The sequence below is a fragment of the Dermacentor albipictus genome, chromosome 1 (assembly GCF_038994185.2).
Source record: "Dermacentor albipictus isolate Rhodes 1998 colony chromosome 1, USDA_Dalb.pri_finalv2, whole genome shotgun sequence".
NCBI classification, from domain to species: domain Eukaryota; kingdom Metazoa; phylum Arthropoda; class Arachnida; order Ixodida; family Ixodidae; genus Dermacentor; species Dermacentor albipictus.
In genome coordinates this window covers 214,887,353-215,011,404 of record NC_091821.1, presented here as the reverse complement: position 1 = coordinate 215,011,404, position 124,052 = coordinate 214,887,353, and the positions used below count along the sequence as shown (strand labels likewise).

At 47.7% G+C, this 124,052-nt stretch overlaps 1 protein-coding gene, 1 long non-coding RNA gene and 1 pseudogene across 6 annotated transcripts in view; all 3 read left to right on the top strand.

Annotated features, from left to right (window-relative positions):
• Positions 1-9,264: 9,264 nt before the first annotated feature.
• LOC139054182 (uncharacterized) lies at positions 9,265-101,391 on the top strand. The gene is made up of 16 exons (XR_011511060.1): positions 9,265-9,393; positions 14,921-15,038; positions 15,673-15,902; positions 18,120-18,237; positions 18,872-19,101; positions 21,319-21,436; positions 22,072-22,301; positions 24,517-24,634; positions 25,268-25,497; positions 71,357-71,474; positions 72,109-72,338; positions 73,798-73,915; positions 74,550-74,779; positions 98,819-98,936; positions 99,575-99,804; positions 101,051-101,391. It is a non-coding gene; the product is annotated as an uncharacterized lncRNA (long non-coding RNA).
• LOC139055034 (U2 spliceosomal RNA) lies at positions 49,475-49,654 on the top strand (annotated as a pseudogene).
• An 18,725-nt stretch (positions 101,392-120,116) lies between the features above and the next one.
• The window catches only part of LOC139054180 (eukaryotic translation initiation factor 4E-binding protein Mextli-like), a 511,761-nt gene continuing 507,825 nt past the window's right edge, over positions 120,117-124,052 (top strand). For 2 of the 5 annotated variants that reach the window (XM_070530850.1, XM_070530843.1), the window contains exon 1: positions 120,119-120,353. The gene's annotated coding sequence lies outside the window, so the exon portion shown is untranslated. Of the gene's footprint in view, positions 120,354-124,052 lie in introns of all 5 variants that reach the window. The other 3 variants (XM_070530844.1, XM_070530846.1, XM_070530849.1) reach the window with 3 other exon arrangements.

The following is a 124,052-nucleotide window of genomic DNA, read 5'->3' as shown; positions in this document are numbered from 1 at the left end:
CATATTGTTCTTCAACCCAACTCTTACACTATATTTGTTAAGGTCCTCAATATTTTGTTGTAACTCGCTCCCAGTGTTACTGAACAGGACAACGTCATCTGCAAACCAAAGGTTGTTGAGATATTCGCCGTTGATCCTCACTCCTAAGCCTTTCCAGTTTAACAGCTTGAATACTTCTTCCAAGCATGCAGTGAATAGCATTGGACAGATTGTGTTTCCTTGCCTGACCCCTTTCTTTATAGGTATCTTTCTACTTTTCTTGAGTATCAAGGTAGGTGTGGAATCTTTGTAGATACTTTCCAAGATATTCACGTAAGCCTCCTGTAGCTCGTTGATTACGTAATGCCTCTATGAATGCTGGCATATCTACTGAATCAAATGCCTTTTCATATTCTATGAAAGCCATATAGAGAGGTTGATTGTACTCTGCATATTTCTCGATTACCTGATTGATGGCATTGATGTGATCCATTGTAGAGTATTCCTTCCTGAAGCCAGCCTGTTCTCTTGGTTGACTGAATTCAAGTGTTGCGTTTAAATTTCTTTGTAAGAGTAAGCAATATCTCGAACTTTCCCCGGCTCGTTCACTTACGCCAACTTCTGAAATCCTGAGTGTCGCAAAGGTTTGCGCAATTCTCGGTATTCCTTTTGTGTATTTATATTTCTTTATCTACGTCACAATATACTATACCTGTGTACGCGCTATTGCTACGGTGTGGGAAGAGTGAACACATGACGGTGAGAAGCTACAAAGTTATTTATTTATTTATTTATTTGGTAAGAGATACACGCACGTACGAAAACCTCAAATGTGAGAACAAATTATTAAAAAGCCTTTAGAGAAGGTAGGCGTCGAACCAAACGTGTCATATACCAATAAAAAAGAATAGTGAATTAAGCAAGTTGAACATACACACATAAACAAAGTACCTTCCAGACGCCTTCCCTTCCGTACCTGCAGGAATCCCGTGTAAATCCAAGTTGCCAGTCACAAAATCGAAAACACTGTCACATACTTGGACTGCGACTGCATCCAAGTTTAGAAAGACGGATCATGCAGACATGAAAGCCCTACTGTAGCGTTCTCGATCCGGGGAACGAGAGAGTGAGGGAACTTTTATTCTGAGCAAGCGCAGTCTGCACCTTGCTGAAGTGGGCGGCCTCGTTATTCCAGGTAGCCGCGGGCCATCTCCCGTGCCCGTCCGATCAGGCTGCGCTGTCTATTCGGGTCCAGATCTGATAGCTTGCTCTCCCACTGCTCTTCGGTTAGTGCTTAGGTGTCTACGGTGCAATCCTTTTCTACACATCCCCATACTCTATGGCATAGGACTTCTGGGACATCGCAGTAAGTGCAGATGTATAAATGCTAAGTAGGTGAGATTCGGTGCAATAGGATACCGTGGACGTAGCTCTTGGTTTGCAATGTGCTGAGGGTTACTGCCTCTTGCCTAGTTGAGGGTTACTGCCTCTTCCCTAGTTAGGCTAGGGTGAAGTGGTGGGTAAGTTCTTTTGTCTAGCCTGTAGTGTTTCACAACATCGTTGTACTGTTTCGAAACTTTATACGTGCTCCTTTGGGTGTCCTGTGAGAAAGCCCGGCGAACCTGAGCTCGGGTGGAGGCGTCGGCTGCCTCATTTCCTAGAAGGGACTTGTGCCCCGGAGTCCAAAAGGTGTATATATCTGGTAGGTGCTTCTTTGCCGTTAAGGCTGTGGTGCAATCTGCTAGGTTAAAATCAAACCTATTTTACACATCGGCATCGTCTGTATAGGCCTATAACCGTCAAAACAAAGAGACGATCTCAATAACAACGACAAATCATACCTGATGTTCTGCCCTCAGCATGAAATGAGGCTAAGCGATGGCTTGTTTCCTCTTTTAGTTGTTGTCATTGGAGTGGAGAGCAAGTAACAAGCGTGAACTTGGATCGAAGAGGGCGTGCGAGGGCGCATGTGAGGCACCATGGCCAGTGGAGTAAAATATAGAAGATGTCTAAGGTTGCTAGTTGGGCAGCACGCGCTTTACGTTTCTTCTTATACTGTACCTTATACTATGAACTAAACAATCGCTTATTCTGTATGTGATTTAGTTATGTCAAAACATACGCGGGCGTGATAGCGTGGGCGGAGAGACTTCTTTTTAATCATGGTGGAAGAATAATATGTTATTCCAACCTGCTCTCAATATTCTTTCCTCCGTAGCTGTGGATACATACTAACATAAAATTTCTCACTGTAACAGCTAGAGGGAAATCTGGCGCCACCATCTATGGGAGTTTCCTAAGGGGCGCTGTGCCGTCATGGGAATGACGGTATATGTGTCTGCTAGGCTTGTGTTAGCTGGTGTTGTAAGAAGCTTCGTCTAAAACGTGGATATGGCTACACAAATAACGGGTTCTTAAAGTAAAATCTTCATGAAATGTTTCCATTCATGGATATTACATCTTTACTCACCTACAATGCATTACCAGTTGAAGAAAAGAAGAACAGACGACAAACCGTTTCAAAGCGAGCGCGAATCTTGTCGTCTGTGCTCCAACTTTAGCGACCCGCTGGTACTTTTTACGTATCATATAACTGTACATGCCATAAAAAGTTCTCATAGTTAAACAATACATGTTTTTGCGTAATAATAAAGCTAAAGCAGCTTTTTACGTGCTGTTCTAGTAGAAAATGAATCATTGTGACAGATAGAACGGTGCTTGCCAGGCGCGTTTTCAAGGTGTCCTGGCCATATTCGAGAACGATGCAAATCCGAAGTGACAATATACCGACATTCCCATGCATACCACAGCGCAGCAGCGTCATATTTCCCTCTATGCGTACTAAGGAGGTTAAAGAAGACTGCTGGAGTAGAATTCGTGTGAAGCCGGCGGCGGCCATCTTACGGAGGGCAAGAAGCGGCCTGCCAAGAGTTTCGCAGCGCTTTCGCCGACATTCTCAGTGGTTTTTAAATGCTTAAGAGGTTTCAATGTTCTAATGCAACGCAGTGGGCGATGAGGCGAGCCATATTGGAAGTCTCCGCATCGCAGATATCCGAGCACGGGGGCATTTTTAAACTTTTATCGGCATGTGTATGCAGCTGCCGCAAAGTGCAAAAAATAAAAATTAAAAGAATTCGCGGAATAATTAGCGTTTATTCGCCTTCGTTAATGCAGTGTATAAATTGATGATTCATGAAAGCTGTCAGAAGAAAAAGCAATGAGAAACTGAAAACGTAGCATGAGAAATAGCAGTACATGCAACAAGCATCAGTATTCATTATTATCTTCATTATCATCAGGTGTTGCCGGTGCTTTATTATCCTCATTGAATAGAGGGTCTCGGAACTTCGGTGGCGGCCGTTTCCTTTCAGGCTGAAATGCAAAACTTTTCTTTATCTTAGAGCAAGGCAGTGCTAATCGGCAACCTTATTTAAATGAGAAGGATAACACTAACATGTCAACTGCTCGTACGTCAACTTTCCTAGAAACGCGCGAGATCGCTAGTACATTTTCAGATCCGCAGAGCAGCGCGTACGGCAAGACAAGACGATCCGAAACACACAAGCTGCGGCGACTGGCGTGCTTTTGCCCCCCTCCCCTCGTAAGATGGCCACGCGGCAGCTTCACTTGACGGGCGCTCCCTCCACCACAGCAGTTTTAGAGCGCAGCTCTTTGGCGTCCGTTCCTGGGTTTCGCGTCGGCGTTGTCGTCGGCCTCGTAACCAGCTCCGCCCCCCTTCGCTGGAGTGGGAGACGAAGGACGCGAGCCGCGAATGGCGGAGACCAATGAGAGCGGCCCCTTCAGTGACGTGCGCGCGATGCTGGTGTCATGCGGACCCTCCTTACGGCTCGATGCGCACTCGTGTCTGGTCTCAGCCGATCCGCTCGTTTCGTACTATCGTCTGCTCGCGCCACAGCTCTCGCCCGCGCCTGTTTGGTTCTGTTGGGTCGGTCTCGTTCGCGCTTGTTGTAGTGTCGTAGGGCGACACTAGGTGCCCTCAGTTGCATAACTATGAAATCCATAAAGAGATGGCACCACTGTTGCCCGGGTATATATATGGGTGCTCGCATGAATAAAGGGTCTTGCGTCTGGTGTGATATGGGTTGACATCTGTCTCGTTCTTCTGCTGGCCAACACTACAATTTGGCGACGAGGATGGGATCCGCTGCACTTTCGCCGCCGCCGCTATTCCTCGCTACCCCGGGCACTCCAGCCATTCCATGGCCCCGCTGGATACGCCTCTTCGAGAACTTCCTTCTCGCGTCTGGAGCTGCCGACCTGCCTGCGTCCCGCCGCCGAGCTCTTTTGCTACACTGCTTGGGGCCGGAAGGACAACGCATCTTCGATGCACTCCCATCGCCAACTGCGCCGAACGAAGCTGCTTCAGCCGCGCTCTCCGAGCAAGACGCCACAGCGACTAGTTCCCCAGACACATACGACGTGGCCCGCGAGACGCTGGCTCGACATTTCGCCGACACGCGCAACGTTCGGCTGGAACGCAACCACTTCCGCGAACGCCGTCAGCTACACGGTGAGTGCATCTCTGACTTCGCCCTCGCGCTTCGAGAACTGGCTGCCTCTTGCAATTTCGGCGAGCAAGCAAACGAAAACATGTGCGATCAGTTCATCACTGGCGTTGCATCTCCGCAGTTACGTTCACGATTGTTATTGGAAGGAGACGCACTGACTTTCGATCGTGCCGTCGAAATTGCGCTACTTCGTGAGCGAGCTCAGCTCGAGTCTGAAGCCTTTGCTAACCCCATTCAGCGCATCATACAACAGCCACGCCAACGTGATGCTTTTGGAATGGCCAGACAAGATAACCGGCGTTTCAGCGACAATGGCACGCGCGTCCCAAGTCAAGCCCGCGTTCGTCATGCTCTCCCGCCAACTTCAGACGCGGCCACCGCCATTGTTCCGTACAGCGGAAATTCAGGTGTCTGCGGTAATTGCGGCACAGCAGGTTGCGAGCCGTCTGTGTGCCCCGCTCGCGGTAAGACCTGCTTCGCATGCGGCCGCCGTGGCCACTTCATGCGAGTCTGCCGTAGCAGCCGCAGCACACGAGGACGACGCCCGGCTCGCGTCCGCGAAGTAGTTTCTGAACAGGACACGTCAGACGCCATCAGCATTCTCACTGTTTACGAAGATAAGCCCACGGGTGTCTACATTGAAGTGGCACTCACGCCAATCAACTCCAAATCGCAACCGCGCGTTGTGAAGTTCTTGGTCGACACTGGATCCGCTGTGTCAATTATACGGGAACAAGAATTCCGAAGCGTGTTCGAAGACAGCATACAATTGACCAGCTCTAAGCTTACTTTGTTGGACTTCCAACGCCGGAAGATTCCTGTGCTGGGACAATTTAAAGCTGGAATCTCGTACAAGGAAAAAACGGCCGTTATAGCAATTCATGTCGCACCCGGAGGGACTTCTCTTCTTGGTCTGGACGCTGTGCAAGCTCTAGAGCTACATATTGTGGGTGCACAGCTACGTTGCCTGCACACGGCTGCCGAAGAAGGTTCAGGTGCCATGCTGGACGGAGCAGCCAAAACGGCACAGGAACAGCACAGCCCGCTAAGTCCACCAAAGTTCGGCATGCCAGCTTTGCTATGGGCAAAATTTTGCCATTTGTTCTCACCAGGCCTTGGACTTGCCAAGGGCATTCAGCACAAGGTCAAGATAAAGTCGTCAGCCTCTCCAGTCGTGCAAAAGCTCAGACGTTTGCCACTTTCTCTGCGCAAGCCGGTTAGCGACCAGCTTGAGCGTCTTCTTTCTGATGATGTCATTGAAAGGGTTAACGCTTCCGAGTGGGTTTCTCCTATCGTTGTAGTCCGCAAGAAGGACGACAGTATCCGCCTCTGCGTTGACTTAAGAGAGCCTAACAAAGCGATTGTCGTCGACAGCTTTCCCTTGCCCCATACGGAAGAGCTTCTACACTCTCTGAATGGAGCACGCCACTTTTCAAAGCTCGATTTAGCTTCTGCCTATTACCAGGTGCTGCTTCACCCAGATAGCAGAGACCTCACTGCTTTCATTACGCACGATGGCCTTTTTCGTTTCAAAAGGGTGTGTTTCGGACTGGCATCAGCCCCAGCTGCGTTTCAACAACTCATGACAACGGTCCTGCGAGGCTGCAAAGGGGTACTGTGCTACCTAGACGACATCATTATCTTTGGCAGGACTGAAAAAGAGCATTTGAGAAATCTGGAGCAAGTTCTTCAACGTATCGCTGAAGCTGGACTTAAGCTCAATGATAAATGCGTGTTTAATGCATCGGAGTTACCATTTCTTGGGCATCGCGTCAGCTCGGAAGGAATAGCTCCCCTTCAAGCCAAGGTTGATGCCATTGTTCACGCTGCCACCCCCACAGACACAAGCATGCTGCGTTCATTTTTGGGCTTGGTTGAGTACTATGCTAAGTTTATTCCCCACCTGGCTGAAGAAGTAGAACCTATGCGTAGGTTGCTTCGTAAGGATGTACATTTTGAATGGGATGACGCTGCCGAAAAGAGCTTTGCCAGGGTGAAGAAGCTGCTATCATCGCACAAGATACTGCAAATGTTCGATCCGACTCTCCCTGTTATTGTGGCCACAGATGCGTCTGCTTATGGCCTGGGAGCAGTACTACAACAGGCTCATGGCCCACACACTCGGACTGTTGCATTCGCATCCCGAACTCTGACAGAAACGGAGCGGAAGTACTCAGCGGGAGAGCGGGAGGCCCTGGCGTGTCTGTGGGCATGCGAAAAATGGCACACTTATCTCTGGGGACGACCATTCACGTTGGTAACGGACCATCAAGCTCTAGTATCTCTACTTTCGACACAAAGCACAGGACAGCGACCACTTCGCATCACAAGGTGGACCGCTCGTTTGCTTCGTTACAATTTCACAGTTCAGTACAGACGTGGAGAATACAACAAGGTAGCAGACGCTTTGTCCCGGCTGCCTGTTCCAGACACAGAAGATGGCCTTCAGATTGAAGAGGAAGTTGTGTCTCTGGTCACATCTTCAGTTCATGTCAATGACCTTCGACTTGCTACAGCCGAGGATTGCAAACTCCAGGAGGTTGTTCATTTTGTTCAGACATCATGGCCAGCGAAGAAATATTTGACTGCTGAACTGACTCCTTACTATGAGGTCCGGGAGGAATTGTCGATAGCAGATGGTCTGCTTATGCGCTCGGAGCGTATTGTGGTTCCAGCCAAGCTCACTGCTACGTTTATTCAGCTTGCCCATGAATCGCACCCGGGAATTGTGAAGACCAAGCAACGTCTTCGTGAAAAGTACTGGTGGCCAGGTCTGGACAAACAAGTAGAGACTGCCATCCGAAACTGCACGGTCTGTCAGTCGGCAGACAAAAGTGCTAAGAGCTATTCCACTCCACTACAGCCAGTGGCCCTTCCAGATAAACCTTGGAGCAAGATAGCTATTGATATTGTGGGCCCATTTGAGCGTGCACCAGCCGACTGCCGTTTCGTTATATCGGTTGTTGATTATTTTTCCAAATGGCCAGAAGTTGCTTTCTGCAGGGATGTGTCTACCACTAAAGTGATGGACTTCCTCCTGTCAATATTTGCACGAGAAGGCTACCCCGACGAACTGGTCTCGGATCATGGACCACAATTTACATCCCGAGAATTCGAGTCCTTTCTTCAAGACAGGGGCATCAAGCACAGCTTCTCGGCTGTGTATCACCCACAGGCAAATGGACAGGTGGAAAGGTTCAACCGTGTGCTCAAATCTTATATTCAGTTGGCCTTGCTAGAGCAGCGACCAGTGAAGAACACCGTTACAGAGTACTTGGGGATCTTCAGAGTTACTCCTCACAGTACCACTGGCTTTTCTCATGCAGTGCTTCTGCATGGCCGGCACATCCGGACATCCTTGGACATCATCGGACATCCCACCTCTAGCTTCTTCACGGACCCCGCTCTGGAGATGTCCTCACTTCGGAAGAGGGTGAAAGAGCACCAGCGCAAAAACAAAGTGTACGCTGACCGACGAAGAGCAGCCCGAGTACCGCAGTTCCAAGTTGGGAAGTATGTGCGCATTAAGAAACCAACTCCTGGTCCGAAAGGTACTCCCAGCTTTGGACCTCCAATGAAGATCCTTAAGCGCATCGGGCGTTGGTCCTTCTGCCTGGAAGACGGGCGAACTTGGAATGCGTCACAGCTGACTGCAGTCCCAACGGGAGCATCGCCACAACGTGCGGTACGATGGGATGACGACTACCAAACTGCGCCGCTACATGGAGCACAAGCCTCTTCGCTGCCAAGTCCACGGACACCTGCCAGAACCTCTGGGCAGTTGGAGCTATCCCCGTCGATATCTTCAGATCCATCACAGCCACAGGGTCCAGTACGTGCAAGCCTTGCTTCAGAAGATGGTGACAGTGCTTCCGTTGTCATCGAAACTGCTGGCGAGCCGCCAGCGTTTCGTCGGTCCACAAGAGACAGAAGACCACCGGCAAGGTTGCAGGACTATGTGCTTGGATATAAACATTGACTGGCTTGTGAATATGTCTGTATTAAGGAAGGGGTAGATGTAGTGTCGTAGGGCGACACTAGGTGCCCTCAGTTGCATAACTATGAAATCCATAAAGAGATGGCACCACTGTTGCCCGGGTATATATATGGGTGCTCGCATGAATAAAGGGTCTTGCGTCTGGTGTGATATGGGTTGACATCTGTCTCGTTCTTCTGCTGGCCAACACTACACTTGTTTTGGTTGTTATTTCGACAACAAACGGTTACAAATATCCCTCGAGGCCAGCGCACCTTCCACAACTTAATGCGGTGAGTGTAAGACTCGTATCTCCGCGAATCCCATTCATGCAAGTGCGACGACTGATGCACGGCGGAGGCCAATATGGCATTAAGGGCCCAGTTGTGAACGTCTTTGTGAACGTCTTTGAGAATCAAGCATTGGTGTACCAAGTCGAACATATATCAGTCTATTTCTCCGACCACAAAGCTTCCTTCATGACTGTCAAGAACTGTTAGTGGAGTCTTTGTTAAAGGAATACGTGTGAAAAATAAAAAAAAATTCTGTGATAGCGCATACATGTGTTGCTCGATTTCTTTGCCTCAATCTATCGAAAAGGTGAAACAGCTTATTTGCTGCGCTCAAATTTCGCATTAGGAAGTAACGTAATCGTCGGTAATTTTTTTCTTTAACCTCTTTGGAACGTGCCATTCTTGAATTGATCATCATCATTAAGGAGGCTTGTGCTGGCTCGAGCTCGCGCCGTCTCGTGCACGCTTTCGGCGTTCGATCGTGCCTTCGAAAAGAAGTCGCGAGACGTGCACGGAGCTCAGCAAAGGGCCGTCGGAGCCACCCGCCCGAACGCCTGTCCATATATCCGCAACCGAGATGGAAGACCTGACTGAAGACGGCGGTGTCATGAAAAAGGTGGGTTCAGTGCGATAAGTTAGCTGACTTCTGTTATATCGTGCATATTACTCAGTACGATATCAATGGAGACATTATACTCAGTCCCTCTCCGTTTACTCAAATTCAAATTCGCGCTCGTTCGTCGTGAAGATATATCAGCAGACTGAAATTCGGTACCTCTGCTGTCGTGAACTGGTCATTGGCATCCGATCATTCAGCTATGGCGGCTGTACATCATCCGTCACAACCTGGCACATCAAGCGCCGATAATGCACCCCTGTACCCTGAACCACCTGCTGCAGGGCGCACGCAACAAGCTTCGTTTAATTTGCCACGATGTGAAGCGCGCGTGAGAAGCGCCCGCAGCAAGAAGACACCGAATAAGCTGCAGACTACGTTAGGAAGTAATGGACAACCGTCTCTTTTTTTTTTTCAAGAGGGGATATGTTATATAAGGCATCGCTGCCTACCGCAACGTCAATAGAAGGCGCGTGCTAGGAGCCGCCGAAAAAGCAGAAAAAGAGGATGGAATAAACGGAGAGGGGCTGAGTAATGCATCCATTGATATCGTACTGAGTAATATGCACGATCTAACAACTTCGTTCGTTGATGGCTGTAGCAGGTAGCCGCAGCCACCGTGGTGGTAGCACTGCTCAGGCCCCGCGTTCTTTCAAATGCGTGCGGCTCATGCGCGCGGGTATACAATAAAGGCCGACACACGACTGTGCAGAACCAGGAAAGCTGATCGGCTGGCTTACTGTCGTAGAAACGGTCGTATTGGGCCGTTATACCATTGGTGTCATTAGAAAGTTGAGCGCCTTGCGCACAGCGTCTGCTTGCACAAAACGCCTTTGGTGGCTTTTTGCCGCGGCGCTGTCATTGCGGCTTGAAACGCTTAAACGCGTAAGCGCCTACGCACCGTCCAATGCCACTTTTGCTCCATCTCTCAATCTGGTTGCAGCACGGTGGAAGCTACAAGAATTCTTAGCCAATAGCAAGGCCGCATGCCCCTCGAGATGTCCTCATCCGCGCCGCGTCGTCTGCTCAGCGTCTGCTTGCCATACATGTTCCAAGCGCCCGTGGTGTCGTCGTCTTTCTTGTGTGTGTTGTCTTTTGGCGCAAAATCTTTTCAGTATGCAAGATCACCAACTAGCCCAGCAGTTAACCCTTAAAGGTATGTTACATGTTCCATGGTTAGTGGATCGGCGCAAAAAAATGTTTTGACACCGTAACGATAAGCTGCGTTTATATGCATGCGACAGCAGGGCTTCGGCTTTACCTGTACGCTTTCCCTGCTGTTACCTTGCAGCCTCCTTAGCAAGTAGCACGCGCGAATGCCCTTACAAATGTTCATCCGCGCCACAGTGTCTGTTCGCCGTCTACACTTGGCGTTTGCCGGCTACCGTCATCACGTACCATGCTAGAGCGGGGTAGTAATGATGAAAAATTGTGGGGTTTTACGTACCAAAACCACTTTCTGATTATGAGGCACGCCGTATAGTCTGGGACTCCGGAATGTTCGACCACCTAGGGTTCTTTAACGTGCACCTAAATCTGAGTACACGGGTGTTTTCGCATTTCGTCCCCATCGAAATCTGGCCGCCGTGGCCGGAATTCAATCCCGCGACCTCGCGCTTAGCAGCCTAACACCATAGCCACTAAGCAACCATGTCAGGTATTTAATGATGAAGTGAATCATTAGGCTTTTATAGCGTTCCGCATCGTCAATGCATCATCAATGCTAATGCTGTGGTGCCATCTGATAACTAGAAATCAGACAAGTTTTACGGCTGGGTGCCACGTCTGTATACTCCTAGCAGCGTGAAAACAAGAGGCCGATCTCAATAATTACGAGAAAACCTACCGAATGATTTGACGTCAGCTTGAAATGAGACTTACAGCAATGACGAATTTTGGCCCTTGTTTCTCGCTGACAGGGCGGATAGCAGTAACAAGCGTGAATTCGGATCGGAGCGGGTGGTCGGCGCTGCATGGGCACTGCTATGTCGCCACGGTTATAGGGTGGCTGTTACGATTACAGGCGCAACTGCCGAACTAATTCCAGTATAGGACGTGCACGCACAAATGACCTAACATGTCACGTACCGCTGTACCATATTATGTAGCGAGTAAAAATGACTCTCTAGTGTAGCCAATATTCAGCCAGCTATGCCCGGAACTATATGCAGTCTTTTTTTTTCTTTAGCTGCACCAAAATTTTTAAAGATTGCCTATGGTAGATAGCACAAGTCTAAACCTTGATCTAAATTACTCGATGAGGCGGCCATTACTCCTACGAGAAATCAAAATATTCAATTGAGAAATTAACGTAATTACGTTAACCTTTCAATTAGTCACTTTACGCCACACATTTCAATCTACGAATTATAGCAACTGAGTTCGCAAGGCGTATCCACTCGGAAAAAATTATCCGGGCAGCACCAGTTCCGAGATATTAAGTTTCCGACGAAGTGCACTGGTGTTCCGGTTACATTTTTTAAGAAACGACTGTTTAATGCATTCAAGCACAAAAATAACTGGGACCGCATGCATTTCGACAGACACCTTGAAAATAAATATCTCGGAAGTGGTGCGGTCCACAAATTTTTTTTCAAGTAAATACGCCGTGCGAACTGAGCGGCTATAATTCGTAGATTAAGATATGTGGCGTAGAGTAAGGAATTATTATGATAATTAGCGTAATCATATACGATAATTATTCAACTAAAGATTTTGATTTTGCGTAGAGGTAATGGCCGCCTCAGCGAGTAATGTAGATCAAGGGTTAGAATTGCGCTATCTGGCATAGACAATCTTTTAAAAAATTGGTGCAGCTAAACGAAGAAACACACCTTGAATACCGCTGCGCAAGGATACTACCTGTGCACGCCCCGCACCTTCGGCAGTGCTGCAGCCAACTTGTGATGTGGAGTATAGGCGCACCTTTCTGAAGAGCCAGACGTCGCAGCCTGCTGAAATTTGGAGACAATGCGAATGTGTTAGTAGCCTATATAGTCTAAAATCTGGATATATCCAATCGTTTTCGAATACTTCTCTTTGTCGACCGTGCATCATGAAACATGAAATTGAAGTAAACACGCGATAACTTTCATTCCATCCACAGTTGACATAATGTACTAGAGCATGCTTCGTCGCTCTAGAAGCCAGTCTTTTGCGGCCGAACTACGACGACTCGCAATAGAAATTTGTTTAGACCTAATTCTGTAGTGAGTACTGTGCGGTGCAACGTATAGATACAGCACCTAGTATGTGCCCTTATCAGATTAAATACGAAGACGTTTCACTGCAACATAATTAATGCAATGTTGAAATTAGCAGTACGTTCAAAAATGTTCGATAATAACAGTAAGGAAGCTGTGTATTATTCGCCAACTATTCAAAAGGTATTCGATATTCATTTCAACTGCCTTGTGGCATTCGACTCGTATTCCGTTAGGTATAAGAAACTGCGGGCCCCATAACGCAAGACTGTTCCAATATGTTTTTATTCCAATCTCCTGACGTCAACTTTGCATAACCGCCGACGCTAGCATCGGGCGGTCACTCGCAGGGTTGTGTGAAGATACCAATCGAACGCTGTCCTCGTTCATAGCAGGTCACTTTTGTTGGCTTGAAAAACGAATAACATCGCCGACACTGAGCGGCTTGTCTTATCTAATTCGCTGGCAAGAGCGGAGAAGCACGCTCAACTGGAGAGGGATTCGACAGGGCCGAGCCACTGCACTGAAAGTCGATAACTGGATGAAGACGGTGGTGCCGGCGTCTGCGATTTGTGCGCTTTCTCTTAGCTTGCGGTGGTTGGTCGAAAATAACGGCGGCATGCAACAGAAGCTGAAGAATGACGCTAAAACGGACCCTCAGCAACGAAGGGTTGGCAGAATGAGATCGTAAACGCGCCGAAAGTGCTCGAAAGCGTTACACAGCCACGCAAGAATTTTTATTATACTCAAATAAACCCTTGCTCTCCGGCAGGTTCGAGTCTATAGCCAGTGCCTGAGTGATCGGCGACAGCCATCTTTTATTCCTTTCGGAACGGAGCAGCCTGCGGCTATTAAGAAGAAAACTCAGTTTTGTTCGGCATATTTATGCATTTCTAACAAGTACACGTCACTTTGAGGCGGTGCGTTTTCGCATATTGTGACGTCGCGTGACAGGCAGGTGAATTGTCTGCAGCCCTAAAACTTTTGACCAATAGCCTAGGGCTAATGGCGAAAAGGCGTCGAACCAGAAATAACTATTTTTCTTTTGTTCGGTCAAATTATGCATAATCAGTGTGTACACGTCATATCAGATGGAGAGCTATAGCGGTTTTAATGACGTCGCGTGACAGACAGGTGAAGGGGGGGGAGGGGGGGGGGGTTAAAAAAATTTTTGACCGATCGCGGATTGCTGATTTCAGAATTCGAATAGAAAAGTTTGGAATAGTTTTACGTTATAGCGCCCCGGTATTCGCACGCCCCTAGAAATCTTCGTCATGCAGGAAACACAGCTCGTAGCATTGGCAACAAGTAGACCGTGTGCATGAGCTGAAATGCTCGCAAAGTTATACTCGCCACACCCGAAGACAATGTGAAAATGCATTTCATTTGCTACTCAGTGTGCTAACGAACGCATGAAATGAGCAAATGAAATCTTCATTTTCTTTTCCTCCCTATTGGCGTTTCGCGGTGCTGATGTACGTGCGTACCAGATTCTGCAATCCAAGGCTCCACAAGAAGTTGAAGTATTCTGGACTTGTTGAACAACAGACATTTCCCATCATAAACAAACAACGAAACAGTTCTCCGCAGCGGTTTTCTCCCCTTCGTGGTGTTGCCGTCCCGAGATCGCACCAGTCGCTGCGAGGTACTCTCGCCACACCCGAAGACAATGTGAAAATGCATTTCATTTGCTACTCAGTGTGCTAACGAACGCATGAAATGAGCAAATGAAATCTTCATTTTCTTTTCCTCCCTATTGGCGTTTCGCGGTGCTGATGTACGTGCGTACCAGATTCTGCAATCCAAGGCTCCACAAGAAGTTGAAGTATTCTGGACTTGTTGAACAACAGACATTTCCCACCATAAACAAACAACGAAACAGTTCTCCGCAGCGGTTTTCTCCCCTTCGTGGTGTTGCCGTCCCGAGATCGCACCAATCGCTGCGATGGATGCGACGTTCGACCAACCAACTTAGAGGTAACGCGTTGCAGACCATCTGCGACGAGTGCGATTTCGATTTCCCTCGCGTGCGACGGAAACTGCACTTCCGGTGCGACGAAAAGTGCGGCATTTCAAACGGCCTTTGCTACTACGTTCCTCAGGCACATCCCCCCGTGGTAGCTGTGCGCGATCTTTCTTGTTCACCATTCGTATAACTCGATGTAAGGGAGCAGAAGACACAAAGGACACCTTGCAGCAACAGAGCCTGCCAGTAGATGGTAGCACACCATGCAGTCCCAATTCTCAGCCAGTCGCTTTTCTCATCAAGAATGTGGCCCACATCTTGTACATAACTGTGTCGATTGGCGTGCCTTTTACCGCAGATAACCCAACCAGGGTCAGGGCCCGTTGTCGCCCGACACGCTGCAATGCCTATGTGAAATAAAGCTGGACCGAGCGGATAGATTCAACGTGGATGCGAAACACTCCCCACCGTTGCAAGTGAGTGTACCAGACCAGACGGTAACGATGCCTTCCAGTGGGCGCGCAGGAGATCGGCCATGTTCTGTAGAAGTGAACTGGCGCTTGTCTTCACTGCACTTTGGAAACTAGCGTCATCCCTCGTGTGGGCACACTGCAGGACGTTGATGGCTGTTCCTGTTCGCCCATTGCGAAGACGCACGAGAGAGAATGTTGCCAATGGATCTTACTCCCGGCCGCCATGCGCATGCTGTTTCATTGCCAGAGAATGGCAACCGTTGAACCAGCATATAGTTATCTCGTGCGAAGTACTCAAATTGCCCTTCCCTCAATCCTTGGATTGGCTTAAAATATAATTTGCTTTTACATTTTTAAATTTTTTTTTATAGAGTAACTGTTCTTGTTCACTTGCATCGGTTTCCCTTGACGATACTAATATTGTGCAGTATGCAGGTGCAATTCCGACTGCTACAATTTTTTTTTCAACGCACAAATGAGCATTTAGTGTTTTCGCCGTGAAATATATAGTATTTTGTACTGCAACACAATACAGCACTTTCGCTACGCATAAAGGCACTTATCAAATGATAAAAACAAAATCAAGTAAAATGCTTCAACATACTGCCTAAAGAGGAGTGTTTTCTCCGCAACGCAGTCTGAAAGAACTAGGAGTACTGGGGCTGCAGACCGCTATACAGAGCATGCGACGGGGCGAAGAATGTCACGTCAATGATGCATGGATTCGGAGCCCAGGGGTGCCTCCCTCGCATCCCGCCGAACGCAACACTCGTTTATGAGATCGCTTTGGTAGACTTCACCGAGACGAAATACGACGGCGGCGCGGACATCAACTCCCGGCTAATGCCTACCAACACTGTATTTGGGGTGAGTCGACAGCTTGCTGTCGCGTTGTATGGCGCCGGTTTCTTGGTAGTGCCGTCTTCATGGAGTGTGGAAATGGTGTTGACCAAATCGTGCATGGTACTACGACTAATTACTGAGTATGAAAGGGGCGTTCCTGAGTATGAGTTCCCGAGTTCCTCATTCCCGAGTATGAAAGGCACATTAATGCTTGGAGTAGCGTCTTAACGTCTCCGCGTTAATTCACGGAGTAGCGAGAAACTGCGCGCAGTAGTGCTACCGTAGGGGTTGGAGGACGGACTTCGGGATGAAAACCAAACTTGGGAGTATTTATTTTACATTATATACAGAGAGGTGAGAGTCAATTAACAGTCGTACAGTCATTACGGGCCGGCAGCAACTCGGACGCTGCGGCCCGCGGCAAGAAGTTCGAGAGAGGTCAATCAGGGAATCAGGGAATGCTCTGGTCTCTCTCGAATGCTTCTTATAAACCCTTCGAGCACTGGAAGTCGCGTCATGTTTGGCCAATGGGAGAGTCCGCTCAGATGACGCCATTTTCACCCAATGGTTGGCGCCCGTATCGAGTTGTCACACCCGGCGGCTCTCTGCGGTCTTGCCTCGCAGACTTGCAATGCGCTTCTTCTAAGGCGGAGAAGGGGGGGGGTGCTCATGCTCCATTTTCCGAGGGCCCACCTGCTCCCGGTGCTACGGCCGCGCAGCGGCAGCAAATGTCTTCTTCAAAGGCGATGAAGAAGGGGTACGCTTGGGCCTTCCCGGCTCGTCTGGCTGTCACGGCGCATTACCGCCGTCTTGGTTTGGCACCCACTTTACTTCCAACTATGCCGTGCTATCCCCTCGCTTTCTGGAAAACTCAAGCATTGAATAGCTCCACCGGCGGCGTACGAACTTGTTTGCAAGTGTCCTGCCTCAGGAATGTGGCATCCCTGCTTCTGCATTCCTCAATTAGCTGTACTGCGATTCGAAGTGCTTTGGGGAACTCGAAGTAGGCGCAGGAAACAGCTCCATATCTAACACTAGAGATGTCGACGCGTCAGTTCGAAAAAGCCCTCGTCATGCATCCCTCACAAAAAAGGCCAGTTTGTGATTTCATTGTGGTCCGTCAAATGTGAGCCGTAGTGCGGCGTAGGCCCTCTTCACAATAGTCTGTCTGCAGAGCCACCGCACGTCAGAAACGTGAGGCACGCCACAGTGACGTATCCGTGCCTTGATCGGGTTTCGTGTTGAGGTATACGCCCTTTACCTAAGGCGCTAATACGCCTATGGAGTTCCTTCGCTATGCTCGCTGGGGAGCATGCGGCATGCAAAAATAGATGTAGTGCTGCCAGACAACGGCCTCAGAAGAGCACCTGAGTTTGTAGCAAAGCGTTTTTGACCGATCGCGGATTGCTGATTTAAGAATTGGACTAGAAAAGTTTGGAATAGGTTTACGTTATAGCGCCCCGGTATAAGTACGCCCCTAGAAATCTTCGTCATGCAGGAAACACAGGTCATAGCATTGGCAACAAGCAGACCGTGTGCATGAGCTGAAATGCTCGCAAAGTTATACTCGCCACACCCGAAGACAATGTGAAAATGCATTTCATTTGCTGCTCAGTGTGCTAACGAACGCATGGAAATGAGCGAATGAAATCTTCATTTTCTTTTCCTCCCTATTGGCGTTTCGCGGTGCTGATGTACGTGCGTACCAGATTCTGCAATCCAAGGCTCCACAAGAAGTTGAAGTATTCGGGACTTGTTGAACAACAGACATTTCCCACCATAAACAAACAACGAAACAGTTCTCCGCAGCGGTTTTCTCCCCTTCGTGGTGTTGCCGTCCCGAGATCGCACCAATCGCTGCGATGGATGCGACGTTCGACCAACCAACTTAGAGGTAACGCGTTGCAGACGATCTGCGACGAGTGCGATTTCGATTTCCCTCGCGTGCGACGGAAACTGCACTTCCGGTGCGACGAAAAGTGCGGCATTTCAAATGGCCTTTGCTACTACGTTCCTCAGGCACATCCCCCCGTGGTAGCTGTGCGCGATCTTTCTTGTTCACCATTCGTATAACTCGATGTAAGGGAGCAGAAGACACAAAGGACACCTTGCAGCAACAGAGCCTGCCAGTAGATGGTAGCACACCATGCAGTCCCAATTCTCAGCCAGTCGCTTTTCTCATCAAGAATGTGGCCCACATCTTGTACATAACTGTGTCGATTGGCGTGCCTTTTACCGCAGATAACCCAACCAGGGTCAGGGCCCGTTGTCGCCCGACACGCTGCAATGCCTATGTGAAATAAAGCTGGACCGAGCGGATAGATTCAACGTGGATGCGAAACACTCCCCACCGTTGCAAGTGAGTGTACCAGACCAGACGGTAACGATGCCTTCCAGTGGGCGCGCAGGAGATCGGCCATGTTCTGTAGAAGTGAACTGGCGCTTGTCTTCACTGCACTTTGGAAACTAGCGTCATCCCTCGTGTGGGCACACTGCAGGACGTTGATGGCTGTTCCTGTTCGCCCATTGCGAAGACGCACGAGAGAGAATGTTGCCAATGGATCTTACTCCCGGCCGCCATGCGCATGCTGCTTCATTGCCAGAGAATGGCAACCGTTGAACCAGCATATAGTTATCTCGTGCGAAGTACTCAAATTGCCCTTCCCTCAATCCTTGGATTGGCTTAAAATATAATTTGCTTTTGCATTTTTAAAATTTTTTTTATAGAGTAACTGTTCTTGTTCACTTGCATCGGTTTCCTTTGACGATACTAATATTGTGCAGTATGCAGGTGCAATTCCGACTGCTACAATTTTTTTTTCAACGCACAAATGAGCATTTAGTGTTTTCGCCGTGAAATATATAGTATTTTGTACTGCAACACAATACAGCACTTTCGCTACGCATAAAGGCACTTATCAAATGATAAAAACAAAATCAAGTAAAATGCTTCAACATATTGCCTAAAGAGGCTTGTTTCCTCCGCAACGCAGTCTGAAAGAACTAGGAGTACTGGGGCTGCAGACCGCTGTACAGAGCATGCGACGGGGCGAAGAATGTCACGTCAATGATGCATGGATTCGGAGCCCAGGGGTGCCTCCCTCGCATCCCGCCGAACGCAACACTCGTCTATGAGATCGCTTTGGTAGACTTCACCGAGACGAAATACGACGGCGGCGCGGACATCAACTCCCGGCTAATGCCTACCAACACTGTATTTGGGGTGAGTCGACAGCTTGCTGTCGCGTTGTATGGCGCCGGTTGCTTGGTAGTGCCGTCTTCATGGAGTGTGGAAATGGTGTTGACCAAATCGTGCATGGTACTACGACTAATTACTGAGTATGAAAGGGACGTTCCTGAGTATGAGTTCCCGAGTTCCTAATTCCCGAGTATGAAAGGCACATTAATGCTTGGAGTAGCGTCTTAACGTCTCCGCGTTAATTCACGGAGTAGCGAGAAACTGCGCGCAGTACTGCTACCGTAGGGGTTGGAGGACGGACTTCGGGATGAAAACCAAACTTGGGAGTATTTATTTTACATTATATACAGAGAGGTGAGAGTCAATTAACAGTCGTACAGTCATTACGGGCCGGCAGCAACTCGGACGCTGCGGCCCGCGGCAAGAAGTTCGAGAGAGGTCAATCAGGGAATCAGGGAATGCTCTGGTCTCTCTCGAATGCTTCTTATAAACCCTTCGAGCACTGGAAGTCGCGTCATGTTTGGCCAATGGGAGAGTCCGCTCAGATGACGCCATTTTCAGCCAATGGTTGGCGCCCGTATCGCGTTGTCACACCCGGCGGCTCTCTGCGGTCTTGCCTCGCAGACTTGCAATGCGCTTCTTCTAAGGCGGAGAAGGGGGGGGGTGCTCATGCTCCATTGTCCGAGGGCCCACCTGCTCCCGGTGCTACGGCCGCGCAGCGGTAGCAAATGTCTTCTTCAAAGGCGATGAAGAAGGGGTACGCTTGGGCCTTCCCGGCTCGTCTGGCTGTCACGGCGCATTACCGCCGTCATGGTTTGGCACCCACTTTACTTCCAACAATGCCGTGCTATCCCCTCGCTTTCTGGAAAACTCAAGCATTGAATAGCTCCACCGGCGGCGTACGAACTTGTTTGCAAGTGTCCTGCCTCAGGAATGTGGCATCCCTGCTTCTGCATTCCTCACTTAGCTGTACTGCGATTCAAAGTGGTTCGGGGAACTCGAAGTAGGCGCAGGAAACAGCTCCATATCTAACACTAGGGATGTCGACGCGTCAGTTCGAAAAAGCCCTCGTCATGCATCCCTCACAAAAAAGGCCAGTTTGTGATTTCATTGTGGTCCGTCAAATGTGAGCCGTAGTGCGGCGTAGGCCCTCTTCACAATAGTCTGTCTGCAGAGCCACCGCACGTCAGAAACGTGAGGATCGCCACAGTCACGTATCCGTGCCTTGATCGGGTTTCGTGTTGAGGTATACGCCCTTTACCTAAGGCGCTAATACGCCTATGGAGTTCCTTCGCTATGCTCGCTGGGGAGCATGCGCCATGCAAAAATAGATGTAGTGCTGCCAGACAACCGCCTCAGAAGAGCACCTGACTTTGTAGCAAAGCGTTTTTGACCGATCGCGGATTGCTGATTTAAGAATTGGACTAGAAAAGTTTGGAATAGGTTTACGTTATAGCGCCCCGGTATTCGCACGCCCCTAGAAATCTTCGTCATGCAGGAAACACAGCTCGTAGCATTGGCAACAAGCAGACCGTGTGCATGAGCTGAAATGCTCGCAAAGATATACTCGCCACACCCGAAGACAATGTGAAAATGCATTTCATTTGCTGCTCAGTGTGCTAACGAACGCATGGAAATGAGCGAATGAAATCTTCATTTTCATTTCCTCCCTATTGGCGTTTCGCGGTGCTGATGTACGTGCGTACCAGATTCTGCAATCCAAGGCTCCACAAGAAGTTGAAGTATTCGGGACTTGTTGAAGAACAGACATTTCCCACCATAAACAAACAACGAAACAGTTCTCCGCAGCGGTTTTCTCCCCTTCGTGGTGTTGCCGTCCCGAGATCGCACCAATCGCTGCGATGGATGCGACGTTCGACCAACCAACTTAGAGGTAACGCGTTGCAGACGATCTGCGACGAGTGCGATTTCGATTTCCCTCGCGTGCGACGGAAACTGCACTTCCGGTGCGACGAAAAGTGCGGCATTTCAAACGGCCTTTGCTACTACGTTCCTCAGGCACATCCCCCCGTGGTAGCTGTGCGCGATCTTTCTTGTTCACCATTCGTATAACTCGATGTAAGGGAGCAGAAGACACAAAGGACACCTTGCAGCAACAGAGCCTGCCAGCAGATGGTAGCACACCATGCAGTCCCAATTCTCAGCCAGTCGCTTTTCTCATCAAGAATGTGGCCCACATCTTGTACATAACTGTGTCGATTGGCGTGCCTTTTACTGCAGATAACACAACCAGGGTCAGGGCCCGTTGTCGCCCGACACGCTGCAATGCCTATGTGAAATAAAGCTGGACCGAGCGGATAGATTCAACGTGGATGCGAAACACTCCCCACCGTTGCAAGTGAGTGTACCAGACCAGACGGTAACGATGTCTTCCAGTGGGCGCGCAGGAGATCGGCCATGTTCTGTAGAAGTGAACTGGCGCTTGTCTTCACTGCACTTTGGAAACTAGCGTCATCCCTGGTGTGGGCACACTGCAGGACGTTGATGGCTGTTCCTGTTCGCCCATTGCGAAGACGCACAAGAGAGAACGTTGCCAATGGATCTTACTCCCGGCCGCCATGCGCATGCTGCTTCATTGCCAGAGAATGGCAACCGTTGAACCAGCATATAGTTATCTCGTGCGAAGTACTCAAATTGCCCTTCCCTCAATCCTTGGATTGGCTTAAAATATAATTTGCTTTTGCATTTTTAAAATTTTTTTTATAGAGTAACTGTTCTTGTTCACTTGCATCGGTTTCCTTTGACGATTCTAATATTGTGCAGTATGCAGGTGCAATTCCGACTGCTACAATTTTTTTTTTCAACGCACAAATGAGCATTTAGTGTTTTCGCCGTGAAATATATAGTATTTTGTACTGCAACACAATACAGCACTTTCGCTACGCATAAAGGCACTTATCAAATGATAAAAACAAAATCAAGTAAAATGCTTCAACATATTGCCTAAAGAGGCTTGTTTCCTCCGCAACGCAGTCTGAAAGAACTAGGAGTACTGGGGCTGCAGACCGCTGTACAGAGCATGCGACGGGGCGAAGAATGTCACGTCAATGATGCATGGATTCGGAGCCCAGGGGTGCCTCCCTCGCATCCCGCCGAACGCAACACTCGTCTATGAGATCGCTTTGGTAGACTTCACCGAGACGAAATACGACGGCGGCGCGGACATCAACTCCCGGCTAATGCCTACCAACACTGTATTTGGGGTGAGTCGACAGCTTGCTGTCGCGTTGTATGGCGCCGGTTGCTTGGTAGTGCCGTCTTCATGGAGTGTGGAAATGGTGTTGACCAAATCGTGCATGGTACTACGACTAATTACTGAGTATGAAAGGGACGTTCCTGAGTATGAGTTCCCGAGTTCCTAATTCCCGAGTATGAAAGGCACATTAATGCTTGGAGTAGCGTCTTAACGTCTCCGCGTTAATTCACGGAGTAGCGAGAAACTGCGCGCAGTACTGCTACCGTAGGGGTTGGAGGACGGACTTCGGGATGAAAACCAAACTTGGGAGTATTTATTTTACATTATATACAGAGAGGTGAGAGTCAATTAACAGCCGTACAGTCATTACGGGCCGGCAGCAACTCGGACGCTGCGGCCCGCGGCAAGAAGTTCGAGAGAGGTCAATCAGGGAATCAGGGAATGCGCTGGTCTCTCTCGAATGCTTCTTATAAACCCTTCGAGCACTGGAAGTCGCGTCATGTTTGGCCAATGGGAGAGTCCGCTCAGATGACGCCATTTTCAGCCAATGGTTGGCGCCCGTATCGCGTTGTCACACCCGGCGGCTCTCTGCGGTCTTGCCTCGCAGACTTGCAATGCGCTTCTTCTAAGGCGGAGAAGGGGGGGGTGCTCATGCTCCATTGTCCGAGGGCCCACCTGCTCCCGGTGCTACGGCCGCGCAGCGGTAGCAAATGTCTTCTTCAAAGGCGATGAAGAAGGGGTACGCTTGGGCCTTCCCGGCTCGTCTGGCTGTCACGGCGCATTACCGCCGTCTTGGTTTGGCACCCACTTTACTTCCAACAATGCCGTGCTATCCCCTCGCTTTCTGGAAAACTCAAGCATTGAATAGCTCCACCGGCGGCGTACGAACTTGTTTGCAAGTGTCCTGCCTCAGGAATGTGGCATCCCTGCTTCTGCATTCCTCAATTAGCTGTACGGCGATTCAAAGTGGTTTGGGGAACTCGAAGTAGGCGCAGGAAACAGCTCCATATCTAACACTAGAGATGTCGACGCGTCAGTTCGAAAAAGCCCTCGTCATGCATCCCTCACAAAAAAGGCCAGTTTGTGATTTCATTGTGGTCCGTCAAATGTGAGCCGTAGTGCGGCGTAGGCCCTCTTCACAATAGTCTGTCTGCAGAGCCACCGCACGTCAGAAACGTGAGGCACGCCACAGTCACGTATCCGTGCCTTGATCGGGTTTCGTGTTGAGGTATACGCCCTTTACCTAAGGCGCTAATACGCCTATGGAGTTCCTTCGCTATGCTCGCTGGGGAGCATGCGGCATGCAAAAATAGATGTAGTGCTGCCAGACAACGGCCTCAGAAGATACCTGACTTTGTAACAAAGCGTTTTTGACCGATCGCGGATTGCTGATTTAAGAATTGGACTAGAAAAGTTTGGAATAGGTTTACGTTATAGCGCCCCGGTATTCGCACGCCCCTAGAAATCTTCGTCATGCAGGAAACACAGCTCGTAGCATTGGCAACAAGCAGACCGTGTGCATGAGCTGAAATGCTCGCAAAGTTATACTCGCCACACCCGAAGACAATGTGAAAATGCATTTCATTTGCTACTCAGTGTGCTAACGAACGCATGGAAATGAGCGAATGAAATCTTCATTTTCTTTTCCTCCCTATTGGCGTTTCGCGGTGCTGATGTACGTGCGTACCAGATTCTGCAATCCAAGGCTCCACAAGAAGTTGAAATATTCGGGACTTGTTAAACAACAGACATTTCCCACCATAAACAAACAACGAAACAGTTCTCCGCAGCGGTTTTCTCCCCTTCGTGGTGTTGCCGTCCCGAGATCGCACCAATCGCTGCGATGGATGCGACGTTCGACCAACCAACTTAGAGGTAACGCGTTGCAGACGATCTGCGACGAGTGCGATTTCGATTTCCCTCGCGTGCGACGGAAACTGCACTTCCGGTGGGACGAAAAGTGCGGCATTTCAAACGGCCTTTGCTACTACGTTCCTCAGGCACATCCCCCCGTGGTAGCTGTGCGCGATCTTTCTTGTTCACCATTCGTATAACACGATGTAAGGGAGCAGAAGACACAAAGGACACCTTGCAGCAACAGAGCCTGCCAGTAGATGGTAGCACACCATGCAGTCCCAATTCTCAGCCAGTCGCTTTTCTCATCAAGAATGTGGCCCACATCTTGTACATAACTGTGTCGATTGGCGTGCCTTTTACTGCAGATAACACAACCAGGGTCAGGGCCCGTTGTCGCCCGACACGCTGCAATGCCTATGTGAAATAAAGCTGGACCGAGCGGATAGATTCAACGTGGATGCGAAACACTCCCCACCGTTGCAAGTGAGTGTACCAGACCAGACGGTAACGATGTCTTCCAGTGGGCGCGCAGGAGATCGGCCATGTTCTGTAGAAGTGAACTGGCGCTTGTCTCCACTGCACTTTGGAAACTAGCGTCATCCCTCGTGTGCGCACACTGCAGGACGTTGATGGCTGTTCCTGTTCGCCCATTGCGAAGACGCACGAGAGACAATGTTGCCAATGGATCTTACTCCCGGCCGCCATGCGCATGCTGTTTCATTGCCAGAGAATGGCAACCGTTGAACCAGCGTATAGTTATCTCGTGCGAAGTACTCAAATTGCCCTTCCCTGAATCCTCGGATTGGCTTAAAATATAATTTGCTTTTACATTTTTAAATTTTTTTTATAGAGTAACTGTTCTTGTTCACTTGCATCGGTTTCCCTTGACGATACTAATATTGTGCAGTATGCAGGTGCAATTCCGACTGCTACAATTTCTTTTTCATCGCACAAATGAGCATTTAGTGTTTTCGCCGTGAAATATATAGTATTTTGTACTGCAACACAATACAGCACTTTCGCTACGCATAAAGGCACTTATCAAATGATAAAAACAAAATCAAGTAAAATGCTTCAACATATTGCCTAAAGAGGATTGTTTCCTCCGCAACGCAGTCTGAAAGAACTAGGAGTACTGGGGCTGCAGACCGCTGTACAGAGCATGCGACGGGGCGAAGAATGTCACGTCAATGATGCATGGATTCGGAGCCCAGGGGTGCCTCCCTCGCATCCCGCCGAACGCAACACTCGTCTATGAGATCGCTTTGGTAGACTTCACCGAGACGAAATACGACGGCGGCGCGGACATCAACTCCCGGCTAATGCCTACCAACACTGTATTTGGGGTGAGTCGACAGCTTGCTGTCGCGTTGTATGGCGCCGGTTGCTTGGTAGTGCCGTCTTCATGGAGTGTGGAAATGGTGTTGACCAAATCGTGCATGGTACTACGACTAATTACTGAGTATGAAAGGGACGTTCCTGAGTATGAGTTCCCGAGTTCCTAATTCCCGAGTATGAAAGGCACATTAATGCTTGGAGTAGCGTCTTAACGTCTCCGCGTTAATTCACAGAGTAGCGAGAAACTGCGCGCAGTACTGCTAGTGTAGGGGTTGGAGGACGGACTTCGGGATGAAAACCAAACTTGGGAGTATTTATTTTACATTATATAGAGAGATGTGAGAGTCAATTAACAGTCGTACAGTCATTACGGGTCGGCAGCAACTCGGACGCTGCGGCCCGCGGCAAGAAGTTGGAGAGAGGTCAATCAGGGAATCAGGGAATGCTCTGGTCTCTCTCGAATGCTTCTTATAAACCCTTCGAGCACTGGAAGTCGCGTCATGTTTGGCCAATGGGAGAGTGCGCTCAGATGACGCCATTTTCAGCCAATGGTTGGCGCCCGTATCGCGTTGTCACACCCGGCGGCTCTCTGCGGTCTTGCCTCGCAGACTTGCAATGCGCTTCTTCTAAGGCGGAGAAGGGGGGGGGGTGCTCATGCTCCATTGTCCGAGGGCCCACCTGCTCCCGGTGCTACGGCCGCGCAGCGGTAGCAAATGTCTTCTTCAAAGGCGATGAAGAAGGGGTACGCTTGGGCCTTCCCGGCTCGTCTGGCTGTCACGGCGCATTACCGCCGTCTTGGTTTGGCACCCACTTTACTGCCAACAATGCCGTGCTATCCCCTCGCTTTCTGGAAAACTCAAGCATTGAATAGCTCCACCGGCGGCGTACGAACTTGTTTGCAAGTGTCCTGCCTCAGGAATGTGGCATCCCTGCTTCTGCATTCCTCAATTAGCTGTACTGCGATTCGAAGTGGTTTGGGGAACTCGAAGTAGGCGCAGGAAACAGCTCCATATCTAACACTAGGGATGTCGACGCGTCAGTTCGAAAAAGCCCTCGTCATGCATCCCTCACAAAAAAGGCCAGTTTGTGATTTCATTGTGGTCCGTCAAATGTGAGCCGTAGTGCGGCGTAGGCCGTCTTCACAATAGTCTGTCTGCAGAGCCACCGCACGTCAGAAACGCGATGCACGCCACAGTCACGTATCCGTGCCTTGATCGGGTTTCGTGTTGAGGTATACGCCCTTTACCTAAGGCGCTAATACGCCTATGGAGTTCCTTCGCTATGCTCGCTGGGGAGCATGCGGCATGCAAAAATAGATGTAGTGCTGCCAGACAACGGCCTCAGAAGAGCACCTGAGATTGTAGCAAAGCGGGTGGTGCAGGAAAATCAAGGGAGCACGCAAAGTGCAACGGGGGAATCGAAAATCTGGAACGAGCGTGGCCAAAGGCCAAGGAGGCCAAAGCGTACCGGGGCTTTGTTCGCATGGCGAACAGCTGAACGGTCCAGGTTCCTGCTTTGCTGTCCCCTCGCTTTTTCTTGGTGTCTTGGAGGCGCCACCAGAGTGTCCTAAATAATGGCGCGTCGCTTACGCATCGTACTTACGCAAATGCAAATGAGCGCGCGCTTCATGGCGCGTACATGACGTCTTTAGACGAAGACTATTCGCTAAGGCGCCGATACGCGGCTGCAGTAGGCTTTCCATCCCTCCCGTGCGGCGGCAGTATACAGTCGCCGCCTCTACTGAAAACAGGTTGACAATTACGCGCTATCCCGTCCGTACAATGCCACGTAGAATATCTATATATATGCAATCCCAGCCTAAGATCACTAGTGGGAGCCGTTGCTCAAGCGCTGCTTGCACAGCCCAGCATGGCGTCGCCTCTTTCTTTCTTTTTTTTTTTAACGCCGTGCGCATTGCTCCCGAAAATGTGGCATTAGCCCGCATTGCCGATAGGTGATGTGTCCTTTTGACGGCCTTCAGCTACGGCTTCTTCTGCTCTCCTTCCGACGCAGATCTGTTTTCGGAAACAACGCAACGGCAAGCGTATCTACGCGGCCGGCACCGTTCCCGCTGCGGAAAGTTGCTACGCGGCGGCAGCAATGTTCCTGGAGTCGGCGCCGGTTCCGACCGATGATAAGAACAACAACAAAAGACGCAGGCTGCTGGTTACGCTTTATCCAAAGCGAGCACAGTGCGGCTTGCCCATGCACAATCCCAAGCTGGTACGTACGGGTTAACATGTGCTTGCCAAACGGGCTCATACAGTTAGTGGCAGAGCTGGCGCTTTATCTGGCGCGCCCTTCCCGCGACAGTGCGGTGCCTTGGTGTTAAGAGAGCGTCCGCTGACTGGTGGTTGATGCGTCGTGGAAAAAGTACGCGCTCACAAACTCCTGCGGAGCGTGTTGGAGGGCGCTGCTTTTTGATGCGCGCGGACGGTTAGTCGCGGGATATTGTTTTTTTTTCATTTTTTTTCGGGCTGCTATCAGCCGAAAAAAATGAACGGACAAAAAGTAAATGGCTGAAGACATAAACAGTTTTAAGTTTCTTTCAATTTTCTACAAATTATTCATTGATAGCATGGTATTCGGAGCAGTAGTCAAAGATTAGATAAATGCAATTTATTAATGAATTGAATGGCATCGAAAAAAATTTCTTGGCGGCTGGTCTAGTCAAATGTGAGCAATATGCACTTGGTCAAAAAGGCGATGCATAATTGCTTTGACGTCCTGCATACATGTGAGGATTTCGTGCTGATCGCGCTGACGCAACTCGGCGCGCCTTGAGGTTTGTTGGGTCCAGCAGCAGGGCACGCCGGGAGGTCATGACGGCCTGAACGAGGTTGGGGAGGACCTTAGAGGTATTCAAGGGGTCATCGAGCTGGATTCACACGGTATAGATGAAATTTCTCCTCGCGAACTAGCACCGCGTAACCCGATCACCACGCGTTGGCACAGTGCATGATCCGCAAGCTGCGTTCCTTCTTTATCCAACGCGGGAACCGATGCAACTGAGCAGCATTTGCAGCCTCGGCGACGCTTCATTGACGAGGCCCGAGCCGGCGCCACCAATGCTTGCGGGCTGCAAATGCTGCTCAGGTGCATGGGTTCCCTGGTTGGATGTAGAAGGAACGCAGCTTGCGGATTATGCACTGTGCCAACGCGTGGTGATCGGGTTACGCGGTGCTAGTTCGCGGGGAGCAATTTATTTGATCTATACCGCGTGAATCCAGCTCGATGACCCCTTGAATACCTCTAAGGTCCTCCCCAACCTCTTTCAGGCCGTCATGACCTCCCGGCGTGCCCTCCTGCTGGACCCAACAAACCTCAAGGCGCGCCGAGTTGCGTCAGCGCGATCAGCACGAAATCCTCACATGTATGCAGGACGTCAAAGCAATTATGCATCGCCTTTTTGACCAAGTGCATATTGCTCACATTCGACTAGACCAGCCGCCAAGAAATTTTTTTCGATGCCATTCAATTCATTAATAAATTGCATTTATCTAATATTTGACTACTGCTCCGAATACCATGCTATCAATGAATAATTTGTAGAAAATTGAAAGAAACTTAAAACTGTTTATGTCTTCAGCCATTTACTTTTTGTCCGTTCATTTTTTTCCGACTGATAGCAGCCCGAAAAAAAAAAAACAATATCCCGCGACTAACCGTCCGCGCGCATCAAAAAGCAGCGCCCTCCAACACGCTCCGCAGGAGTTTGTGAGCGCGTACTTTTTCCACGACGCATCAACCACCAGTTAGCGGACGCTCTCTTAACACCAAGGCGCCGCACTGTCGCGGGAGGGGCGCGCCAGATAAAGCGCCAGCTCTGCCACTAACTGTATCAACCCGTTTCGATGAATCGCGCGGCCCGTTTGGCAAGCACATGTCAACCCGTACGTACACCAGCTTGGGATTGTGCCTGCGCAAGGCGCACTGCGCCGTTTGCTCGCTCTGAAGCCGCAGTCTGCGCACGTCAAGAAAGAGCTGCTGTTGCTGGAGGGCGGCCTTGTCGAACTGGAGCGAGACTACGAAGACCCCGTACGAGTGCGTATACACTCTATTCAAGCGCTTATGCGTGCGCGCGCACTCTGTGGGCGAACCACCATTTAGCGGCTGAAGTGAAGCTCTCGGAACTGTGAGGGAGTGAGTGAGTGAGTGAGTGAGTGAGTGAGTGAGTGCGGTGGGCGGGCGGGTGGGCGAGATTATATTACCCCGTTTCACTCCATATATATCATTAGTTATTAAAGAAACAAATTATGAACTATATTAAGAAAGAACGTTAAGCAAAAAATTGATTTCGACGTTTCGGTCGGGGACCGCGCTATATATAATATCAATTGCGAATTACTATATTGCATCGAGAAAGAGAGGCATCATCGACAGTTGTTTTTCTATTCAACTGACGTATACCTGATTCACTGACGGTGACCATTCGGGGCCGGTAAAATATTTTAATTCGTTTCCTGAAATCGCATAAAATCTACATAGGATGCAGGTATGAAAAGCAACGAATACCTGACAGAGGTCCCCGATCCCGCATAGCAGTAGCAGCAGTACAATGAATAAAAAAATACACAATTTTCAAGAACATTCCTAATTAAAAAAGAAGTCGCAGTTTCACCTTGAAAGGCGGAGCATTGATTGCGACAGCAAATTATTAGACGGCTATAGGCTATAATCTGAGTTGTTCTATCAGCTATATAAACTTCTGTGAATATGCGCTTACTAACTAAATTAACAACGACAGTGTCACGGGCGCACAGGCAAACACGACCACACCTCACTGGATGACCGCGGACACTCGCTCTCAGAACGCTGGTGTGATGATCGGCAGCAGCATCGAGTGAATTCCCTTTCGGGCTGCCTCTCGCTTCAAAGCGCAATAGGCGCGCGAGAGTACAACGGAAATGAAGCCACCATCTCGGTTCCGCTAGCCTTCGAACCCACCTCAGATTACCTGCAACAGCCGCGGCCGGAGTAGAAGCGGAGACGCATGCTACCCTGACCCTCCCCCCCCCCCCCCCCCCCACTTCCCTTCCAGCCGCGCAGATGTCCCCGCTCCCTCTTCCTGCGCACGCAAAAAAACCGCCGAGTACCCTCCCCGCATTCCTGACTTGCGTGCGCGAGAATACGTGGTCGCACCAAGCCACCATCCTTATCGGCTCAACCGCGCATGCTTTCCCTCGTACCTACAACACACGGCGCGCCGCCGCGATCTTATCGCACTTGTACTTCATACGGAACCTCACCGGGACGACAACAATTCTCCTGGATTGTTTAATTGCTATCGCAATAAAATAATTGGCGTTTTAACTATTCAGCACACATTTTATAGGGATGCGTTTTTCCTGTCCTATTCCTTTTTTTTTTTTCGCCAGTGGTCAGAGCGACGCTCCGTTCGCTTTAGATCAGTGATCAGCTATCCATGAGCTGTGGACAAACGTGACTAATTAAGCGTGAGCCGGAAATAATTAGCACGCAATTAAGTTGCTCAAGCATCGCAGTTAGATGTTCCTTATGATTTTTCCTAAGTTTTCAACTGATACCTTGACAATGTGACACTAGTGATCCCGTTAGATTATTATAATTTAGATTTGGTTATGCTAGGTTAGGGTGAATTTATTGTCAACAAAAAGTTACTAGCGACAGCTTCAGTCACCAGTAAAAGATATGTACTTAGTTTCCTTCGCGTAATGATCCATCTCGTGTTCTTTTAGGTTAACCCATGTCAGCTAGGACATTCTGTGTATATTGGCCCACTGTCATGACGGTGAAGAATGAGACACTGTCAAAGACGTGACGTCAGTATCGCCCAAAAGGTGAAGCATCGATTGCAATAGCAAATTAGTAGACATAGGACGACGATACGAAGTAAGGATAGTAATTTTATGGGCCGTATGGACTCGTGAATTTTCGCTTACTAAATTGACAAGAATGCTGTCGCACGCGCGCTGACAAACAGAAACACCTCGTTCGGTAAGCGCTGATATTCGCTGTCAAAACGCTGGTGAGAGGAAGAGCAGCAGCGAGCGAGTTGTCCTTTGGGCTGCCTCTCGCTTCAACGTGACCTATGCGGCGAGAACACAGCGCAGACGAAGCTATTAGCCCTCGGCGCACCTATAGACTCTGCACTCATGGCAGATCGCTTTCAAGATAGAGCCCACGCGGCCACGCTCAGCCGCGCCATACGCAGCCGCCGCCGGAGTAGAACTCCCCCTCCCCCCCCGTTCCTGGTGCCTTGCGCGCGGTGGGAAACTGCGCGCTCCCCGCCTTCCTTCCTTGCTCGCGCGAGATCAAGCCACCACCCTCGGCCCACCCTCGCAATCTATCTCTACATCTACAGTATAGGCGAGCGGCAACGTTGTTATTGCACTTGGGTTTTCTGCGGGACATCACGGCGACGGCGACGGCAAAAATGCGCCTGGACTGTCCAGTCCATATAATTGCTATCGCAATAAAAGCGAACGCTTTATTGGGTGCCCCTGATTGCTCACAAGAACAAGCAACACTCGGAGCAAAACGAAACGGCGAGCACGTTATTGTGGGAATCTGATCTACGGCTCAGACGCGTCAACTATTTATGCGTGATTCATCATACATTCCAGCGTAATCGCTGGTGCACGCGCACGTTCTAGAATGTACACCGCTATTCGAGTAGTTCATGAAATGTGATAGACAAGGCTCCCGCGTTACAGAATTCGAGATAGTACCGATACATGAAGACGCCTCCTGCGTTGAGCGATGAAGTTGTAACAGTGGTAAACGGGTGAAAAACTGCCGCTGGAAAACGATTAACACGCATGTCATTCTGCATTTATTACGATGCTTTGTAGGGACCAACAAAAAGGAGCATGCACGCGAGGCATTCTCTTAACGGAGTCTACTTGAGTGGCACAAAATTTTTTCTGCACTCTTTTGCTTTATATATTCAGTAGTGTTTTATGCCTTCACTGAAGGTAAAGCAGCCTATAGTACAGCCCACGCCACGCAGCGCCACGGTTGTTAAGGTGAGCTAACACGTAGGCAGCGGCTCGATATGATGGGAAGCTGATGAAAGTTGTGCAGATTGCTCCGAACTCTATTTTTCCTCCACGTTTACTTTACGTTTTGCTCTACAGTGCGAGCGTTCGTCATATATTGACATTGGTCTCTTGGTCCTGTCCATGTGCCTCACATGTCTCAACAACAAGACTTCGGAAGAGCTGGATTTGAGAGCCGGGCACCGAACTGTCTTTCGTAAATATCTTCAGCCAAGAAGACTTCGAATACATCAAAATGATGTGTTGGGACCTAAGGCTTCCGTGCTACGACGTCCAGGGAGGCCTCAAAGCGCGCCGCCCTTTGTTTTGAGCTCGCTCCCCCCTTTGCACAGCCGGATTTGTGTACCACAGGCACCGGCCCCACCAGCAGTACAGGGCAGCCGTGGTGAGTCTAAATAAAACCGGCCGCCAAAAAGTGTCGTTTGTGTCCCCACGCGTATACTGCACGCTTATGTCATGGAGAAATAGTGAACCATTTCAGTATGTAACTCCAACTTAACCAGAAGAAAGGGGCTTAACCGAGGGGCCCGATTTTTATTACTCATAAGATGCCAACAAACATTGACACCAAGGACAACATAGGGGAAATTACTTGTGCTTAATAAATGAAATAAAGAAACGATAAACTAATGCAAATTAAAGTGGATGAAAAAACAACTTGCCGCATGTGGGAACCGAACCCACAACCTTCGCATTTCGCGTGCGATGCTCTACCAATTGAGCTACAGCGGCGCCGTTTCCCCGTCCACATTCTTGGGTATTTAGGTGCCCTAGTAGAACCCTGGGAGTGTTAGCCAGCGCCACCACTCACAGACCTTGACGGCGGACGTGGAACGTCCTTTTTGACGCAGGCGTCACGAGAACGTGATCTGTTTGGGTGAAGGTAACTGCTCAATAAACCCACGCATGCTACCTGAAAGCATCAATGTTGCCGGATTAGAGACCCTCGTTATGTAATAAACGAGAAGGAAGGGGTTTAACCGAGGGGCCCGATATTTATTAGCCATATCCAGTGGCGTAGCCAGAAATTACGTTCGGGGGGGTGGGGGAGGGGCTTACGTTGCAGCTCGGCATCTTCCTTAAGAGGAAGCTTTAGCTCTGGTGCTTCTATCTAAATACATGTAGAAGGTGAATTCGTTTTTCTCGGCAACAACTGCACCACATTTGAGGAAGTTTGTTGCATTTAAAAGAAAAACTTAGTCTAGTGACTGTACGTTTCGAATTTTGGATTTAGGTTGTCATTCCTTTATTTAAAATTGGCCAAAGTCGCAAATTTTCAGAAAAAGAAACTATCAAGTGTAAAACTCTGTAACTCAAAAATCAAAAGTGATATCACAATTCTGTGAATTTCATCTAATAGCACATCTACGGCGCACAAAATTGATATGCTACGCATGAATCTAAAAAATTTAGTATTATGGAAACACGGCTTTTGCAGAACCCTTGTACATAACGTAACCAATTCACGTAAGATACAAATTGACGTGCCAAATTTGTCCGCTTTGACTGTTACAACAGATGCCGGTGACAGAACTGCGATATCTGTTCTTGATGCCGAGCTGTTAGTTTGTAAACGTCGTGCTCCTATTTTTACCGACCTTTCAAATTTTTCGAAATATTTTAAACAAAATTAAGGCTCTAAATCGAAATTCCGATTGAAATCGACACTACAATTTAACTTTATATCTCAAATGCAACAAATTTCATTAAAAGCGATCCAGAGGTTGTCTAAAAAGAAGCGTTTCTGCGTTTTACATGTATACGGATAGGCCGCGTCGGAGTGGGGCCTGAGCTAAAGATTCCTTTTAAAGAATTTGTCGAGGGATCAAATACATGAATATTAATTGCATTGGCATTGCCAAAGATGCTGCAAATGAATTCTTTAACGCTACGCACCATAAAAACAAGTAAAATATATCATTCTTCATAAAAGAATATACTCGTATGCGGCAAAAATTGTGTCTAAAATAACTGATATCAATGCTTCCATGTTTTTGTCTATGTAATAAGTAAAGAAAATATCACACGAACTTTAGAACTATATCAGTTCGAAACCAGCAAAGCAGTGCATGCCGCTGATATCAAAAATGTAAAGGCCATGAAATGAACAAGTTGAGGACAAATATGTTAATGAAACTTTGTCATTCAAGAACCGTGTTTATATTCATGTACGTATGCAACGGCCAGTGCAAAATATCAATGACGCTGGCATTTGTTCCAATGGTATTACGCAGGAGAAGCTGTCACCGGTTGTGTATCGTGAGTAATTGCACCGAAATTATAGTCGCAACAGATAGCACGTATAAAAAGCAGTTCTGCAAAATATACGAGGGCGAGTCAAATGAAAGTGAGCCAATGCGAATATATGACAAACGGGGCACTTTATTTAAAAGTAGTCTCCTTGAGCATTTAGACATTTGTCCCATCGACTAAGGAGTCGTGTGATTCCTGTCTCATAAAATTCCTTGGGTTGCTACTTCAAAAAGTCTGCAACTGTCTCTTTCACGTCATCGTCCGACAGGAATATGGTTCCCTTGAGCTGTTTTTTTTTTCGTTTGCCCCAAAATGTGGATGTCGCAAGGCGACAGGTCTGGGCTCTGTGGCGGATGTTGCAGTGTTTCCCACTTGAACGGTGCCAGTTCTGTATTAAATACATCACGGATGTGCGGACGGGCATTGTCGTGGAACAAGATGACCCCATTCGTCAATTTTCCACATCGTTTCTTCTTGATTGTAACACGCAACCGTTCCGGCGTTTCACAGTACCGGAAACAATTGATAGTCTCTCAAGACTTAGCAAATTCTATCCGTAATGGTTCCTGACGATCGAAAAAAAGAGTCAACAACACCTTTCCGGCGGAAATGATGGCCTTTGCTTTCTTTGGGGGCGTAGTGAATTCGAATGTTTCCCCTGTAAGCTTTGCCGTTGTGTTTCAGGCTCGTAGTAGTGGCACCATGGTTCGTCCCAGATCACGATTGCAGACAAGAAGTCGTCACCCTCATTGTGATACCGGATCAGATCAGTCAAGGCAGCGCTGAACTTCTCCGTCTTCTGGCGGTGGTTCAAAATCTTGGGCGTCCATTGCGCACACAAAAGTCGATGACAGAGATGTTCATGAATTATGGCGTGAACCGAATCGTGACTGATGTTCAGACACTCTGCCAATTCGTCAATGCTTTTCCTCCCTTCTTGTCTTATCACCTCATCAACTTTTGCAATTTTGTTAAGGGTGATTTCCCGATGGCTTTAGTCCCCTCTTGGATCGTCTTTGCAACTTTCACACTCTCCTTTGAACCGTTTGCTCGAACTCTTCACAGTGGCCAATGAAATGCAATGTTCAACGTACGCGACAGTCATATAACGACTAATTTCTTTTTTACGAAATACCTTCAGCAGTCAAAAGCTTCACGGCACCACGCTGTTCAACTTTTGAAGTTTCCACTATGTCACGCAACCATGTTCAACCGAATGGATTAGAGTGTTACAGAACCTTTATTCTGACACTTGCGTGTCACTTTTGTAAATGAGACATCCCTCTCTTCTACGCACATGCTTCGCATATAATGAACCAAACCATTATGGCGCAAGGTAGATAGGCTCACTTTCATTTGACTCGCCCTCGTACATTACAAATGCGAAGGTGCAATGGGATATACAAATGCGAAGATAGAGCTTTATAAAGGGCAAAAAAGTGTCACTGGAAACAAAGTTCACTGCACGTATACACAAGATCTCCCAACAAGATATATAAATATACGTATAAGTCTCCAATATATGTACGTATCTAAGAAAAAAGTCACGGTGTATAATGTGCCAAACGAAGCAAATAAACATGTTGTGCAATCAGATTCACAGAATCCTAGATGCCACCCTCATTCCATCCACTCCCCCCGATGTATCGCGCGCGACGGAAGATGACTAGCTTGCTCACCGCTTTTCTCCTTTCCGCACACAAGACTGAGTCACCATCGTCGGCTCACCCATTCCAGCCCCCCTTCCCGTACGCTTTCACTCGCACATACAGCATGCGGCGCTTTGTAACGATGTTATCCCCCTTGGACTTTATACGAAACATGAGGGTGACGGTGACGGCAGGAATGCTCTTGGAGTGTCCATATAATTGCTATCACAATAATATAATAAGAGAATTCGGCAAATGAAACGTCCCGTGGCCCATTACTTTCCGGAAAGGAAGACGTAACAAAATTTAAAAAAAATTAAATTATGGGGTTTTACGTGCCAAAACCACTTTCTGATAATGAGGCACGCCGTAGTGGAGGACTCCGGAAATTTCGACCACCTGGGGTTCGTTAACGTGCACCTAAATCTAAGTACACGGGTGTTTTCGCATTTCACCCCCATCGAAACGCGGCCGCCGTGGCCGGGATTCGATCCCGCGACCTCGTGCTCAGCAGCCTAACACCATAGCCACTGAGCAACCACGGCGGGTGATGTAATGAAATCGAACTTGCACCATGCAACAATTCGCTGCGCCGAACCAATGTATTTTTTTCCTTTTGTGGCGCGGGGGCCCCGAATTTTAAAAAACCACAAGAAAAATATGTCGGCCACAATTGAATGCCTACATTGCGCACCTAATGTGGCTACCGAAGGAATATAGAAAAAAACGTGAGACGCTTGGTCCACAGATAACTATACGCATACTGCTCGGTATTCGACACCGGCGAGCCAAGACTTTCCGGAGAGGTTGCCCTCAAGCGAACGTGGTGCAATCCGTTGAGTACCCACAGTGATGGCGGCGAGCGACCATTGTTTCTTTTTGTCGTCTGCTAGCCAGAAAGCGTCTGAAACTCTGCCAGGCGAAAATCCACTCGGCCAGAGCAAACCGAGCACGCATCGAAGTGCGCCGCGCGGTGGTCAGGGCAACACGAGAAAAACGTATGCGCTCTGGCGGGCTCTCGCAGCCCGTGGGTAGGGATCCAAGACCAAAAAAATTGAAGACGCTCAATGTGTCCTCCCGAATAAAAGTCAGAGTAGGAAAAATAAATAAGAACGTAGTTACTTTGGCTGGCTTTAGTGTCTTGACATGGATGCTTTGGCGTAGGGGGAAAAAAATTTGATATTTTTTATGTGACATGACGGCACAAATGAACGACCACAACGCGTCGTCTCATCGGACCTCGCTGCGTGCTTTGTCAACTTGTCTAATAGTGTGTTGATTTGGCTTCTCCCGTTGTATGTTCCAAGCAAGACTTTAGAAAAGTCAATGATCTTTTGGCGTCAAATGTTTATAACAGCATTTGACCCACAAAATTCCGCAATTGAATATCTAAAGCAGTACTTTGGAAATGTCAGTGCAGGTTTCACGTCAAAAGTTTATGAGATTTATGCCCACAAAGTTTCGGAAGTGATATACATGCGCTCTGTAGATTCCGCAGCCTGCGCGAGATCCGTGGTGAGCCAGTTTCTCATCAGAACGCCATTGAAACTTTGTGCTCGATGGGGCTACTTGCGTTATGTGACTCCCAGTGCATGGGCGTTGCCACGAAATGCAGCCCGGGTTTGCAATTTTCGAGGCGAAATGTCTTTTTTAGCATGAAAAAGACATTCTAGACAAAATCCAGAATGATTTCCGGCGCCGGGGGTTGCTTTGGTCGGTGGTGCATTGACAGCACGAAAAAATTTCGGGAAGGTGGGGGGGGGGGGGGGGCTGAAGCAGTCTATAGACTACGGGCGAATTTTTTTTGTCTCCGGCATTGTACTGTTTCTTGCAGTGTATAGTTATGTGGTTTTAATATTTTCTTTCTTCCGCTATACAACCAGTGCGGTTTTCTTTGAAACGTGCCATTTTACGTGTCTACGGCCCAGAAGTCCTTCGGCAGTTTTTCTTTTTTTTTCCCACAACTACTTAAACCACCATTTATTTAGCGTTCTCGAGAAGCGTTCATTTTGACAGGCTATTCACGGAGTCCTGTTACTGACGATTAGTGATCTTCTGATTAAACTGAATTCTAAATGACCGTGAAAGTTGACTGTTCTTTTTTCACTAGGCTGTACAAGCATGGTACACAACTATGCTGAAATAAGCATTTCTGCTCCAAATATATGCGGCTGCGTTCGCCTCGATTCGGTGTTCGATACCTACTATTCGTATTATAGGACATCTTTATATTCGCCCATGTCTAGTTACAATAGAATGAAGCAAGAATTCGCCATTAGGTTACGTCAGTGTAGCTCGCTCTGGCTAGAGCGACTTGTCCATCTCGCCGCTTTCCGTCTGACCCTGTAGGTGCACCCCTCCGGGTGAGTGGAGGACGTGCGTTCGCAGAGAAGGCGGTACATGCCTTCTGTGCAGAAAAGTCACACACGGGCATTTCGCTCTCTGCAAGCCGATTTGCTGAAACTTAGCAGAAGGGCACGGGACCAAAGAACCCAACTTACCCTATACCAACATAATTTGACGCTTTGTCAAGGGTACTAGTAAAATATACCTACAAGGAAGTCAGCTACAGTGGCTTGGCATAATGGAGATCAATCCGCTTCGACGACTTTCATCATCATCGGCAGCAGCCTATTTTACTAACAATTATTCAAACCCAAACTGGGTGTACTGATGAGATGATTGGTCGGTTTGCCTCTGTATGGTTTATGCCCACTATGGAGGATCCGACTATTTTTTTAGGGGATGAAAATAAAAAAAAGGAAAATAACAAATACGTAAGAATTTAGCAACAAAATCGTACTGAATTTTCTCAAGATTTTCTCAAAGGCTGCGCAGTCATCCCTGAGGCAATGTTTGTCTTTGACAGTGCCCGCGACAATTCTGTCTTGGGAGTCTCTGATAGAGGAGGATAATATCAGATTCGCTATTCAAAAGTTTCGAATGTTCGCACACCCCTAGTTGTGTATATACCGCCAAGTACTCAATGTTCTTGAAAAGATAGCGCTGTCTGCTGTTCGATGCATCGTGGTAAGCGAGTTCAGAGGATAGGACGAATCACTGGTCTGCTGTTTCGCTCATTGGTCTTATTTTTCGGCTATTAGTGCATGATGGGCACGTTGCGGTACATTTTCCGTCATGAAATTGTATTTGCTCAGGCTTGAAAGTTAAAATAAAAAAAATAAACTGCCATGGTTACAAGATTTCATCGCATAAGTCCAAGCGCACAAACACTTATACAAAAGGAATCTGAGCACCTCAAGTTGTGTTTATAAACCCACATAAAACATTACATTACAAAGATAAATAAGAAATAGGTCGATTAAAAACAGATTCTGAAGCTTACACTTTAAAATCCTTTACTTCGCAATCAAGTTCATACACGCCACACACGATACCACGTCTATTAAGAATGCTCCACACACATGCTACATACTACGTAATCCGTACCACAACAATCAATGTGTGAGCTGGTCCAAAATATTGCTACGTTAATGAAACACTGTTCACATAGTTCAGTGAACAGTCTATTTTCTGTGATCTGAACGCGTACACCTCATAATCGCTGCTGCTGGTCAAGAAGCCGACACTGGTACCCTTTCTCTTCCGCGTGTATATCACCACTAACTAGAGCGCCCAAGACGTTGGTGCTGGCGTCGCACATTATTGACGTCCCACGGGATCCTCTGGCGTTGCATGTCGTTTTGACGTGCGTGGTCGTTCAAGACGGACGCCTCCTGTCCGTGTGACCGGAACCAGGACGGTTAGACAATGTATTATTGCATTATTACAACCTTAACGTGTGGCTAGCTCAACAAGCGAGTACACACAATACACTCAAAACGGTACTCCGAAATAAAGACAAAATAAGCAGAACGTGTCACTCGTCGGGCAGCGAATTGTAGTCAAACAGTTCAAACAGCACTGCGATATAGTTGAACGCGCAAGTAGGAAATAATGAGCACAGCACGCAAAAACAAACAACTTCGGAAGTGACAAAATAAGAAATAGCGCTCTTAGAAAAAGCGGAAGCGTGCCTATAGTGAAGGCACTGCTCCCAACACCAAGCAGGCTAAACGTCGTCTGGCCGCCATGTTAGCGCCGAGGTTTCGTGGCGTCTTCTAGTGGCCCTTTTGCAAGCTCTTGAGCGAAAAGACGACTGTCACGAGTGGAAAACACGACGAAGCGCTTTTGGTGTGCCGATTCATCCTGCATATTTCGGATTTTTGCACTAATAATCCTGCTTTCGAATCCTCACAACAGGAGTTTTGAAGTAATCACGGTGAATTTTGGATGTCTGAAGACTTGGAGTGGCTCGACATCGCCTGCATTCTTGAGAGCGGTGGGCCTAGAAAGGGTATTCTGTAGATAGTGCCGTTGAACGGGTACGTTTGGTATCTTCTAGTAACCATATTTTGCACCAAACAGCTGCTTTTGCCAAACTTGAAGCTTATCCTCGGCTATTATGATACGCATAAGTGATGTTTTGATCCTGCTTGTAAACTGAGGCTGAGATTGCACATCTTTAATTTGGCGGGTGCTAATCACGCATGTTCCGGTGGAACGAGTGAATGAATTGCGGCAAAGTAATAGAAACGTAGTTTCCTGTTTAGTGAATTTTGCATGTGATCCATAATCTAGCATGTACGTGTTTCATCTACGGCTATGCAACTGGGTGTATCCAGGACCGAGTGAACTGCTCGCCATGCGGTTTAGCACTGTGCCAGGAGGTCATGTTGCCACGTCGCCGCCTACGTTTGAAATTTTTCGATGGAATGTCTTTCGAGAACGGAGGGATTACACGTTAATGCAACATCGTCATTTTCTGGTGCTCTATTGGAAATTATCTTGGTGAATATTTTGTACAATACTGGAAGCTAATGGGCCTATACTTCTTCAATTATTTAACGTCTCCCTTTTTGTGGATTAGTATAATGATGACATTCTTCCAGTTCTCTGGAAGCTTCGAAGTCGTGAGATATTTCGTATAAAGGGCCGCAAGCTTTTCAAGCATGATATCGCCGCCATGTTTCATTAAATCGACTGTTATTCCATCTTCTCCTGCCGTTTTTCGCCATTTCATGTGTTGCAAGGCCCTTCTAACTTCATCGTTAGTTATAGAAGCAGTCTCTATAACCTGTTCATTACTACTTCGAATGGAGGTATCGTGACTGCTCTGGGTACTGCACAGGTCAGTATAGAATTCTTCCGCTGCTTTTACTATATCTTCGAAATTGCTGATATTAGATAGCTTATCTTTCAATGTATACATCTTGTCTTGTCCTATGCCAGATCCTACGCCAAGCCCCTAAAAATGTGAAGTTATTAGCGTGCAAATCCCTTGTCAGACCAAAATTAGAATATGCCTCACCCATTTGGAACTCGCACCAAGCTTACCTTATAAATGCACTCGAATCAGTCCAAAACAGAGCAGCAGATTCATCCATTCATCATATTTTCACGACATCAGTGTGTCAGCTTTGAAAACTGAATCCGACTTATTGCCCTTATCACTTCGTCGCCGCATTGCCAGCCTTTGCTTGTTTTATAAATTTTTCCATAGTTCACTAGGCCGCGCACCCTACATCATCCCTCCAGCCCGCAAATCTCATCGCACTCGTCATCCGCTTCAAGTTGCCCGACCTAGTACCCGAACTACCACCTTTGCTGCATCATTCTTTTCCCGTACTGTAGCAGACTGGAACGACCTACGCAACGACATCGCAGCCATCACGTGCTCATCCAACTTTGCCAATAATGTTACCAGTCATGTTTCGTTGTGTTAACACTTGCTCACCAAAATATATGTACCCACCTCTTATTTAATACCCCTCGTGGGTCTTCAAGGTAATAAAATAAAAATTAAATGAAATTTTCTTCCCACTCATTTATAGCTGCGTCCCTTTTTTTACTGCTTCTTCTGTCTCTCGCGCGTTACAATTCCGAATATCCCTTACATTCTCCTTGTTGATCAGTTTTGAAAATTCTGCGAATTCTATGTCTCTTGAGTTGGACACTTTCATTCTTTGTCGTTTCTTTATTAGGTCCTTCGTTACACGGAAAAGCTTACCTACTGGTTGTCTTGGTGCCTTACCTCCCACTTCATTTGCTGCTTCTCAAGCCAGCCTATAGCTGCGGTTTCATTCATTACCTCTATGTCTTCATCTCTCAGTTCTGAGGCTGCATATTTGTTTGCAAGCACACACGTTTTTTATAGTGACCACTAGGTAGTTTAGCACGCTTGAATTGCAGCCCTTGCCAGAAAAGTTGCGTTTTCGTGCCATTCCTTGCGTTCCACCCATCAGCAACATCGAGGAAGGCACCAAATTGATCTTTGAGCACCCGACGTACCCTGCGAACAGCGCGCGCCTCAATAAGCAAATAAGTCTAGAAACGAAAGCCAAAAATTGTGTCAAACACAAGTCGTTTTTGGGTAATGAAACCTTCTTACAAAATCTGAACTTCACGACGAGGCATGTACACTTTCAGCTTGACCTGACAATTAGAATGAACTGAATAAATATGTTAGAAGTCGTATAAACTGAAGTGTTACTCACTTTTTTGAAAGCTAAGTACATGTGTCATCTAAGGAAAGCAAACTAAAAAAAATCGATATTTTGGACCAAATAAGATGTCTCACCCCACCCCAAATTCGTTATATTTGCGATTTTTTCTTGTACATCATGTTTCTCTTTTAAAGGGTAAAAGTCAAATGGCGCTCAGGCAGAGAACATTTTTTTTGTGCTCAAGATATTCTGGGAATGCATTTCTTTAGACTTGCTAAATGCTCACAATGAAATAAAAAACGGAGAGGTTCAAGTTTCCGGCTGGTGACTTTGGCGTGGAATGACCCCACGGCGAGAAAACATCGGAAAATTCTAAAGAAAGCCCACGTGCTTTTTTAGGATGAGGCACTGTCTTCGCCAGCAGAAGGGAGGCCACAGAAGGTACTCGGCGACGACTTTATATTACACGCACCGCACAAATAACTAGCGGTATCCAGATGCCTGGAATTCCCGCAAAACTAAAAGGACGCAAAATGAGCATCGGTAATTGTGCCACGCTATAAGAAGGAAGCTGAAAGGAAAAAAGAGGCAAAGGCATGACGTAAACATCACATCGTAGAAGCAGAGTAGAACGTCGCTTGCGAACGCTGGTCGAGGCAAATAGCGGAGAGTCTGCTACGGGTAGGGTGGCCCACCCCCTCGAACCACAGCTTGGTTACATTTCATTCGCTTCTCTCTTCGCTGTCGCTAAACCCTTCTCAAACATTCTTAGACGGTCATGCAATAAGTAAACTGCTTTTCTCCGAGTCAAAAAAGTAGCGGCAGAACCCATATCACCATGACTGTCGACGGGGATTCGTTAGCATTGAAATTATATAGCTACGCAACGTATCATGTATGAGGCGTCTGCTGTAGGGGGACTCCTCTTTCGCGCTTCCCTAAGAACACACGGCGCCATCTAGCACCGTCGTCCCGAAGCCTGCATGTAGCCTCCGAAATGCATGGCGTGCCGGTACGTGTGAACGCTGAGAACACGTCATGCTGCAATCTATCCTATCTCGAGCTTCTTTCGGAGCATGCTGCGCCATCAAGTGGTACTGCCAAAAAGTCCGCGCGTGGTCTCCGAGACGATAAGTGTGGCGCGCCAGCGCTTGCGAACGCTGAGAATTGTTTCTTCGCATGCTCCACACTCAGTGGGACATGCTCAGTGGCTCAAGCTGGCGAGAGGTTCATTGAACAGTGGCACATACCCAATGCATTCATGGCGCCGCTCGCTAAAGCGTTGGCCTGAAAGGCATTTGTTGAAAATCGGCACATACCCAGTGCACTTGCGGCGCAACCTGCTAATGCGTCGTGTTGCTGTCCTTGAGAAACCCTTGTGACGTGGGCTCAATCCCACTCATGATCGGCGAAGCTTCATCTTTTTCGTCATAGTAGAGCGGCACATTCCCAGTATCACATACCCAGTTAGCCAACCATCAAAGCCGTTCATTGAAGAGCAGCACATTCCCAGTACCACATACCTAGTTAGCCAACCATCAAATACGTTCATTGAAGAGCAGCACACACCTGTTGGCACATGTCCAGTGATCCAAGTTGGCGCCCAAGCCAAAGGCATGAAGGGTCGAGGAATACTAATGGATGTCTCGCACGTTATCGATGAGGAAGAAAACGGAAGCTGCCACTCAGGAAAGGACAGGTACGTGGATGAGGAACGAAGGCAATACAGCTCAGGGTCGTTTCGCTGGGCGGCTGCTATCTCCTCAATGTCTATTCGTGGTTGGGCCACCAGGGCATCGATGCGGGAGAGTGCATCAGCGGCAGCTTTTTCCGGCCCATGCACGTCACGGAGATCCATTGTGAACTCGGAGATAAAGCACAGTTGGCGGATCTCCCATGCATTGTAGTTGCTGTGATTCCGATGGAAGGCAAACCTCAAGGGCTTATGGTCGGTGACAACGTGAAAGTCCCAGCCCTCCATTAAGTTGTGAAAATGCTTAATGGCGAGGTACACCGCAAGAAGTTCTTGACCGAATGTGCAGTATTTAGCTTCAGGCAGCTTCAGTTTTTGCGAGAAAGAAGCCAAGATGCTGCCAACCAGATACGTGTTCGAGAACTGCGCCAACTGCCATGCTCGATGCATCGGTGATGAGACGAATTGGGGCATTAAGAACGGGATGTATGAGTATGGTGGCGTCTGCCAGCGCCTTCTTGGCAGTAGCAAAGGCAGATGCAGCTTCCTCAGTACACTCAAGTGGCATAGCCGGATATCTTTTGATAGCCAGTAGGTCGCTCACAGGCTTCAGGAAATTGGCACACTTCGGAAGAAAGCGGTGATGAAAGTTCAGTAGGCCCAGGAATCCTCTGAGTCTTTTTAATGAAGTCTGGAGTGGAAAGTCTTGAATCACCTTCACTTTCCTGGCGAGAGGCCGCATACCTTGTGGGGTGACAAGGTGGCCTAAGAACTCAATGGTAGCGACCCCGAAGAGGCACTTGTTCGGATTTATGATAAGACCGTAATCACCAAGTCATTGAAAACGGGCGCGCAGGTGAGCTTCATGCTCGGGGCTGAATGAGCTTGCGACGAGGAGATCATCAAGATAGGCGAATACGAAGTCGAGTCCGCGCGTGACCTCGTTAATAGTGCGCCAAAAGGCACCCTCACATACTCGAAGAAGCCGAAAGGGGTGGTAATGACCGTCTTCAGAACGTCAGCGGGTTCTACAGGAATTTGATGATAAGCGTTTACTAAGTCAGTTTTAGAGAAGATCGTTTACCCAGCGAAATTCGTTGTGACGTTTTGTATGCGAGGAAGTGGATAGCGGTCTGGTAAGACGTGGGCGTTCAGAGCGGGTAATCCTCACATAGTCTCCAATCGCCAGGATCCTTCTTTGGCACCATGTGGAGTGGCGATGCCCAGTTGCTTGAGGAAGGTCGCACAATGTCGAGTTCAAGCATGTGCTCAAACTCGTGGCGAGCATTGGCGAGGCGGTCTCCAGACAGTCGGCGGGGCCGACTGAAGCCGGGGGGTTCAGTGGTCACGATGTGGTAAGTGATCGAATGCTTCACCGATGACTCTTTGGCACGCGGTTTCGCAAGGTAGGGAAAATCAGCAAGGATTTTTTTTCACGGCGAAGCGGGTGCGAGAGCTCGAAGCCCCGTCGGCGAGGTGGTGCCGAGTACACCGTTGATGGAGAAGCACGTGCCGAGATCGATGACGCTATGAGCATGCATGTCTACCGCAAGGTTGAACAAACTGAGGAGGTCAGCGCCGAGAACAGCTTGCGAGACATCAGCAAGAATGAAAATCCAGGGAAACGTACGGCGCAATCCAAGGTTAATGTAATACACCGTTGGCCGTATGTGTGGATGGTGGAGTTGTTTATCGCTTGGGGCGGGCAGGTCTGTTCGTTATGATGGCGATCTGTACAAGAGGCCGGTATGACGATAACGTGGGCTCCTGTGTCGACAAGGAAGCGAGCGCCACTGATCTTGTCAGAAACGTAGAATAAGCGGCATGTCCTTCGACCAGTACATTTGCCGCCATCAGTGGCCGGTCGCTGTATTTCCCGATCAGAAGCACGGACGGGTGCACTTGCGAGCAGAGGTGCGGAGTACGCGGTGGTACTAGCACAGCCGAAGACGAGCTGTCGCGTCGCGCGTCGGATGGTTGAAGCTCTGGAGAGTGCGGGGGTGCCGGGGAGAGACTGCGGGACCTGAACCTCGACAAAGATCGGCGTGAGAACGGCGCGAGGTCATCGAGACGTCTGATAAGGGCGTCCAGACGGCCCTCTATGTTCGCGAGCGTAGGGGCTGAGGCGGTAGCCGCAGGTGGAGTCGTAACAGCGCTGAGGCTAGGGGCTCGCAAGCAGTCCGCAACTCGGTCAACCAGTTCATCGAGCTTGTCTAATAATAATAATAATAATAATAATAATAATAATAATAATAATAATAATAATAATAATAATAATAATAATAATAATAATAATAATAATAATAATAATAATAATAATAATAATATCCTTTATTTCATGAAAATAATACGTCACGCGCAGCCACGAGAATTGGGACCATGTTCTGCGGGAGGCGCTGGAGGAACAGCTCCCGATTAAGCTTGTTCTGTTGAAAGGCGGAGACTCCGCCAAGAAGCTGGCGCATGCGTCGAAGGAGCTGTCAAGGGCTACTGTCACCGAGCTCTGTAGCTGTGACGAGCTGCTGGAGTCTGCTGTACTTGGACTCTGACCTGCGGGAAATGACAAGCAAGTCCTACAAATCCTCACGGAAACGGCAAAGAAGTATCCACCAAAAATATACATCGTTTGGACTCGGGCGCACGAGTACCTGCCGGGGAATGAAGCAGCCGAGGGCTTCGCCCGAGCTCACGTTCACCGGGCTTTCTCACAGGACGCACCAAGGAGATCCTGCAAAAGTACAGTGATATTCTGCAACACTACAGGCTAGACAGAAGAACTTACCCGCCACCTCATGCCAGCCTAACTAGGGAAGAGGCAGTAGCCCTCAGGAAATAGCAAACTAACAGCTACGTCCACTGTATTCTATTGCACCGAATCTCACCTACTCAGCATTCATATTTCTGCATGTACTGTAATGTTCCAGACACCCTGTTGCATATTGTACGGCGATGTGTCAGGAAAAATGAAACCGTAGACACCCAAACACTAACAGAAGTGCAGTTGGAGGCCAAGCAATCAGACCTGGACCCGAAGAGACAGCGCAGCCTCATGAAACGGGCACACGAGATAAACATGGCCCGCGGCTACCTGGAATAACCCAGGTAGCACAAAAGGCACACATTACGTAATTTTTTCACCTTTCATCCGAGACAACGAAAACGTCCAAAAGAAGACGCGGAATAGAAGCTCATACTCTAGAAATGTCTTATATCTAGCTTAATGTCCGGCTTGAATCCATTTTTAAAAACGTCGCTAAACACCCCCTCTAGAAAAGGGGTTTGCAAATACCAAAAGAATCTCGCCGAAACTGCTGTCAGAATTGGTTTTCGAACCGTCGTGAAGAATCCATTTCAGTGTTTCGCTCTTGTTTTTGCGGCCTAGCTTTAATTTCTTTGTACAATGGAAAACGAAAAAGATCAGCGCGAGTAACCGGTGATTGGAGCAGCGAAATTGCGGCACATGGCTAAGGAGCGAGCGTGTCGAGCCGCTCCCACTCTTCGCACACGAAGGTAGTTCGATCTACCACTTGTGGTTTGGAAGTACTTATTTGGTTTGATGGCTGGTCCAACGTACGAACCAGAGCTAAACAGATTATGATACATATCCGTAATCGCGCGGCCGCCGTTGTCGACGAATTCTGATTTCGCCGCGTAACAAACTTGGAGATAGAGCACAGCACTCTTGCTGTCTGCATACGCCTGCACAACAGCGTCACGTATCGCAATTTCGTTGCCCAGGTCGGCGGTCACTTTCCTAGCCTTTGCCACAGCACGTGCGAAAGGAAGCTCTTGCACCGTAGTAAGTAGATCCCCAAACAGATATTGATGAAGTATGATTTTATTTTCAAATTGGCAACACTTACAGTACACCGGTATAATTATTATGCCACTGACAATGTGAAAATGAACGCAGTCGTTCTCGAACACAGCAGATCGGACATGTAGAAAAAGGTAAAAAGGCTTCAAAGTAATCGTAATAGCAGAAACTTGTAGTAATATGGTGTGGTAAACTACAACCAAGTAAAAAAAAATGCCATCAAGTTTTCATAGAACACTTGAAAGGTTGATCTATAACAAAGACCTTTAGATTTTCAATATAATTTGTCACTACTAGTACAGAAGTAGGAAGCTGTAATCCTTGGCAAGAACACAGGTTATCTAAACCTAATAGATTTTTCTAGAAAGAATAACAGTACATTGAGACAGCCATTTGGAAGAATGCATAACTAGATGAAAGCAACTGTAGGCTACAAAAACCGACTCCCCACTTCTAATGAAAAATAGCCACTGCAAAGAGCACAAAGGCGCTGAACTTGTAATTCATCCTTTCAAGTGACTAGAGCCTGAAGATGCGTGCTAAACTTTTTTTTTATTGGCTTCATGTGGTTTGGATTAACATAAAATTAGGCACCTCGGTTTCTCCTCCAGTAAATTTCTAGTTGCATATGAATCCTCTGAAGCAATATATTGAACACAAAAGTATTTCGAATTAATTTCTTACCGCCTCATATAACAAGTAGCAACACAATTGCAGGTAAATGTATGTGGGTTACTAAATAAAAAAAATCATGAGCCATTCTACTCCGCGAGGGTGGATCACCAGCGAAACTGTTTACCACACGACACAGAGGTGACACAGAATTTTGAACATAGGTACGGACTCATTGACCGTGATATTTATACGCATTCGCGTGGACGATGGGGCCGCCGCCCCGAGGAGCCAGAGGAAACTAGACACACGTGACGTTTCGGCGGGGCCGCCACCACGGGAGAGCGGAAGGAAAGGAGAGGAGGTATGCAAGCGCTTGGAACGCCTACAAAGAGAGGGCGGTGCGAACGTAGACATGGCCGACGCGGGTCAAAGTGTTGTATCTCTTCTTATCAGCTTAATACCTGATACTGGTTGTATTTGGACCCAAGATATTAAATTTATTTTTGCAAGTAGGCGGATCGCTTGAAGCGTGCTTCAACTCCTCCGCCAGTCGGTGCGGTATTGCACTGTCTTCGGGATTGGCCCAGGTTTTTTGGCCTACTGACGTCGATCCGCTGGAACCTAGGCATATACAGCTGCGCTGTACTATTCACAACAATGTAGATAGTTGTACACCATATAACAGGGGCCTACAGTCATGGTAACACAAAAACAAATCTCGTTGAAAGCTCTAGAATGAGACACTGCCCCAGTAGCACTAATCTTCCAATCGCTAGTCACTGCAGCACAGTCCTAAAACATGACCAAATGGATAGGGACTGAAATTCGGGCCAATTATTACGAATTCTTGTTTTTACCGCGGCTGCTGAGCACGAGGTCGCGGGATCGAGTCACGGCCGCGGCGGCCGGATTTTGATGGGGGCGAAATGCGAAAACACCCGTGTACTTAGATTTAGGTGCACGTTAAAGAACCCCAGGTCGTCGAAATTTCCGGAATCCTCCACTACTGCGTGCCTCATTATCACAAAGTGGTGTTGGCACGTAAAACCCCATAATTTTTTTTGTTTTTACTGCGTGTAGAGTAAAGAGGTATACAAGGAAGGATAGAAATACACAACACTTGCGCGGACTCGCACCTGCTTTATTGTTGGTTCTAAATATAAATAGTTGACTCAGCTACATGTGCCATTATAGTTATGTAAGGCGGAAGGAGCGGGCAAACCAAAAATTACTGTGTGTCGAAACATTTTCGATGCGTCGGCATCCAGTGTATTGGCACGTGAACTTGTTTATCTTTTACGGGTGAATGCTTTTCACCGTCTAAGAAATGTTACAACCTTGAATGTTATTGCTCAGCGCAGGACGCCCCTGCATGTATCGGAAGTTTCTGGAATGTTATCGATGGTTCTATCCGCTGTCTGTTGTCGCCGAACCTTGTGTAATCTGATTGCATGTATGCGCGACTCGAATGGTGTAGAACTTTCCGGAATTAAGACCCGCGGGCACCAGCGGTTACTCTGGAACGTTCCATGGCTCATGTATAAAAGCTGACGCGCTTGACCGGCTGATCAGATTTTCGACGATCGCCGACTGTGTTCGCCGCTATCGCCGTTCTTTGATTGTAGCCTGTTTTTGAGGGCACAACTTCACCCAATAAAACGCTAGTTTCGTCATTCCCAATTTTTCTGCTTTCTTCACCGTCACTACTACGTGACAGTGTCGTGCTACACAAATAAAAAAAAAGCACAATTGCGCAGTTTGCACTAGCGGTGCAAGGCTGAAGTCAACAGCAGAGCTCGTGATCACCTAGCTTTTACGTGGTTTGCCTAAGTTGTTTGTAGGTTTCGCGAGGTTATGCTAGGTTTTGCCAGGTTTTGCCAAGTTGTTGGTAGGCTTGGCTAAGTCGTTTCTAGGTTTTTCGAACTTATGGTAGGCTTGGCTAAGTTGTTTCTAGGTTTTGCGAGGTTATGCTAGGTTTCGCTAAGTTGTCTTGGCGGGCTTGACGCTGGAAGTTTTCGAGCAGTCGCAGGCCCGGATTGCTTTCTCGGCGACGTCGAGCGTTCAGGCGCCGACTTTCGCGTTCCCTGGACTGAAATTCGGTATCCTCGACTTGGCGTCGCCTCTTCTCAGTCGCAGCTTCGGCGCGGTGTTCCCGATCAGCTCGGCGGCGACGCATCGCTTCTCGCTTGGCTTTACGGCGCTCTTTCTGGTAAGTCGCTTCTTCGGGTGTCCGGACTTTCTTCGGTCTTCCCATGGCAGCAGCACGTACTACGCACACGAGACGACGGCCGGCCAGCGCTTTCTAACGGCGCGAAGCGACGAGATCAGTAAGAGTAGCGCATGCGCGAAGTTCACTCGAAGCGCAAGTTTCGTCTACTAGGCTCTTCCCGCAGGCATGACGCCGCCCTCTATGCCCGCCCTGTCGGGATTAACTCAGTGGGAGCTTCCCTGCTCATCGGAGACAGCAAGTGCGCGTGAACCCGATGCTAACATATATGATAAACAACAAAGAGCGCAAGAAATATATGATACAGTTGCTTGCAGCTTTGCACATTTTGTTCACTACTTTGCTGCGTATGCATGCGCACTAGAACAGCGCAAGTTTTTTTTTTTTGAGAGAAAGAGGATAATGCAAGCCAGGGGCACACACTCCTGCCATCTTCAATAAGCCGGGAAGCTTGCGCCGAAATAATCGTGCCAGGCGCTATGCCGTGCAGGTAGGAAGAGCCTATAGCAGACGAAACTTGCGCTTCGAGTGAACATGGTGCGCATACGCTACCCTTGCTGATCCGGTCGCTTCGCGCCGTTAGAAGGCACCGGCCCATTGGCCAGTCTAGGCCAGTCGATCGGTACTGTTAAGGAATCGGTCGACTGCACACGCTGCGCTTGTCTATTTAATAATAATAATAATAATATATGGGGTTTTACGTGCCAAAACCACTTTCTGATTATGAGGCACGCCGTAGTGGGGGACTCCGGATATTTTGACCACCTGGGGTTCTTTAACGTGCAACTAAATCTAAGTACACGGGTGTTTTCGCATTTCGCCCCCATCGAAATGCGGCCGCCGTGGCCGGGATTCGATCCCGCGACCTCGTGCTCAGCAGCCTAACACCATAGCCACTGAGCAACCACGGCGGGTGTTGTCTATTTAAAATGACCAAATCTAGTGAGGGGTGAGATTTTGAAAGGGGGTATGGAAGAATTGTAATCAGAGGAGTCATGAACATGGTCGTGCCTTTTAAAATTTTGTATGGTATCAGTTAGAGTTGACCTGTATATAAAGCTGAAAAAAAATTTAAAATTCATCATCATCATCATATTTTATGTCCACTGCAGGACAAAGGCTTCTCCCTACAGCTACTATCTCCAATCACACCTGTCCTGCGTCTACCGTGGTTCGAACTTGCGCCTGCAAATTTAGTAATGTCATCCCCACACCTTATTTTCTTCCGTCTTCGACTACGCTACCCTTGGCACCCATTCTGTAACTATAATGGTCCACCGGTTATCTGTCCGACGCATTACATGCCCTGCCGAGCTCCATTTTTAAAATCTTAATTTCAACTAGAATATCGGCTATCCCCGTTTCCTCTCTAGTCCACACCGCTCGCTTCCTGTTTCTTAACGTTACGCCTAGCATCCTTCGTTCCATCGTCCTTAACTTCTCCTCGAGCTTCGTTGTCAACCTCCAAGTTTCTGCCTCATATGTTAGCACTGGTAGAATGCATTGATCGTACACCTTTCTTTTCAATGATAGTGGTAAGCTTCTAGTCAGGATCTGACAATGTCTGCCGTATGCACTATGCCGTATGCACCATGCCGTATTCCGTATGCATTTTTATTCTTCAGTAAATTTCCTTCGCATGATCAGGGTCCCGTGTGAATATGTGACCTGGGTAAACGTACCGCTTCACAAACTCTGGAGGTTGACTGGCGATCCTGAACTCTTGTTTCCTTGCCAGGCTATTGATCGTTACCTTTGTGTTCTGCATATTGTTCTTCAACCCAACTCTTACACTTTATTTGTTAAGGTCCTCAATATTTTGTTGTAACTCGCTGCCAGTGTTACTGAACAGGACAACGTCATCTGCAAACAAAAGGTTGTTGAGATATTCGCCGTTGATCCTCACTCCTAAGCCTTTCCAGTTTAACAGCTTGAATACTTCTTCCAAGCATGCAGTGAATAGCATTGGACAGATTGTGTTTCCTTGCCTGACCCCTTTCTTTATAGGCATCTTTCTACTTTTCTTGAGTATCAAGGTAGGTGTGGAATCTTTGTAGATACTTTCCAAGATATTCACGTAAGCCTCCTGTAGCTCGTTGATTACGTAATGCCTCTATGAATGCTGGCATATCTACTGAATCAAATGCCTTTTCATATTCTATGAAAGCCATATAGAGAGGTTGATTGTACTCTGCATATTTCTCGATTACCTGATTGATGGCATTGATGTGATCCGTTGTAGAGTATTCCTTCCTGAAGCCAGCCTGTTCTCTTGGTTGACTGAATTCAAGTGTTGCGTTTAAATTTCTTTGTAAGAGTAAGGAATATCTCGAACTTTCCCCGGCTCGTTCACTAACGCCAACTTCTGAAATCCTGAGTGTCGCAAAGGTTTGCGCAATTCTCGGTATTCCTTTTGTGTATTTATATTTCTTTATCTACGTCACAATATACTATACCTGTGTACGCGCTATTGCTACGGTGTGGGAAGAGTGAACACATGACGGTGAGAAGCTACAAAGTTATTTATTTATTTATTTATTTGGTAAGAGATACACGCACGTACGAGAACCTCAAATGCGAGAACAAATTATTAAAAAGCCTTTATAGAAGGTAGACGTCGTACCAAACGTGTCATATACCAATAAAAAAGAATAGTGAATTAAGCAAGTTGAACATACACACGTAAACAAAGTACCTTCCAGACGCCTTCCCTTCCGTGCCTGCAGGAATCCCGTGTAAATCCAAGTTGCCAGTCACAAAATCGAAAACACTGTCGCATACTTGGACTGCGACTGCATCCAAGTTTAGAAAGACGGATCATGCAGACATGAAAGCCCTACTGTAGCGTTCTCGATCCGGGGAACGAGAGAGTGAGGGAACTTTTATTCTGAGCAAGCGCAGTCTGCACCTTGCTGAAGTGGGCGGCCAGGTAGCCGCGGGCCATCTCCCGTGCCCGTCCGATCAGGCTGCGCTGTCTATTCGGGTCCAGATCTGATAGCTTGTTCTCCCACTGCTCTTCGGTTAGTGCTTAGGTGTCTACGGTGCAGTCCTTTTCTACACATCCCCATACTCTATGGCATAGGACTTCTGGGACATCGCAGTAAGTGCAGATGTATAAATGCTAAGTAGGTGAGATTCAGTGCAATAGGATACCGTGGACGTAGCTCTTCGTTTGCAATGTCCTGAGGGTTACTGCCTCTTGCCTAGTTGAGGGTTACTGCCTCTTCCCTAGTTAGGCTAGGGTGAAGTGGTGGGCAAGTTCTTCTGTCTAGCCTGTAGTGTTTCACAACATCGTTGTACTGTTTCGAAACTTTATCCGTGCTCCTTTGGGTGTCCTGTGAGAAAGCCCGGCGAACCTGAGCTCGGGTGGAGGCGTCGGCTGCCTCATTTCCTAGAAGGTACTTGTGCCCCGGAGTCCAAAAGGTGTATATATCTGGTAGGTGCTTCTTTGCTGTTAAGGCTGTGGTGCAATCTGCTAGGTTAAAATCAAACCTATTTTACACATCGGCATCGTCTGTATAGGCCTATCACCGTCAAAACAAAGAGACGATCTCAATAACAACGACAAATCATACCTGATGTTCTGCCCTCAGCATGAAATGAGGCTAAGCGATGGCTTGTCTCCTCTTTTAGTTCTTGTCATTGGAGTGGAGAGCAAGTAACAAGCGTGAACTTGGATCGAATAGGGCGTGCGAGTGTGCATGTGAGGCACCATGGCCAGTGGAGTAAAATATAGAACATGTCTAAGGTTGCTAGTTGGGCAGCACGCGCTTTACGTTTCTTCTTATACTGTACCTTATACTTTGAACTAAACAATCGCTTATTCTGTATGTGATTTAGTTATGTCAAAACATACGCGGGCGTGATAGCGTGGGCGGAGAGACTTCTTTTTAATCAGGGTGGAAGAATAATATTGTTACGGTGAAGTGAAGGAAGACGTTGAGTTGGACTAGAGAAAGACGAAGTCTGGCGGTTGCCTGAACGCCATATCCATCCTTTGTAAATATAAGTTATTTTACACTCGTGGGCCTGCTTTCTTCCCGCAACATTTTGGTGGAAGGTGCGGGGTACCACCACGGAACTTCGCAGCGGACGTCATCTACCTGCTGCCACAATGGCAAATCAACCGACACAAGCGACAACGCCTCGGCAGCCCGTGCCCACGGTCATCCTCACTCACCCACGGGACCCGGGAACATTTTGTGGCACGGACAACGTCGACGTCGAGGACTGGCTTACGATGTACGAGCGAGTGTGCGACAACAACAGGTGGGATCCTACAATGATGCTTGCAAACGTAATATTTTATCTGAAGGGAACTGCGAAGCAATGGTATGACACACATGAAGCTGACCTAACGAGCTGGGATGTTTGCAAAGAAAAAATGCGAGACCTGTTCGGCAGACCTGTCGGTCGTCAGCTGGCAGCTAAAAAAGAACTTGCGTGCCGCGCTCAGACGTCCACAGAATCCTATGTCGTGTACATACAGGATGTGCTGGCCCTCTGTCGCAAGGCTGATGACAACATGACCGAGGCAGACAAGATTGGCCATATATTGAAAGGTATTGCAGACGATGCCTTCAATCTCTTGATGTGTAAGGATTGTGCCACTGTGGATGCAATTATTAAGGAGTGCCGGCGCTTCGAACAAGCGAAGGGCCGCCGCGTCACTCAAACTTTCGACCGGTTGCCCAATACCGCCGCGACATCTTCTTGCGAAGACCCGCCGCGGTTCGTTCAGCCCGCAGGACCGGAAGAAATAACGCGCATCGTTCGCCGTGAGCTTGAGGCCATGGCCCCGGCTCCCGTTCGTTCAGACTGTCGGGAAAGCGTACCCGCTATCTCCCTTATACAAGCGGTCGTTCGGGAGGAAATAGCAAGTTTGGGCATTCCATCTCTCTGCTCAGTCCGCCATACCAACACCTACCAAATTTCTCCGACCGCTCGCTCCCGGACGCAAAGCTTTCCACCACTCCGTCGCAACCCAGCTGAATGGCGCACAGCGGATGATAAACCCATCTGTTTTAATTGTTCCGGTATTGGACACATCGCCCGTCATTGCCGCAACCACTGGTCGTCGCCTCCTCGGTGGTCGTCTCCGAGTCACTACAGCCAAGTACCCGACAATCGCACTTTGTCGCCCTATACGCCGACTAGGAACATCAACGCCGACAGTGCTCCACCAAGATCCAGCCGATCCCCGTCTCCGCAAGGTCGTAGGTCCCGTTCGCCTCTCGTTCACCGCTCTTCGTCCCCTTCTGCAACCGGTCGCTTCGCTTCGGGAAACTAGGCGGTGCAGCTCCCGGAGGTGAAGCTGCAACTCCGACCCGGCCCACAAATCCTCTATTGACCCTGCCTACATGTGGAAACCTGCTGGACATTGAAGTCGATGGCGTTCCTGTTAGATCTCTCGTTGATACAGGAGCGCAGCTTTCAGTTATGAGCGCTGCTCTCCGCCGCCGGCTCAAAAAGGTTCTGACCCCCGCCGTACCGTGCACCGTGCGAGTCGCCGATGGGAGTACGTCACCTGTCCTTGGAATGTGCACAGCTCGTGTGACCATTGGGGGCCATTATACCGTTGTTCTATTTATCGTCCTTGAACACTGCCCACACGACCTAATTCTCGGCCTCGACTTCCTTTCGAAACACTCTGCCCAAATTGACTGCTCCGCAGGTGTTGTACAGTTGGACCTGCCGCTTCCTGCCGACGCAACCACTTGTGCTCCACACCGCTTATGTGCTGCTGAATTTGCAAGGCTGTCTCCACAGGCTGCTACAAATGTCCTGCTGACGCCCTGTCCTCCCGTACCTGATGGCGAGTACGTCCTGTCGCCGCTTACTGACGTGGTTTTGTCGCGTAATATTGCCCTACCGAGCACCTTAATTCGGATCCGCGAAAACTGCGCTCGCGTGCCCATCCTCAATTTTGGGTTCTCGTCACATGTTTTGCCACACGGTATCGCCATAGCGCATATCACTCCTTTGGAAGAATTTCAGATTTCTTTTTTGACCTCTGAATCCTTCCTCAGTACGAACGGACCTTTGTCATCCACTCCTTCGTACTCGACGCCTGCGGACGATGTTTCTAAGATGATCGCCCCCGACCTTCCTTCCGAGCAAACAACAGCTCTTCGTCATCTCCTGTCATCTTATCGGGACATCTTTGATTTGGACGACCGTCCACTTGGCCAGACATCTGTTGTCACGCATCGCATCAACACCGGTGACGCCAGCCCCATTCATAGGCGGCCATATCGTGTCTCGGCAACAGAAAGGGCCATCATACAGAAAGAAGTAGACAGGATGATGGACAAGGACATCATTGAACCCTCCAGTAGCCCGTGGGCATCACCGGTTGTCTTAGTAAAGAAAAAAGATAACTCGTGGCGCTTCTGCGTTGACTACCGTCACCTCAACCGGATAACAAAGAAGGATGTTTATCCCTTGCCTCGCATTGATGACGCTCTTGACTGCCTTCACGGATCCCAATACTTTTCATCAATTGACCTCCGCTCCGGCTATTGGCAGATTAGCGTCGATGAGATGGACCGCGAGAAAACCGCCTTTGTCACACCGGACGGTCTGTACCAATTTAAAGTCATGCCCTTTGGATTATGCAATGCGCCAGCTACATTCGAGCGCATGATGGACTCTCTCTTGCGCGGCTTGAAGTGGTCTACATGCCTGTGTTACCTCGACGATGTGATTGTGTTTTCGCCGAACTTTGAGAGCCACCTGCGGCGCCTCACAACCATACTCTCCGTGTTTCGCAGGGCTGGCCTTCAGCTAAACTCCTCCAAGTGCCATTTCGGTCGCCGTGAAATTAACATGCTTGGTCATCTCGTCAACGCCGCCGGAATCCAACCTGATCCACAGAAAGTTCACGCCGTGCGAAATTTTCCTGTACCTTGTTCAACGAGCGATGTCCGTAGTTTTCTGGGCTTATGCTCTTATTTTCGGCGATTTGTGAAAAATTTTGCGGACATCGCTCACCCTCTCACTGACCTTCTTAAGAAAGACGCCTCTTTCTCTTGGGGACCGCTACAGGAGAAAGCCTTCTCTACCCTGATTGAGCGGCTTACCACTTCCCCGATTCTCTCCCACTTTGACCCTTCTGCGCCCACTGAAGTACGAACTGACGCGAGTGGTCATGGCATCGGCGCTGTCCTCGCTCAGCGTCAACAGGGCCAAGACCGTGTCATCGCTTACGCTAGCCGCCGCCTTTCCACGCCCGAGCGAAATTACTCCATTACTGAGAGAGAATGTCTCGCGCTCGTATGGGCGGTCGCGAAATTTCGCCCGTACCTTTTCGGTCGGAGCTTCTGCGTTGTCACCGACCATCACGCCCTCTGCTGGCTCTCCTCTTTGAAGGACCCAACTGGACGACTTGCACGTTGGGCATTGCGCCTACAAGAATATACATTTTCTATTATATATAAGTCAGGACGCCTGCATAAAGACGCTGACTGCCTGTCCCGCAATCCCGTGGATCAACCGGACGATACCGATGCAGACTCGGACATCAGTATTCTGTCCCTCTCCGGCTTCCTCCACATTGGCGACGAGCAGCGCAAGGATCCTGTTCTTCGAACACTTACGGACCGCCTAAGCTCCTCGCCCAATGACCCGTCCCTTCGGATGTTCACCTTGCGCGATGGAACTTTATACCGTCGTAGCGTTCGTCCTGACGGCCCGGAGCTCCTCCTAGTCGTCCCCAAGCACCTTCGACTCACCGTGCTCCAGCAACTTCATGACGCTCCTACTGCTGGACATCTGGGCGTCACTCGTACTTACGACCACCTGCGGCGCCGCTTCTTCTGGCCTGGCATTTATCGCTCTGTGCGCCGTTATGTCGCTTCTTGCGACCTGTGTCAGCGCCGGAAGACGCCTGCTATGCCTCCCGCTGGTTTGCTTCAACCCATTGATATACCTACAGAGCCCTTCTTCCGTGTGGGCCTCGACCTCCTTGGTCCGTTTCCAATTTCCATCAAAGGAAACAAATGGATTGCTGTAGCAACCGATTATGCCACTAGATATGCCATCGCACGAGCCCTGCCAACCAGCTGCGCTACAGATGTCGCCGACTTCTTACTAAAAGACGTCATCCTGCACCACGGCGCCCCTCGCCAGTTGCTGACGGATCGCGGCCGCTACTTTCTATCGAAGGTCGTTGATGATCTGCTCCGCTCCTGTTCTACAGAACATCGGATTGCTACCGCGTACCACCCTCAAACGAACGGCCTCACCGAGCGACTCAACCGCACACTCACTGAAATGCTCGCCATGTACGTCTCCAACGATCACCGCGACTGGGACGTCGCTTTACCATACGTCACTTTCGCATACAACTCGTCCCGTCACGACACTGCCGGATTTTCACCATTTTTCCTTTTGTACGGCCGCGACCCCACCTTGCCTTTTGACACGTTGCTACCTTCCGCAGTACAGTCACCCAGCACTGCTTACGCTCGCGAGGCTATTGACTTAGCCGCCCAGGCCCGAGATGTCGCCCGTCATCGCCTCACAGTCTCGCAAGCTTCTCAAAAGCGACGCTACGACCTTCGGCACCGAGACCACCATTTTTCACCTGGTTCCCTTGTCCTTCTCTGGACGCCTTCACGTCGTGTCGGCTTGTCGGAAAAATTACTGTCCCGTTTTTCTGGTCCGTACCAGATCTTACGCCAACTGTCCGACGTGACCTACGAGATCGCCCCACTCGGTCAGCCTTCCGTGCCTCCCAACTTAACCAGTGATGTTGTTCACGTCACCAGGCTCAAGCCCTATGTCCCCCCAATAAGTGCGGCTGTTTAACTTGCACCGGGACGGAGCTCCCCCACCGGGAGGGTGATGTTACGGTGAAGTGAAGGAAGACGTTGAGTTGGACTAGAGAAAGACGAAGTCTGGCGGTTGCCTGAACGCCATATCCATCCTTTGTAAATATAAGTTATTTTACACTCGTGGGCCTGCTTTCTTCCCGCAACAATATGTTATTCCAACCTGCTCTCAATATTCTTTCCTCCGTAGCTGTGGGTACATACTAACATAAAATTTCTCACTATAACACCTAGAGGGAAATGTGGCGCCACCATCTATGGGAGTTTCCTAAGGGGCGCTGTGCCGTCATGGGAATGACGGTATATGTGTCTGCTAGGCTTGTGTTAGCTGGTGTTGTAAGAAGCTTCGTCTAAAACGTGGATATGGCTACACAAATAACGGGTTCTTAAAGTAAAATCTTCATGAAATGTTTCCATTCATGGATATTACATCTTTACTCACCTACAATGCATTACCAGTTGAAGAAAAGAACAGACGGCAAACCGTTTCAAAGCGAGCGCGAATCTTGTCGTCGTGCTCCAACTTTAGCGACCCGCTGGTACATTTTACGTATCCTATTATTGTACATGCCATAACAAGTTCTCATAGTTAAACAATACACGTTTTTGCGTAATAATAAAGCTAAAACAGCTTTTTACGTGCGGTTCTAGTAGAAAATGAATCATTGTGACAGATAGAACGGTACTTGCCAGGCGCGTTTTCAAGGTGTCCTGGCTATATTCGAGAACGATGCAAATCCGAAGTCAGAATATACCGATATTCCCACAGCGCAGCAGCGTCATATTTCCCTCTATGCGTACTAAGGAGGTTAAAGAAGACTGCTGGAGTGGAATTCGAGTGAAGCCGGCGGCGGCCATCTTACGGAGGGCAAGAAGCGGCCTGCCAAGAGCTTCGCAGCGCTTTCGCCGACATTCTCATCGGTTTTTAAATGCTTAAGAGGTTTCAATGTTCTAATGCAACGCAATGGGCGATGAGGCGACCCATATTGGCAGTCTCCGCATCGCAGATGTCCGAGTACGGGGGCTTTTTTAAAATTTTATCGGCATGTGTATGCAGCTGCCGCAAAATGCAAAAAAAAAATTCGCGGAAAAATTAGCGTTTATTCGCCTTCGTTAATGCAGAGTATGAATTGATCAATCATGAAAGCTGTCAGAAGAAAAAGCAATGAGAAACTGAAAACGTAGCATGAGAAATAGCAGTACATGCAACCAGCATCAGTATTCATTATTATCTTCAGTATCATCAGGTGTTGCCGGTGCTTTATTATCCTCATTGAATAGAGGGTCTCGGAACTTCGGTGGCGGCCGTTTCCTTTCAGCCTGAAATGCAAAATTTTTCTTTATCTTAGAGCAAGGCAGTGCTAATCGGCAACCTTATTTAAATGAGAAGGATAACACGAACATGTCAACTGCTCGTACGTCAACTTTCCTAGAAACGCGCGAGATCGCTAGTACATTTTCAGATCCGCAGAGCAGCGCGTACGGCGAGACAAGACGATCCGAAAAACACAAGCTGCGGCGACCGGCGTGCTTTTGCCCCCCCTCGTAAGATGACCACGCGGCGGCTTCACTTGACGGGCGCTGTTGTTGTTGTTGTTGTAGCCTGTGGCACGTGTGGCTCCTACCCACGATGGGGGATTGGCCAAGAAATGGATGGATTATTCCAAAATATTTTATAGCATAAATTTCCTATTATCTATGGGAATAGCATTGAATAGGGTTGAATAACCGGCTAAAATAAAATCAGGAAGGTGCTGTTGAATGAGAAATAATTAATTTAAAAGTAATAATAAAAATAGAATTTAGCAGGGCATTCGTTTAGATTCTGTAAGGAATGTTTGGACAGCGAAGCATGCATCCCTGTGGCTGAAACCCAAAGTGGACGCCCCGAACGAAAGAATTGCAGGTTCTGTCAAATCCAGGCCAATTCTTCTAAATGGCATCTCCAACAATCTTTTTCTTAACGCAGCAAAGCGGCGACAAGATAGAAGATAGTGCTGTATCGTCTCCTCCTCCTCACAAAAAGAACAAAGGGGAGAGGGAACCAAACCCGACCTGTGTAAATAGAAATTTAGGGAGGGAATGCGGCAGCGTAATTTGGTGAGGCAGACCTCAAGCATCTTTGTATAACAAGAATCGCTATGCCAGGGAAATGCCAGGTGTTTATACTCTGGAGAAGCTGTCAAATGTGGGTTTGATAAGGCTGATCTAATTGATCTCATCCGAAATCTTGCCGCCGTGATCTGTGCTGTCACTGGTAGAATAGGAAGAATAGGGCCGGCTAGTGATGCATGTGCCAGTGAATCGGCAGTTTCATTAAAAAACAAACCTTTATGACCAGGCACCCAAATCAAATGAATACGTAGCACATGGGCAGGAACTAGTAAGTGGAAGAGTTTTAGCATGGGTGACTCCTTAGTAGCGGTAAGGCAAGAGCAAACAGAAAGGGAGTCAGTAAGAATAGCAGCCGTTGTAATCATTGGGTCTAATTTACGTAAAGCTAGGATTACTGCTAACAACTCGGCCAGAAAAATAGGCACAAAATCAGGCAATCTTAGAGAAAAAGACCAGTCGAGCGCAGGACAAAATATTCCAATGCCAGCTTTTTCCTCGCACTGTGAGGCATCTGTTGCAATGATGATGTTTGTTTCTAGGGTGCTTAGGTGGTCTTGCAACATGGCGTTTAAGATGCCGTAAGGGAGTAGTTTCGCGTGGTTCGGGAAAATGTCGTCGAACCTGATCTCTGGGTAATTTGAATGCGTATTATTAGGAAGCACATCTCGAATTTGTAAATTTAGTGGGTCAAGTAATGTTTGCACAAATATAATCTGTGGTCTATGAAACCTGGGCCAATGAACAGGAAAAAATAATTCTGGATCGGAGATAAAAATAATTTGAGGACGGTTTAATGGTGATTCATATAGTCTTAAGAAGGTCTGAACAGTCAGAAGGTGAAATCGGCATAATATGGGTGGGATTCGTGCTTCCATGTATAATACGGCATTTGCAACGTATTTTGGAAGGCCTAAGCACAGACGTAGTGCCTCTCGTTCTAACAAAACTAGCGGCCGAAGCTTGTATGATGGAACACCTGAGAATAAAACACATCCAAATTCTAACACCGGACGAACGTACATATTATATACCATCAAGAGGGATTTTCTGCGCATACCTGTTCTTCGATTGCTTAACTTGCGCAAAATGCCCATTGTACGAGCTCCTTTTGTCGCAATATATTCAATATGTGGCCGCCAGTTAAGATTTCCGTTGTAAATAACTCCAAGGTACTTTAGTGACTCTACTTGTGGAATATCTTCGAGATGGTAGTTCAGCGATATGTATACTGGGTCTTTAACTGGAAAAACAAGTATAGCACATTTATTAGCATTCAGGTTTAAGTGTAAGCTATCCAGCCAGTGTTCCAGTTCCCTTAGATACGACTGCAAAATTTCGTAAAGAGAGTATATGTCACTAGCCATACCAAAAAAGGCAATGTCGTCAGCATAAACGTAGGTACTGACTCCTGGGTGAACGGGGATTGTGCTCATTAAAATATTGAATAATACTGGTGAGAGTACCGATCCCTGAGGCACACCTCTTGTTTGCTTATGCTTTCTAGAAGAATAGCCGCTTCTAAAACAATAGAATTCCCTGGCTTTTAAAAATTCATGCACCCATGCTACAATATAGCCTGGAAAACAATGGCTCTGTAACCGATCTGTTAAAATTGTGTGTTCAATGCTGTCATAGGCTTTACATATATCTAATGTAACTAAAGCTGCGTACTGCTTTTTCTGTCTGGCGATGTTAATTCGACTTTCAAGGTCTACATGCGCGTGCCATATCGAATAGCCAGATCGAAATCCAATTTGGCAAGGACTCAACAATTGATTTCCGACAATAAACTCCAATATGTGTCCGAGAAGCACTCTTTCAATGAGCTTCACTATGTTTGATGTCAACGCAATTGGTCTGATGTTGTCGATGGTGTACCCTGCCCCTTGCTTTTTAAGTAACGGAATGATTTTGGCGATCTTCCATTCTTGTGGAATCCATGCATTGCTAACAGAGTAGTTTACCAAGTTCAGAAGCTCACGTGGTGCTTCTTGAAAGAAAATCTTTAACATTGCATTTGTTATTCCGTCCGGGCCAGGCGCTGTAGTTGGCAACTGCAACATAACTTGTGCTACTTCCGAATAGGAGATCTCTTTGTAGTCCGATAATACAGGAGTAAAAACAGAAGCTTGAAGGCGCGTTGCGAACCGGCTCTCCAATCCTTTAGCCAATAGCTCTAAGGACTCCTGCATTTCCTGCGAGGTATAGACGATTGAGTCCACATTAACGCTCATTGGGAGTCTGTTTCGAAACCGAAGGTAATTAAATAAAGCACGTTTGTTTTTGGATTTAGATAGGTAATCGAAATGGTTTTTATCGTACTCATCTTTTGCGTGTTTAATAGCACGTTTGAAAGTTGCAGAAATAAACTGATAATCTTTCCAATTTTGTGGGCTCTGATTATGTAGAAGTTTTTTCCAAGCAGCTTTCCTGCGTCGATAAACTCCTGTGCACTCACTGTTCCACCAAGGACTAGATGGGGAATGCTTAGCGGTCTGAATTACAAATTCAGACTTTTGTCGGGACATCTGTAACGCTGAACAAATGTTCAAGCCAATTTCTTCGTTATTACTATTAGGTAATGATGCAATGGTGGAGCGCAAGCAGTCTTTAAATTTTTTGTTATTCACAAATATTCTGCCTTGTCGTTCAACTGATGTTAAAGGGCATGCAATTTCAAAGTATACCGGAAGATGATCACTGCTTGTGCCGAAATCAATCGTAGTCCAAGATGTCACGGCGACGCTTGTGCTAGAAAACGTCAAATCTAACACTGAGCGAGATTGCCCACGGATAAAAGTAGGTCGTCTGACATTAAGGCATGAAAGATTTTTATCTATGGTCCAGTCCCATAGACGTGTCCCACATGCATCTGTTTTGTATCCCCATGACACGTGATGCGAGTTGAAGTCACCAGTAAGGACGACTTCATTTTTGCAGCTGGCAAGCGCACTATCCAATTGGTATGTACTGTGTACGCCCGTAGGGAAATAAGCATCTATAATAGAGAATGAGCGGTAGCCTGGGATGCTAAGGTGCACTGCCAAAATTTCACATTCTGGAGACATTAACCTGAAAGCTATTTTCGCCCTATGACAGAATTTAGATGATAACAAAATCATTAAACCACCTCCTAGTGAAAGGCGATCTAATCGAAAAGATCGAAATTTTTAAAATGAAAATTTTTCTCAGGGGTAAGCCAGGTTTCTTGTAAGATTATGACGTCAGGATTAAGTTCAGTTGTTAAGTAATTTAAGTCTGTTGAAGCAGAGAACAAGGAACGACAGTTCCACTGTAGTACTTTTAAAAAAGCTATGGTGATGATCTAATTGATATCCAGCGACTACCGTCGCGATGAACGGGCGCTCCCTCCACCCCAGCAGTTTTTCTTTAACCTCTTCGGAACGTGCCATTCTTGAAGTGATCATCATCATTAAGGAGGCTTGTGCTGGCTCGAGCCCGCGCCGTCTCGTGCACGCTTTCGGCGTTCGATCGTGCCTTCGAAAAAAAGTCGCGAGACGTGGACGGAGCTCAGCACCGTGCACGTCTGAGCTCCGTGCCGAGATGGAACCGAGATGGAAGACCTGACTGAAGACGGCGGTGTCATGAAAAAGGTGGGTTCAGTGCGATAAATTAGCTGACTTCTCTTATAGCGTGCATATTACTCAGGACATTATACTCAGTCCCTCTCCGTTTACTCAAATTCAAATTCGCGCTCATTCGTCGTGAAGCTATCAGCAGACTGAAATTCGGTACCACTGCTGTTGTGAACTGGTCATTGGCATCCGATCATTCAGCTATGGCGGCTGTAAATCATCCGTCATAACCTGGCACATCAAGCGCAGATAATGCACCCCTGTACCCCGAACCACCTGCTGCAGGGCGCACCCAACAAGCTTCGTTTAATTTGCCAGGATGCGAAGCGCGCGTGAGAAGCACCCGCAACAAGGAGACACCGAATAAGCTGCAGGACTACGTTAGGAAGAATTGGACAACCGTTTTTTTTTTTTCAAGAGGGGATATGTTATATAAGGCATCGCTGCCTACCGCAACGTCATTGGAAGGCGCGTGCTAGGAGCCGCCTAAAGAGAAGAAAAAGAGGATGGAATAAACGGAGAGGGGCTGAGTAATGTATCCATTGATACCGTACTGAGTAATATGCACGATCTAACAACTTCGTTCGTTGATGGCTGTAGCAGGTAGCCGCAGCCACCGTGGTGGTAGCACTGCTCAGGCCCCGCGTTCTTTCAAATGCGTGCGGCTCATGCGCGCGGGTATACAATTAAGGCCGACACACGACTGTGCAGAACCAGGAAAGCTGATCGGCTGGCTTACTGTCGTAGAAACGGTCGTATTGGGCCGTTATACCATTGGTGTCATTAGAAAGTTGAGCGCCTTGCGCACAGCGTCTGCATGCACAAAACGCCTTTGGTGGCTTTTTGCCGCGGCGCTGTCATTGCGGCTTGAAACGCTTAAACGCGTAAGCGCCTACGCACCATCCAATGCCACTTTTGCTCCATCTCTCAATCTGGTTGCAGCACGGTGGAAGCTACAAGAATTCTTAGCCAATAGCAAGGCCGAATGCCCCTCGAGATGTCCTCATCCGCGCCGCGTCGTCTGCTCAGCGTCTGCTTGCCATACATGTTCCAAGCGCCCGTGGTGTCGTCGTCTTTCTTGTGTGTGTTGTCTTTTGGCGCAAAATCTTTTCAGTATGCAAGATCACCAAATAGCCCAGCAGTTAACCCTTAAAGGTATGTTACATGTTCCATGGTTAGTGGATCGGCGCAAAAAAATGTTTACACCGTAACGATAAGCTGCGTTTATATGCATGCGACAGCAGGGCTTCGGCTTTACCTGTACGCTTTCCCTGCTGTTACCTTGCAGCCTCCTTAGCAAGTAGCACGCGCGAATGCCCTTACAAATGTTCATCCGCGCCACAGTGTCTGTTCGCCGTCTACACTTGGCGTTTGCTGGCTACCGTCATCACGTACCATGCTAGAGCGGGGTAGTAATGATGAAAAATTGTGGGGTTTTACGTGCCAAAACCACTTTCTGATTATGAGGCACGCCGTATAGTCTGGGACTCCGGAATGTTCGACCACCTAGGGTTCTTTAACGTGCACCTAAATCTAAGTACACGGGTGTTTTCGCATTTCGTCCCCATCGAAATCTGGCCGCCGTGGCCGGAATTCAATCCCGCGACCTCGCGCTTAGCAGCCTAACACCATAGCCACTAAGCAACCATGTCAGGTATTTAATGATGAAGTGAATCATTAGGCTTTTATAGCGTTCCGCATCGTCAATGCATCATCAATGCTAATGCTGTGGTGCCATCTGATAACTAGAAATCAGACAAGTTTTACGGCTGGCTGCCACGTCTGTATACTCCTAGCAGCGTGAAAACAAGAGGCCGATCTCAATAATTACGAGAAAACCTACCGAATGATTTGACGTCAGCTTGAAATGAGACTTACAGCAATGACGAATTTTGGCCCTTGTTTCTCGCTGACAGGGCGGATAGCAGTAACAAGCGTGAATTCGGATCGGAGCGGGTGGTCGGCGCTGCATGGGCACTGCTATGTCGCCACGGTTATAGGGTGGCTGTTACGATTACAGGCGCAACTGCCGAACTAATTCCAGTATAGGACGTGCACGCACAAATGACCTAACATGTCACGTACCGCTGTACCATATTATGTAGCGAGTAAAAATGACTCTCTAGTGTAGCCAATATTCAGCCAGCTATGCCCGGAACTATATGCAGTCTTTTTTTTTCTTTAGCTGCACCAAAATTTTTAAAGATTGCCTATGGTAGATAGCACAAGTCTAAACCTTGATCTAAATTACTCGATGAGGCGGCCATTACTCCTACGAGAAATCAAAATATTCAATTGAGAAATTAACGTAATTACGTTAGTTAACCTTTCAATTAGTCACTTTACGCCACACATTTCAATCTACGAATTATAGCATCTGAGTTAACAAGGCGTGTCCACTTGGAAAAAATTATCCGGGCAGCACCAGTTCCGAGATATTAAGTTTCCGACGAAGTGCACTGGTGTTCCGGTTACAGTTTTTAAGAAACGACTGTTTAATGCATTCAAGCACAAAAATAACTGGGACCGCATGCATTTCGACAGACACCTTGAAAATAAATATCTCGGAAGTGGTGCGGTCCACAAATTTTTTTTCAAGTAAATACGCCGTGCGAACTGAGCGGCTATAATTCGTAGATTAAGATATGTGGCGTAGAGTAAGGAATTAATATGATAATTAGCGTAATCATATACGATAATTATTCAACTAAAGATTTTGATTTTTCGTAGAGGTAATGGCCGCCTCAGCGAGTAATGTAGATCAAGGGTTAGAATTGCGCTATCTGGCATAGACAATCTTTTAAAAAATCGGTGCAGCTAAACGAAGAAACACACCTTGAATACCGCTGCGCAAGGATACTACCTGTGCACGCCTCGCACCTTCGGCAGTGCTGCAGCCAACTTGTGATGTGGAGTATAGGCGCACCTTTCTGAAGAGCCAGACGTCGCAGCCTGCTGAAATTTGGAGACAATGCGAATGTGTTAGTAGCCTATAGTCTAAAATCTGGATATATCCAATCGTTTTCGAATACTTCTCTTTGTCGACCGTGCATCATGAAACATGAAATTGAAGTAAACACGCGATAACTTTCATTCCATCCACAGTTGACATAATGTACTAGAGCATGCTTCGTCGCTCTAGAAGCCAGTCTTTTGCGGCCGAACTACGACGACTCGCAATAGAAATTTGTTTAGACCTAATTCTGTAGTGAGTACTGTGCGGTGCAACGTATAGATACAGCACCTAGTATGTGCTCTTATCAGATTAAATACGAAGACGTTTCACTGCAACATAATTAATGCAATGTTGAAATTAGCAGTACGTTCAAAAATGTTCGATAATAACAGTAAGGAAGCTGTGTATTATTCGCCAACTATTCAAAAGGTATTCGATATTCATTTCAACTGCCTTGTGGCATTCGACTCGTATTCCGTTAGGTATAAGAAACTGCGGGCCCCATAACGCAAGACTGTTCCAATATGTTTTTATTCCAATCTCCTGACGTCAACTTTGCATAACCGCCGACGCTAGCATCGGGCGGTCACTCGCAGGGTTGTCTGAAGATACCAATCAAACGCTGTCCTCGTTCATAGCAGGTCACTTTTGTTGGCTTGAAAAACGAACAACATCGCCGACACTGAGCGGCTTGTCTTATCTAATTCGCTGGCAAGAGCGGAGAAGCACGCTCAACTGGAGAGGGATTCGACAGGGCCGAGCCACTGCGCTGAAAGTCGATAACTGGATGAAGACGGTGGTGCCGGCGTCTGCGATTTGTGCGCTTTCTCTTAGCTTGCGGTGGTTGGTCGAAAATAACGGCGGCATGCAACAGAAGCTGAAGAATGACGCTAAAACGGATCCTCAGCAACGAAGCGTTGGCAGAATGAGATCGTAAACGCGCCGAAAGTGCTCGAAAGCGTTACACAGCCACGCAAGAATTTTTATTATACTCAAATAAACCCTTGCTCTCCGGCAGGTTCGAGTCTATAGCCAGTGCCTGAGTGATCGGCGACAGCCATCTTTTATTCCTTTCGGAACGGAGCAGCCTGCGGCTATTAAGAAGAAAACTCAGTTTTGTTCGGCATATTTATGCATTTTTAACGAGTACACGTCACTTTGAGGCGGTGCGTTTTCGCGATATTGTGACGTCGCGTGACAGGCAGGTGAAGTGTCTGCAGCCCTAAAACTTTTGACCAATAGCCTAGGGCTAATGGCGAAAAGGCGTCGAACCAGAAATAACTATTTTTCTTTTGTTCGGTCAAATTATGCATAATCAGTGTGTACACGTCATATCAGATGGAGAGCTATAGCAGTTTTAATGACGTCGCGTGACAGACAGGTGAAGGGGGGGGGAGGGGGGGGTTAAAAAAATGTTTGACCGATCGCGGATTGCTGATTTCAGAATTCGAATAGAAAAGTTTGGAATAGTTTTACGTTATAGCGCCCCGGTATTCGCACGCCCCTAGAAATCTTCGTCATGTAGGAAACACAGCTCGTAGCATTGGCAACAAGCAGACCGTGTGCATGAGCTGAAATGCTCGCAAAGTTATACTCGCCACACCCGAAGACAATGTGAAAATGCATTTCATTTGCTACTCAGTGTGCTAACGAACGCATGAAATGAGCAAATGAAATCTTCATTTTCTTTTCCTCCCTATTGGCGTTTCGCGGTGCTGATGTACGTGCGTACCAGATTCTGCAATCCAAGGCTCCACAAGAAGTTGAAGTATTCTGGACTTGTTGAACAACAGACATTTCCCACCATAAACAAACGAAACAGTTCTCCGCAGCGGTTTTCTTCCCTTCGTGGTGCTGCCGTCCCGAGATCGCACCAATCGCTGCGAGGTATACTCGCCACACCCGAAGACAATGTGAAAATGCATTTCATTTGCTACTCAGTGTGCTAACGAACGCATGAAATGAGCAAATGAAATCGTCATTTTCTTTTCCTCCCTATTGGCGTTTCGCGGTGCTGATGTACGTGCGTACCAGATTCTGCAATCCAAGGCTCCACAAGAAGTTGAAGTATTCTGGACTTGTTGAACAACAGACATTTCCCACCATAAACAAACAACGAAACAGTGCTCCGCAGCGGTTTTCTCCCCTTCGTGGTGTTGCCGTCCCGAGATCGCACCAATCGCTGCGATGGATGCGACGTTCGACCAACTAACTTAGAGGTAACGCGTTGCAGACCATCTGCGACGAGTGCGATTTCGATTTCCCTCGCGTGCGACGGAAACTGCACTTCCGGTGCGACGAAAAGTGCGGCATTTCAAACGGCCTTTGCTACTACGTTCCTCAGGCACATCCCCCCGTGGTAGCTGTGCGCGATCGATCTTGTTCACCATTCGTATAACTCGATGTAAGGGAGCAGAAGACACAAAGGACACCTTGCAGCAACAGAGCCTGCCAGTAGATGGTAGCACACCATGCAGTCCCAATTCTCAGCCAGTCGCTTTTCTCATCAAGATTGTGGCCCACATCTTGTACATAACTGTGTCGATTGGCGTGCCTTTTACTGCAGATAACCCAACCAGGGTCAGGGCCCGTGTTCGCCCGACACGCTGCAATGCCTATGTGAAATAAAGCTGGACCGAGCGGATAGATTCAACGTGGATGCGAAACACTCCCCACCGTTGCAAGTGAGTGTACCAGACCAGACGGTAACGATGCCTTCCAGTGGGCGCGCAGGAGATCGGCCATGTTCTGTAGAAGTGAACTGGCGCTTGTCTCCACTGCACTTTGGAAACTAGCGTCATCCCTCGTGTGGGCACACTGCAGGACGTTGATGGCTGTTCCTGTTCGCCCATTGCGAAGACGCACGAGAGAGAATGTTGCCAATGGATCTTACTCCCGGCCGCCATGCGCATGCTGTTTCATTGCCAGAGAATGGCAACCGTTGAACCAGCATATAGTTATCTCGTGCGAAGTACTCAAATTGCCCTTCCCTCAATCCTTGGATTGGCTTGAAATATAATTTGCTTTTGCATTTTTAAAATTTTTTTTATAGAGTAACTGTTCTTGTTTACTTGCATCGGTTTCCCTTGACGATACTAATATTGTGCAGTATGCAGGTGCAATTCCGACTGCTACAAATTTTTTTTCAACGCACAAATGAGCATTTAGTGTTTTCGCCGTGAAATATATAGTATTTTGTACTGCAACACAATACAGCACTTTCGCTACGCATAAAGGCACTTATCAAATGATAAAAACAAAATCGAGTAAAATGCTTCAACATACTGCCTAAAGAGGAGTGTTTCCTCCGCAACGCAGTCTGAAAGAACTAGGAGTACTGGGGCTGCAGACCGCTGTACAGAGCATGCGACGGGGCGAAGAATGTCACGTCAATGATGCATGGATTCGGAGACCAGGGGTGCCTCCCTCGCATCCCGCCGAACGCAACACTCGTCTATGAGATCGCTTTGGTAGACTTCACCGAGACGAAATACGACGGCGGCGCGGACATCAACTCCCGGCTAATGCCTACCAACACTGTATTTGGGGTGAGTCGACAGCTTGCTGTCACGTTGTATGGCGCCGGTTGCTTGGTAGTGCCGTCTTCATGGAGTGTGGAAATGGTGTTGACCAAATTGTGCACGGTACTACGACAAATTACTGAGTATGAAAGGGACGTTCCTGAGTATGAGTTCCCGAGTTCCTAATTCCCGAGTATGAAAGGCACATTAATGCTTGGAGTAGCGTCTTAACGTCTCCGCGTTAATTCACAGAGTAGCGAGAAACTGCGCGCAGTACTGCTAGAAATGTCGACGCGTCAGTTCGAAAAAGCCCTCGTCATGCATCCCTCACAAAAAAGGCCAGTTTGTGATTTCATTGTGGTCCGTCAAATGTGAGCCGTAGTGCGGCGTAGGCCCTCTTCACAATAGTCTGTCTGCAGACCCACCGCACGTCAGAAACGTGAGGCACGCCACAGTCACGTATCCGTGCCTTGATCGGGTTTCGTGTTGAGGTATACGCCCTTTACCTAAGGCGCTAATACGCCTATGGAGTTCCTTCGCTATGCTCGCTGGGGAGCATGCGGCATGCAAAAATAGATGTAGTGCTGCCAGACAACGGCCTCAGAAGAGCACCTGAGTTTGTAGCAAATCGTTTTTGACCGATCGCGGATTGCTGATTAAAGAATTGGACTAGAAAAGTTTGGAATAGTTTTACGTTATAGCGCCCCGGTATTCGCACGCACCTAGAAATCTTCGTCGTGCAGGAAACACAGCTCGTAGCATTGGCAACAAGCAGACCGTGTGCATGAGCTGAAATGCTCGCAAAGTTATACTCGCCACACCGGAAGACAATGTGAAAATGCATTTCATTTGCTACTCAGTGTGCTAACGAACGCATGGAAATGAGCGAATGAAATCTTCATTTTCTTTTCCTCCCTGTTGGCGTTTCGCGGTGCTGATGTACGTGCGTACCAGATTCTGCAGTCCAAGGCTCCACAAGAAGTTGAAGTATTCGGGACTTGTTAAACAACAGACATTTCCCACCATAAATAAACAACGAAACAGTTCTCCGCAGCGGTTTTCTCCCCTTCCTGGTGTTGCCGTCCCGAGATCGCACCAATCGCTGCGATGGATGCGACGTTCGACCAACCAACTTAGAGGTAACGCGTTGCAGACCATCTGCGACGAGTGCGATTTCGATTTCCCTCGCGTGCGACGGAAACTGCACTTCCGGTGCGACGAAAAGTGCGGCATTTCAAACGGCCTTTGCTACTACGTTACTCAGGCACATCCCCCCGTGGTAGCTGTGCGCGATCTTTCTTGTTCACCATTCGTATAACTCGATGTAAGGGAGCAGAAGACACAAAGGACACCTTGCAGCAACAGAGCCTGCCAGTAGATGGTAGCACACCATGCAGTCCCAATTCTCAGCCAGTCGCTTTTCTCATCAAGATTGTGGCCCTCATCTTGTACATAACTGTGTCGATTGGCGTTCCTTTTACTGCAGATAACCCAACCAGGGTCAGGGCCCGTTGTCGCCCGACACGCTGCAATGCCTATGTGAAATAAAGCTGGACCGAGCGGATAGATTCAGCGTGGATGCGAAACAATCCCCACCGTTGCAAGTGAGTGTACCAGACCAGACGGTAACGATGCCTTCCAGTGGGCGCGCAGGAGATCGGCCATGTTCTGTAGAAGTGAACTGGCGCTTGTCTCCACTGCACTTTGGAAACTAGCGTCATCCCTCGTGTGGGCACACTGCAGGACGTTGATGGCTGTTCCTGTTCGCCCATTGCGAAGACGCACGAGAGAGAATGTTGCCAATGGATCTTACTCCCGGCCGCCATGCGCATGCTGTTTCATCGCCAGAGAATGGCAACCGTTGAACCAGCATATAGTTATCTCGTGCGAAGTACTCAAATTGTCCTTCCCTCAATCCTTGGATTGGCTTAAAATATAATTTGCTTTTGCATTTTTAAAATTTTTTTTATAGAGTAACTGTTCTTGTTCACTTGCATCGGTTTCCCTTGACGATACTAATATTGTGCAGTATGCAGGTGCAATTCCGACTGCTACAAATTTTTTTTCAACGCACAAATGAGCATTTAGTGTTTTCGCCGTGAAATATATAGTATTTTGTACTGCAACACAATACAGCACTTTCGCTACGCATAAAAGCACTTATCAAATGATAAAAACAAAATCGAGTAAAATGCTTCAACATACTGCCTAAAGAGGAGTGTTTCCTCCGCAACGCAGTCTGAAAGGACTAGGAGTACTGGGGCTGCAGACCGCTGTACAGAGCATGCGACGGGGCGAAGAATGTCACGTCAATGATGCATGGATTCGGAGCCCAGGGGTGCCTCCCTCGCATCCCGCCGAACGCAACACTCGTCTATGAGATCGCTTTGGTAGACTTCACCGAGACGAAATACGACGGCGGCGCGGACATCAACTCCCGGCTAATGCCTACCAACACTGTATTTGGGGTGAGTCGACAGCTTGCTGTCACGTTGTATGGCGCCGGTTGCTTGGTAGTGCCGTCTTCATGGAGTGTGGAAATAGTGTTGACCAAATCGTGCACGGTACTGCGACAAATTACTGAGTATGAAAGGGACGTTCCTGAGTATGAGTTCCCGAGTTCCTAATTCCCGAGTATGAAAGGCACATTAATGCTTGGAGTAGCGTCTTAACGTCTCCGCGTTAATTCACAGAGTAGCGAGAAACTGCGCGCAGTACTGCTAGAGATGTCGACGCGTCAGTTCGAAAAAGCCCTCGTCATGCATCCCTCACAAAAAAGGCCAGTTTGTGATTTCATTGTGGTCCGTCAAATGTGAGCCGTAGTGCGGCGTAGGCCCTCTTCACAATAGTCTGTCTGCAGAGCCACCGCACGTCAGAAACGTGAGGCACGCCACAGTCACCTATCCGTGCCTTGATCGGGTTTCGTGTTGAGGTATACGCCCTTTACCTAAGGCGCTAATACGCCTATGGAGTTCCTTCGCTATGCTCGCTGGGGAGCATGCGGCATGCAAAAATAGATGTAGTGCTGCCAGACAACGGCCTCAGAAGAGCACCTGAGATTGTAGCAAAGCGGTTGGTGCAGGAGAATCAAGGCAGCACGCAAAGTGCAACGGGGGAATCGAAAATCTGGAACGAGCGTGGCCAAAGGCCAAGGAGGCCAAAGCGTACCGGGGCTTTGTTCGCATGGCGAACAGCTGCACGGTCCAGGTTCCTGCTTTGGTGTCCCCTCGCTTTTTCTTGGTGTCTTGGAGGCGCCACCAGAGTGTCCTAAATAATGGCGCGTCGCTTACGCATCGTACTTACGCAAATGCAAATGAGCGCGCGCTTCATGGCGCGTACATGACGTCTTTAGACGAAGACTATTCGCTAAGGCGCCGATACGCGGCTGCAGTAGGCTTTCCATCCCTCCCGTGCGGCGGCAGTATACAGTCGCCGCCTCTACTGAAAACAGATTGACAATTACGCGCTATCCCGTCCGTACAATGCCACGTAGAATATCTATATATATGCAATCCCAGCCTAAGACCACTAGTGGGAGCCGTTGCTCAAGCGCTGCTTGCACAGCCCAGCATGGCGTCGCCTCTTTCTTTCTTTTTTTTTTAACGCCGTGCGCATTGCTCCCGAAAATGTGGCATTAGCCCGCATTGCCGATAGGTGATGTGTCCTTTTGACGGCCTTCAGCTACGGCTTCTTCTGCTCTCCTTCCGACGCAGATCTGTTTTCGGAAACAACGCAACGGCAAGCGTATCTACCGCGGCCGGCACCGTCCCCGCTGCGGAAAGTTGCTACGCGGCGGCAGCAATGTTCCTGGAGTCGGCGCCGGTTCCGACCGATGATAAGAACAACAACAAAAGACGCAGGCTGCTGGTCAAGCTTTATTCAAAGCGAGCACAGTGCGCCTTGGGCATGCACAATCCCAAGCTGGTACGTACGGGTTGGCATGTGCTTGCCAAACGGGCTGATACAGTTAGTGGCAGAGCTGGCACTTTATCTAGCGCGCCCTTCCCGCCACAGCGCGGCGCCTTGGTGTTAAGAGAGCTAGTGTTCCTGTATATGCTCCCGCTGCGGGAGCATATACAGGAACACTAAAGAGAGCGTCCGCTAACTGGTGCTTGATGCGTCGTGGAAAAAGTACGCGCTCACAAACTCCTGCGGAGCGTGTTGGAGTGCGCTGCTTTTTGATGCGCGCGGACGGTTAGTCGCGGGATATTTTTTTTTTCATTTTTCTCGGGCTGCTATCAGTCGGAAAAAATGAACGGACAAAAAGTAAATGGCTGAAGACATAAACAGTTTTAAGTTTCTTTCAATTTTCTACAAATTATTCACTGATAGCATGGTATTCGGAGCAGTAGTCAAATATTAGATAAATGCAATTTATTAATGAATTGAATGGCATCGAAAAAAATTTCTTGGCGGCTGGTCTAGTCGAATGTGAGCAATATGCACTTGGTCCAAAACGCGATGCATAATTGCTTTGACGTCCTGCATGCATGTGAGGATTTCGTGCTTATCGCGCTGAGGCTACTCGGCGCGCCTTGACGTTTGTTTGGTCCAGCAGCAGGGCACGCCGGGAGGTCATGACGGCCTGAACGAGGTTGGGGAGGACCTTAGAGGTATTCAAGGGGTCATCGAGCTGGATTCACGCGGTATAGATGAAATTTCTCCCCGCGAACTAGCACCGCGTAACCCGATCACCACGCGTTGGCACAGTGCATGATCCGCAAGCTGCGTTCCTTCTTTATCCAACGCGGGAACCGATGCACCTGAGCAGCATTTGCAGCCTCGGCGACGCTTCATTGACGAGGCCCGAGCCGGCGCCACCAATGCTTGCGGATAAGCACGAAATCCTCACATGTATGCAGGACGTCAAAGCAATTATGCATCGCATTTTTGACCAAGTGCATATTGCTCACATTTGACTAGAGCAGCCGCCAAGAAATTTTTTTCGATGCCATTTAATCCATTATAAATTGCATTTATCTAATATTTAACTACTGCTCTGAATACCTTGCTATCAATGAATAATTTGTAGAAAATTGAAAGAAACTTAAAACTGTTTATGTCTTCAGCCATTTACTTTTTGTCCGTTCATTTTTTTCCGACTGATAGCAGCCCGAAAAAAAAAGAAAAAAAAATATCCCGCGACTAACCGTCCGCGCGCATCAAAAAGCAGCGCCCTCCAACACGCTCCGCAGGAGTTTGTGAGCGCGTACTTTTTCCACGACGCATCAACCACCAGTTAGCGGACGCTCTCTTAACACCAAGGCGCCGCACTGTCGCGGGAGGGGCGCGCCAGATAAAGCGCCAGCTCTGCCACTAACTGTATCAACCCGTTTCGATGAATCGCGCGGCCCGCTTGGCAAGCACATGTCAACCCGTACGTACACCAGCTTGGGATTGTGCATGCGCAAGGCGCACTGCGCCGTTTGCTCGCTCTGAAGCCGCAGTCTTCGCACGTCAAGAAAGAGCTGCTGTTGCTGGAGGGCGGCCTTGTCGAACTGGAGCGAGACTACGAAGACCCCGTACGAGTGCGTATACACTCTATTCAAGCGCTTATGCGTGCGCGCGCACTCTGTGGGCGAACCACCATTTAGCGGCTGAAGTGAAGCTCTCGGAACTGTGAGGGAGTGAGTGAGTGAGTGAGTGAGTGAGTGAGTGAGTGCGGTGGGCGGGCGGGTGGGCGAGATTATATTACCCCGTTTCACTCCATATATATCATTAGTTATTAAAGAAACAAATTATGAACTATATTAAGAAAGAACGTTAAGCAAAAAATTGATTTCGACGTTTCGGTCGGGGACCGCGCTATATATAATATCAATTGCGAATTACTATATTGCATCGAGAAAGAGAGGCATCATCGACAGTTGTTTTTCTATTCAACTGACGTATACCTGATTCACTGACGGTGACCATTCGGGGCCGGTAAAATATTTTAATTCGTTTCCTGAAATCGCATAAAATCTACATAGGATGCAGGTATGAAAAGCAACGAATACCTGACAGAGGTCCCCGATCCCGCATAGCAGTAGCAGCAGTACAATGAACAAAAAAATACACAATTTCCACAAACATTCTTAATTAAAAAAGAAGTCGCAGTTTCACCTTGAAAGGCGGAGCATTGATTGCGACAGCAAATTATTAGACGGCTATAGGCTGTAATCTGTGTTGTTCTATCAGCTATATGAACTGCTGTGAATATGCGCTTACTAACTAAATTAACAACGACAGTGTCACGGGCGCACAGGCAAACACGAACACACCTCACTGGATGACCGCGGACACTCGCTCTCAGAACGCTCGTGTGATGATCGGCAGCAGCATCGAGTGAATTCCCTTTCGGGCTGGCTCTCGCTTCAAAGCGCAATAGGCGCGCGAGAGTAGAACGCAAATGAAGCCACCATCTCGGTTCCGCTAGCCTTCGAACCCACCTCAGATTACCTGCAACAGCCGCGGCCGGTGTAGAAGCGGAGACGCATGCTACCCTGACCCCCCCCCCCCCCCCCCACTCCCCTTCCAGCGCGCGCAGATATCCCCACTCCCGCTCCTTGCGCAGTTTGAGGTGTCCACTGCTGAGAGCGAGTTACCGCGCTGCACTTTACCCCAACCTTTCCTTCCCATCTTCAAGAATCTCCTTCTCTCTCTCCCTCTCCTTGCGCACGCAGAAAAGCCGCCGAGCACCCACCCCGCCTTCCTGACTTGCGCGCGCGAGAATACGTGGTCGCACCAAGCCACCATCCTTATCGGCTCAACCACGCATGCTTTCCCTCGTACCTACAACACACGGCGCGCCGCCGCGATCTTATCGCACTTGTACTTCATACGGAACCTCACAGGGACGACAACAATTCTCCTGGATTGTTTAATTGCTATCGCAATAAAATAATTGGCCTTTTAACTATTCAGCACAAATTTTATAGCGATGCCCTTTTCCTGTCCTATTCCTTTTTTTTTTTTCGCCAGTGGTCAGAGCGACGCTCCGTTCGCTTTAGATCAGTGATCAGCTATCCATGAACTGTGGACAAACGTGACTAATTAAGCGTGAGCCGGAAATAATTAGCACGCAATTAAGTTGCTCAAGCATCGCAGTTAGATGTTCCTTATGATTTTTGCTAACTTTTCAACTGATACCTTGACAATGTGACACTAGTGATCCCGTTAGATTATTATAATTTAGATTTGGTTATGCTAGGTTAGGGTGAATTTATTGTCAACAAAAAGTTACTAGCGGCAACTTCAGTCAACAGTAAAATATATGTACTTAGTTTCCTTCGCGTAATGATCCATCTCTTGTTCTTTTATGTTAACGCATGGCAGCTAGAGCATTCTGTGTATATTGGCCCACTGTCATGACGGTGAAGAATGAGACACTGTCAAAGACGTGACGTCAGTATCGCCCAAAAGGTGAAGCATCGATTGCAATAGCAAATTAGTAGACATACGATGACAATACCAAGTAAGGATAGTAATTTTATGGGCCGTATGGACTCGTGAATTTTCGCTTAATAAATTACCAAGAATGCTGTCGCGCGCGCGCAGACAAACAGAAACACCTCGTTCGCTAAGCGCTGATATTCGCTGTCAAAACGCTGGTGTGAGGAAGAGCAGCAGCGAGCGAGTTGTCCTTTGCGCCGCCTCTCGCTTCAACGTGACCTATGCGGCGAGAACACAGCGCAGACGAAGCTATTAGCCCTCGGCGCACCTATAGACTCTGCAGTCATGGCAAATCGCTTTCAAGACAGAGCCCACGCGGCCACGCTCAGCCGCGCCATACGCAGCCGGCGCCAGAGTAGGACCCCCCCTCCTGGTGCCTTGCGCGCGGTGGTAAACTGCGCGCTCCCCGCCTTCCTTCCTTGCTCGCGCGAGATCAAGTCACCACCCTCGGCCCACCCTCGCAATCTATCTCTACATCTACAGCATAGGCGAGCGGCAGCGATGTTATTGCACTTGGACTTTCTGCGGGACATCACGGCGACGGCGACGGCAAAAATGCGCCTGGACTGTCCAGTCCATATAATTGCTATCGCTATAAAAGCGAACGCTTAATTGGCTGCCCCTGATTTCTCACAAAAACAAGCAACACTCGGAGTAAAACGAAACGGCGAGCACGTAATTGTGGGAATCTGATCGACGGCTCAGACGCGTCGGCCATTTATGCGTGATTCATCATACATCCCAGCGTATTCGCTGGTGCACGCGTACGTTCTAGAATGTACACCGCTATTCGAGTAGTTCATGAAATGTGATAGACAAGGCTCCCGCGTTGCAGAATTTGAGATAGTACCGATACATGAAGACGCCTCCTGCGTTGAGCGATGAAGTTGTAACAGTGGTAAACGGGTGAAAAACTGCCGCTGGAAAACGATTAACACGCATGTCATTCTGCATTTATTACGATGCTTTGTAGGGACCAACAAAAAGCAGCATGCACGCGAGGCATTCTCTTAACGGAGTCTACTTGAGTGGCACAAAATTATTTCTGCACTATTTTGCTTTATATATTCAGTAGTGTTTTATGCCTTCACTGAAGCTAAAGCAGCCTATAGTACAGTCCACGCCACGCAGCGCCACGGTTGTTAAGGTGAGCTAACACGTACAGGCAGCGGCTCGATATGATGGGAAGCTGATGAAAGTTGTGCAGATTGCTCCGAACTCTATTTTTCCTCCACGTTTACTTTACGTTTTGCTCTACAGTGCGAGCGTTCGTCATATATTGACATTGGTCTCTTGGTCCTGTCCATGTGCCTGACATGTCTCAACAACAAGACTTCGGACGAGCTGGATTTGAGAGCCGGGCACCGAACTGTCTTTCGTAAATATCTTCAGCCAAGAAGACTTCGAATACATCAAAATGATGTGTTGGGACCTAAGGCTTCCGTGCTACGACGTCCAGGGAGGCCTCAAAGCGCGCCGCCCTTTGTTGTGAGCTCGCTCCCCTCTTTGCACAGCCGGATTTGTGTACCACAGGCACCGGCCCCACCAGCTTACTGGGCAGCCGTGGTGACTCTAAATAAAACCGGCCGCCAAAAAGTGTCGTTTGTGTCCCCACGCGTATACTGCACGCTTATGTCATGGAGAAATAGTGAACCATTTCAATATGTAACTCCAACTTAACCAGAAGAAAGGGGCTTAACCGAGGGGCCCGATTTTTATTAGTCATAAGATGCCAACAAACATTGACACCAAGGACAACATAGGGGAAATTACTTGTGCTTAATAGATGAAATAAAGAAACGATAAACTAATGGAAATTAAAGTGGATGAAAAAACAACTTGCCGCAGGTGGGAACCGAACCCACAACCTTCGCATTTCGCGTGCGATGCTCTACCAATTGAGCTACAGCGGCGCCGTTTCCCCATCCACATTCTTGGGTATTTATGTGCCCTAGTAGAACCCTGGGAGTGTTAGCCAGCGCCACCACTCACAGACCTTGACGGCGGACGTGGAACGTCCTTTTTGACGCAGGCGTCACGAGAACGTGATCTGTTTGGGTGAAGGTAACTGGTCAATAAACCCACGCATGCTACCTGAAAGCATCAATGTTGCCGGATTAGAGACCCTCGTTATGTAATAAACGAGAAGAAAGGGGGTTAACCGAGGGGCCCGATATTTATTAGTCATATCCAGTGGCGTAGCCAGAAATTACGTTAGGGGGGGGGGGGGGGGCTTACGTTGCAGCTCGGCATCTTCCTTAAGATGAAGCTTTAGCTCTGGTGCTTCTATCTAAATACATGTAGAAGGTGAATTCGTTTTTCTCGGCAACAACTGCACCAAATTTGAGGTAGTTTGTTGCATTCAAAAGAAAAACTTAGTCTAGTGACTTTACGTTTCGAATTTTGGATTTAGGTTGTCATTCCTTTATTTAAAATTAGCCAAAATCGCAAATTTTCAGAAAACGAAACTATCAAGTGTAAAACTCTGTAACTCAAAAATCAAAAGTGATATCACAATTCTGTGAATTTCATCTAATAGCACATCTACGGCGCACAAAATTGATATGCTACGCATGAATCTAAAAAATTTAGTATTATGGAAACACGGCTTTTGCAGAACCCTTGTACATAACGTAACCAATTCACGTAAGATACAAATTGACATGCCAAATTTGTCCGCTTTGACTGTTATAATAGATGCCGTTGACAGAACAGCGATATCTGTTCTTGATGCCGAGCTGTTAGTTTGTAAACGCCGTGCTCCTATTTTTACCGACCTTTCAAATTTTTCGAAATATTTTAAACAAAATAAGGCTCTAAATCGAAATTCCGATTGAAACAGACACTACAATTTAACTTTATCTCTCAAATGCAACAAATTTCATTAAAAGCGATCCAGAGGTTATCTAAAAAGAAGCGTTTCTGCGTTTTACATGTATACGGATAGGCCGCGTCGGAGTGGGGCCCGAGCTAAAGATTCCTTTTAAAGAATTTATCGAGGGATCAAATACATGAATAATAATTGCATTGGCATTGCCAAAGATGCTGCAAATGAATTCTTTAACGCTACGCACCATAAAAATAAGTAAAATATATCATTCTTCATAAAAGAATATACTCGTGTGCGGCAAAAATTGTGTCTAAAATAACTGATATCAGTGCTTTCATGTTTTTGTCTATGTAATAAGTAAAGAAAATATTACACGAACTTTAGAACTATATCAGTTCGAAACCAGCAAAGCAGTGCGTGCCGCTGATATAAAAAATGTAAAGGCCATGAAATGAACAAGTTGAGGACAAATATGTTAATATAACTTTGTCATTCAAGAACCGTGTTTATATTCATGTACGTATGCAACGGCCAGTGCAAAATATCAATGACGCTGGCATTTGTTCCAATGGTATTGCGCAGGAGCAGCTGTCACCGGTCGTGTATCGTGAGTAATTGCACCGAAATTATAGTCGCAACAGATAGCACGTATAAAAAGCAGTTCTGCAAAATATACGAGGGCGAGTGAAATGAAAGTGAGCCAATGCGAATATATGAAAAACGGGGTACCCTATTTAAAAGTAGTCTCCATGAGCATTTAGACATTTGTCCCATCGACGAAGGAGTCGTGTGATTCCGGTCTCATAAGATTCCTTGTGTTGCTACTTCAAAAATCTGCAACTGTCTCTTTCACGTCATCGTCCGACAGGAATATGGTTCCCTTGAGCTGTTTTGTTTTGGGTTGCCCCAAAATGTGGATGTCGCAAGGCGACAGGTCTGGGTTCTGTGGCGGATGTTGCAGAGTTTCCCACTTGAACGGTGCCAGTTCTGTATTAAATACATCACGGATGTGCGGACGGGCATTGTCGTGGAACAAGATGACCCCATTCGTCAATTTTTCACATCGTTTCTTCTAGATTGTAACACGCAACCGTTCCGGCGTTTCACAGTACCGGAAACAGTTGATAGTCTCTCAAGACTTAGCAAATTCTATCCGTAATGGTTCCTGACGATCGAAAAAAAGAGTCAACAACACCTTTCCGGCGGAAATGATGGCCTTTGCTTTCATTGGGGGCGTGGTGAATTCGAATGTTTCCCCTGTAAGCTTAGCCGTTGTGTTTCAGGCTCGTTGTAGTGGCACCATGGTTCGTCCCAGATCACGATTGCAGACAAGAAGTCGCCCTCATTGTGATACCGGATCAGATCAGTCAAGGCAGCGCTGAACTTCTCCGTCTTCTGGCGGTGGTTCAAAATCTTGGGCATCCATTGCGCACACAAAAGTCGATGACAGAGATGTTCATGAATTATGGCGTGAACCGAATCGTGACTGATGTTCAGACGCTCTGCCAATTCGTCAATGCTTTTCCTCCCTTCTTGTCTTATCACCTTATCAACTTGTGCAATTTTGTTAAGGGTGATTTCCCGATGGCTTTAGTCCCCTCTTGGATCGTCTTTGCAACTTTCACACTCTCCTTTGAAACATTTGCTCGAACTCTTCACAGTGGCCAATGAAATGCAATGTTCAACGTACGCGGCAGTCATATAACGACTAATTTCTTTTTTACGAAATACCTTCAGCAGTCAAAAGCTTCACGGCACCACGCTGTTCAACTTTTGAAGTTTCCACTATGTCACGCAACCATGTTCAACCGAATGTATGAGAGTGTTACAGAACCTTTATCCTCAGACTTGCGTGTCACTTTTGTAAATGAGACATCCCTCTCTTCTACGCACATGCCTCGCAGATAATGAACCGAACCATTATGGAGCGAGGTATATAGGCTCACTTTCATTTGACTCGCCCTCGTACCTTAGAAATACGAAGGTGCAATGGGATATACAAAGGCGAAGATAGAGCTTGATAAAGGGCAAAAAAGTGTCACTGGAAACAAAGTTCACTTACGTATACACAAGATCTCCCAACAAGATATATAAATATGCGTATAAGTCTCCAATAAATGTACGTATCTAAGAAAAAGTCACGGTGTATAATGTGCCAAACGAAGCAAATAAACATGTTGTGCAATCATATTCACAGAATCCTAGATGCCACCCTCATTCCATCCACTCCCCCCGATGTATCGCGCGCGACGGAAGATGACTAGCTTGCTCACCGCTTTTCTCCTTTGCGCACACAAGACTGAGTCACCATCGTCGGCTCACCCATTCCAGCCCCCCTTCCCGTACGCTTTCACTCGCACATACAGCATGCGGCGCTCTGTAACGATGTTATCGCCCTTGGACTTTATACGAAACATGAGGGCGACGGTGACTGCAGGAATGCTCTTGGAGTGTCCATATATTTGCTATCACAATAATATAATAAGAGAATTCGGCAAATGAAACGTCCCGTGGCCCATTACTTTCAGGAAAGGAAGAAGTAACAAAATCGAACTTGCACCATGCAACAATTCGCTGCGCCGCAACAATGTATTTTTTTCCCTTTGTGGCACGGGGGCCCCGAATTAAAAAAAAACTCAAGGAAAATATGTTGGCCACAATTGAATGCCTACATTGCGCACCTAATGTGGCTACCGAAGGAATATAGAAAAAAAACGTGAGACGTTTGGTCCACAGATAACTATACGCATACTGCTCGGTATCCGACTTTCCGGAGAGGTTGCCCTCAAGCGAACGTGGTGCAATCCGTTGAGTACCCACAGTGATGGCGGCGAGCGACCATTGTTTCTTTTTCTCATCTGCTAGCCAGAAAGCGTCTGAAACTCTGCCAGACGAAAATCCACTCGGCCAGAGCAAACCGAACACGCATCGAAGTGCTCCGCGTGGTGGTCAGGGCAACACGAGAAAAACGTATGCGCTCTGGCGGGCTCTCGCAGCCCGTGGGTAGGGTTCTAAGACCAAAAAAATTGAAGGCGCTCAATGTGTCCTCCCGAATAAAAGTCAAAGTAGGAAAAATAAATAAGAACGTAGTTACTTTGGCAGGCTTTAGTGTCTTAACATGGATGCTTTGGCGTAGGGGAAAAAAAATTTGATATTTTTTATGTGAAATGACGGCACAAATGAACGACCACAACGCTTCGTCTCATCGGACATCGCTGCGTACTTTGTCAACTTGTCTTATAGTGTGTTGATTTGGCTTGTCCCGTTGTATGTTCCAAGCAAGACTTTAGAAAAGTCAATGCACTTTTGGCGTCAAATGTTTATAACAGCATTAGACCCACAAAATTCCGCAATTGAAAATCTAAAGCAGTACTTTGGAAGTGTTAGTGCAGCTTTCACATCAAAAGTTATGAGATTTATACCCATAAAGTTTCGGAATTGATATCCATGCGCTCTGTAGATTCCGCAGCCTGCGCGAGATCCGTGGTGAGCCAGTTTGTCATCAGAACGCCATTGAAACTTTGTTCTCGATGGGGCTGCTTGCGTTATGTGACTCCCAGTGCATGGGCGTTGCCGCGAAATCCAGCCCGGGTTTGCAATTTTCGAGGACTGAAATTCGGGCCAATTATTACGAATTCTTGTTTTTACCGCGGCTGCTGAGCACGAGGTCGCGGGATCGAATCCCGGCCGCGGCGGCCGCATTTTGATGGGGGCGAAATGCGAAAACACCCGTGTACTTATATTTAGGTGCACGTTAAAGAACCCCAGGTCGTCGAAATTTCCGGAGTCCTCCACTACTGCGTGCCACATTATCAGAAAGTGGTTTTGGCACGTAAAACCCCATATTTTGTTTTTGTTTTTACTGCGTGTAGAGTAAAGAGGTATACAAGGAAGGATAGAAATACACAACACATGCGCGGACTCGCAACTGCTTTATTGTTGGTTCTAAATATATATAGTTGACCCAGCTACATGTGCCATTATAGTTATGTAAGGCGGAAGGGGCGGGCAAACAAAAAATGACTATGTGTCGAAACATTTTCCATGCGTCGGCATCCAGTGTATTGACACGTGAACTTGTTTATCTTTTACGGGTGAGCGCTTTTCACCGTCTAACAAATGTTACAAACTTGAATGTTATTGCTCAGCGCAGGACGCCCCTGCATGTATCGGAAGTTTCTTGAATGTTGTCGATGGTTCTATCCGCTGTCTGTTGTCGCCGAACATTGTGTAATCTGATTGCATGTATGCGCGACTCGAATGGTGTAGAACTTTCTGGAATTAAGACCCGCGGGCACCAGCGGTTACTCTGGAACGTTCGATGGCTCATGTATAAAAGCTGACGCGCCTGACCGGCTGAACAGATTTTCGACGATCGCCGACTGTGTTCGCCGCTATCGCCGTTCTTTGAGTGTAGCCTGTGTTTGAGGGCACAACTTCACCCAATAAAACGCTAGTTTCGTCATTCCCAGTTTTGCTGCTTTCTTCACCGTCACTACTACGTGACAGTGTCGTGCTACACAAATAAAAAAAAAGAACACTTGCGCAGTTTGCACTAGCCGTGCAAGGCTGGAGTCAACAGCAGAGCTCGTGATCACCTAGCTTTTACGTGGTTTGCCTAAGTTGTTTGTCGGTTTTGCGAGGTTATGCCAGGTTTTGCCAAGTTGTTGGTAGGCTTGGCTAAGTCGTTTCTAGGTTTTTCGAACTTGTGGTAGGCTTGCCTAAGTTGTTTGTAGGTTTTGCGAGTTTATGCTAGGTTTCGCCAAGTTGTCTTGGCGGGCTTGACGCTGGAAGCTTTCGAGCAGTCGCAGGCCCGGATTGCTTTCTCGGCGACGTCGAGCGTTCAGGCGCCGACTTTCGCGTTCCCTGGACTGAAATTCGGTATCCTCGACTTGGCGTCGCCCTCTTCTCAGTCGCAGCTTCGGCGCGGTGTTCCGGATCAGCTCGGCGGCGACGCATCGCTTCTCGCTTGGCTTTACGGCGCTCTTTCTGGTAAGCCGCTTCTTCGGGTGTCCGGACTTTCTTCGGTCTTCCCATGGCAGCAGCACGTACTACGCACACGAGACGACGGCCGGCCAGCGCTTTCTAACGGCGAGAAGCGACGAGATCAGTAAGAGTAGCGCATGCGCGCGAAGATCACTTGAAGCGCAAGTTTCGTCTGCTAGGCTCTTCCCGCAGGCATGACGCCGCCCTCTATGCCCGGCCTGTCGCGATTAACTCAGTGGGAGCTTCCCTGCTCATCGGAGACAGCAAGTGCGCGTGAACCCGATGCTAACATATATGATAAACAACAAAGAGCGCAAGAAATGTATGATACAGTTGCTTGCAGCTTTGCACATTTTGTTCACTATTTTGCTGCGTATGCATGCGCACTAGAACAGCGCGTTTTTTTTTTTGAGAGAGAAAGAGAAAAACACAAGCCAGGGGCACACACTCCTGCCATCTCCAATAAGCCGGGAAGCTTGCGCCGAAATAATCGTGCCAGGCGCTATGCCGTGCAGGTAGGAAGAGCCTATAGCAGACGAAACTTGCGCTTCGAGTGAACTTGGTGCGCATACGCTACCCTTGCTGATCCGGTCGCTTCGCGCCATTAGAAGGCGCCGTCCCATTGGCCAGTCTAGGCCAGTCGATCGGTACTGTTAAGGAATCGGTCGACTGCACACGCTGCCCTTGTCTATTTAAAATGACCAAATCTGGTGAGGGGTGAGATTTCGAAAGGTGGTATGGAAGAATTGTAATCAGAGGAGTCATGAACACGGTCGTGCCTTTTAAAATTTTATATGGTATCAGTTAGAGTTGACCTGTATATAAAGCTCAAAAACTTTAAAAATTCATCATCATCATCATATTTTATGTCCACTGCAGGACAAAGTCTTCTCCCTACTATCTCCAGTCACACCTGTACCGCGCCAATCGTGGTTCCAACTTGCGCCTGCAAATTTAGTAATGTCATCCCCCCACCTTATTTTCTGCCGTCTTCGACTACGCTACCCTTGGCACCCATTCTGTAACTATAAGAGTCCACCGGTTATCTGTCCTACGCATTACATGCCCTGCCGAGCTCCATTTTTGAAATCTTAATTTCAACTAGAATATCGGCTATCCCCGTTTCCTCTCTGGTCCACACCGCTCTCTTCCTGTCTCTTAACGTTATGCCTAGCATTCTTCGTTCCATCGCTCTTTGCGTGGTCCTTAACTTGTCCTCGAGCTTCGTTGTCAACCTCCAAGTTTCTGCCTCATATGTTAGCACTGGTAGAATGCATTGATTGTACACCTTTCTTTTCAATGATAGTCGTAAGCTTCTAGTCAGGATCTGACAATGTCTGCCGTATGCACTATGCCGTATGCACTATGCCGTATGCACTATGGCGTATTCCGTATGCATTTGTATTCTTCTGTAAATTTCCTTCGCATGATAAGGGTCCCGTATGAATATTTGACCTAGGTAAACGGACCGCTTCACAAGCTCTGGAGGTTGACTGGCGATCCTGAACTCTTGTTTCCTTGCCAGGCTATTGATCATTACCTTTGTCTTCTGCATATTGTTCTTCAACCCAACTCTTACACTTTATTTGTTAAGGTCCTCAATATTTTGTTGTACCTCGCTCCCAGTGTTGCTGAACAGGACAACGTCATCTGCAAACCAAAGGTTGTTGAGATATTCGCCGTTGATCCTCACTCCTAAGCCTTTCCAGTTTAACAGCTTGAATACTTCTTCCAAGCTTGTAGTGAATAGCATTGGAGAGATTGTGTTTCCTTGCCTGACCCCTTTCTTTATAGGCATCTTTCTACTTTTCTTGAGTATCAAGGTAGCTGTGGAATCTTTGTAGATACTTTCCAAGATATTCACGTAAGCCTCCTGTACCTCTTTGATTACGTAATGCCTCTATGAATGATGGTATATCTACTGAATCAAATGCCTTTTCATATTCTATGAAAGCCATATAGAGAGGTTGATCGTACTCTGCATATTTCTGGATTACCTGATTGATGGCATTGATGTGATCCATTGTAGAGTATTCCTTCCTGAAGCCAACCTGTTTTCTTGGTTGACTGAAGTCAAGTGGTGCGTTTAAATTTCTTTGAAAGAGTAAGGAATATCTCGAACTTTTCCCGGCTCGTTCACTAACGCCAACTTCTGAAATCCTGAGTGTCGCAAAGGTTTGCGCAATTCTCGGTATTCCTTTTGTGTATTTATATTTCTTTATGTACGTCACAATATATCATACCTGTGTACGCGCTATTCCTACGGCATGGGATGAGTGAACACATGACGGTGAGAAGCTACTTATTTATTTATTTATTTATTTGCTAAGAGATACACGCACCTACGAAAACCTCAAATGTGAGAACAAATTTTTAAAAAAGCCTTTAGAGAAGGTAGACGTCGAACCAAACGTGTCATAAACCAATAAAAAAGAATAGTGAATTAAGCAAGTTGAACATACACACGTAAACAAAGTACCTTCCAGACGCCTTCCCTTCCGTGCCTGCAGGAATCCCGTGTAAATCCAAGTTGCCAGTCACAAAGTCGAAAACACTGTCGCATACTTGGACTGCGACTGCATCCAAGTTTAGAAAGACGGATCATGCAGACATGAAAGCTCTACTGTAGCGTTCTCGATCCGGGGAACGAGAGATTGAGGGAATAAACTTTTATTCTGAGCAAGCGCAGTCTGCACCCTGCTGAAGTGGGCGGCCTCGTTATTTCAGGTAGCCGCGGGCCATCTCCCGTGCCTGTCCGATCAGGCTGCGCTGTCTATTCGGGTCCAGATCTGATAGCTTGGTCTCCCACTGCACTTCGGTTAGTGCTTGGGTGTCTACGGTGCAATCCTTTTCTACACATCCCCATACTCTATGGCGTAGGACGTCTGGGACATCGCAGTAAGTGCAGATGTATAAATGCTAAGTAGGTGAGATTCGGCGCAATAGGATACCGTGGAAGTGGCTCTTGGTTTGCAATGTCCTGAGGGTTGCTGCCTCTTCCTTAGTTGAGGGTTACTCCCTCTTCCCTAGTTAGGCTAGGGTGAAGTGGTGGACAAGTTCTTCTGTCTAGCCTGTCGTGTTTCACAATATCGTTGTACTGTTTCGCAACTTTATCCGCGCTCCTTTGCGTGTCCTGTGAGAAAGCCCGGCGAACCTGAGCTCGGGTGGAGGAGTCGGCTGCCTCATTTCCTAGAAGGGACTTATGCCCCGGAGTCCAAAAGGTGTATATATCTGGTAGGTGCTTCTTTGCCGTTAAGGCTGTGGTGCGATCTGCTAGGTTAAAATCAAATCTCTTTTACACATCGGCATCGTCTGTACAGGCCTATCACCGTCAAAACAAGGAGATACTCTTAATAACAACGACAAATCATACCTGATGTTCTGCCCTCAGCAAGAAATGAGGCTAAGCGATGACTTGTTTCCTCTTTTAGTTCTTGCCATTGGAGTGGAGAGGAAGTAACAAGCATGAACTTGGATCGAAGAGGGCGTGCGAGGGTGCATGTGAGGCACCATGGCCAGTGGTGTAAAATATAGAACACGTCTAAGGATCAGGCCCATCGCGCCCTACTAACCTTTATAGAACTAACTAACTTAGGCTTACGTTTGTAGCATGAACATTGAACATTCTGTAGTAGCGTGACCTTCAGTGACCGGCCCTACTGTGTGTGATCAGTACTGTACCCTAACGCTTCTTCCTTCGAAGATGGGAGGTGGCGGGTTCAAACACCTTATAGTGTATATCGTGAACCGACTAACGGTGAAACGGTGAATACGTGCAGCTTTACTTGGCGTCTCATCGTGGAGAACACAATTAGCCGCATAGCGAACTAGCCATGGATGTGGTTGATAATTGTGGAGGCTGTTCGACGCGGCGTCACTTTAATTACGGCTGCAGAGTTCTACTTTAGTCTTTAGATTTGTTCTGTTGCAGTGTCCTGTTGCTCTCCTTTCCTCTTTCCTTTTTCCTCTTTCCTTTCTATCTTCTATTTCTGTGTTGCTGTCACCTCCCTTCAGAAAAGTAGGCAGGCGTTGTGCCCCTTCTGGTGGCAGTTGCCAGCCTGCTCCTCGCTTTCCCTTTCCTAATACCTGTGTATATGTGTATATGTGTTCAAAACAACTAATAAGGTTACTAGTTGTACAGCACGCGCTTTACGTTTCTTCTTATACTGTACCTTATACTTTGAACTAAACAATCGCTTATTCTGTATGTGATTTAGTTATGTCAAAACATACGCGGGCGTGATAGCGTGGGCGGAGAGACTTCTTTTTAATCAGGGTGGAAGAATAATATGTTATTCCAACCTGCTCTCAATATTGCTTCCTCCGTAGCTGTGGGTACGTACTAACATAAAATTTCTCACTATAACACCTAGAGGGAAATCTGGCGCCACCATCTATGGGAGTTTATTAAGGGGCGCTGTGCCATCATGGGGATGACGGTATATGTGCCTGCTAGGCTTGTGTTAGCTGGTGTTGTAAGAGGCTTCGTCTAAAACGTGGATATGGCTACACAAATAACGGGTTCTTAAAGTAAAATCTTCATGAAATGTTTCCATTCATGGATATTACATCTTTACTCACCTACAATGCATTACCAGTTGAAGAAAAGAAGAACAGACGACAAACCGTTTCAAAGCGAGCGCGAATCTTGTCGTCTGTGCTCCAACTTTAGCGACCCGCTCGTACTTTTTACGTATCATATAATTGTACATGCCATAACAAGTTCTCATAGTTAAACAATACATGTTTTTGCGTAATAATAAAGCTAAAACAGCTTTTTACGTGCTGTTCTAGTAGAAAATGAATCATTGTGACAGATAGAACGGTGCTTGCCAGGCGCGTTTTCAAGGTGTCCTGGCTATATTCGAGAACGATGCAAATCCGAAGTCACAATATACCGACATTCCCATGCCTACCACAGCGCAGCAGCGTCAGATTTACCTCTATGCGTACTAAGGAGGTTAAAGAAGACTGCTGGAGTGGAATTCGCCTATACTGGCCTATAGGCTCGAGTGAAGCCGGCGGCGGCCATCTTACGGAGGGCAAGAAGCGGCCTGCCAAGAGCTTCGCAGCGCTCTCGCCAACATTCTCAGCGGTTTTTAAATGCTTAAGAGGTTTCAATGTTCTAATGCAACGCAGTGGGCGATGAGGCGAGCCATATTGGAAGTCTCCGCATCGCAGGTATCCGAGTACGGGGGCATTTTAAAAATTTTATCGGCATGTGTATGCAGCTGCCGCAAAATGCAAAAAAAAAAAGTCGCGGAAAAATGAGCGTTTATTCGCCTTCGTTAATGCAGTGTATAAATTGATCAATCATGAAAGCTGTCAGAAGAAAAAGCAATGAGAAACTGAAAACGTAGCATGGGAAATAGCAGTACATGCAACAAGCATCAGTATTCATTATTAACTTCATTATCATCAGGTGTTGCCGGTGCTTTATTATCTTCATTGAATAGAGGGTCTCGGAACTTCGGTGGCGGCCGTTTCCTTTCAGCCTGAAATGCAAAATTTTTCTTTATCTTAGAGCAAGGCAGTGCTAATCGGCAACCTTATTTAAATGAGAAGGATAACACGAACATGTCAACTGCTCGTACGTCAACTTTCCTAGAAACGCGCGAGATCGCTAGTACATTTTCAGATCCGCAGAGCAGCGCGTACGGCACGACAAGACGATCCGAAACACACAAGCTGCGGTGACCGGCGTGCTTTTGCCACCCCCCCCCCCCTCCCCCCCGCCCCCTCGTAAGATGGCCACGCGGCGGCTTCACTTGACGAGCGCTCCCTCCACCCCAGCAGTGTTTCTTTAACCTCTTTGGAACGTGCCATTTTTGAAGTGATCATCATCATTAAGGAGGCTTGTGCTGGCTCGAGCCCGCGCCGTCTCGTGCACGCTTTCGGCGTTCGATCGTGCCTTCGAAAAAAAGTCGCGAGACGTGCACGGAGCTCAGCAAAGAGCCGTCGGAGCCACCCGCCCGAACGCCTGTCCATATATCCGCAACCGAGATGGAAGACCTGACTGAAGACGGCGGTGTCATGAAAAAGGTGGGTTCAGTGCGATAAATTAGCTGACTTCTGTTATATCGTGCATATTACTCAGTACGATATCAATGGAGACATTATACTCAGTCCCTCTCCGTTTACTCAAATTCAAATTAGCGCTCGTTCGTCGTGAAGCTATCAGCAGACTGAAATTCGCTACCACTGCTGTTGTGAACTGGTCATTGGCATCCGATCATTCAGCTATGGCGGCTGTAAATCATCCGTCATAACCTGGCACATCAAGCACAGATAACGCACCCCTGTACCCTGAACCACCTGCTGCAGGGCGCACGCAACAAGCTTCGTTTAATTTGCCAGGATGTGAAGCGCGCGTGAGAAGCGCCCGCAGCAAGAAGGCACCGAATAAGCTGCAGACTACGTTAGGAAGTAATGGACAACCGTCTCTTTTTCTTTTTTAAGAGGGGATATGTTATATAAGGCATCGCTGCCTACCGCAACGTCAATAGAAGGCGCGTGCTAGGAGCCGCCGAAAAAGCAGAAAAAGAGGATGGAATAAACGGAGAGGGGCTGAGTAATGCATCCATTGATATCGTACTGAGTAATATGCACGATCTAACAACTTCGTTCGTTGATGGCTGTAGCAGGTAGCCGCAGCCACCGTGGTGGTAGCACTGCTCAGGCCCCGCGTTCTTTCAAATGCGTGCGGCTCATGCGCGCGGGTATACAATAAAGGCCGACACACGACTGTGCAGAACCAGGAAAGCTGATCGGCTGGCTTACTGTCGTAGAAACGGTCGTATTGGGCCGTTATACCATTGGTGTCATTAGAAAGTTGAGCGCCTTGCGCACAGCGTCTGCTTGCACAAAACGCCTTTGGTGGCTTTTTGCCGCGGTGCTGTCATTGGGGCTTGAAACGCTTAAACGCGTAAGCGCCTACGCACCATCCAATGCCACTTTTGCTCCATCTCTCAATCTGGTTGCAGCACGGTGGAAGCTACAAGAATTCTTAGCCAATAGCAAGGCCGCATGCCCCGCGAGATGTCCTCATCCGCGCCGCGTCGTCTGCTCAGCGTCTGCTTGCCATACATGTTCCAAGCGCCCGTGGTGTCGTCGTCTTTCTTGTGTGTGTTGTATTTTGGCGCAAACTCTTTTCAGTATGAAAGATCACCAACTAGCCCAGCAGTTAACCCTTAAAGGTATGTTACATGTTGCATGGTTAGTGGATCGGCGCAAAAAAATGTTTTGACACCGTAACGATAAGCTGCGTTTATATGCATGCGACAGCAGGGCTTCGGCTTTACCTGTACGCTTTCCCTGCTGTTACCTTGCAGCCTCCTTAGCAAGTAGCACGCGCGAATGCCCTTACAAATGTTCATCCGCGCCACAGTGTCTGTTGGCCGTCTACACTTGGCGTTTGCTGGCTACCGTCATCACGTACCATGCTAGAGCGGGGTAGTAATGATGAAAAATTGTGGGGTTTTACGTGCCAAAACCACTTTCTGATTATGAGGCACGCCGTATAGTCTGGGACTCCGGAATGTTCGACCACCTAGGGTTCTTTAACGTGCACCTAAATCTAAGTACACGGGTGTTTTCGCATTTCATCCCCATCGAAATCTGGCCGCCGTGGCCGGAATTCAATCCCGCGACCTCGCGCTTAGCAGCCTAACACCATAGCCACTAAGCAACCATGTCAGGTATTTAATGATGCAGTGAATCATTAGGCTTTTATAGCGTTCCGCATCGTCAATGCATCATCAATGCTAATCCTGTGGTGCCATCTGATAACTAGAAATCAGACAAGTTTTACGGCTGGGTGCCACGTCTGTATACTCCTAGCAGCGTGAAAACAAGAGACCGATCTCAATAATTACGAGAAAACATACCGAATGATTTGACGTCAGCTTGAAATGAGACTTACAGCAATGACGAATTTTGGCCCTTGTTTCTCGCTGACAGGGCGGATAGCAGTAACAAGCGTGAATTCGGATCGGAGCGGGTGGTCGGCGCTGCATGGGCACTGCTATGTCGCCACGGTTATAGGGTGGCTGTTACGATTACAGGCGTAACTGCCGAACTAATTCCAGTATAGGACGTGCACGCACAAATGACCTAACATGTCACGTACCGCTGTACCATATTATGTAGCGAGTAAAAATGACTCTCTAGTGTAGCCAATATTCAGCCAGCTATGCCCGGAACTATATGCAGTCTTTTTTTTTCTTTAGCTGCACCAAAATTTTTAAAGATTGCCTATGGTAGATAGCACAAGTCTAAACCTTGATCTAAATTACTCGATGAGGCGGCCATTACGCCTGCGAGAAATCAAAATATTCAATTGAGAAATTAACGTAATTACGTTAGTTAACCTTTCAATTAGTCACTTTACGCCACACATTTCAATCTACGAATTATAGCAACTGAGTTCGCACGGCGTATCCACTTGGAAAAAATTATCCGGGCAGCACCAGTTCCGAGATATTAAGTTTCCGACGAAGTGCACTGGTGTTCCGGTTACATTTTTTAAGAAACGACTGTTTAATGCATTCAAGCACAAAAATAACTGGGACCGCATGCATTTCGACAGACACCTTGAAAATAAATATCTCGGAAGTGGTGCGGTCCACAAATTTTTTTTCAAGTAAATACGCCGTGCGAACTGAGCGGCTATAATTCGTAGATTAAGATATGTGGCGTAGAGTAAGGAATTAATATGATAATTAGCGTAATCATATACGATAATTATTCAACTTAAGATTTTGATTTTTCGTAGAGGTAATGGCCGCCTCAGCGAGTAATGTAGATCAAGGGTTAGAATTGCGCTATCTGGCATAGACAATCTCTTAAAAAATTGGTGCAGCTAAACGAAGACTTGAATACCGCTGCGCAAGGATACTACCTGGGCACGCCCCGCACCTTCGGCAGTGCTGCAGCCAACTTGTGATGTGGAGTATAGGCGCACCTTTCTGAAGAGCCAGACGTCGCAGCCTGCTGAAATTTGGAGACAATGCGAATGTGTTAGTAGCCTATAGTCTAAAATCTGGATATATCCAATCGTTTTCGAATACTTCTCTTTGTCGACCGTGCATCATGAAACATAAAATTGAAGTAAACACGCGATAACTTTCATTCCATCCACAGTTGACATAATGTACTAGAGCATGCTTCGTCGCTCTAGAAGCCAGTCTTTTGCGGCCGAACTACGACGACTCGCAATAGAAATTTGTTTAGACCTAATTCTGTAGTGAGTACTGTGCGGTGCAACGTATAGATACAGCACCTAGTATGTGCTCTTATCAGATTAAATACGAAGACGTTTCACTGCAACATAATTAATGCAATGTTGAAATTAGCAGTACGTTCAAAAATGTTCGATAATAACAGTAAGGAAGCTGTGTATTATTCGCCAACTATTCAAAAGGTATTCGATATTCATTTCAACTGCCTTGTGGTATTCGACTCGTATTCCGTTAGGTATGAGAAACTGCGGGCCCCATAACGCAAGACTGTTCCAATATGTTTTTATTCCAATCTCCTGACGTCAACTTTGCATAACCGCCGACGCTAGCATCGGGCGGTCACTCGCAGGGTTGTCTGAAGATACCAATCAAACGCTGTCCTCGTTCATAGCAGGTCACTTTTGTTGGCTTGAAAAACGAATAACATCGCCTACACTGAGCGGCTTGTCTTATCTAATTCGCTGGCAAGAGCGGAGAAGCACGCTCAACTGGAGAGGGATTCGACAGGGCCGAGCCACTGCACTGAAAGTCGATAACTGGATGAAGACGGTGGTGCCAGCATCTGCGATTTGTGCGCTTTCTCTTAGCTTGCGGTGGTTGGTCGAAAATAACGGCGGCATGCAACAGAAGCTGAAGAATGACGCTAAAACGGATCCTCAGCAACGAAGGGTTGGCAGAATGAGATCGTAAACGCGCCGAAAGTGCTCGAAAGCGTTACACAGCCACGCAAGAATTTTTATTATACTCAAATAAACCCTTGCTCTCCGGCAGGTTCGAGTCTATAGCCAGTGCCTGAGTGATCGGCGACAGCCATCTTTTATTCCTTTCGGAACGGAGCAGCCTGCGGCTATTAAGAAGAAAACTCAGTTTTGTTCGGCATATTAATGCATTTTTAACACGTACACGTCACTTTGAGGCGGTGCGTTTTCGCGATATTGTGACGTCGCGTGACAGGCAGGTGAAGTGTCTGCAGCCCTAAAACTTTTGACCAATAGCCTAGGGCTAATGGCGAAAAGGCGTCGAACCAGAAATAACTATTTTTCTTTTGTTCGGTCAAATTATGCATAATCAGTGTGTACACGTCATATCAGATGGAGAGCTATAGCGGTTTTAATGACGTCGCGTGACAGACAGGTGAAGGGGGGGAGGGGGGGGTTAAAAAATTTTTGACCGATCGCGGAGTGCTGATTTCAGAATTCGAATAGAAAAGTTTGGAATAGTTTTACGTTATAGCGCCCCGGTATTCGCACGCACCTAGAAATCTTCGTCATGCAGGAAACACAGCTCGTAGCATTGGCAACAAGCAGACCGTGTGCATGAGCTGAAATGCTCGCAAAGTTATACTCGCCACACCGGAAGACAATGTGAAAATGCATTTCATTTGCTACTCAGTGTGCTAACGAACGCATGGAAATGAGCAAATGAAATCTTCATTTTCTTTTCCTCCCTATTGGCGTTTCGCGGTGCTGATGTACGTGTGTACCAGATTCTGCAATGCAAGGCTCCACAAGAAGTTGAAGTATTCTGGACTTGTTGAACAACAGACATTTCCCACCATAAACAAACAACGAAACAGTTCTCCGCAGCGGTTTTCTCCCCTTCGTGGTGTTGCCGTCCCGAGATCGCACCAATCGCTGCGATGGATGCGACGTTCGACCAACCAACTTAGAGGTAACGCGTTGCAGACCATCTGCGACGAGTGCGATTTCGATTTCCCTCGCGTGCGACGGAAACTGCACTTCCGGTGCGACGAAAAGTGCGGCATTTCAAACGGCCTTTGCTACTACGTTCCTCAGGCACATCCCCCCGTGGTAGCTGTGCGCGATCTTTCTTGTTCACCATTCGTATAACTCGATGTAAGGGAGCAGAAGACACAAAGGACACCTTGCAGCAACAGAGCCTGCCAGTAGATGGTAGCACACCATGCAGTCCCAATTCTCAGTCAGTCGCTTTTCTCATCAAGAATGTGGCCCTCATCTTGTACATAACTGTGTCGATTGGCATGCCTTTTACCGCAGATAACACAACCAGGGTCAGGGCCCGTTGTCACCCGACACGCTGCAATGCCTATGTGAAATAAAGCTGGACCGAGCGGATAGATTCAACGTGGATGCGAAACACTCCCCACCGCTGCAAGTGAGTGTACCAGACCAGACGGTAACGATGCCTTCCAGTGGGCGCGCAGGAGAGCGGCCATGGTCTGTAGAAGTGAACTGGCGCTTAATTGTCTCCGCTGCACCATGGAAACTAGCGTCATCCCTCGTGTGGGCACACTGCAGGACGTTGATGGCTGTTCCTGTTCGCCCATTGCGAAGACGCACGAGAGAGAATGTTGCCAATGGATCTTACTCCCGGCCGCCATGCGCATGCTGTTTCATCGCCAGAGAATGGCAACCGTTTAACCAGCATATAGTTATCTCGTGCGAAGTACTCAAATTGCCCTTCCCTCAATCCTTGGATTGGCTTAAAATATAATTTGCTTTTGCATTTTTAAAATTTTTTTTATAGAGTAACTGTTCTTGTTCACTTGCATCGGTTTCCCTTGACGATACTAATATTGTGCAGTATGCAGGTGCAATTCCGACTGCTACAAATTTTTTTTCAACGCACAAATGAGCATTTAGTGTTTTCGCCGTGAAATATATAGTATTTTGTACTGCAACACAATACAGCACTTTCGCTACGCATAAAGGCACTTATCAAATGATAAAAACAAAATCGAGTAAAATGCTTCAACATACTGCCTAAAGAGGCTTGTTTTCTCCGCAACGCAGTCCGAAAGAACTAGGAGTACTGGGGCTGCAGACCGCTGTACAGAGCATGCGACGGGGCGAAGAATGTCACGTCAATGATGCATGGATTCGGAGCCCAGGGGTGCCTCCCTCGCATCCCGCCGAACGCAACACTCGTCTATGAGATCGCTTTGGTAGACTTCACCGAGACGAAATACGACGGCGGCGCGGACATCAACTCCCGGCTAATGCCTACCAACACTGTATTTGGGGTGAGTCGACAGCTTGCTGTCGCGTTGTATGGCGCCGGTTGCTTGGTAGTGCCGTCTTCATGGAGTGTGGAAATGGTGTTGACCAAATCGTGCATGGTACTACGACTAATTACTGAGTATGAAAGGGACGTTCCTGAGTATGAGTTCCCGAGTTCCTAATTCCCGAGTATGAAAGGCACATTAATGCTTGGAGTAGCGTCTTAACGTCTCCGCGTTAATTCACGGAGTAGCGAGAAACTGCGCGCAGTACTGCTTGAGATGTGGACGCGTCAGTTCGAAAAAGCCCTCGTCATGCATCCCTCACAAAAAAGGCCAGTTTGTGATTTCATTGTGGTCCGTCAAATGTGAGCCGTAGTGCGGCGTAGGCCCTCTTCACAATAGTCTGTCTGCAGAGCCACCGCACGTTAGAGAGGCGATGCACGCCACAGTCACGTATCCGTGCCTTGATCGGGTTTCGTGTTGAGGTATACGCCCTTTACCTAAGGCGCTAATACGCCTATGGAGTTCCTTCGCTATGCTCGCTGGGGAGCATGCGGCATGCAAAAATAGATGTAGCGCTGCCAGACAACGGCCTCAGAAGAGCACCTGAGATTGTAGCAAAGCGGGTGGTGCGGGAGAATCAAGGCAGCACGCAAAGTGCAACGGGGGAATCGAAAATCTGGAACGAGCGTGGCCAAAGGCCAAGGAGGCCAAAGCGTACCGGGGCTTTGTTCGCATGGCGAACAGCTGAACGGTCCAGGTTCCTGCTTTGGTGTCCCCTCGCTTTTTCTTGGTGTCTTGGAGGCGCCACCAGAGTGTCCTAAATAATGGCGCGTCGCTTACGCATCGTACTTACGCAAATGCAAATGAGCGCGCGCTTCATGGCGCGTACATGACGTCTTTAGACGAAGACTATTCGCTAAGGCGCCGATACGCGGCTGCAGTAGGCTTTCCATCCCTCCCGTGCGGCGGCAGTATACAGTCGCCGCCTCTACTGAAAACAGATTGACAATTACGCGCTATCCCGTCCGTACAACGCCACGTAGAATATCTATATATATGCAATCCCAGCCTAAGATCACTAGTGGGAGCCGTTGCTCAAGCGCTGCTTGCACAGCCCAGCATGGCGTCGCCTCTTTCTTTCTTTTTTTTTTTAACGCCGTGCGCATTGCTCCCGAAAATGTGGCATTAGCCCGCATTGCCGATAGGTGATGTGTCCTTTTGACGGCCTTCAGCTACGGCTTCTTCTGCTCTCCTTCCGACGCAGATCTGTTTTCGGAAACAACGCAACGGCAAGCGTATCTACGCGGCCGGCACCGTTCCCGCTGCGGAAAGTTGCTACGCGGCGGCAGCAATGTTCCTGGAGTCGGCGCCGGTTCCGACCGATGATAAGAACAACAACAAAAGACGCAGGGTGCTGGTTAAGCTTTATCCAAAGCGAGCACAGTGCGCCTTGCGCATGCACAATCCCAAGCTGGTACGTACGGGTTGACATGTGCTTGCCAAACGGGCTGATACAGTTAGTGGCAGAGCTGGCACTTTATCTAGCGCGCCCTTCCCGCCACAGCGCGGCGCCTTGGTGTTAAGAGAGCTAGTGTTCCTGTATATGCTCCCGCTGCGGGAGCATATACAGGAACACTAAAGAGTGCGTCCGCTAACTGGTGCTTGATGCGTCGTGGAAAAAGTACGCGCTCACAAACTCCTGCGGAGCGTGTTGGAGTGCGCTGCTTTTTGATGCGCGCGGACGGTTAGTCGCGGGATATTTTTTTTTTTTCATTTTTCTCGGGCTGCTATCAGTCGGGAAAAAATGAACGGACAAAAAGTAAATGGCTGAAGACATAAACAGTTTTAAGTTTCTTTCAATTTTCTACAAATTATTCATTGATAGCATGGTATTCAGAGCAGTAGTTAAATATTAGATAGATGCAATTTATTATTGAATTAAATGGCATCGAAAAAAATTTCTTGGCGGCTGCTCTAGTCAAATGTGAGCAATATGCACTTGGTCAAAAAGGCGATGCATAATTGCTTTGACGTCCTGCATACATGTGAGGATGTCGTGCTTATCGCGCTGACGCAACTCGGCGCGCCTTGACGTTTGTTGGGTCCAGCAGCAGGGCACGCCGGGAGGTGATGACGGCCTGAAAGAGGTTGGGGAGGGCCTTAGAGGTATTCAAGGGGGTCATCGAGCTGGATTCACACGGCATAGATGAAATTTCTCCCCGCGAACTAGCACCGCGTAACCCGATCACCACGCGTTGGCACAGTGCATGATCCGCAAGCTGCGTTCCTTCTTTATCCAACGCGGGAACCGATGCACCTGAGCAGCATTTGCAGCCTCGGCGACGCTTCATTGACGAGGCCCGAGCCGGCGCCACCAATGCTTGCGGGCTGCAAATGCTGCTCAGGTGCATGGGTTCCCTGGTTGGATGTAGAAGGAACGCAGCTTGCGGATTATGCACTGTGCCAACGCGTGGTGATCGGGTTACGCGGTGCTAGTTCGCGGGGAGAAATTTCATCTATACCGTGTGAATCCAGCTCGATGACCCCTTGAATACCTCTAAGGTCCTCCCCAACCTCGTTCAGGCCGCCATGACCTCCCGGCGTGCCCTGCTGCTGGACCCAACAAACGTCAAGGCGCGCCGAGTTGCGTCAGCGCGATAAGCACGACATCCTCACATGTATGCAGGACGTCAAAGTAATTATATCGCCTTTTTGACCAAGTGCATATTGCTTACATTCGACTAGACCAGCCGCCAAGAAATTTTTTTCGATGCCATTTAATTCAATAATAAATTGCATTTATCTAATATTTAACTACGGCTCTGAATACCATGCTATCAATGAATAATTTGTAGAAAATTGAAAGAAACTTAAAACTGTTTATGTCTTCAGCCATTTACTTTTTGTCCGTTCATTTTTTTCCGACTGATAGCAGCCCGAAAAAAAGGAAAAAAAAAACAATATCCCGCGACTAACCGTCCGCGCGCATCAAAAAGCAGCGCCCTCCAACACGCTCCGCAGGAGTTTGTGAGCGCGTACTTTTTCCACGACGCATCAACCACCAGTTAGCGGACGCTCTCTTAACACCAAGGCGCCGCACTGTCGCGGGAGGGGCGCGCCAGATAAAGCGCCAGCTCTGCCACTAACTGTATCAACCCGTTTCGATGAATCGCGCGGCCCGCTTGGCAAGCACATGTCAACCCGTACGTACACCAGCTTGGGATTGTGCCTGCGCAAGGCGCACTGCGCCGTTTGCTCGCTCTGAAGCCGCAGTCTGCGCACGTCAAGAAAGAGCTGCTGTTGCTGGAGGGCGGCCTTGTCGAACTGGAGCGAGACTACGAAGACCCCGTACGAGTGCGTATACACTCTATTCAAGCGCTTATGCGTGCGCGCGCACTCTGTGGGCGAACCACCATTTAGCGGCTGAAGTGAAGCTCTCGGAACTGTGAGGGAGTGAGTGAGTGAGTGAGTGAGTGAGTGAGTGAGTGCGGTGGGCGGGCGGGTGGGCGAGATTATATTACCCCGTTTCACTCCATATATATCATTAGTTATTAAAGAAACAAATTATGAACTATATTAAGAAAGAACGTTAAGCAAAAAATTGATTTCGACGTTTCGGTCGGGGACCGCGCTATATATAATATCAATTGCGAATTACTATATTGCATCGAGAAAGAGAGGCATCATCGACAGTTGTTTTTCTATTCAACTGACGTATACCTGTTTCACTGACGGTGACCATTCGGGGCCGGTAAAATATTTTAATTCGTTTCCTGAAATCGCATAAAATCTACATAGGATGCAGGTATAAAAAGCAGCGAATACCTGCCAGAGGTCCCCGATCCCGCATAGCAGTAGCAGCAGTACAATGAACAAAAAAATACACAATTTCCACAAACATTCTTAATTAAAAAAGAAGTCGCAGTTTCACCTTGAAAGGCGGAGCATTGATTGAGACAGCAAATTATTAGACTGCTATAGGCTGTAATCTGAGTTGTTCTATCAGCTATATAAACTGCTGTAAATATGCGCTTACTAACTAAATTAACGACAGTGTCACGGGCGCACAGGCAAACACGAACACACCTTCACTGGATGACCGCGGACACTCGCTCTCAGAACGCTGGTGTGATGATCGGCAGCAGCATCGAGTGAATTCCCTTTCGGGCTGCCTCTCGCTTCAAAGCGCAATAGGCGCGCGAGAGTACAACGGAAATGAAGCCACCAACTCTGTTCCGCTAGCCTTCGAACCCACCTCAGATTACCTGCAACAGCCGCGGCCGGTGTAGAAGCGGAGACGCATGCTACCCTGACCCTCCCCCCCCCCCCACTTCCCTTCCAGCCGCGCAGATGTCCCCGCTCCCTCTTCCTGCGCACGCAAAAAAACCGCCGAGTACCCTCCCCGCCTTCCTGACTTGCGCGCGCGAGAATACGTGGTCGCACCAAGCCACCATCCTTATCGGCTCAACCGCGCATGCTTTCCCTCGTACCTACAACACACGGCGCGCCGCCGCGATCTTATCGCACTTGTACTTCATACGGAACCTCACAGCGACGACAACAATTCTCCTGGATTGTTTAATTGCTATCGCAATAAAATAATTGGCGTTTTAACTGTTCAGCACAAATTTTATAGCGATGCCTTTTTCCTGTCCTATTCCTTTTTTTTTTCGCCAGTGGTCAGAGCGACGCTCCGTTCGCTTTAGATCAGTGATCAGCTATCCATGAACTGTGGACAAACGTGACTAATTAGGCGTGAGCCGGAAATAATTAGCACGCAATTAAGTTCTCAAGCATCGCAGTTAGATGTTCCTTATGATTTTTGCTAACTTTTCAACTGATACCTTGACAATGTGACACTAGTGATCCCGTTAGATTATTATAATTTAGATTTGGTTATGCTAGGTTAGGGTGAATTTATTGTCAACAAAAAGGTACTAGCGGCAACCTCAGTCAACAGTAAAATATATGTACTTAGTTTCCATCGCGTAATGATCCAACTCCTAGTTCTTTTATGTTAACGCATGGCAGCTAGGGCATTCTGTGTATATTGGCCCACTGTCATGACGGTGAAGAATGAGACAGTCAAAGACGTGACATTAGTATCGCCCAAAAGGTGAAGCATCGATTGCGATAGCAAATTAGTAGACATACGACGACAATACGAAGTAAGGATAGTAATTTTATGGGCCGTATGGACTCGTGAATTTTCGCTTACTAAATTAACAAGAATGCTGTCGCGCGCGCGCGGACAAACAGAAACACCTCGTTCGGTAAGCGCTGATATTCGCTGTCAGGAGCAGCAGCGAGCGAGTTGTCCTTTGGGCTGCCTCTCGCTTCAACGTGACCTATGCGGCGAGAACACAGCGCAGACGAAGCTATTAGCCCTCGGCGCACCTATAGACTCTGCACTCATGGCAGATCGCTTTCAAGATAGAGCCCACGCGGCCACGCTCAGCCGCGCCATACGCAGCCGCCGCCGGAGTAGAACTCCCCCTCCCCCCCCGTTCCTGGTGCCTTGCGCGCGGTGGGAAACTGCGCGCTCCCCGCCTTCCGTCCTTGCTCGCGCGAGATCAAGCCACCACCCTCGGCCCACCCTCGCAATCTATCTCTACATCTACAGTATAGGCGAGCGGCAACGTTGTTATTGCACTTGGGTTTTCTGCGGGACATCACGGCGACGGCGACGGCAAAAATGCGCCTGGACTGTCCAGTCCATATAATTGCTATCGCAATAAAAGCGAACGCTTTATTGGGTGCCCCTGATTGCTCACAAGAACAAGCAACACTCGGAGCAAAACGAAGCGGCGAGCACGTAATTGTGGGAATCTGATCTACGGCTCAGACGCGTCGGCTATTTATGCCTGATTCATCATACATTCCAGCGTAATCGCTGGTGCACGCGTACGTTCTAGAATGTACACCGCTATTCGAGTATTTCATGAAATGTGATAGACAAGGCTCCCGCGTTACAGAATTTGAGATAGTACCGATACATGAAGACGCCTCCTGCGTTGAGCGATGAAGTTGTAACAGTGGTAAACGGGTGAAAAACTGCCGCTGGAAAACGATTAACACGCATGTCATTCTGCATTTATTACGATGCTTTGTAGGGACCAACAAAAAGCAGCATGCACGCGAGGCATTCTCTTAACGGAGTCTACTTGAGTGGCACAAAATTTTTTCTGCACTCTTTTGCTTTATATATTCAGTAGTGTTTTATGCCTTCACTGAAGGTAAAGCAGCCTATAGTACAGCCCACGCCACGCAGCGCCACGGTTGTTAAGGTGAGCTAACACGTAGGCAGCGGCTCGATATGATGGGAAGCTGATGAAAGTTGTGCAGATTGCTCCGAACTCTATTTTTCCTCCACGTTTACTTTACGTTTTGCTCTAGAGTGCGAGCGTTCGTCATATATTGACATTGGTCTCTTGGTCCTGTCCATGTGCCTCACATGTCTCAACAACAAGACTTCGGAAGAGCTGGATTTGAGAGCCGGGCACCGAACTGTCTTTCGTAAATATCTTCAGCCAAGAAGACTTCGAATACATCAAAATGATGTGTTGGGACCTAAGGCTTCCGTGCTACGACGTCCAGGGAGGCCTCAAAGCGCGCCGCCCTTTGTTGTGAGCTCGCTCCCCTCTTTGCACAGCCGGATTTGTGTACCACAGGCACCGGCCCCACCAGCAGTACAGGGCAGCCGTGGTGAGTCTAAATAAAACCGGCCGCCAAAAAGTGTCGTTTGTGTCCCCACGCGTATACTGCACGCTTATGTCATGGAGAAATAGTGAACCATTTCAGTATGTAACTCCAACTTAACCAGAAGAAAGGGGCTTAACCGAGGGGCCCGATTTTTATTAGTCATAAGATGCCAACAAACATTGACACCAAGGACAACATAGGGGAAATTACTTGTGCTTAATAAATGAAATAAAGAAACGATAAACTAATGCAAATTAAAGTGGATGAAAAAACAACTTGCCGCATGTGGGAACCGAACCCACAACCTTCGCATTTCGCGTGCGATGCTCTACCAATTGAGGTACAGCGGCGCCGTTTCCCCATCCACATTCTTGGGTATTTATGTGCCCTAGTAGAACCCTGGGAGTGTTAGCCAGCGCCACCACTCACAGACCTTGACGGAGGACGTGGAACGTCCTTTTTGACGCAGGCGTCACGAGAACGTGATCTGTTTGGGTGAAGGCAACTGGTCAATAAACCCACGCATGCAACCTGAAAGCATCAATGTTGCCGGATTAGAGACCCTCGTTATGTAATAAACGAGAAGAAAGGGGGTTAACCGAGGGGCCCGATTTTTATTAGTCATATCCAGTGGCGTAGCCAGAAATTACGTTCGGGGGGGGGGGGGGGGGGGGGGCTTACGTTGCAGCTCGGCATCTTCCTTAAGAGGAAGCTTTAGCTCTGGTGCTTCTATCTAAATACATGTAGAAGGTGAATTCGTTTTTCTCGCCAACAACTGCACCAAATTTGACGAAGTTTGTTGCATTTAAAAGAAAAACTTAGTCTAGTGACTGTACGTTTCGAATTTTGGATTTAGGTTGTCATTCCTTTATTTAAAATTGGCCAAAATCGCAAATTTTCAGAAAACGAAACTATCAAGTGTAAAACTCTGTAACTCAAAAATGAAAAATGATATCACAATTCTGTGAATTTCATCTAATAGCACATCTACGGCGCACAAAATTGATATGCTACGCATGAATCTACAAAAATTAGTATTATGGAAACACGGCTTTTGCAGAACCCTTGTACATAACGTAACCAATTCACGTAAGATTCAAATTGACATGCCAAATTTGTCCGCTTTGACTGTTATAATAGATGCCGTTGACAGAACCGCGATATCTGTTCTTGATGCCGAGCTGTTAGTTTGTAAACGCCGTGCTCCTATTTTTACAGACCTTTCAAATTTTTCAAAATATTTTAAACAAAATTAAGGCTATAAATCAAAATTCCGATTGAAACAGACACTACAATTTAACTTTATCTCTCAAATGCAACAAATTTCATTAAAAGCGATCCAGAGGTTATCTAAAAAGAGCGTTTCTGCGTTTTACATGTATACGGATAGGCCGCGTCGGAGTGGGGCCCGAGCTAAAGATTCCTTTTAAAGAATTTATCGAGGGATCAAATACATGTATAATAATTGCATTGGCATTGCCAAAGATGCTGCAAATGAATTCTTTAACGCTACGCACCATAAAAACAAGTAAAATATATCATTCTTCATAAAAGAATATACTCGTATGCGGCAAAAATTGTGTCTAAAATAACTGATATCAGTGCTTCCATGTTTTTGTCTATGTAATAAGTAAAGAAAATATCACACGAACTTTAGAACTATATCAGTTCGAAACCAGCAAAGCAGTGCATGCCGCTGATATCAAAAATGTAAAGGCCATGAAATGAACAAGTTGAGGACAAATATGTTAATATAACTTTGTCATTCAAGAACCGTGTTTATATTCATGTACGTATGCAACGGCCAGTGCAAAATATCAATGACGCTGGCATTTGTTCCAATGGTATTGCGCAGGAGCAGCTGTCACCGGTCGTGTATCGTGAGTAATTGCACCGAAATTATAGTCGCAACAGATAGCACGTATAAAAAGCAGTTCTGCAAAATATACGAGGGCGAGGGAAATGAAAGTGAGCCAATGCGAATATATGAAAAACGGGGTACCTTACTTAAAAGTAGTCTCCATGAGCATTTAGACATTTGTCCCATCGACGAAGGAGTCGTGTGATTCCGGTCTCATATGATTCCTTGGGTTGCTACTTCAAAAAGTCTGCAACTGTCTCTTTCACGTCATCGTCCGACAGGAATATGGTTCCCTTGAGCTGTTTTGTTTTGGGTTGCCCCAAAATGTGGATGTCGCAAGGCGACAGGTCTGGGTTCTGTGGCGGATGTTGCAGAGTTTCCCACTTGAACGGTGCCAGTTCTGTATTAAATACATCACGGATGTGCGGACGGGCATTGTCGTGGAACAAGATGACCCCATTCGTCAATTTTTCACATCGTTTCTTCTAGATTGTAACACGCAACCGTTCCGGCGTTTCACAGTACCGGAAACAATTGATAGTCTCTCAAGACTTAGCAAATTCTATCCGTAATGGTTCCTGATGATCGAAAAAAAGAGTCAACAACACCTTTCCGGCGGAAATGATGGCCTTTGCTTTCTTTGGGGGCGTGGTGAATTCGAATGTTTCCCCTGTAAGCTTTGCCGTTGTGTTTCAGGCTCGTAGTAGTGGCACCACGGTTCGTCCCAGATCACGACTGCAGACAAGAAGTCGCCTTCATTGTGATACCGGATCAGATCAGTCAAGGCAGCGCTGAACTTCTCCGTCTTCTGGCGGTGGTTCAAAATCTTGGGCATCCATTGCGCACACAAAAGTCGATGACAGAGATGTTCATGAATTATGGCGTGAACCGAATCGTGACTGATGTTCAGACGCTCTGCCAATTCGTCAATGCTTTTCCTCCCTTCTTGTCTTATCACCTTATCAACTTGTGCAATTTTGTTAAGGGTGATTTCCCGATGGCTTTAGTCCCCTCTTGGATCGTCTTTGCAACTTTCACGCTCTCCTTTGAACCATTAGCTCGAACTCTTCACAGTGGCCAATGAAATGCAATGTTCAACGTACGCGGCAGTCATATAGCGACTAATTTCTTTTTTACGAAATACCTTCAGCAGTCAAAAGCTTCACGGCACCACGCTGTTCAACTTTTGAAGTTTCTACTATGTCACGCAACCATGTTCAACCGAATGTATGAGAGTGTTACAGAACCTTTATCCTCAGACTTGCGTGTCACTTTTGTAAATGAGACATCCCTCTCTTCTACGCACATGCCTCGCAGATAATGAACCGAACCATTATGGCGCGAGGTAGATAGGCTCACTTTCATTTGACTCGCCCTCGTACATTAGAAATGCGAAGGTGCAATGGGATATACAAATGCGAAGATAGAGCTTGATAAAGAGCAAAAAAGTGTCACTGGAAACAAAGTTCACTGCACGTATACACAAGATCTCCCAACAAGATATATAAATATACGTATAAGTCTCCAATAAATGTACGTATCTAAGAAAAAGTCACGGTGTATAATGTGCCAAACGAAGCAAATAAACATGTTGTGCAATCAGATTCACAGAATCCTAGATGCCACCCTCATTCCATCCACTCCCCCCGATGTATCGCGCGCGACGGAAGATGACTAGCTTGCTCACCGCTTTTCTCCTTTGCGCACACAAGACTGAGTCACCATCGTCGGCTCACCCATTCCAGCCCCCCTTCCCGTACGCTTTCACTCGCACATACAGCATGCGGCTCTCTGTAACGATGTTATCGCCCTTGGACTTTATACGAAACATGAGGGCGACGCTGACTGCAGGAATGCTCTTGGAGTGTCCATATAATTGCTATCACAATAATATAATAAGAGAATTCGGCAAATGAAACGTCCCGTGGCCCATTACTTTCCGGAAAGGAAGAATTAACAAAATGGAACTTGCACCATGCAACAATTCGCTGCGCCGCAGTAATGTATTTTTTTCCTTTTGTGGCACGGTGGCCCCGAATTTAAAAAAACCCCAAGGAAAATATGTTGGCCACAATTGAATGCCTACATTGCGCACCTAATGTGGCTACCGAAGGAATATAGAAAAAAACGTGAGACGCTTGGTCCACAGATAACTATACGCATACTGCTCGGTATCCGTCACCGGCGAGCCAAGACTTTCCGGAGAGGTTGCCCTCAAGCGAACGTGGTGCAATCCGTTGAGTACCCACAGTGATGGCGGCGAGCGACCATTGTTTCTTTTTCTCGTCTGCTAGCCAGAAAGCGTCTGAAACTCTGCCAGGCGAAAATCCACTCGGCCAGAGCAAACCGAACACGCATCGAAGTGCTCCGCGTGGTGGTCAGGGCAACACGAGAAAAACGTATGCGCTCTGGCGGGCTCTCGCAGCCCGTGGGTAGGGTTCCAAGACCAAAAAAATTGGAGACGCTCAATGTGTCCTCCCGAATAAAAGTCAGAGTAGGAAAAATAAATAAGAACGTAGTTACATTGGCTGGCTTTAGTGTCTTAACATGGATGCTTTGGCGTAGGGGCCGTTTGTGCCACCATGTGACATGACGGCACAAATGAACGACCACAACGCTTCGTCTCATCGGACCTCGCTGCGTGCTTTGTCAACTTGTCTAATAGTGTGTTGATTTGGCTTGTCCCGTTGTATGTTCCAAGCAAGACTTTAGAAAAGTCAATGCACTTTTGGCGTCAAATGTTTATAACAGCATTAGACCCACAAAATTCCGTAATTGAAAATCTAAAGCAGTACTTTGGAAATGTCAGTGTAGCTTTCACATCAAAAGTTTATGAGATTTATACCCATAAAGTTTCGGAATTGATATCCATGCGCTCTGTAGATTCCGCAGCCTGCGAGAGATCCGTGGTGAGCCAGTTTGTTATCAGAACGCCATCGAAACTTTGTGCTCGATGGGGCTGCTTGCGTTATGTGACTCCCAGTGCATGGGCGTTGCCACGAAATCCAGCCCGGGTTTGCAATTTTCGAGGCGAAATGTTTTTTGTAGCATGAAAAAGACATTCTAGACAAAATCCAGAATGATTTCCGGCGCCGGGGGTTGCTTTTGTCGGCGGTGCATTGACAGCACGAAAAACTTTCGGGAGGGGGGGGGGGGCTGAAGCCCCCCCCCCCCTCCCGAAAGCCTATTTCACTAACAATTATTTAAATCCAAAGTGGGTGTACTGATGAGCTGATTGGTCGGTTTGCCTCTGTATGGTTTATGCCCACTATGGAGGATCCGACTACTTTTTTAGGGGATGAAAATAAAAAAAAGGAAAATAACAAATACGTAAGAATTTAGCAACAAAATCGTACTGAATTTTCTCAAGATTTTCTCAAAAGCTGCGCAGTCATCCCTGAGGCAATGTTTGTCTTTGACAGTGCCCGCGACAATTCTGTCTTGGGAGTCTCTGATAGAGGAGGACAATATCAGATAAGCTATTCAAAAGATTCGAATGTTCGCACACCCCTAGTTGTGTATATACCGCCAAGTACTCGATGTTCTTGAAAAGATAGCGCTGTCTGCTGTGCGATGCATCGTGGTAAGGGAGTTCAGAGGATAGGACGAATCACTGGTCTGCTGTTTCGCTCATTGGTCCTATTTTCGGCTATTAGTGCATGATGGGCACGTTGTAGTACATTTTCCGTGATGAAATTGTATTTGCTCAGGCTTGAACGTTAAAATAAAAAAAATAAACTGCCACGGTTACAAGATTCCATCGCATAAGCCCAAGCACACAAACACTTATACAAAAGGAATCTCAGCACCTCAAGTTGTGTTTATAAACCCACGCGAAACATTACATTAGAAAGGTAAATAAGAAATAGGTTGATTAAAAAGAGAGTCTGAAGCTTACACTTCCCAATCCCTTACTTCGCAATCAAGTTCATACACGCCACACACGATACCACGTCTATTAAGAATGCTCTACACACATGCTAAATACTATGTAAGCCGTAGCACAACAATCAATATGTGAGGTGGTCCAAAATATTGCTACGTTAATGAAACACTGTTCACATAGTTCAGTGCACAGTCTATTTTCTTCGATGTGAACGCGTACACCTCATAATCGCTGCTGCTGGTCAAGGAGCCGACTCTGGTACCCTTTCTCTTCCTCGTGTATATCACTACTAACTAGAGCGCCCAAGACGTTGGTGCCGGCGTCGCACATGATTGATGTCCCACGCGATCCTCTGGCGTTGCATGTCGTTTTGACGTGCGTGGTCATTCAAGACGTACGCCTCCTGTCCGTGTGACCGGAACCAGGATGGTTAGACAATCTAATATTGCATTATTACAACATTAACGTGTGGCTAGCGCAAATAGCGAGTACACACAATACATTCAAAACCGTACTCCGAAATAAAGACAAAATAAGCAGAACGTGTCACTCGTCGGGCAGCGAAATGTAGTCAAACAGTTCAAACAGCACTGCGATATATTTGAATGCGCAAGTAAGAAATAATGAGCACAGCATGCAAAAAAAAGAAAACGACTTCGGAAGTGACAAAATAAGAAATAGCGCTCTTAGAAAAAGCGGTAGCGTGCCTATAGTGAAGGCACTGCTCCCGACACCAAGCAGGCTAAACGTCGTCTGGCCGCCATGTTAGCGCCGAGGTTTCGTGGCGTCTCCTAGTGGCCCTGTTGCGAGCTCTTGAGCGAAAAAAACGACTGTCACGAGTGGAAAACACGACGAAAGCGCTTTTGGTGTGCCGATCCATCCTGCATATTTCGGATTTTTGCACTAATAATCCTGCTTTCGAATCCTCACAACAAGAGTTTTGAAGTAATCACGGTGAATTTTGGATGTCTGAAGACTTCGAGTGGCTCGACATCGCCTGGATTCTTCAGAGCGGTGGGCATAGAAAGGGTATTCCGTAGATAGTGCCGTTGAATGGGTACGTGTGGTGTCTTCTAGTGACCATATTTTGCACCAAACAGCTGCTTATGCCAAACTTGAAGCTTATCCTCGGCCATTAAGGTACGCATAAGTGATGTTTTGATCCTGCTTGTAAACTGAGGCTGAGATTTCACATCTTTAATTTGGCGGGTGCTAATCACGCATGTTCCGGTGGAACGAGTGAATTAATTGCGGCAAAGTAATAGAAACGTAGTCTCATGTTTAGTGAATTTTGCATGTGATCCATAATCTAGCATGTACGTGTTTCATCTACGGTTACGCAACTGGGTGTATCCAGGACCGAGTGAACTGCTCGCCATGCGGTTTAGCACTGTGTCAGGAGGTCATGTTGCCGCGTCGCCGCCTACGTTTGAAAATTTTCGATGGAATGTCTTTCGAGAACGGAGGGATTACACGTTAATGCAACATCGTCATTTTCTGGTGCTCTATTGGAAATTACCTTGGTGCATATTTTATACAATACTGGAAGCTAATGGGCCTATACTTCTTCAATTATTTAACGTCTCCCTTATTGTGGATTAGTATAATGATGGCATTCTTCCAGTTCTCTGGAAGCTTTCAAGTCGTGAGACATTTCGTATAAAGGGCCGCAAGCTTTTCAAGCATGATATCGCCTCCATGTTTGATTAAATCGATTGTTATTCGATCTTCTCCTGCCGTTTTTCGCCATTTCATGTGTTGCAAGGCCCTTCTAACTTCATCGTTAGTTACAGAAGCAGCCTCTGTAACCTTTTCATTACTACTTCGAATGGAGGTATCGTGACTGCTGTGGGTACTGTACAGGTCAGTATAGAATTCTTCCGCTGCTTTTACTATATCTTCAAAATTGCTGATGATATCAGATGATATCATTGCTGATGAACTGAATAAATATGTTAGAAGTCGTGTAAACTGAAGTGTTACTCACTTTTTTGAAAGCTAAGTACATGTGTTATCTAAGGAAAGCAAACTAAAAAAAATCGATATTTTGGACCAAATAAAATGTCTCACCGCACCGGAAATTCGTTATATTTGCGATTTTTTCTTGTACATTATGTTTCTCTTTTAAAGGGTAAAAGTCAAATGGCGCTCAGGCAGACAACTTCTTTTTGTGCTCCAGATATTCTGGGAATGCATTTCTTTAGACATGCTAAACGCTCACAATGAAATAAAAAACGGAGAGGTTCAAGTTTCCGGCTGGTGACTTTGGCGTGGAATGACCCCACGGCGAGAAAACATCGGAAAATTCTAAAGAAAGTCCACGTGCTTTTTTAGGATGAGGCCCTGTCTTCGCCAGCAGAAGGGAGGCCACAGAAGGTACTCGGCGACGACTTTATATCGCACGCACCGCACAAATAACTAGCAGTATCCAGATGCCTGGAATTCCCGCAAAACTAAAAGGACGCAAAATGAGCATCGGTAATTGTGCCACGCTATAAGAAGGAAGCTGAAAGGAAAAAAGAGGCAAAGGCATGACGTAAACATCACATGGTAGAAGCAGAGTAGAACGTCGCTTGCGAACGCTGGTCGAGGCAAATAGCGGAGAGTCTGCTACGGGTAGGGTGGCCCAACCCCTCGAACCACAGCTTGGTTACATTTCATTCGCTTCTCTCTTCGCTGTCGCTAAACCTTTCTGAAACATTCTTAGACGGTCATGCAATAAGTAAACTGCTTTTCTCCGAGTCAAAAAAGTAGCGGCAGAAGCCATCTCACCATGACTGTCGACGGTGATTCGTTAGCATTGAATTTATATAGCTACGCAACGTATCATGTATGAGGCGTGTACTGTAGGGGGACGCGCCAGCACTTGCGAACGCTGAGAATTGTTTCTTCGCATGCTCCACACTCAGTGGGACATGCTCAGTGGCTCAAGCTGGCGAGAGGTTCATTGAACAGTGGCACATACCCAATGCATTCATGGCGCCGCTCGCTAAAGCGTTGGCGTGAAAGACATTTGTTGAAAATCGGCACATACACAGTGCACTTGTGGCGCAACCTGCTAATGCGTCGTGTTGCTGTCCTTGAGAAACCCTTGTAACGTGGGCTCAATTCCACTCATGATCGGAGAAACTTCATCTTTTTCGTCTTAGTAGAGCGGCACATTCCCAGTACCACATACCTAGTTAGCCAACCATGAAAGACGTTCACTGAAGAGCAGCACATTCCCAGTACCACATACCTAATTAGCCAACCATCAAAGACCTTCATTGAAGAGCAGCACACACCTGCTGGCACATGTCCAGTGGTACAAGTTGGCGCCCAAGCCGAAGGCATGAAGGGTCGAGGAATACCAATAGATGTCTCGCATGTTATCAATGAGGAAGAAAACGGAAGCGGGCACTCAGGGAAGGACAGGGACGTGGATGAGGAACGAAGGCAATACAGCTCAGGGTCGTTTCGCTGGGCGGCTGCTAGTTCCTCAATGTCTATTGGTGGTTGGGCCGCCAGGGCATCGATGCGGGAGAGTGCATTAGCGGCAGCTTTTCCCGGCCCATGCACGTCACGGAGATCCACTGTGAACTTGGAGATAAAGCACGGTTGGCGGATCTCCCGTGCATTGTAGTTACTGTGATTCCGATGCAAGGCAAAGGTCAAGGGCTTATGGTCTGTGACAACGTGAAAGTCCCGGCCCTCCATTAAGTTGTGAAAATGCTTAATGGCGAGGTACACCGCAAGAAGTTCTTGAGCGAATGTGCTGTATTTAGCTTCAGGCAGCTTCAGGTTTTGCGAGAAAGAAGCCAAGATGCTGCCAACCAGATACGGGTTCGAGAACTGCGCCAACTGCCATGCTCGATGCATCGGTGCTGAGACGAATTGGGGCATTAAGAACGGGATGTATGAGCATGGTGGCGTCTGCCAGCGCCTTCTTGGCAGTAGCAAAGGCAGATGCAGCTTCCTCAGTACACTCAAGTGGCATAGCCGGATATCAGAAGGTCGCTCACAGGCTTCAGGAAATTGGCACACTTCGGAAGAAAGCGGCGATGAAAGTTCAGTAGGCCCATGAATTCTCTGAGTCTTTTTAATGAAGTGTGGGTGGAAACTCTTAAATCGCCTTCACTTAGCTGGCGAGAGGCCGCATACCTTGAGGGGTGACAAGGTGGCCTAAGAACTCAATGGTAGCGACCCCGAAGAGGCACTTGTTCGGATTAATGATAAGACCGTAATCACCAAGTCATTGGAAACGGGCGCGCAGGTGAGCTTCGTGCTCGGGGCCGAATGAGCTTGCGACGAGGAGATCATCAAGATAGGCGAATACGAAGTCGAGTCCTCGCGTGACCTCGTTAATGGTGCGCTTAAATGTCTGTTCAGCGGTGCGCAATCCAAAAGGCACCCTTACATAGTCAAGAGGCCGAAAAGGGTGATAATGACCGTCTTCAGAACGTCAGCGGGTTCTACAGGAATTTGATGATAAGCGTTTACTAAGTCAGTTTTAGAGAAGATCGTGTACCCAGCCAAATTCGATGTGAAGTTTTGTATGCGAGGAAGTGGATAGCGGTCTGGTAAGGCGTGGGCGTTCAGAGCGGGTAATCCCCACATAGTCTCCAATCGCCAGGATCTTTCTTTGGCACCATGTGGAGTGGCGATGCCCAGTTGCTTGAGGGTCGCACAATGTCGAGTTCAAGCATGTGCTCAAACTCGTGGCGAGCATTAGCGAGACGGTCTCCAGACAGTCGGCGGGGCCGACTGTCAACTGTCAACCTTGACAACTCCTTCGACGCATGCGTCGAAGGAGCTGTCAAGGGCTACTGTCACCGAGCTCCGTAGCTGTGAGGAGCTGCTGGAGTCTGCTGTACTTGGACTCTGACCTGCGGGAAATGACAGTGGTCACGATGTGGTAAGTGATCGAATGCTTCAGCGATGACTCTTTGGCAAGCGGCTTCGCAAGGTAAGGAAAATCAGCAAGGATTTTTGTTCACGGCGAAGCGGGTGCGAGAGCTCGAAGCCCCGTCGGCGAGGTGGTGCCGAGTACACCGTTGATGGAGAAGCGCGTGCCGAGATCGATGACGCTATGAGCATGCATGTCTACCGCAAGGTTGAACAAACTGAGGAAGTCAGCGCCGAGAACAGCTTGCGAGACATCAGCAAGAATGAAAATTCAGCGAAACGTACGGCGCAATCCAAGGTTAATGTAATGCACCGTTGGCCGTATGTGTGGATGGTGGAGTTGTTTATCGCTTGGGGCGGGCAGGTCTGTTCGTTATGATGGCGATCTGCACAAGAGGCCGGCATGACGCTAACGTGGGCTTCTGTGTCGACAAGGAAGCGAGCGCCACTGATCTTGTCAGAAACGTAGAATAAGTGGCATGTCCTTCGACCTGTACATTTGCCGCCATCAGTGGCCGGTCGCTGTATTCCCCGATCAGGAGCACGGACGGGTGCACTTGCGAGCAGAGGTGCGGAGTACGCGGTGGTACTAGCACACAGCCGAAGACGAGCTGTCGCGTCGCGCGTCGGATGGTTGAAACTCTGGAGAGCGCGGTGGTGCCGGGGAGAGGAGACTGCGGGACCTGAACCTCGACAAAGATCGGCGTGAGAACGGCGCGAGGTCATCGAGACGTCTGATAAGGGCGTACAGACGGCCCTCTATGTTCGTGAGCGTAGGGGCTGAGGCGGTAGCCGCAGGTGGAGTCGTAACAGCGCTGAGGCTAGGGGCCCGCAAGCAGTCCGCAACTTGGTCAACCAGTTCAGCGAGCTTGTCTAATGGGACATCACGCGCAGTCACGAGAATTGGCACCATGTTCTGCGTGAGGCGCTGGAGGAACAACTCACGAATAAGCTTGTTCTATTGAAAGGCGGAGACTCCGCCAAGAAGCTGGCGCATGCGTCGAAGGAGCTGTCAAGGGCTACTGTCACCGAGCTCCGTAGCTGTGAGGAGCTGCTGGAGTCTGCTGTACTTGGACTCTGACCTGCGGGAAATGACAGCCGCCGCCGTTAACGTGTCGATGGGATGGGTCGGGTACGGCGAGGTGATAACGTCCACTTAATCCTCGGCGACGTCCGGAGGTAAAGAGCACACCGGATGTAAGAACTTAGTATGTTGACTGGTGATATGCTAGAGGTCAAAGTGCACCTCGACCTTCAGGAGCCAGGTGCTGTAGCTGCTGGGCCGCAATGGTGGCAGGTTGATGTGTTGGAACGCGGCAACCGCAGCACTGCCAGTTCGGGCGACCTCGTGGGTGTCGTCACTGGCAGGAAGAGCGGTAGAGCCGGTAGGATCCATGCCGGAGGGTTAGAGCTGCGTGTTCTTTACCGGGTCACCAAATCTGCCGGAGCTAACGCGAGAAAGACCCAGCTCTGGCAGCGTTCAGCGTTAGGTTTCGAACTGTTCTTTTTATTTTTTTTTATATCGAATTGCGTACGCTGCGCGGCCGGGAGCTAACTTCCTCCTCCTTGTTGGGCGCTGCACGTGGAGCGAGTTGTGGCCTGCGACCCGGGCCCGAGGCAAGGGGTGCTACAGGTTTCATTGAAGACCAGCACAGACCGAGTGGCATATACTCAGTGCTCCAAGTCGGCGTCAAAGAGCGTCTTCGAACAGCAGTGCATACCCAGTCCCCCATCTTACAGTTACCCATGTCGGCGTGAAAGAGCTTCGTTGAAGAGCGGCACATATATGTACACATTGCCACGTACTCAGTGACCCAAGTTGGTCCGATGGCTCGTTTCGAACCCTGTTACCTCAGCACAGCAGCCCGATACGCTAACCATTCGACCATGGACCAGTGACCCAGGTAGGCGGGAAAACGGTTAAATACAGACACACACAGCTACAAACAAACAAACAAACAAACAAACAAACAAACAAACAAACAAACAAACAAACAAACAAACAAACAAACAAACAAACAAACAAACAAACAAACAAAGATAGATAGATAGCCACCGGAAAGTGCGTTAATGCGCTGAGCATAGTAGCAAGGACGCCCAAGTCAACCATCAACTCACATTTTTCCTAAAATGGTGAATATCCGCCATGAGAGGCTTAAGAAGGAACATTACTCCGAGAGCAGATTCAACCTCACGCCCTTTGCTGAGAAATGTGCCAGATGATTATCAGGAGGCTCCATCAGGAGCATAAACACGAAGCGTGGGAAAAATGCGTCATTACGAAAAATTGAATAAAGCGGTTGTATTCTATATGTATGTATTGTATTCCTAAACCTGGGAAACCATCACGTCGAATATATGATTTTAGCTTCATCTCATGAACCTCCTGCGTAGGAAAACTAATGTTGAACGTGGTTTTAAGACGACATCTGGAAAGCCTTCAACTTTTATCCGTAACCTTCATAGAACGTGTTATTTATTTTATCTTTTAAGCGCCGCTAAGCCTAGACTTCACGGTTTCGTGTCGCGACACGTTTCCACCCTTGTTCTTCCTCTGCTCCTTGTTTTACTTAAAGTTAGCTGAAATGGGGTCCTCTCTTCGCGCTACGGTGAAGGAGGTTTGGAAGGGAAGTGGGGAAACCCTTGCTGCATTGCGAAGCCTCGGGGGCTATGCTATCTGTGCAAGCTTTTCCTTTCTGCCTTGTGACTAAGGTCACACACAGCCAGCCGAGCAGCACCTCCTACATGTAACTGAAAGCCTGCTTGGAAAAGGATGGATAGGTGGACTAGTTGGTTATATTAATGCATTATAATAAACACTTCGAGCGCTAAAAACACACAGGACGTAGAGGAAGAAACAGCGCGAGTGGTGTGTGTTTTTGTTTCTACGTCATGTGTGTTTTTAGCGCTCTAAGTTTTTATTAGCCTGCTTGCTTTCCGCGTGAGGTCACTAGCGTCACTTTACGTAGTCCGCCGGCAGTAGGCGACGAGCCGCCGGCTTGGGAATGCGTATTTTTGTGATCGTGGCGCGCCGTGCTACCACGACGTGTCATTGGTGCGCGCGATGTTGAGATCACTGTGTGGTTGTGGTACTGCTTTGTGGAACCTGAGAGGCCACTGGTCATGCCAACGAGTCGCAGCTGCCCGTGTTCCTTCCCAAAGGAAGCCAGCCGCCGTGGTACGTTCTTACGGGCAATACCGTGGAAAGACTACAAAGTGATGTGCTCTACAGAGGTAGGTGCATTTCTAACTATTCGATAGGCAAAGCACCAAGTACTTACAACAAAAAAATATACATTAATGCCAGCGTTTGTTATAGCTTCATCTTCGTTGCATCACAGCAGCGTTTAAAAAGACACTAAGAGAACTATATATGCTTGCTTTGTCCACCATCGAAAGCGGTATTACGGATTGAAAGGTATACGTAGTTCGAGTGTAGCTGAATGTATGTTTCTTTTCTCGTAGAACAACGAACGCTAGGCACAAATAGGTGTTCATAAATGAATCCAACACATACCATGCCATGTATTGCAAGCCGTGTTTCCTTGAGAGAAATCGCTGCAAAAGCCTGCCTTTAATTGTCGTCGGCCGGCAATCGAAACTAAAGCTTTTATAATATTTTGCGCTTCGCAGTATGCGCTTACCACAATTAGATTTACAGCTAGCCTTGAGCATTAGTCTAGTATGTTGAACGGGGCTAATCGACGAGACGTCGTGACTGTGCACATAGAAAAGAAAAAGGAACAGCAGGCAAAATGAGCATCATGGCTCGCGGCTCAAAGAAAGCTGCAGCGGAATATCACCAACTGCAAGAAGCGTCAGACTACGGTGATGACGTCACCCATTATGTCTAGGAGATGTTGCCCAGAGTGCCCTTTCCCTCCTTTGTTTCTCTGTAAGTACATACTGCTAGCGTCGGCACTGTTGCTTTCGTGCGTATGCGGTGGTGCCTGGAGTTCAGCGTGACTGATAACAAATGTGGGGTCAGTGCACTGGTCGTTCACTAATCATGCGGCGCATCTATACTTGCGTCAGTCGGTATAATCAGTGGTATTCGATCCTATTGCTTCGGAGTTATCGGGCCTTCCAAACGCTCAGTGTCCAGCGACTGATTTCTTCGGGAACGGTGGAGTGAGCCGGACATTCGCCAGTGCTGTAAATCGTAGTTAGGAATCATGTTACTTGATGTTTTTCTGCGCAGAAGTCAGGCAGTGTCCTGTTTCGCTTACGAGCCAATTGTCTCCCATATTCGAGGGAGTACATCTCTGCCTCCTCCTGACAAAACTTACGCATGTGAACAAGTCGGTAGCACCGTGCGCGTGACGCCAAGAGGGAGCTTAAAGTGGAGTGCGCCGTACCAGTTCAGTGTTGCGAACCGGTTCGCGAACGGCTGTAATATCTGAATTTTCCGAAGTGGAACTGAACCGAAACGGAAATCGAAACGCTTCGAACGCGAATTCGTACCGTTCTTTTTTTTCGATTTGACACCTTGGTTTGTTAAGCGCCAAATAGACCGTGATCTACTCTACCTACGATATAATTGACGTCCTTATTATTGTTTAACCGTAAAAGATGCGGATTTCTTTCAGTTTTGATGTGTGAACAACGTAAAATATCTACCTATAGTATAATATCTGTTATTTTTGGCGGTTCTACGCTTCCTGCCTCGTTTATAAGACAAGCATCAGTAAAACGCAGCAGAGCTTTAACGCGAAAATACGACAATGGGCCACTCGCGTAAATACGATAACACTGCCAAGTTGCTAATCGGATGTCCTACCTCATAAGCATCTTCCTGCTAAGAGATGACCACAGTCGGTTCATAGATGGATCACAAAAAAAAAAAGAAAAAAAAGAAAGAAAACACGAAAAAAAGGGGAGGGGGAGGGAGGGAGTTCGGGTAACAAGGTGAGGGGGTGGTGAGGACGACACTAGCGTGTTCGTGGTGAAGAAGGCAAACGAAAAATAAGGGCATCTGCTCATCACTGGCTGCGATACGAAGGATAATCACAGCGTAGGAGGGAACGAAAGGACCAGATGCCTTTCTTTGTTTGCGGAGCGTATGAGAGTCTGAAGGCGACAAATCTTGTCTACACGGTAAAATATCGGAATACTCGAACGGAAACTTAAGTTGGAGGGTTTGCAAATAAACAGCCTACTTATAGCATTCGGTCCTTAAATTACGCCGTCAAATTACGAGGTGCCAACTTCTTCCGTTGTAGTTCTGAATTAAATTTTTCTATAGACCAGTTTTACCGCAATTCGATTGTGCAGACGGGTCACTTTATCCAGCGCTGACGTTTCGGACCTGTTTCGGTGGGGTTGAATTTTTCTTTATGCCGTAGTTCCTAATGGTTTCCCTGCGAATGATATAAAAGTGGGAATGGCATAAAAATAATCATTTGCATGTAAAATGAAAGCAGACGCTTAATTTGATCGACATGTGACTACAAACGTGCCCTTCTCCTTCTCCAGTTTACATTGTTTGTGCAGTGTACACGGTTACTGTATGTATATTTTCTATGATAAAATGTAGTACGTGCATCAGTAGCAATTCTGCATTCGTAAATCAGATGCGGTAGAGTAAAGGCGCTAGATGCCGCTATAGTATATCGTTCCCAAATTCTGGGAACATTTTCTTTGCCTCAAGCAGATGAGGTACTGCGACACAGGGCGATGTGTTAGAGTGTGGGAACAATGTAATACAATTATATTACACTGTCTGCTAGACTTCAGGACGGCAAAATTGCTTTTCAAGAGTAATTATTTACCCTTGAAAAGCAATTTTCTCGGACTGTCGCTGATGTACCTAATGACTTCACAACGTTAGCGTAATAAAGCATTCAGGCCACTTAGCTTTTATTGAATTACGGAAAGACGTACGCGGCGGTAAAAAAGGGGATAGTTCGAAAAAAAAGAAAGAAAAAAAATGCTGTGAAGGAGAGAAGCAAGGGATGGTGAAGTAAGTTTCTTCATCCCGGAGCTGCATAGTTCTGGGACAAACCTTGGAAACAACGATGCCGGCCTCGAGCATTCCACGCTGCCGAAGAAAGAAAGAAAGAAAGAAAGAAAGAAAGAAAGAAAGAAAGAAAGAAAGAAAGAACTGAGTGGTAAACATTTTAAACAATTATTCATATTTAAAACAGCGCCAAAAAACACGGACAAGGGAGGACACAGGACGAGCGCTGACTGCCAACAACAACAGCGCGAAGCGGGTGATGTCTCAACCAAGACTGTTGCGATACCGTACATACATGGTGTGTCCCATCGCATCAAGAAAGCCGCAGGTCGGGCTGGTATAAAGGTCGTGTTCACTGCGCCTAACAAGTTGGGAAGGATGTGCAAAAAAATAAACGAAAGCCGGAGAACACCTGGACCGTGCAATAAGCAACACGTCGCCAAGCCTGTACATTGCAGTACCAATGTATGGATGGATGGATGGAAAAACTTTATTTTCGTCAGAATGCATGTGCGGACGATTCCGTGCTAGATGGCCATCAGCTCATGGCTGACGGCGACCTGGGTGGCCCACTCCACGGCCCTGGTCTGGACGACCGGGTCTGAGCTGGCCAACACGTAGTGTATTCCATTCCCACCTCTTGCGGCTGCACTTACATAGGGCAAACAGGACGCTGTATCAATGATCGTTTGCGCGAGCATGCTCACTGTGTCAAGATTAAGACTGGCAGTAATCTGGCTGTTCATTGTGCCAAGTGTGGCTGTACTCCACTCCTTGACCATACACGTGTGTTGAAAAGGTGCAGCAATCAGATGGCCAGAGAAATCTTTGAGGCATTTTCAATGTGTCAGTTAGGAGCCACCTGTGTTAGTTCCTCTTCTATTGCACTTTGTGATAAAGAACTTAAGTTCCTTAGAAGTTAGGTAGTTTGGCCTGTGTCCACCATCATATGGTTTCATTTATATTGTTTAATG